This window comes from Dipodomys spectabilis, unplaced genomic scaffold, assembly GCF_019054845.1.
Source record: "Dipodomys spectabilis isolate Male_0828 unplaced genomic scaffold, ASM1905484v1 ptg000498l, whole genome shotgun sequence".
In the NCBI taxonomy this organism is placed as follows: Eukaryota; Metazoa; Chordata; class Mammalia; order Rodentia; family Heteromyidae; genus Dipodomys; species Dipodomys spectabilis.
The window spans coordinates 1,421,235-1,565,413 of record NW_024871175.1 but is presented as its reverse complement, the minus strand read 5'-3'; the positions used below and the strand labels follow the sequence as shown (position 1 = coordinate 1,565,413).

The following is a 144,179-nucleotide window of genomic DNA, read 5'->3' as shown; positions in this document are numbered from 1 at the left end:
GTCAAAATTACAATTAAGTCTGGTGCCAGTGGCTCAGAATTCTAATCCTAACTACACAGGACGCTGAGATGTGAGGATCATGGTTCATAACCGGCCCAGGCATGAACATCTGTGAGACTCATCTCCAAAGAACCACCATAAAATCAGAAGTAGTGCTCTGGGCTCAAGTGATAGAGCACTAGCCTTTTGCTGAGGCTCTCAGGAACATCACCTATGACTAGAGTTCCAGCCCCATGACTGACAAGAAGTGGGCTTCCTACCACAAGAAGTGGATTGAATAGCACCCATTGTCCTAGGGAGCATGGTAGCAAAGTCAGGCAGAGCTTCCTGTGAATTTGAAGTCATAACTAGGTCACCTGGCTTCTCTCTGCCTTGGTTTCACCAGCTGCAAAACTCAACACAGTGAAGGATCCTCTTCCTCATGGGGATAAGGTAATTATGAAAGAGAGCAATGTTTTGTTTCATAATCCCACATCTGTTGCACAATTAACAGGCCCCACCTGAGCCCTTTCAGGCTACCTTCCTAACATTTGCTCACAGAATTGCTGAGAACCTTATCTGAAGGCTGCTCCGTCTGTACCTAGCCATGTTCCCGAGATCCCTCTGTATAAATCCCTTGTTTCCTCACAACTCCTCTGAGGAGAATGAGGTCTAATGATTGCGACCCTACCCAGAGCTTCACCTGTGTTCAAGAATCGTCTGCTGTGATTTTTTTTTGCCTGCTCAAACTGACTTAAGAAACAATTCAAGCCAGAGGAAAATCAAACATTACAAGCAGACCAGAGACTCCAACAAGAGACAAGTTAAGGACAGAAGGGAGATACAGGATCTTCCCATCCCCCCCTCAAAAAAAATCAAAGAACTCTTTTTTTGTACCTTTTATAAAATTATTTTCTAAAAGTTTTTTTTAATTTTTAAATTTAATTTTTTTATATTAATTTTTTTTCTTCCTTTCATAATTTTTATTTTAGGGGATATGTCTGTATACTTTTTTCTCTTTTTAAAATTTTTTTTGTTTAGCTTTACTGATCATTTGATCCTTTTTTTCTTTCCTTCTCACTCTTTTCACTTTTTCTTCTTTTTCATTCTTTGCGTGACTTAATTGTTGTTCTGCTCATCCTCAGATATGCCAATAGTCGATTACTAGACCTTAGCCCCATTGTGTACACACTTCCTCCAGAAATTTATTACTCAATTTAAAACCTTTTAGACTTAAATTACTTAATAGGGGTACTACTTCTGTATACGTATATAATATTTTAAGCATGTTTATTTTTAAGTTTTTCACGTCTCCATTATATCCCTCCCCTTCTCTTATTATATCCACATTCTTCTCTAAGTATTACATTTTCATTTTGCATAATTTTAAAGTGTTGCACTTCTTAATTTTAATTTTTGTTTTTCTATTTTCTCTTGCTTTTTCTTTCTCTTTCTTCTCATTTTCTCTCTCTCTACTATCATTCTATCCAACCTATTTCCTGCTTTGAGATTAGGATTTAGTTAATTTAACTCTCCCACTGCCTTTCCACATCCCTATATGCCTATTTTTACCCATATCTCACCCTAAAAATAATAATTTCAGTCTGCGAAATTCTTCTTTGTGGTTCGTAGCCCATTAATACATAGTTGTTTGATGTTGAATAGGTATATCTGTTGAACTAGATCGTATCTGCAGATTTTTGACTGTGCAATTACAGACTTTGGTTGATGCTTGCCTTAAAATAGTGTGTTAGCACAAAACCAGCGTTACTTTCATCCGAAATGGGCAGAGCAACCTGGAAAAACATAAGAAAAATGGCAAGTCCGGGTATCTCAACTCACAGTCATGATAATCAGAGGTCAGAAACGATAATCAATAATTCAGAGGAAAGGTCCCAAAAAGCTCTACAAACACTACTGGTAATTATGGTAAATGAAAAGATTGAAAACTTGCGAAGGACTCTGAATGAGCATGATAGGGGGAGAGAGGAGGCAAAACAAAGGTGAATACAAGAATATCATGAGCGTGAGGAAGCTATTTAAAGATTGATACAGAAATTGCATGAGCAGATTGAGAACACTAAAGAGAAATAAAGGAATGTCGTGAGCAGGCTGAGATCACTCAAAGAGAACTACAGGAACTGCGTGAACGTGAAGAAGCTAATCAGAGAGTAATACAGGAATTGAGAGAGCGGGATGAGAATGCAGAATGATCACTAAAGGCATTCATGGAATCCATAAACAGAGAACTGAAAGATGTCAGAGATAACACAAAGGGAATGCTGAATGGAACCTAACAGAAGGAATGGGAATAACCAATCAACTAAATAATTTGAGAATAAACACTGACAACCAAATTAAGGAAGTAAAGAAGTTCACACCAGATCTAAAACAATGCTCCAACAAAGAATTTGAAGCCATCAAAGCTGACCAACTAGAAGAAAAAGAAATTTAAAACAAAGTATAAAGTCTTGATAGTAGGTTAGGCCATGCAGAAGATCGAATCTCGGAGATTGAAGACAGCCTAGATATTATAGAGAAAGGACATACAACCATCCAAGACAAATCCAAGAAAGATGAGAGATCTATTCAACACTGGGAAGACACCATCAGAAGGCCTAATCTGAGGATAATGGGTGTAGAGGGGAACCTAGAAACAGAAGTTAATGGTCTAGGAAATTTGTTTAACAGGATCCTAGCAGAGAACTTCCAAAACATGCAAAAAGATAGGCCTATTCAGATACAAGAAGCTTTCAGAACTCCAAAAAGACCAGACCAATATAGGACATCCCACCCTCATACTATCATCCACACAGGATCAATTCAGACCAAAGAAAAGATCCTTAAAGCAGTCAAGGAGAAAAGATCAATCACCTATAAAGGGAAACCAACTAGAATCACCTCAGATTTCTCAGCGGAAACAATCAAAGCAAGAAGAGCCTAGAATGATGTATACCATGCCCTAAAGAGAAAAAATTATCAACCAAAATTCTGTACCCAGCTAAACTCTCCTTCATTACGGAAGGTCAAATAAAAACCTTCCATAGCAAAGCAACATTAAGACAATATATCTCCACCAAACCAGCTCTACAAAACATTCTTAAAGACGTCCTACACATAGAAAACTTACGAGATAACAATAAATGCCAAGAAATCGCAACCAAACTGAGAATCCAAGAACCATAAGAAGAACCCAGTTGTCGCAGACCCCAAGAAGGTGGATAAAATGGCAGGTACTCCCAAATACCTCTCAGTCCTATCTCTCAACATTAACAACTTAACTCTCCAATTAAGCGACTTAGACTATCTAGTTGGATTAAAAAGCAAGGTCCTTCAATATGCTGCCTTCAGGAGTCACATCTTCCCCATAAAAACAAACACATTTTGAATGTGAAAGGCTGAAAAAAATCTACTAAGCAAACGGCCCCCATAAACAGGAGGGAATTGTAATCCTAATATCAGATATAAGAGACATCAAATTAAAATTCGTGAGAAGAGATAAAGGTCATTACATACTTATTAAGGGATCTCTCCTTCGGGAGAATATTACAATTGTAAATATCTATTCGCTAAACACAGGAGGACCCAAATTTATCCAAGAAACAGTACTTTCCCTCAAATCTCTTAGAGATACAAAGACATTAAATGTTGGGGAATTTAACACACCACTATCCCCACTAGATAGATCAACTCCGCAAAAACTCAACAGACAAACTGCAGATCTAAAAACCTGCATAGATCAACTAGATTTCACAGACATCTACTGAATATTTCACCCAGCAGGATCAAAATACACATTTTTCTCAGCAGCACATGGAATATTTTCCAAAATAGAACACATTTTAGTCCACAAAGCAAACTTGTCCAATTTCAGAAACATTGAAGATATACCTTGCATTCTCGCAGGCAACAAGGGAATAAAATTAAACTCAACACCAAAAGCCACCAGAGAAAATCCTGTAACACATGGAGGCTGAAGAACATACTGCTGAATCACGAGTGGGTCATGGAAGAGATTAGAAAGGAAATTCAAATGTTCATGAACACACAAATTACCAGCTCCTTTGGGACACAGCAAAGGCAGTACTCAGGGACAAGTTTATAGCTCTGAGTTCCTACATCAAAAAATTGGAGAGATCTGAAACAAACAATGTAGTGACACATCTAAACCTCCTTGAAAAAGAGCACCAAGATAAACCCCAATCCAGTAGATGCAAAGAAATAATTAATATTAAATCAGAAGTTAATGAAATAGAATCCAAAAAAAATCATAGAAAGAAGCAACAAAACAAAGATTTGTTACTTCCAAAAAATTAACAAAGTTGACAGACTCTTAGCAAATCTTATCAAAAAAAGAAGATAACACACACAAATAAATACACTCAGAAATGAGAATGGAAACATCACCACAGAATCAACCGAGTTTCAGAACATTATAAGGAAATATTTCTCAAAACTTTATGCTAATAAGTTTGAGAACTTAGCAGAAATGAACCTTTTCCTAGGAAATATTGACATGCAGAAACTAAACCAAGATGAGTTAAACCATCTTAACAGGCCCATATCAAGCATTGAAATAGAAACAGCAATAACAAACCTCCCATCGAAGTAAAGCCCAGAACCAGATGGCTTTACAGCAGAATAATATAAGGCCTTCAAAACGGAGCTCACACCAATACTCCTCCAAATCTTCAATGAAATTGAAAGAGAAAGTTGACTACTGAATTTATTCTGTGAAGCCATAATAACCCTCATCCCAAAACCAGGCAGGGACTCATCACAGAAAGATACCTAGAGACCCATTTCTTTGATAAACATTGATGGAAAACTTCTCAACAAAATTTTGGCTAATCGACTTCAACAATTCATCCAAAAAATCTTAAGCCATGATCAAATAGGATTAATTTCAGGGATGCAAACCTGGGTCAATATGCGCAAATCAATTAATATAATTCATCATATCAACAGGAGCAAGGATAAGAGCCACATGGTTATCTCAATAGTTGCAGAAAAAGCATTTGACAAGATCCAACACCCCTTTATGATGAAGGATCTGGAAAAATTAGGAATCCATGGAACTTTCTTCAATACAATGAAGACTATATATGACAAATCTCCAGCCAGCATTATACTTAATGGTGAAAAACTAAAGCCAATTCCTCTTAACTCAGGAACGAGACAAGAATGTCCACTCTCTCCACTTCTCTTCAATCTAGTATTAGAATGCCTAGCTACAGGAATAATACAAGATGCAAACCTAAAGGGAATCCAAATAGGGAAAGAAGAAGTAAAACTCTCCCTCTTTGCACATGTCATGATCTTGTATTTAAAGAATCCCATAGACTCCACTCCCAAATTACTCAAGCTGATTCAAAATTTTGACAAAGTAGCAGGGCATAAAATTAACCCTCAAAAAGCAATGGCTTTTCTGTATATCAACAATGAGAAAAGTGTGGCTGAAATTAGGAAAGCATCTCCATTCGTAATAGTCACACAAAAAATAAAATTCCTAGGAATTAACTTACCCGAAGAAGTGAAGGACCTCTATGATGAAAAATTTAAAAACCTGAAAAAATAACTCAAATGAGATCTTAGAATGTGGCAGAAACTCCCATGCTCCTGGATTGGAAAGATCAGCATCGTGAAAATGGCAATCCTTCCCAAGGCTCTCTACAAATTCAATGTGATACCTATCAATATTCCAACCTCATTCTTCAAGGAAATAGAAGAGGCAATCCAATAATTCATAGGGGACAAAATAAAAGACCCCAAATAGCAAAAACGATCCTCAACAGAAAGAACAGTCCTGGAGGAAAATCAATACCAAATTTCAAACTCTACTACAAAGCCATAGTAATCAAAACAGCTTGGTACTGGCACAAGAACAGACCTCAGGACCAATGGAATAGAATTAAAAACCGAGAAATGAACCTACGTACCTATAACCATTTAATATTCGATAAGGGAGCTAACAAAATAGAATGGAAGAAAGACAGCCTCTTCAGTAAATGGTGCTGGCAAAATTGGTTAACTACTTGTAGAAAACTAAAGCTAGATCCTTATATATTACCCTGCACCAGAATCAATTCTAAATGGATCAAAGACCTCAGAGTCAAAGCAGACAGTCTGAAAATATTACAGGGGAATAGGAGAAATCCTAGGTCTCCTTGTCACAGGCTGAAATTTTCTTAATAGAGACCCAGAAACACAAGAAATAAAAGAAAGGTTGGACAAATGGGATTGCATGAAATTGCAGAGCTTCCAAATGGCAAAGGACATAGCTAATAAGATCATTATAAAGCCCATGGATTGGGAGAAAATCTTCACTAACCATACAACAGACAAGGGTCTCATATTTAATATATACCTGGAACACAAAAAATTAAATCCCCCAACAACAAATCTTGAAAGAAACAACTGCTCAATAAATAAGTGGGGTAAAGACTTAAAGAGAAACTTCTCTGAAGAGGAAAAGAGGATGGCCGATAGACACATGAAGAAATGCTCAACCTCTCTAGCCATAAAAGAAATGCAAATCAAAACAACATCAAGATACCACCTTACCCCAGTTGGAACGGCTATAATCAAGAACTCTGATAACAACAGATTCTGGAGGGGATGTGGACAGAAGGGAAACTTATTGCATTGTTTGTGGGAGTGTAAACTTGTTCAACCACTTTCGAAAGCAGTATGGAGGTTCCTCAAAAGACTCCACATAGAGCTCCCCTATGATCCAGCAATCCCACTTTTGGGCACTTACCCAAATGTTCACAAACAAGACCACACTAAAGCTACCAGCACAACTATGTTTCTTGCAGCCTTTTTTACCATAGCTAAGATATGGACCCAACCGAGATGCCCCTCGGTAGATGAATGGATCAACAAAATGTGGTATATATACACAATGCAATTCTATGCCTCCATCAGAACGAATGACATTGCTCTATTTGTTAGGAAATGGAAAGACCTGGAAAAAATTATATTAAGTGAAGTAAGCCAGGCCCAAAGAAACATAGGTCCCATGGTTTCCCTTATTTGCAATAACTAGTACATATCGGAGTCAAGCAGAAAAGTTCTGATAAGCTCATGTTAGGAAAATGAACCCTAAAATATGTATTCAAATTTTTTTCTTTCATACCTGTCACAGATAGGAGGAACTCGATGCAGCCCAACCAGAGCATATAGTGAGGCTCTGCTTCAGAAATGCCCAAGACAAAAAGGTGGCTCCTCACAGCCAGCGAGAGGACAAAAGTAGGGGGTTATGGTGCCCCCTGAGGGGTGTCTGACCCGGGGTAGGGGTGGTTTTGGGGCAGCCACTCACATGTGCTCCTGGGAGAAGTTGCTTGAGGCTGCTCCAGGTGGGGCGAGCAGTGATGGCAGTGGCATTGCAGACACATGGCCTCAGAGAAGAGAACCAATCTCAGGGACCAGGTTGGGGCTTTACATGACCTGGCAGGGTGCCATTGCCTGATGTTTGAAATTCTGAACCTTGGGAAGGTGGGGAGGAGGCTGGGGCGGAGGCAGGCATCTCCATTTCCTTCTATATTCCAGTCGCCTTGAGTCTCTTCTCACCACTCAGCCATCTCTACCTTCCTCAACTGCTGGTAGTGGTGTAAACTAACAGAGGGAATCCAGGTGCTACCAGGCAGCCTGAAATGTGGGCGTGGCCACCATTCTTGTGTCTCATTGGTCATAAAGAACAATGAAAGAATGGGGGTGTGGCCAGAATCCTGTGATGCAAACAGTTTGGGAGGAGTCAAGAAGATAGCAGCTCCCCCCGGCCCTTTTCCCAGGGAACAATGTCCAATTCAGTTGGAGACAAGAGGGTGACCTGCTTTAGCCGGATAGCTGCACAGATTGTTGTGTATGGCTGTTTGTTCCCAGTCCCAGACCTTGAACTGAGGATATGGGCACAGTCTGTGAGCTGCTTTGGCTCAAGGCTGGCCTTCCACACTGAAGCCACAGGGATTCTGGCTTTGTTGGCACTGAAGTTGGACTTTCCTGCCTAGGGTGACTTCGACCATGATCCTCCCATCACAGCCTTGTAAGTATCAAGGAAGGCTGTTGAGAACCACTGGTGCCTGCCTAATCATTGGTCTTACTGATGTTCTTGGACAGACTGGTGAGTTCCGTATCTTTAGGTTTAAGTGGTGGGAGCTGTAGCCCACAGTTGGAATCCTGGTCCTGCCACCTTCAAATGGAAGGAGATCCTTAGAGACTTATTCCTCTCCATATGGTTACCGATGGTATATGATGTATGTCATGATTGAAAGAGCAGTTCTTGAATCATTCTAGGATAAAATTATATGCAATTATGTTTTAGGACACTAATCAGTGTTAATTAATGCTTTATGAAGCATTTAAACAATCACATTCATAAAATGGAGGCATAATGAAATACCTAAGAATTACTATACTATTACATAATATAAAGGTGCCGTTTTTCTGCCAGGACTGGGATTCGAGCCTATGGTCTTGGTAACTCTGTTGCACTGTGTGGGAAGGGGAAGCTGGCCTCCTTGAAGTCCAGAAATTCACGTCTGTTCTTTAGGCCTGAAATAGATCCCCACCACTAGAAAACATCCTATTCATGTACAATTTACATATATGATTTATATTTATATACATATGTTGACACCATATTGCATTCAGTGCTGTTATTTTATTTTTTGTTTTATTCATGTATTGACCATTTATTTTGACTATTATAACACGTAAAACATTGATTACATAAGATATAGGTCTGCATGTATATGCCACTTCATACCTGACACCCAAGACTTTCACAGAAAAGGAAAACATGTCTCACCATCAACTTCTTACTTCACAATTCATTTTTGGGGAGTGCTGGCATCTGAACTCACAGCCTACAAGCCTACAAGGCCCAATTCATGAATGGGTGAGTGTCAGTACGCCATCCTGGGGCAAATTGAGCTGACAGGCTGTTCCCAAGACCTGAGATCAAGCCCCAGGTGTTAGGAAAATAAGAACAGATTGACATGCAGATGGCAGTATGCTAATAAATATGTATTTTTATAGAGTGTTAGAGATGTCTATACATTATTCAGTTATACAGACTACATTCCTATCAATTCCTGGGTATTAATCATGCGTCCATGTAATTAATATTATTTTTTCATCCTTATACTATTAATGAAATCAATCACTGTCCTGAAATTATTGTGTTCCTGTACATAACAATATTCTTTTTATGCTTCATAAATATTAAATAAAATCAATTAGCCTCCTGAAATGATGCTGCCTAAATTTATAGGGGCATCATTCATGATCAACTCATTGAACTTTGACATTGATAACATTCAATTTTTCTTCCTATGGATGGGAACCATTTTCTTAATATCTCCTGCCATTGGTTGGTGTTAGGAGGGGGCCTATGTTACCACGTGGGCCTATGACTTCCCAGATATTCCGGCAGCCTTCAGAAATGCAAGGTGAAGTACCCTTTGCAACAGTGTCATTCAGACCCATGGGGGTCACCGTTCAAAGGAAGAAAACATAAAAAGTCCACATTTTTTCTGTGCATAGCTTTCCCTGCAAGACCTGGGGGTCTAGGATCCCAGAAGCAGCTGTAGGTATAGTGGCTGCACCCCAGCCTAGGGTGATTGAAGCTGAGGCAGACTTGCCACAACCTGACTTCAAGCCCGTACTGAGAAAAGTAAAGTAAAAAAATTAGCTCCCTGGCCTGCAATTCGTGATATTTATTCTTCCAGGCATTGGATTTGAACCCAGGATCTGGGTAAATCTGAAACAATGTGGATGAAGGGGAAGATCACTGTACTTGAAGATAAGAAATTCAGGCCTGTTCACTAGTCCTGAATTCACGCCCCAGCCCTGGAAAACATACTATGTATATACATTGTAAAGATAGGATTTACATTTACCTATAGATGTTCAGTCCATACATGTTTGGTGTGGTTGTCCCTTGAATTTTTTGTTTTATTCATTTATTTACCATTGTACTATGATGAAACCCATTCCGTTTATTACATTGATGACATCCTATCACAGAGCATCAAGATTTGTAGAAATATTCTCCATCATGCCAGTATTCTCAGGATCACCGAGGATATTCAGAGAAAAGGAAAACCAGTTTCACAATTGGCTTCTTACTCCACAACCCACTTGTTGGTATTGCTGGGATCTGAACTCAGGGCCTAGTAGGACCAATTGGCCAATAAGTCAAGGTGAACACATGAAGCTTTGAGCAACTAAGCATGTAGGCCATTCCCAAGATCTGACATTGATCCCTATGGTCATCCACTATAGTCATAAATTCATAATTTAAACATACAATCTATATTGACATATATGTGTCAACAGCATCTTGTGTTTAGTGAACTTCTCCTTATTTTGTCTCTATTTCGTGGAGGTATTGTGTATTTTACTAAATATGGTGACAGGTATAACTTTGCTGACATGAATGACAACCTTTTGCTATGGTTATAGGGTTGCCTATGAATTTCTCTTCTTGGTTGAGACTCAGGACTTTCACAGGAGAGGAAAACGTGTGAAACAACTGGCTTCTGACATCAGGAGGAAATTTTTGTCAGTGCTGAGATTTGAACTCTGGTCTGGGTAGCACTGTTGCACTGTGGGGGAAGGGGAAGCTCACCATCCTTGAAGACTAGAATTTCATGCCTGGTCTAGGGCCTGATTTGAAGCCCCAGCACTGGACAAAATAGCAAGCCCACCTATTTTAAACATAAGATCTCTCTTTACGTAAAGGAGTGGTATGCATCTTGCATTCAGTGTAGATATTCTTTTTATTTTGTGTCTTATTCATGGATGTATTGTGCATTTTATTGAATATGGTGACAGATATAACTGTGTTGACATGGATGACAACCTATTCCCATGGCTATGGAATTGCTTCTATAGCATTCTCCACCCTCGATGAGACCCAGGACATTCACAGAACAGGAAAACATATGCAACCTTGGTTTTCTCACATCAGAATGAATCTTTTGGCAGTGCTGAAATTTGAACTCAAATCCTAGCAGGCCCAATTGGTGAATGGATCATGGTAAGCACAGCAGCCTATGAGCCTCTAAGGAGCTAGGCCAATCCCGGGACCTGAGATTGAACCCTGGTGGGGGGCCAATATACTCATAAATTCATAATTAAACAAAGAATCTATATTTCCAAACATGGGTGGGCTGTATCTTGCATTTGGTGTAATCATTCTCTTTATTTTTTTGTCTTGTTCATTGATGTATTGTGTATTTTCTTGAGTATAGGTTGACATGAGTATAGAGTTGCCTATATATTCTCCATCTTGGCTGAGACCCAGAATTTGCACAGAACAGGAAAACAGGTGCAACGACTAGCTTCTCACATCAGAATGAATTTTTGGCAGTGCTGGGATTCGAACTCGGGGCTTAGGAGGCCCAACTGCCCAATCGGTCCACGTGATCACACCAGACTTTGAGGCACTAAGGAGATGGGCTCTTCCCAGGAACTGAGATTGAGAAACAGTGAAGCCAAAATAGTGCTCAATGCATCATTGAATATCACATCAGTGTGTGGACTGCATGGTGCATTGTGTGTACTTATTTTGTTTATTTTGTATGCTATTCATGGATGTATTGTGTATTTTCTTATGTATATGATGACAGGTATAACTGGGATGACATATATAACAACTAATTCCCATGGCCACAGGGTGGCCCATGCATTCTCCATCCTAGCTGAGACCCAAGACTTGCACAGGAAAGGAAAACAGATGCAACAATTGGCTTCTGACATCAAGATGAATCTTTTGGCAGGGCTGGGATCTGAACTCAGGGCCTAGCAGGTAAAATTGGTGAATGGGTACACATGAGTACACCAGCCTGTGAGCAACGAAGGAGCTAGGCGTTCCCAGTACCTGAGTTTGAGCCCCCCTGTGGGGAGAGTGGGGAGCACAACAATCATCCATTCATAAGCTGAAGGTAGAATGCAAATAAGTATATATTTGTTTTTTTTTGGGGGGGGGGGAGCGTTCTGGTCTTGGGGCCTGAACTCTAGGCCTGGGCCCTGTCCCTCAGCTCTTCAGCTCAAGGCTAGCGCTGTACCACTTGAGCCATAGCACCACTTCCGGCTTTTTCTTTTTGCTTACGTGGTACTGAGGAATCGAACCCAGGGCCTCATGCATGCAAGGCAAGTGCTCTACCACTGAGCCACCTTCCCAGCCCCGAATAAGTACATATTTGTATAGAGTAGGATTGATGGTGACCTGTGATGTAATCTAATCTGTGAGTACCCATATTTGGATCTTTTCTGATGCATGCATTTCATGTCTGTGATGATTTAAACATGCTTCATTAACTCTTCTTTACTAATAATCTACACCCCATGAGTCTTGAGTATCATTTCCTACTCGCATCATGCACGAATTACTCATTCAAGGATGAGATCGATCGCATGCTATGACTCTTCCTAGGTCCAGAAACAAGTATCTCAGGATCTCCTGCCATTCCCTCCTCCTACGGGGACTGAATTCAAGCCTCAGACCTGGAAAAGATACTCCTTATATATATGTTAATGATAGGATTTATACTTCCGTTCAGATGTTCAGTCCATATTGTGTTTGGTGCATTTATTCATTTTATTTCTTGTTTTATTCATTTATTTACTATTTATTTTATTGATTCTGATGGCACCTATACCATTTATTATATTCATTACATTCTATCACATAGAATCTAGATTTTAGATGTGTTCTCCATCATGCCTGGCAATGTGAGGATCTGAACTCAGTGCCTAGCAGGCCCAATTCATGAATGGGTGAGTTTGAGCATGGGAGCCTCTAGTCAATGAAGCTGTCAAGTGGTTCCCAGGCGCTGAGATCCACCCTCAGGTTTGGCGAAAAGAGCGATACATGGATAGGCAGACCATGGTATACAAATAAATATATATTGTTAAAGAGTGCCAGAGCCGGGCTGGGAAGATGGCTCAGTGGTAGAGCACTTGCCTTGCATGCACGAGGCCCTGGGTTCAATTCCTCAGCACCAGATAAGAAAAAAGAAAAAAGCCGGAAGTGGCGCTGTGGCTCAAGTGGTAGAGCGCTAGTCTTGAACTGAAGAGCTGAGGGACAGTGCCCAGGCCCAGAGTTCAGACCCACAGCCAGACCCCCCCAAAAAAATAGTGCCAGAGCCTATCTATGATTGAATGATACCTACTACGTTCCTACCAACTTTTAGGTATTTATTATACCACCATTGAAGGAATATTCTATTCATGCTTAATAATCTATACATTAAGATCAATCAGCATTCTATGACTATTGCATCCAATTTTAGACTAGACCCATGTATGAACTACTCATTCAAGCTGTATTCCCATGCATAGGAATGAATCTCTTGTAATCTCCTGCCATTGGTGTCAGGATTGGGATTTGAACCCAGGGCTTACGTTGACAGGTTGGGCTATGGCTTCACTGTTAGCCCACCAGCCATCAGCAATGGCAGGTCAGGTATACTTTGCAGCCATGTCATTCAGACCCAGGATAGTCACCATGCCAAAAAAAAAAAAAAACGTAAAATGCCAACCATTTGAAGCTCACCACATTTTGTGCTTTCCATCTTCTTTTTTCTTCCTGCAAGCCCTCTGGGCCTAGGATCTCAGAATCAGTTATGGGTCTGGAGACTGCACCCCAGCCTAGGGAGATCCAAGCTGAAGAAATGTTTCCAGGACCTGAGTTCAAGCCCCATGGATGGGCAAAAAATAAATAAATAAATAAAATATTAATTATTTAACTAAATAAAAAAACATAGCACCCTGGTTTGGAATTTCTGCCAGTTTTCTTTCCTAGCCTGGGATTTGAACTCAGAGTGTTGGTAAATTTGTAGCAATGTGAGGGAAGTGTTGCCACTACTTGAGTTCAAACCCCATGCCAACCAAAAATGAAAAACTAAGTCACTGACCTCAGCAGGGTGAGATAGTTGTGGAGATGGGAGGGAAGGGATGGTAGGGGGAAAACAAAGGAAGACTCAACAATGCTCAATAGGAAATGTACTCATTACCTTGCTCCTATAACTGTAACTCCTCAGTAAAACACTTTTGCAATAAAAAAGTACAAAATAAGAGAAATAATGTTGTTCTCAGGGAAGCACTATAGAGGTAAGGAAAGGATGTCTGAATAGCTGTACAAACTCCACACTGCTTTTTTTTAATGTTCAGTATGGAACTGAGTAAATATAATTGCTTCCATTAAAAATAAAAAGACGCTTATCTCCAGTGAACCACGAAAAGACCCCATGTGGTACTGTGGCTCAAGTGGTAGAGTGTTCGCCTTGACCTGAGGGGCACTGAAACATGCACAGTGGAAGTCAAAACAAGGCTGAAAGTTAACCCCTCTGACTCGGGTGATCCTGACAGTCGTAGGCCCCCTCCCTATTCCCTCGATTGGAGGGGAAGTACGGCACCCTACAAGACCTGTGAGAGGGATGTTCAAGACCCAGACCCCTATCCCATGGAGGGGCCAAGAGCTGGGGAAGTAATCTACTGGAAGACCTACCCTGGAAAGTAAAGGCCACCCGAGAGCCCGGACTCTAGGCCACAGGAGTCGCTTCCCCAAGCGTATCCATTCAATCTGTCACCAGGGGCTAACAGGCCCTTGGAGTAGTATCCATGGAAAGCTAAGGATCTTAAAAAGTTCCGCAAGATGGTGGCAGAGGATGGCCCAAACTCTCCTTGGGCCCAGACCCTATTACAGGACATTGCTTATCACCCATGTGTCCCTAAGGACTGGCTGGATGTGACCAAAGCTGTCCTTACTAGTTCTCAGTTTATTAAATGTTGTGCTTTCTTTGAGGAGGAATGCAGAGTGTGGGCGGAGGATAACTGGCAGGCTCAACCCGAGATACCTATTACTTATGCCATGTTAGCAGGGGAAGGGTACTCCATTGACATCCAACAGGCCACAATACCTGGCCCATACTGTAACCAGATGAGGCAGGCAGGACTTGCCACGTGGTACAAACTGGATGATAGGCCTACTGAGTCCCCCATAGCAGGAGTGAGACAAAAACCGGGTGAGCCTCTACCAGATTTCGTAGACCGAATCCAATCGAGCATTCACAGCAAGCTGCCAGAAGGGAACCTCCATGATCAGTTTGTAAAGCTGCTGGTCTGGGAAGGAATGAATGCAGACCACCGCATGGCCTGCATGGGATCGAGAGAGAGTTCCCTGGGCAGCTGGGTGGTGGCCTCCCAGGATGTGGGAATGCAACAGCACCAGTTCCAATCATTAGCATTAGCTTTAAAGGCTCAGACATCTGCAATGACTGAAGCTATTACCCAGGAATTGGCAGCGCAGGGTCAAGGAACCCCAAGATCATCTGGGAGAGGACTTGTTTTACATGCAGGCAGGAGGAGCAGTTTAAGAGGGACTGTTTACAACAATCCCCCACCAATCAGAATGGGAGCAAACCATCCCCTACACTCTGCCCCATGGGCAGGGAGGGATACAAGTTTGATTTAGATGGAAAGCCTTTAAACTAGCGGAGGGGCATCCTCCAGCCCAGCTAACTCAAGGATTATCCCCCTTGTGGCAGGGTGACTCAGGCCCATTGGACCGTCCCTCTGGTGGAAGGACTCTGCCCTAAAATGAGTATTCTCGTAGGCAGAAAGAGGTCTCACTGCTTAATTGACACTGGGGCAATTGACACTGGGGCAGATCGAACCATACTCAGGGAGGAGGAAGTGCCCTTGGACTGGAAGCTTTCACCCGGGCCCCTGTTATTGGGGTAGAGGGAGGAGGAAGTGCACTTGGACTGGAAGCTTCACCTGGGCCCCTGTTGTTGGAGGTAGAGGGCAACACACAGTTCCAAGAGATGGTTGCCCTTATGACATGGACTAGCCCAAATGGAGAACAGGAAAAGATATGCCCTTTAGTGGCAAAAAAAACTCACTGCCAATTTACTAGGACAAGACATGCTAAGACAAAGGGATGCTGTGGTCACTACAGACCATCAAGCATCCTATGATGATATCCTGGATGGGGATGAAGCACAAAGGCTTAAACAGGATCTAGAGGGAGTTAATGAAAAGGATTTTTTTTAACTTTCATAATTACAGAGAAGAACATAGGGGACCCGCTCAGGTGCATCCCCAATCCTAAAATGTCACTACCCCTGGAGTACCTCCCATTAGGTGGAAGCCGGGAAGCCCAATCTGGATGGAGCAGTGGCCATTGACAATATCTAACATCCATATTTGTTATTCAAAAAGCCTCCAGGGCTTGGCATATGCTCCTGCTATACCTTCAGAATATATCTTGGTTGTGAAAGATTGTTTTTATCTATCCCCCTGACATGACAATGGAGAGGACCTGATCCCCTAGTTACTATGGGCAGGGGATTTGGATGCGTTTTTTCCCATAGGGGAGACAGCCCCCATTTGTATCCCTGCTAGGAACCTTAAGTTTTTACCCATCTCCTCTATACAGGAGGATGCCCAAGGATAAACTAACTAACAAGGAAAGAAAAACAGCCGAGGCCGAGGCTTGTGTTTAAAAGAGAAAATCCAGAAAGATAACTAATAACTATACCCAAGGGCAATGAGCCCTTGAGAAGCTCTTTTGTTCTCTAACAATTGCAGATGGCGATACTCCGATACTCCAGCTGTTGGCTCTCCTGACCCTCCCAGTCCTGGTAATGGCCCTATGGAATCTGCATCAACCTCAAAGGTTGACCTGGGCAGTGATCAGCGCTGGCAATGCAGAAATCATCAACAGCACCACAAGAGAAGCTGTCCTTTTGACCTGGTGGCCTGACCTTCATTTTGATCACCACCGTATGTCATTTTAATATTACCTGCTTTAATTGTTCTTTTACTAATTGCTTGTATGGCGGCATTGAATCCATACTCATTGTTAAACAACCACCTTTTGTTACAAGCCCTACCTCTGGACTCTGAAGTGGCAAAGACTGCAATTCCATCCTTCACTAATGTTAAAGGACTGGTAATGACATTTCCTGGCCTGGTAATGCTTTTGCCTGAGTGTGGGGGCCCACGAGGATATACGGTGCCACATGTGTGGAACTCCCAATACCCAGTATCCCATGTTCTAAAGAGGACGACATTACGAGATACTGATACTGACTTTTATATATGCCCAGGAAATAATTGAACTGCTTCGGATATTTCTAACTGTGGTGGGACTGATGTTTATTACTGTGCTAGGTGGGGATGTGAGGCAACTGGGACAGGCTTTTGAATCAAGCACAAGGGCCCTCCCTATCCTTGTCTGGTGAATCTCGACCACCAGACTTGCCTCAAACCCCTTGTGTGGCAAATCCTATTCTTACAAATGTAATCCTGTTAAAACAAGAAAAAAGTGAGGGGGAATCTGCAGGGCACATGGGCAGCAAAGAAGTGCTGAGAGAGTAGAGTGGGCTGAGCCCAATTTGCCTTAAGTTCAATGCACAGCCAGCCTGTGAAAGCTTAGTTGCCTGATAGGGTGTGACCTTGATAGTGGTTGGTTCCTCTTCCTCCCCTGCCATGCCACCCACCCTTTTTGGCTTTAAAAAGGGCTGCTCTCTATTAATAAATGAGTTTTTCTTCCTGCTTGATTTGTCTCCCCAATGTGTCTGATTGTCTCCCGAGCTGAGGGAGGCTAAGGAATGGGAGAGTGTGGCACTGACCTTTCCTCGGACCCCGTTCATCTTTCCTGGGACAGACGAAGACCCAACACCTAGGTATATTTTTGCCAGTTCTTGTTTTGAACTCAAGGCCTGGGCACTGTCTGTAGCACTCTACTACTTGAGCCACAGTCCCAATTCTGACTTATTCTGTGTATATGCTACCAAGAAATCATACCCAGGGCTTCTTGCATGTTAGACAAGCACTCTCTCAATAATCCACATTCCCAGCCCCCTCATCTTTTCCTTAATGGTAGTTTTTTACATAAGTATGCTGCCATTTTACATCCCCAAGTTTAATTTCCTGAATAATGGTTACTTATACGAAACTTGATCTTCTCTTCCCCTGCCTGGTTTGTTACTGTTCCTGCATTGGCCTCATAATAAAATGTAAATAAAATCTGCTGAGAGCGTCAGTGTATCATATAAGGACACAGGCCTGGAACCCTGGAAGAGAAAAGCCATGGGACTGAAATGAAGAGAATGATGCAGTATGCATCAGGAGCATATCTGAAAAATAAATCAGTAAATAAAAGGAGAAGCATTGCGTAAGGTCTGTTTGCATTCTGGGAGGTAGTATACAGACTAAGTAGGTACAGCACTGAAAATTTTTTGTGGACATACTAGGGCTTAAACTCAGGGCCCGATGCGTTTCTCAGCTGTTTTCCCAAAGCTGAGGCTTTACCACTTCCACAGCTCCACTTCAAGCCATCTGGTCGTTAATTGGACATAAACACCTCCCAGGCTTTCCTTCCTGGTCAGCCCTGTGAATCCTGCTCGGCTTTCTCTCTTACAGCTGGAGCTCTACTCTCTGGACCACTGTATCACTTCTGGTTTTCTAATAGTTTATTGGAGATAAGAGTCTCACAGAATTCCTGCTCAGGCTGAATTTGAATGGCAATCTCACAAACAAGATTCAATCGGGTTTCCTCAGGAAGAACACCAAAGAGCCGCTCCACACAAAACCTTAGTCTAAATCTCGAGAGGCACTAGAGAAAAAGAGATACATGAAGACGAGTCTAGTGTGTTCTAGATACTTAAGTTTGGAGACACACAACACTCATAATTATTAGATCATTTTATAGACAAAAGGAGCAATGAATACAGTATAAGGATCGCTCCAACTTTTGCTCCTCTCATCTTGAGACAGCAAATTCACTGCAGCTCAATGCTAAGTGACAGGACGTGCGTGTCCTGTGGACATTTGCTCCCAAATCCTGTGACACTCTTTTCTTACTTTTGGCTTCAAACCTGTGACCGAGAGGAGAAGATGAGGAGAGAAAATCCTTTTCAGAGAAAACAGCTATAAAGAACATTGGGTAGATAAATTATAAATTCAAACCTTTGGAATGACCCTGTTAAGAAGTCAGATTGTCCAGATGAAAAAATGAAGAAGAAAAGAAAGAAGGTGTCAGTCGCTTCTCACTGTAATCCCAGCTTCTCAGGAGGCTGAGGTACAGAGAATCTGAGTTGGAACCCAGCAAGTATAGCAAAATCCATGACACTGTTATTTCTAAGAGATCACAGGAAAACCAAGAAGTGGGACTGTGATTCAAAGTTAATGCACTACCCTTGAACAAAAGGAGTTCAGGGACAATGCCTGGGCTCATAGTTCAACCCCAGGACCTGCCCTTCAGAAAGAGTCTGTACCTCCATGTCTTTGGGTATGTATGGATATATTCCTAGAGGTGAAGCTCCAGAGTAGTTATGATGAATGGCATCAAGCTAGGAAATTTGTATTCAATAAAATGATTTCATAACAGAGACTGCTTTCATGACAGTGCATAATACAGAGCTCCCCTCACTATTCCCAGTGTAGCCTGAGGGTTTCTCTGCATCCCAGGCCTGCTGGAAGAAGTCTCTCTCATTGTCTGGACAGGCAGACAAAAGCCCTCACTCCTGTACAGCTGTGTAACAAACAATTCCAACTGGATCAGATAGTGAGGATGATTTGGGGCGGGCTCTGAAGGTCAGGAGAAAAAGGTCTCTTTGTACCCCAAACTATCTCTCTCCCCAGTGCTCTGGTTTGACAGGAATCCTTCATTTGTGCCACCTCCTGTGGCAGGCCAAGTCCTGTGCACTTATCCTGCCTTTCTGAGACTATATTCTGGTGTTCAGATACAATGCTCAATATACTTCAAGAGTCCTTCTGGCAGACAGCTAGGGCACTGAACTTAATTGTTTCATTGCCTGTGATGATGGGCCTATGATGCCTCTCCTAGGTTTCTGGAAGCTTGGGAAATCCAAGCACATATCTGATATCACAAAGCTTCCTCTCATCTAGGGCTGGTGAATCTCATCAGGTTTTGAAACATTTGCCCTCTCCTAGTTGGGCCCTGGGTGGCTAGGTTTTGGGGTTGAACGCAGGGCCAGGGTGCTGACCATGAGCTCATTGCAGAAGCCCAGTGCTTTACCAATTTGTATAACAGCATCAATTCAAGTCTCTGTGTGTGTGTGTGTGTGTGTGTGTGTGTGTGTGTGTTGTGTGTGTGTGTGTGTGTGAGTGTGTGAGTGTGTGAGTGTGTGTGTGTACGCACGCAGGTGCACAGTGGCACGGGCACATGCACCATTCTTGGAGGTTGAACTCAGGACCTGAGCACTGTACCTAGTTTCACTTGTACAATCATAACTTTCTCCCACTTGAACCACAGAGCTACTTCAGTATTTTTTTTTCTGCTGTGGTCCTGAGAAATCAAACCCAGGGTTTCATATTTGCAAAGCATTCTACCCCTAAGGCACATTCCCAGCCCTCTACTTTAGTTATGTTTTTTTGTTTCTCTATATTTTTATTATTGTAGGAGTTGATGTCTGGGACTGGATGCTGTCCTTGAACTCTTCAGCTCAAGTCTTGTGCTCTAGCACTTGAGCCAAACACCATTTCAGCTTTTCTGGTGGTCCATTGGAGCTAAGTGTCTCAAGGACTTTCCTGCCCAGGCTGGCTTTGAACTATGATCCTCAAATCTCATCCTCTTGAGTAGCTAGGATGACAGGCATGAGTGACAAGCACCTAGCTTCCACTTCAGGTTTCTTGGTGGTGAACTGGAGATAATAGGCTCATGGGACCTTTTGTGTCTTGGATAATTTGGAACCCAGATCCTCAGATATCAGCTTCCTGGGAAGGCAGGTTGAGAGACCTCTGCTATAGACCCCTAGGCTATGGCCTCTGCTGCAAGGGGGTCCAAGGCTCCAAGCGGTGGAGTGCTAACCATGAGCCCAGTAGGTAAGGGTCAGAGATTAGGCCCTTATTTCAAGGTTTATGACTGAGAAAAACAAAACAAAACAAAACAATTGTCTGAAGTAGACAACTCACTAGTCTACAGTAATACATAATTTTGTCCCTGCCATGGATACATATATAAGCCTCAATATTCTTGTCTGCATAATCATCTCAGTGGGGAGATCTTACAAGGACCGAATGAAAGAATACACCTGATGAAGGACATAGCAAATGGCACTCTTTGCATGATTCAGCACACAGCATCCTGTGAAAGACTCAGCACCCAGCACCCAATGCAGGACTCAGCACAATGCAACCTGTGAAGACACAGCACATAGCACCATGTTCAGGACTCAACACAGAGTACCCTATGGATGACTCACACATAGCTCTGTTCCACAAGCTGTCATTAGACTTAGAGCGCTCTAATCAATATCACCATTCTTTGAGGAACATTTCACAAACCACACAAGTTCACACCTAACAGTTTAGTGGGATTTTTTTTTTGGAGGGGGCGGGTTAGTCATGGAGCTTGAGCTTAAAGCTTGGGCATATTATTGTTCTAATAACATTTGCACAAGGCTAGAAGTCTACCATTTTGAGCCATATTTCAAAGAGTCTAGCAGACTTCCTGCCAGGTTTTAAAGCCCCAGAGAGGCCAGGATATCGGGGATAAGCCAGGGTAAGCCAGGATGATGGGGGTAACCCATGGAGCTGGGTTGCAGCAGTTTATATCTGGCTAAGTCAGGTTAGGTGGCAGCTGTCAAGACTCCTAGCTTGCTCTGTCATGTGGTATTTGAAGTCCTGTTCTTCTATAGTTGCCGTTAGAACATTGTACCTTTTTTGGCGGCAGTCCTGGGGCTTGAGTAAAGGTTTTGACACTGTCCCTAAGCATTTATGCTCAAGGGTAGAACTCAATTGATTGAAAGACAGCAGAACTTCTGGGTTTTCTGTTTATGTGGCACTGAGGAATCGAGCCCAGGGCTTCATGCTCACTAGGTGAGCACTCAACAACCCAGCCCAAGGAGTGAACGAGGTATAGAGATTGATGTATATAAGCATTATATACACAAAAAGATGTCTGTATATTATTAATTTATAGATATTACTACCAATTATTACTTATTAAATTATGTCTCCATTTAATGATGTGTCCCAGTTAACAATTAATAAAGCATTAACTAAATTACTCAATATCCTGTTATTGTTTATCACATATGTACATACATCCATACACATAATTACATATTTTATAGAATGAAACAGATATATATATATATATATTGTTAAATTATGCATCATGTGTTACTACCAATTATTAGGTATTTATGTTTCCGTGCAATTTTTATTCTGGTAATAATAAAATATTAAACTTAATCCACATCCTATAATTTTTGTGTCTAATTTTATCCTAGAATGATTCACTACTAATTCAATCTGCTTTTCATTTATTGTAGTGACAATTCTTCCACCTATGACATTTTTTACATTTATGGTATCCTATTACATATAGATTTGCATATATTACATATAGATATTCATCTGAATTATACATTATACCTGTCACCAAGCACTTTCAAAGAAAAAGAAAACATGTGTCACGCTCGGCTTCTCACTCCAAGATTACATTTTTTGGCAGGGCCTAGAAGGCTCAATTCATGAATGGCTGACTGTCAGCACAGCAGCCTCTAGGCAATTCAGCTGCCAGGCACTTCTCAGACCCTGAAATCGAACCCCTTATGCAGACCCCATATTGCGCTTAGTGTACTTATTCATTTTATTTTTGTTTTATTCATTTACTTACCATTTATTTTATTGACTGTTATTACACATGAAATATTTATTACATTTATTACATAGGATAGAGATTTGCCTATGTATGAAACTTCACACCTGATACCCAGGACTTTCACAGAAAAGGAAAACATGTGACACCATTGGCTTCTTACTCCACGATTCAATTTTTGTGAGTGCTGGCATCTAAAGTCACAGCCTACAAGGACCAATTCATGAATGGATGAGTGTCAGTATGCCAGCCTGAGGCATATTGAGCTGACAAGCATTTCCAGAACTTGAGGTCCAGCTCCAGGAGTTGACAAAATTAGAACAGATAGACATGCTGATGGTAGTACACAAATAAATATTGATTTTTATAGAGTGCCAGAGATGTCTATACATTACTCGGTTTCATAGGCTACATTCCTATCAATTCTTGGGTATTTTGTATACCTCCATGTAATTAATATTATTGTTTTCATCCTTAATTATTAATTAAATCAACCATTGTCCTGAAATTATTGTTCCATGTAATTAATAGTATTCTTTGACTGTGTCAAAAATATTCATTAAAATCCATTGGCCTCCTAAAATCACTCTATTTATATAGTAGTATTCAGAAACAACTAATTCAACCTTGCCATTCATAATATTCCATCAGTATTCCTATGAATAGGAAGGAGACTCTTAGGATCTCCCTCCATTGGTAGGGGTCAGGACCTGGCTTCAAACACAGGGCCTATTTTGCCATGTTGGCCTATGGCTTCCCTGGTAGCCCGCCAGACTTCAGCAATAACAAGTTACCAACATTCTTCAACCGTGTCATTCAAATGCAGGATGGTCACCTTGCAAAGAAAACAAATGTAAAACTGGTAGCCATCTGCAAGTTGCCAGTTGTTTTTTTTTTTCATTATTTTTTTTCTTGTCAGCATTTGGGTCCGAAGAACCCAGGTTCGGCTGTGGGTCCAATGGCTGCACTCTAGCCTAGAGTGATCAAAGCAGAGGCAGAATTGCCATGACCTGAGTTCAAGCCCTGTGCTTGACAAAAGAAAAATACATACATACATACATACGTACATATATACATATGTAAATATATTAAAAATATATTAAAAATTATGAGGCTCCTTGGCTTGGAATTCATGCCATTTTTTCTGCTAGGCCTGGGATTTGAACTCAGGGTATGGGTCAGGATCTGGGTAAATCTGCAGCACTGTGGGGGATGGGGAAGATCACCATTCTGGAAGATAAGAAAGTCAGGGCTGTTTCTAGGGCCTGAATTCAAGTCTTAGCACTTGAAAAAATAATATTCATATATATTTTAAGTACAAGATTTTTATTGACCTACAAATTTTTACTGAATATTGCAGTTAGTGTATTCATTTTATTTTGTGTTTTATTTGTTCCTTATATATTTTAGTGAATATGATTACACATATAATATTTTTTGCATCTTATTACATAAGACATAGATTTGCCTATGTATTCTACATCATTCCTGAGTCCCAGGAATTTCATTGATAAAGAAACCAAGTGGGACAATTGGCTTTCCACCAGGATTAAGTTTTTGGCAGTTCTGTGACTTGAACTCAGGGCCTAGCTGACCTACTTCGTGAGTGGGTAAATGTTAGCACACCAGTCTGATGCAAGAGAAGTTGGTGGGCAAATTTGAGGACCTGAGATCAACCCCTAGGAATGGCCAACATATAAACAGATAGATGATTAGACTGCAGTGTGTGTGTGTGTGTGTGTGTGTGTGTGTGTGTGTGTGTGTGTGTGTGTTGTTAGCTGCTTTTGACCAGGGCTAGCCCTCTACCACTGGAGCTACACAGCTCTACTTCTGGCTTTGTTGGCACTGAAGTTGGACAGGGATCTCAAGGACTTTCCTGCCTAGTGTGAATTTGACCATGATCCTCCTATCACAATGAGGACTGCTGAGAGCGACTGGTGCCTGCCTAATCATTGGTCTTGCTGTTCTTGGACAGACCAGTGAATTCCCTATCCTTGAGTTAAAATGGTGGGAGCTGGAGCCCACAGTTGGAATGCTGGTCCTGCCAACTCCAAATGGAAGGAGATCCTTAGATACTCATTCCTTTCTATATGAATATCAATGGAACGTGATGTATGTTATGATTGAATGGGCAGCTCTTAAATAATTCTAATTCTACACAATTATATTATAGGACACTGATCGATTTTAATCAATACCTCATGAAGCATTTAAACAATCACGTTCATTAAATGGAGGCATAATGAAATACCTAAGAATTGGGCATCACATAGTATAAAGGTGCCATTTTTTCTGCTAAGACTGGGATTGGAACTCATGGTCGGGGTAACTCTGTTGCATTGTGTGGAAAGGGGAAGCTAGCCTTCTTGAAGTCAAGAAATTCATATCTGTTCCTTAGGTCTGAAATCGATCCCCAGCACTAGAATACATCTTATTTGTGTACATTGTAAATATATGATTTATATTTACATACATAGGTTGACTCCATATTACATTCAGTGTAGTTATTCATTTTATTTTTTGTTTTATTCATGTGTTTGTGGGGCACATGGGCAGCAAAGATGAGACTGAGAGGAAGTTGAGTGGGCACAACTCAATTGTTTACCTTAAAATCTGATTGGATAAAGCTTAGGCGCATAATAGGGTGTGACCTTTACAGTAATTGGTTGGTTCCTTTCCCTCCCCTTCCATGCCTCGCAGTTTTTCCCTTTAGAAGGTGATTGCTGTCTGGTAATTAACGAGTTCTTGCTTGACTTGACTCCCCACTGTGTCTGAATGTCTCCCAGGCTAAGGGAAAGGACCGGTGGTACACTTACCATTCCTGGGCCCCATCCATCTTTCGGGGGCAAACAAAGACCCAACATGTATTGACTGTTTATTTTATTGACTAATATGGCACAAAGAACATTGGTTACATTGATTAAATAGGATATAGCTCTGCATATATATTCCACTTATACCTGATAAACAGGACTTTCACAGAAAAGGAAAACATGTGTCACCATCAGTTTCTTCCTCCATGATTCATTGTTTGGGAGTGATGGCATCTGAACTCAAGACCTACAGGGCCAAATTCATGAATGTGTTTGTGTTAGCATGCCATCCTGAAACAAATTGAGCTGATAGGCTGTTCCTAGTATCTGAGATCAAGCACCAAGGGTTGAGAAAATAAGAACAGATTGACACGCAGATCGTAGTACACTATATATATTTACAGAGTGCCAGAGATGTCTATCCATTGTTCAGTTTTATAGACTACATTCCTACCAATTCTTGGGTATTTATTATGCCTCCATGTAATTAGTGTTTTTATTTTTATCTTTAATAAACTATTAAGTAAATCAGTGTCCTGAAATTATTGTGTCCCTGTGAGAAATAGTATTGTTTTAATGTTTCATAAGATATTAAATAAAATCAATCAGCCGACTGAAATCATGAAGTCTAACTGTGTACAATTATCATTCATGAGCATGTCATTCAACTGTGACATTGATAACATTCCATCATTATTCCTGTGGATGGGAACGAATTTTTTAGGATCTCCCACCATCGGGAAGTGGCATGACTGTATTCGAACTGTAGGCCTATGTTGACATATGGGACTATGGCTTCTCCAATAGCCCTCAATTAAAAAAATATTTAGCTCCCTGGTTTGCAATTCATGACATTTTTTCTGCCAGGCCTGGGATCTGAACTCAAGATCTGGGTATATATGCAGCACCGTGATGGAAGGGAATCTAAACATGCTTGAAGAGAAGAAAGTCAGACCTGTTCCCTAGGCCTGAATTCAAGCCTAAGAGCTGGAAAACATACTCCTCATATCCAGTTTAAAGATAGGATTTATACTTCCATACACATAGTCAGTCCATATTTTGTTGGGTGTGGTTATTCATTTTATTTCTTATTTTATTCATTTACTTACCATTTATTTCATTGACTCTGATGATCCCTCTACCATGTATTACATTGTTTACATTCTATCACAGCATCCAGATTTGTAAATATGTTCTCCATCATGCCTGACACCCAGGACTCTCACAGAAAAGGAAAACATGTGTCACACTTGGCTTCTTACTCCAAGATTAAATTTTTCGAAATGCTGGGATGTGAACTCAGGGTTTAGCAAGCCCAATTCATGAATGGATGAGTGTAAGTATGGAAGCCTTTAGCCAATGAAGCTGTGAGGTGGTTCCCAGGTGTTGAGATCCAGCCCCAGGTTTGGCCAAAACAGTGATACATGTATAGGCAGAGGGTGGTATACAAATAAATATATATTAGTAACGAGCGCCAGAGCCGTCTATCCATGATTGAATGACACCTACTACATTCCTACCAACTCTTAGGCATTTATTATATCGCCATTTAAGGACCGAAGCATGATGTACTCTTTCAGTTGGTATTCCTATGCATAGGAACGAGTCTTTTGTGATCTCCTGCCATTGGTAGGTGTCAGTCCTGGGATTTTTTTACCCGGGGCCTATGTTCACAGGTTGGCTTATAGATTCCCTGATAGGAAGCCAGCCTTCAGGTATGGCAGGTCAGGTCCACTTTGCAGCCATGTTATACAGAGCTAGGATGGTCACTGTGCAAAGAAAATAATGTAAAACCTTCAGCCCTCTGCAGCTTGCCACTTTTTGTGCTATGCTACATATTATTTTTCTTCTTGAAAGCCCTCTGGGCCTAGGATTCCTGGATTGGCAATGGGTCCGAGGGTGCCCCACCCTAGTGCGATTGAAGCTGAGGCAGAGTTGCCATGACCTGAGTTCAAGCCCCGTGTTGGCAAAATAAAGAATAAATAAAAAACATTAATTAATTATTTAACTAAATTAAAAAAGAAATAAAGCTCCCTTGTTTTGAATTTCTACCAGTTTTCTTTCCTAGCCTGGAATTTGAACTCAGAGTCTTGGTAAATATTTAGCAATGTGAAGGAAAGTGCAGATTTGCCACTACTTCAGTTCAAACCCGATGCAAATCCAAAAATAAAAATTAAGTCACTGAGCTCAGCAGGGGGAGTAGTTGTGGAGATGGGAGGGAAGGAATGGTAGGGGGAAAACAAAGGAGGAGGCAACAATGCTCATTAGGAACTGTACTCTTTACCATGCTCATTTAACTGAAACCCCTCTGTACAACATTTTTACAATAAAAAGATGAAAAAATTAGTGCTTAGACCAGGATTTTGGGGGTAAGAGAAAGTGTCTGAATAGATGTACAAAATTCTACACTGCATTTTTTTTAACGTTCAATATGTAACTGAATAAACATAACTGCTTCCATTAAAAAAATTAAGTCACTGTCTTGGAACTGGGGCCAGTATTTCCATCATTGCTGGGATTTGATCTAACCATCCAGGTAACTCTTTTGCACCATGGGTGTAGGCAAAACTCACTGTCCCTGAGGAAAAGAAATTCAGGCTAGAGTTCCCAGCGTCTGAATGAAAACCCTGCAATGGAAAAAATATTTCTATATATGTGTAATATATGATATATATTTACATATGTATGTTTATTACATATTATAATTTTTATTATTGATTTTGTATTTATTTTATTTTTTATTTTTCATTTACTTATTGTTTATTGTATTTAGTATTATTATGCACACAATATTTAGTACATTTTGTACATCTATTATAAATTTATATACAATAATTTAGGACATTGACTGGTTTTCCATTAGTATTTTATTAAGTGTTAAACATGATGCATAATTAAATGGAAACATTTGCCACAGTCTTCACATGCTTAGAGTCTCTTCCATGTATGAACTTTGTCTTCTTTATCTTTAGAACCTTGCTATAGGAATTTCTTCATGAGATTTTTACTCAGAAGCCTTTTCTTGGGGATAGTCAAGTTGAGGGATAAAATTGTAATGGTGGGGATAGAAATGTGGCTTAGTGGTAGAGAGCTGGCTCAGCATGCATGAATGGTAGGGTTTGAATCCTCAGTGCCACATACTCAGAAAAAGCCAGGAGCTGTGGAGTGGCTCAAGTGGTACAGCGCTAGGCTTGAGAAAAAGGAGCTCAGAGACAGTACCCAGACCCTTAGTTCAAGCCCCAGGTCAGGCAAAAACAACAGACAAGATGCCTGTGGCTCACAACAGGAAAATTAGCTTCTCAGGGGGCTGAGATCTGAAGACCACAGTTCAAAGACAGCCTAGGCAAGGAAAACCTGTTAGACTCTTATCTCCAATGAACCACAAAAAGACCACATGTGGTGCTGTGGGTCAAGTGGTAGAGTGTTCGCCTTAAGCTGAAGGGCTCAGGGACAGTGCCAAGGCTTGAATTTGAGACCAAAAACAGGAAAAAAGTGAGGGTTAAGCAAAGTACTTTTCCTTTTGGCAAATTAGAACATTCTCTGGAAATAATGAATGTTCACGTACACCAGAATTAGAGCTAGAGCTCAAGGTTCAATTGTAGCCCATCCATATGCATAGCCTCTCAGATTTTAGCATTATAACCTTGTGTCTTACAGGTTTCTGAAAGGTTCAATGTTGAAAGGCCTAATATGCTGCCCAAGCCCTTTGTGATAAGCAGCTGACTTGTAATGCCAAAGTTATTACAGTTCTGAACCTAGCAGAGCAACAGTAGCTCATGCCCATCACAGTAGCTCAGGAGGCTGAAGTCTGAGGATCACAGGATGAAGCCAGCCAGGGCTGGAAAGTCTATGACTCTCTGACTTCTACTGCTGAAAGGTCAGATGTTCAAGAGCTTCCAGTGTTTCCCTTGGTAATGAGAAGTTGCTTGCACTCTAAATGTTCTTAGAGTTCTTGAGTTATAAAAGCAAGAAATAAACATCATTGACCAATCCTGGGTTCAAATGAAGTTCTCAGCTTCCAAGCACTAGTCTTGTTAGCAGGAAGTACTCCAGTGTAACAATATTTGATGGACAAACCAGTTTCAAAAGCCAGACTAGGAGAAGAGACCTAGGCCTAGGATTAGGAGGCAGAATGTACACACTCAACAGGGAAGTGAGCTGCAAAACAACTTCATTCATTCCAGACACGGCCAGCAATGAGGGGAAACCTTGAACATTTGGCAGAGTTACACAAGGATCACGCTTTTCTCAGCTTCTTCAAACAATGACCAATTAACCCTCCTCCATCAGGTGAAGGGAACCTCAGGCTATCTTTAGGTTAACAATAGAGAGCCTTGCTCTTTGGTCTTAGGGAGTGGGTTTTTGACTCTCTATCTGTCAGATTTGAAGGCCCTTCTTCTACCTCTGCCAGTCCATTCTCCTTCTTTCATTCTCCACATCATTAATGCAAATCCTCAGTCCAAGGAGAGGCAGGGCCCTTTCTCTTCTGGCTCCAAGTACCTGAGTTAGAACCTGGCTCGGCCCTCTTGACTCTGGAGCCCTCGGCTGACTGAGATGTGGGAGACAGTCTTCTTGCTCTGTGGTTGTGTGAAGACCATGTTGGAGTCCTGGCACACTGCAGAAGGCCTCATGACTGGGGAGTTTTCCCTTCTTCTCCAGACATCCAAGACCAATTCTGGCATTTTCTTGAATGTGCTACTGAGGAGTCAAACCCAGGGCTTCTTGCATGCTAGAAAACATTTGTGACTGTTCCTGCATTGGCCTCATAATAAAATGTAAATAAAGGCTGCTAAGGATGACCTGCTTTAGGCAGATGGCTGCACAGATTGTTGTGTATGGCTGTTTGTTAACACTCCTCCACCTTGAATTCAGGATCTGGGCACAGTCCGTGAGCTGCTTTACTGCCCTCTAACACTGGAGTCATATGGCTTTCTGGCTTTGTTGGCCCTGAAGTTGGACTGGGTTCTCAAGGACTTTTCTGCCTAGGGTGACTTTGATCATGATCCTCCTATCTCAACCTTGTAATGAGAAGTGTGATATATATAATCAGATAGCCCTGTATTCGCCATTTTGTATTAGATCTGCTTGAAGAATGCAGCTGCTATTCTACCCTCCCTTGAGCCCCAGACACTCCTGGATCTGGAGCTGATATTAATGACCCTCTGGCAGGGAGTACCTGACAAAGTACACATTCCAGTTCATTTCCCCCCGTGCCTAGGATCGGAGATAGTGGCTGCCTGACAAAACCAATTCCCCCGGGTCGGGGTCAGAGATAGTGGCCATCTGGCAACCACTTCTCCTAAGTTACCCTAGAAGTACCGTCTAATTAGGTTAGAGCACAATAGCTCGCTAGCCTGACTAGTTATTAGCCCCAGCCCTTTTCCCACCTTGTATTGCACCAATCATCTGCTAGAATTATGATTTAAATTTCCCACGTGCTGTATTGATTCGTTGCCAATACATGCTGAGGCCTTACCCCTACCAAAGAACATATAAAAAGTGCTGTAACCCTGTGCTGGGGGCATCTCTTTGCAATCGGACAAAGTGCACAGAGGGGTCCGTGCTCGAGCTTGTCAATGAAAGACTCATTGCCGCTTGCATTGATCTTTGGACCCTGGTGGTCTTTTTGGGGGCTCCAAGTCTCGGGCATTATAATAAGTATCAAGGAGGACTTCTGAGAGCCACTGGTGCCTTCCTAATCATTGGTCTTGCTGATGCTCTTGAACAGACCAGTGAGTTCCCTATCCTCGGGTTGAAGTGGTGGGAGCTGGAGCCCATAGTTCGAATCTTGGTCCTGCCACCTCCAAATGGCAGGAGATCATAAGAAACTCATTCCTATCCATATGAATACCAATGGAATGTGATGTATGTCATGATTGAATGGGAAGTTCTTAAATGATTCTCGGAAAAAATTGTAAACAATTAGATTATAATACACTGATCAATTTTAATTAGTACTTTATGAAACATTTAAACAATCACATTCATTAAATGGAGGCATAATGAAATATCTCAGAACTGGTTGTCACATAGTATAGGGGTGGCATTTTTTCTGCCGGGACTTACTTTAGTTAATTGTTATATCCCATTTTCTGAATGTAATTTGATATATGAAAATAGGATATATTATAAATCAATTATGCAAATAGTTTTTATCATAAATATTTATAGCAAAATATAGAGATAAATCCAAATTATATATATTTGAAGACAGTGCTTGGTTAGTCCTCTTCTCATATTCCCCATGCCCTTCATGAGAATAATACACATTGTAAGGTAATGCTTAGAGTGTTTTGCTGAAATAGGTTGATTTTAAACCAGTGAGTTACTCTATGCTGCATTTTGTTTACTTTATATCCAGAAAATCTAATTTCTTACTTTGTCGTTTTCCTGAGGCTTTATACTCAGATTTAATCTCTGATGGATGACAAATAAAGATATAAACATTTTTTAACAGTGCCTAAATTTAGGCTGAGGAATCTAGGTACAATGCAACTCATGCAAATCGGCCTCATAAGTCATGAGACCCTGGTATCAAAATGTTAACCAATGCTTACTGGTGTCATGCTTATGAGATTTTGTGTATTATAAACAATGGTTATTAGAATGTTTTTGGAATCAACATCATTTCATGGGTTAGGAACTGAAGGAGACATTATACTCAGAACAAAATTTAAGGAGGCATCCAAAATTAGTTAGCAAGATATACATCATGTAACACAATGTTTTAAAAATGCAAACTAAAGGAAATAATTTATGAAAAAACATCAACATTTACAGTAAATACAGAATCACTTTGACTGATTTTTCTTTTACCCCAGTTGCAATACAGCTTCCATAATGACTTTTCTGGTGATATGTTTACTTAGGTGTTGATATTTAGTTGGAGAAGTTATGCTCTTTCATATATTCATTTGACAGATCAAAGAGGAAATGAATTCCATGTCAGAGTCAACATCCATAATAATGTTACAGATGTATCCTGCTACTTTGCCAAAGTTTCAAATCAGATTTAGTAACAGGTCTTTCTTTGGATCTAAATAAATAGGTATGTAATTTTGTCAGTACTAGAAAGATTTTGACCACCATTTGTTAAGCTATTATTTTCCAGAAACTACTTCTCTCTTTTCATGAGATTTTTAATTTAATTTATATCATGTTTTGATGTTCTCCTTTAGATTACCCACATTCAGTCTTCTACAAAGTGTAGTTTGGAGTAGTTTAAAATTATATACATTCATGTACACTGCTCAGGTTTTATTATTTGCATATTTTTTCTTGTTAAATCAGTAGGAATTAGTTCTCAATATGGATAATATTGGATTTACTCATTGCTTTTTTGAATTTGTTAATATGTCATGATTTTGTTATTTTGTTCTTTTAAATATGTGCAGATCTCACTCCACATACATTCACATTCATTTTAAACAATTTGATCCATTCACGGTAATTGCTACATTAGGTTCATCTAGATGAATTTAATTACAAATTAATGCAACCATATTTCTGAGACACAGTTATCTTTATGCCTCTACTCCAAGTTAACATGTATTTGAAGTTTTTGTGCATAAAAAAACTGGGCACAACATGTTTTTGTTCCTGGGGTACTTCTACTTTGTTGGTTGTTTTTCCAGCTGTGGTGACTTCAACATATGTGTGCATTTTATTTCAATTGTTTTGTTTCAGTATTTTGTTTCATATAACAGATATTAGAAAAATAGTTAGTGATTTAGAACTTTTCCAAATTCTAAGAGAGACACTTGAAATTTTGTGACAACTGGGAATGGGCAGGTCTTCATAGTGAACGGCATAGCAGAATAACAGACACTGTTTGACATGATTTTCCTCTTGCCTCCTCCTCTTCCTCCTTGCCTTCCTCTTCCTCCTCTTGCCTCACTATTTCCAATGGTATTACTTCAAAGTCTGTAGTGGAAAGAAAATATTTTTGTCTGTATGAACTCAGAATTTTTGATTCAATTGGGACACATTATACATTTAAATTTCATTTTAACTCGAAAATCTTCTTTCCTTCATTTAAAATCACAATTGTGAATTTATAATGCTAAAGTAGCATCTACTAACTTATACGAAATGGTCCAAAATATTTTCACTTCTCACTATATGTAAGATAGAGTGTAATAATAATAATGAGTAATATAGTATGTAATAATTTCCTTTGGGGAAAGACAATTACAGTGGGTTTTTGTGAGATACTGAGTAATAGTAAAACATATTTGATTCTATTAAAAAATTCCCAGTTACATCTAAAAAGTACTGATAGTTATAAATTAATGCTGAAAAATAACATTGTTTATTAGAAAAACCAGAAGTTTCAATAAGCTTGCTTTTTTTAAACTTGTCTTGAATCTGGGCGTCGGTGGCTCATGCCTGACATCCTAGCTACCCAAAATTCTGAGATCTGAGGATAGTGGTTCAAAGCCAGTGTGGGCAGAAAAGTCTGTGAGACACTTATCGACAATATATCTCTTGAAAACTAGAAACGACACTGTGGCTCAAGTGGTACAGTGTTATCCTTGAGCTGAAGTGCTCAGGGACAGTGCTCAGGCCCAGTGTTCAAGCCCCATGACAGGCAAAAAAAATTGACATGGGTTTTTACTTTATTATTTCATGATTTTTAATGTGAAAATACATACAGAGGGTTTTAAAATTGCATGAAGAAAGTAATGAGTACATTTCTTATCAAGTATTGTTGCCTCCTCCCTTGTTTCCCCTTCCCATCCCTTCCTATCTCCCTTTCGGCCCTTCCCCCCCCTCCCCCGCCCTCTGCACCAAAGTTGTAAAGTTCGATTTTCGACATAACGTCTTGTACATGTCATTGTTGCAATGGGTTCACATGTATCCCAATTTGTTTTTTCCTTCCCCTCCCCAAATTATACCAACATCAAATACAGTGAAAATAGAGGTTATATCGTGGGGGAGGGACATAAAAAGCAACCAAGAAAGCATCTTGTAAATATGCTAGAAACAACAGCAAGAAAGGAAAACCATTTGAGTCCTTAACTTGGTGTTCATTTCACCTAACATCAACTTGTCTGAGAGTTTATGTTTATCTCTGACATGTACTAGGTATTGCAAATAAGGGAATCCATGGAAGCTACGTTTCTTTGGGCCTGGATTAATTCACTTAATATAATATTTTCCAAGGCTTTCCATTTCCTAACAAATGGGACAATGTCATTTTTTCTGATGGAGGCATAGTATTCCATTGTGTATATATACCACATTTTTTTTTAATTTTAAGAATACCGTACAGAGGAGTTACTGGGCAAGATAATGAGTACATTTCTTATCAAGCGTTGTTGCCGCATTTTATCGATCCACTCATCGATTGAGGGGCATCTGGGTTGGTTCCACATCTTATGTATGGCAAATAATTCTGCAATAAACATAGTGGTGCTGAAAGCTTTAGTATGGGCTTGTTTGTGATCATTTGGTAAATGCCCAAATGTGGGATTGCTGTGTCATAGGGGAGCTCTATATTGAGTCTTTTGAGGAACATCCATACTATTTTCCAGCATGGTTGAACAAGATTATAGTGCCACTGACATCCTGTCCAGCATCTGTTGTTACTACAGTTCTTCATAATATCCATTCGAACTGAGATAAGGTGGTATCTCAATGTAGTTTAGATTAGCATTTCTTTTATACCTAGGGAGGTTGAGCATTTCTTCATGTATCTATTGGCTATCCTTTCCTCTTCAGAGAAGTTTCTCTTTAGTCTATAGTCTACTTATTTATTGGGCAGTTGTTTCTTTGAGGATTTGTTGTTGGTGGATTTAATTTTTTGAGTTCCAGGTATATTTTAGATATGAGACCATTGTCTGTTGTATGGCTAGTGAAGATCTTCTCCCAATCCATGAGCTTTCTATTGATCTTGCTAGCTATGTCTTTGCCATGCATAAACTCTGAAATTTCATGCAATTTCACTGTCCAACCTTTCTTTGATCTGTTGTGCTTCTGGGTCTCTATTAAAGAAAATTTCAGCTTGTGCCAAGGAAACATAGGTTATCTCTTAGTTTGTCCTGCAATGTTTTCAGTGTGTCTGCTTTGACTCTGAGGTCTTTCATTCATTTGGAATTGATTCTTGTGCAGGGTGACATATATGGATCAAGCTTTAGTTTTCTACAATTGATTAACCAATTTTGTCAGCACCATTTACAGACGAGGTTCTTTCTTCCATTCTATTTTTTTAGCTCCCTTATGGAAGATTAGGTGGCTATAGGTCTGTGCATTCATTTCTGGGATTTATATTCTATTCCATTGGTCCTGAGGTCTGTTCTTGTGCCAGTACCAAGCTATTTTGACTACTATGGCTTTGTAGTAGAGTTTGAAATTTGGTATTGATATTCCTCCAGCACTTTTCTTTCTGTTATTGATCTTTTATGCTATTCAGAGTCTTTTATTGTTCCATATGAATTTTTGGATTGCCAATTCTATTTTCTTGAAGAATGAGTTTTTAATATTGATAAGCATCACATTGAATTTGTAGGTAGCCTAGGGAAGTATTGCCATTTTCACAATGTTGATTCTTCCAATCCATGAGCATGGGAGGTTTTTCCACTTTCTAAGTTCCGTTTTTTATTTCCTTTTTCAGGTTTTTAAAGTTTGCATGATAAAGATCCCTCACATCTTTGATTAAGTTAGTACCTAGGTATTTTATTTTTTATGGGCTATTATGAATGGAGTTGCTTTCCTGATTTCAGCCATGCTTTTCTCATTGTTGGCATGCAGAAAAGCCATTGATTTTTGAGAGTTAATTTTTCCCCTGCTACTTTGCCAACGTTTTGAATCAGCATGAATAATTTCGGAGTGGAGTCGGTTAGATTATTTAAATACAACATCATGTCATTTGCAAATAGGGAGAGTTTTACATCGTCTTTCGCTATTTGGATCCCTTTTATGTTTGCATCTTGTCTTTTGCTGTAGCTATGCATTCAAATACTAAATTGAAGAGAAGTGGAGAGAGTGGACATCCTTGTCTCGTTCCTGGGTTAAGAGGAAATGACTTTAGTTTTTCACCATTAAGTATAATGCTGGCTGTAGGTTTGTCATATACAGCCTTTATTGTATTGAGGAATGTTGACTGGATTCATAGATTTACAGAGCTTTCATCACAAAGGGGTGTCGGATTTTGTCAGTTCTTATTCTGCATCTATTGAGATAACTATGTAGTTCCTATCCTTGCTTTTGTTGATGTGATGAAATTTATTAATTGATTTGCATATATTGAACCAGCTTTGCATCCCTGAAATGAATGCTGTTTGATCATTGTGTATGATTTTTTAGATGAATTGTTGACATCGATTGGCCCAAATTTTGTTGAGGAGTTTTGCGTCAGTGTTCATCAAAGAAATGGGTCTACAATTTTCTTTCTTTGATGAGTCCCTGCCTGATTTTGGGATAAGTGCTCTGATGGAATCATAGAATGAATTCTGTAATGAACTTTCTCTTTCAATTTCATTGAAGATTTGGAGGAGTATTGGTGTGAGCTCTACTTTGAAGGCTGTATAGATTTCCGCTATGACTCCATCTGGTTCTTAGATGGGAGGACGCTTATTGGTGTTTCTATTTCTATGCTTGATATTGGCATGTTAAGTTGATTTAACTTATCTTGGTTGTTTCGGCATGTTAAGATTTGCTAGGAAAAGGTCCATTTCTGCCAGGTTCTCAAAGTTATTTGCATAATGGTTTGAAAAGTATTCCCTTATAATTTTTTGAATCTTGGTTGTTTCTGTGATGATGTTTCCATTCGCATCTCTGATTTTTTTTTTTTTTAATTTGGGTGAGTTCCTTTCTTATTCTGATAAGATTTTCTAAGGGTCTGTCAATGTTGTTAATTTTTTCAAAGTAACAACTCTTTGTTTTGTTGATTCTTTCTATGATATATTTGGTTTCTAATTCATTTAATTCTTATTTAATTTTAATTATTTCTTTCCATCTACTGGATTGGGGTTTATCTTGTTGCTCTTTTTCAAGGAGGTTCAGATGTCTTATTAAATTGTTGGTTTCAGATCTCTCCAATTTGTTGTTTTAGGACCCCAGAGCCATAAACTTGCCTGTGAGTACTGCCTTTGCTGTGTCCCAAAGGAGCTGGTAATTTGTGTGTTCATTTTTTAATATCATGAACATTTGCATTTCCTTTCTAATCTCTTCCATGACTCATTCGTGATTCAACAGTGTGTTGTTCAGCTTCCCTGTTGTACAGGACTTTCTTTGTTGGCTTTTGGTGTTGAGTTCTAATTTTATTCACTTGGATGCTGTTTCTTGGCTTTTACTGTGGTCTGGTTGGTTTTCTATGTGTAGGGTACTTTTGTCTTTTGTAGGACTGGTTTGGTGGAGATATATTGTTTTAATTTTTCTGTGCTATGGGCAGTTTTTATTTGACCTCCAGTAATGAAGGAGAGTTTAGCTGGGTACAGTATTCTTGGTTGATAGTTGTTTGTCTTTAGCACATGGCATACACTATTCCAGGCTCTTCTTTCTTTAATCATCTCTGCTGAGAAGTCTGGTATGATTCTAACTGGTTTCTGTTTATAGGTGATTGTTCTTTTTTTCCTTGAGATCTTTAAGGCTCCATTCCTTGGTCTGAATTGATTCTGGAAGATTATAATGTGACCGTGGGATGTCCTGTTTTGGTCTGGTCTATTTGGAGTTTCATAAGCTTCTTGTATCTGAATAGGCCTATCTTTTTGCATGTTTTGGAAGTTCTCTGCTAGAATTCTGTTAAATACATTTTCTAGACCATTAACTTCTGTCTCTAGGTGCTCCTCTACACTCATTATCCTTAGATTAGGCCTTCTGATGTTGTCTTCCAAATGTTGAATAGATCTATCATATTTTTTGGATTTGTCTTGCATAGTTGTATGCTTTTTCTCTATAATATCTAAAGTATCTTTAATCCCCGAGATTCTATCTTCTGCATGATCTAACCTACTGTCAAGACTTTCTATTTTGTTTTTTATTTCTTTTCCTTCTAATTGGTAGGATTTTATGGCTTCAAATTCTTTGTTGTTGCTTTGTTTTAGATATATTATGAAATTCTTTACTTCCTTAATTTGGTGTTCAATTTCTTAAGTCACTTAGTTGATTGGTTATGGTTTCCCTGGACACCCATTCTTTCTGTCAGGATCCATTCAGCATTCCATTTGTGATCTCCCTGACTTCTTTCAGCTGTCTGTTTATGGATCCCATGAATGCCTCTATTGATATCTCATCCTGCTCTCGTAGTTCCTGTATTACTCTTTGATTAGTTTAGTGAAGTTCACACAATTCTAGTAATTCTCTATGGCTGTGCTCAGCCTGTTCACACATTTCCTGTATTTCACTTTGATTCTTCTCAACCTGCTTATGCAATTCCTGCATTAATCTTTAAGTATCATCTTAATGCTTACAAGATTCCTGTATTAATTTTTGTTTGCCTCCTCACCCTCCCTCACACTGAGTCCTTTGCAAGTTTTCAATCATTGCATTCACCATTTTTACCAGTAGCGTTTGTACAGGTTTTTATGGAACTCCTCTGGATTATTCATTAACAAGTCTGTCACCTGATTAACATGAGTGGGAGTGAGATACCTGGACTTGCCATTTTTATTGTGCTTTTCAGCTTGTTCTGCCCATTTGGTATGAAATTAACACCAATTTTGTGCTAGAACACTATTTTAAGGCAAGCATCAACCAGAGTCCTGTAGTTGCACAATCAAAGTGGCTGCAGATACAATCTAATTCAACAAATACAATCTTCAACATCAAACAACTATGTATTAATGGGCTACAAACAGCAAAAAAGGATTTGATAAACCAGAAATTATTAGCTTTAGGGAGAAATGTGGGGACAAATAGGACTAGAGGGATGTGGAAGGGTAAAAGGAGAGTAAATGTAACCAATACCTAATCTCAGAGAGGGAAAAGGATTGGACAGAATGACAGGAGGGAAATTAAAAAAGAAAATTGGAAAAACAAAAATTAAATTTAAGAAGTGAAACACTTAAAAATTATGTACTTTTAAAGAAATGATATTGAGAGAAGAAAAGGATAGGATGAGAAGAGGGGAGGGATAGAAAGGAAACATGAAAGCAAAAAAATAAAAAAAAATTAAAATTGGTAACTTGATAATTATATAGGTATAAAGAGATGATACTGCTCTTAAAGAAGTTAAGCCTAAGAGGTTGTGAATTGAGTAATAAATTTCTGGATTAAGTATGTACACAATGGGGGATAAGGTCTAATAATTGACGACAGGTATATATCTGGGGATGAGCAGAACAGCAATTAAGTCATGAAAAATGACAGAAAAAATTGAAAACAATAAAAAAGGACCTAAAGTCAACAGAGATTAAACACACACACACACACACACACACACACACACACACACACACACACCAAAAATAAAAATTATGAGAAAAAAGATTAACAGAAAACACTTTTAAAAAATAAAAATTCAAGAAAAGTTTCAAAATAGAGTTCCTTAATTTTTTTTCTGTGGTGGTGGGGGGGGGGGGGGTGAAAGGGAAGACCCTGTATCTCCCTGTGTCCATAACAAGTCTCTTGGTGGAGTCTCGGTGTTTGGTTTTCCTATGGTTTGATTGGTTTCTTAAGTCTGTTTGGGCCGGCTAACTGCTCTGTGTTAGGCATGTTTTTTTTATCTTCCTCCCAGGCTAGTTCAGTGGGAGGGTGCTTGGAGTGTCAGAAAAGAGGGAGATGGCTGTTTCCTCTAGTTTGGTGATGCTGTGATGAGGCTAGGTTCTGTGTAGGGTTGAGGTCTTTCATCAAACAGTAGCTTTTCCCTGAGGGGCTAACTCTTGAGACACTCACAGAGCCCAGCTTGGAGCTTTTCTCGGGGTTTATGTTTACTGAATTTCAGTTGTTTGTCTAGGCTTTTGTAGGGAGGGGCAATCTCTGGCTGTGTTTACCTGGTGAAGAAAGTCACTTCTCTGTGGGAGTTTTTCTGCCAAGGCGGGATGGCTTTCTCCTGGGTGGAACAGACATCATAACTGACATCATAAATCTATTGTATGATCGTGGTATTTCCCCTGCGAGGTAAGTATGTGAAGGGATGGGAAGGGGAAGCAAAGGAGGAGGCTATAATGCTTGATAAGAATGTACACATTATCTTGCCCATGTAGTTGTAACCCCTCTGTACAGTATTTACACAATAAAAAAAAAATCTATTGTGACTTATTGTAACATCGTTAGCCTATTGTGACCTCATCACCATTATGGCATCACCTACTAAGTATAACATCAAAATATTATTATCACTCAATATTGTGGCATCATATTGCCATTGTGATATCATTGTTCCATTGGGTTTTTCAAAACTATTTTGACATCATAACATTTTACAAAAATCGTGGCCTTTGAGACTATTAACTTGTGAACGTGTACACTTATGATGCATAAAATACAAGGCAATCCAATGAGGCACATTGAAGATAATTTTATTTACATTAGAAATGGGCCTGCATTTACCTTGTCCTGTGTTGTACATTCAGTGACAGCCCAGCCCCAACCACCAAACCTCAGACCTCCAATAGGCATAGTTAATTGGTTTGCAAAACACCAAACCCCCAAATTACCATCTCCAGGCTCCAGACTTCAATAGATAAGGCTTTTTCCTTTTCCCTTATTCCTTCCTTCTTTATAGACCTTTCCTCCATTTCCCTTTTTTCCCTTCCATCACTTCCTTCTTCTCTTTAGGCCTCTCCACTACACTTCTCTGGCCTGGTGGCCAATTGTCTTTCTTCCCCTCCTGCTCTACCCCAACTTCCTCTTCTCCCAGGTCTTTCCCCTCCTGCTCTCTCACCACTTCCTTCCTTGCAGGTCTTCCCTTGATTTTCTCCAATTCCATTGCTCTGACCATGCAGCCTATATATAGGTTGAACCTCTCCATCACTCCAGTGGGTCTCCTACCTAATAGTGTTCATCCATCACTTCACAAACTGCCTGTTCCCCAATCAATTCTTCACAGATCATCATGTGAAGATGACATTCTACCCCCTCCAGCAGCATTCCCTGCTCACTTGGGTGGCATGCCCCATACAATCCAGTGGGCCAGGTCATGGGGCAACATTGATTAGTGGGCCTTGCTCATTATTGGGATCATGCTGCTTTATACATCCCACACTGTTTTTCATGTCCAATGAAATCCTTGATTCCTTCTTACCAAATTCTAAAAATTCCCTTCTCTCCACCCAATGAGTAGGCTTAAAAGGTGAATTAAATAGAAAACAAGTAAATTATAGAAACACACTGGTCAGCAATAATTAACACTTAGTAAGTCTTATCCTTAACAGTCCATCTTGCAGCCTTCTCTGTATACTGGTCCACTACCTATTCCACTTGAGACTGATGGATCCAATGCTGTTTTGTGCTAATTTAATAGGCGACAGTGATGTTATCACCACCAAGTAAGATCCTTGCCACTTAGGTTCCAATTCAGGAGCATGATGCATTTTTACCCACACCAGCTGTCCAGGAAAGAAAGAGTGGGCTGAGTTTCTTATGTTCTTTTTTCAACTCCATTTCTTAGTTTATTTCACTTAACTGGGGTCTAGTTTTTGAATTTATTTCTGAAGTGAGACTTGCTATAGAATAAACTAAACTATTCTCCCCAAAGAAATCTTCCTTCCAACTGGATTTAATTTCTTATTTTATATTTAAAATTTTATTTTCATCCTAATGTTTATTTTTTAAACACTTATTATGATTATTACCTTTAAATCGTTGTACAAAGAAGTTCCCATTCTACAAAACAGTACACAAATACAAGGTATCTGACAACATTGTCACCCATCCCTCTAACCCTTCCCTTCTCACACTTTTTTGTAAAAATTGAGATAGGTGATTACATATATTTCACATATTTCACAGTTTTGTGGAATTGTGATACTTAAAGTCACAAACAGATTTTAACCTTGACAAGGCCAATTATTGTTATCATAGTCCAAAGTTTGTTAATTCCATGAGCTTTTACAATCCAAATTATTTTTCCCACCCCAGGTGATATTTACATATTTTTGCTTTTGCTTAATGTAGGCTATTCCCTCTTGCCCACTTTCCCTCTCATTCATCTCTTCCCATCTTTGTATTTGGGTTGCTTCGTTATTTTTCTTCTATGTCCAACTGATGGGCCCCTTTGTTGTATGTTGTTCCATTTCCCTCTTATTTTGTTCCTCCTCCTGGCTTCCCTCCATTGCATATATATTTCTACCGTCTACATAGTCAAGAACATGGAGTCATTAATGGTGATACAACAAAATGAGTGGCTGTCCTTTGATTTTCTAGTCCTGTTTACTTTGTACCTTCTTGCATTTTTGCTTTAGCATCCACGTATCAGGTAGACCCTATGCCATTTGTCTCATTGTTCTTGGCTTACCTCACTCAAATAATTTGGTCTAGTTCCATCCATTTCCCTGCAAATACCATCATTTTGTCCTTTCTAATGGCTACATGGTATTCCATTTTATATAGGATCCACATTTTTGGTTCCACTTATCAGTTGTGGCTTATCTGGGTTGTTTCCAAATCTTGGCTATTGTGAACAGTGCTGCAATAATCATAGAGGTGTGTATGTCTATGTACACTGGTTCCCATTGTTCACAGTAGATGCCTAGGAGTGGTATGGCCAGTTCATAGGACAGGTCGATATTTAGCTTTCAAAGGTATCTCCAGACTGCTTTCCCAAGTGGTTGTATTAGTATACATTCCCACTAGCAATGCAGTAATGTTTCTTTCTTTGTATCCCTTCCAGCATTTTTCATTTGCTGAATTTAGGATGTGGGCCATTTTGACTGGGGTAAGGTGGTATTTCAGAGTTGTTTTTATTTGCATTTCCCTTACAGCCAGGGATGATGAACATTTCCTCATGTGTTTCTTTGCCATTTTTATCTCTTCTTCTGAGAAGTCTCTCTTTAGCTTCCTTGACTATTTCAAGATTGGTTTGTTAGGTTTGTGAAGGGTTAGTTTCTTGACTTCACCATATATAATATAATGGATATTATAATATAATGGATGTTAGATGCTTTTCTGTTATATTACTGGTAAATATTTTTTCTCATTTCTTCCCATTTCCTGGTAATCTCTATGATTCCTTTTTGTAGGCTTTTTTAGTTTTCATGAAACAGACTCTCTATAACTTTGGTTAGGTTAATTCCTAGATACTTTTTTTTGCGGTTATTGTGAATGGGGTTGTTTATTTGATTTCCCTTTCAATTTGTACATTGTTACTATACAGAAAGGCGACTGATTTCTGTGGGTTAATTTTGTATCCTGATACTGTGCCAAATTGGTTTATAAGCTCTAAGAGTTTGGGGATGGAGCTTTAAGGATTGGTAATTTATAAAATAATGCCATCTGTAAAAGGAGATAGTTTATCTTCTTCCTGTCCTATGTGGATCCCTTTAATGTCTTTCTCTTGCATTATTGCTCTGGCTAAGAATTCCAGGACTATATTGAAGAAGCGTAGATAGAATGAGCACCCTTTTCTTGTTCCTGTTTTTAGGGGAATTGGTTAAGTATAATATTGGCCTTTGATGTGCCATGTAAGACTTTTATTATCTTATGTAATGCTCCTTCAATTCTTATTTTTTCCATAGCTTTTAATATAAATGAGTGCTGAATTTTATCAAAAGCCTTTTCTGCATTAATGGAGATAATCATATGGTTCTTGACCTTGGATCTGTTGATGTGATGGATTAGATATATTAAACCATCCCTGCATCTCTAGGATAAAGCCCACTTGGTCATAATGTATGATTTTTTTTGATATGTTTCTGGATTCTGTTGGCTGCAATTTTATGGAGGAGCTTTGTATCTGTCTTAATAAAACAGATTGGTGTGTAGTTTTTTTGTTGGGTCTTTGCATGGTTTGGGGATGAAAGTGATATTGGCTTCATAGAATGAGTTTGGGATTACTCCCTCTGTTTCTATTTCTCTGAAGAGCTTGAGGAGTGTGGGTATTAGTACCCATTAAAGGCATTACAGAATTCTGTAGTGAATCCATCAGGTCCTGGGCTTTTCTTGTTGGAAGATTTCTGATTACATCTACTATCTCATTGTAGGTAATTGACATGTTTAATTGATTTCTTTCTTCTTGGTTATGTTTGGGCAATTTGTATTTCTTTTTCTCAGTCAGAAAAAGAGTTTATTTACTGAACTGCTGCCCACACCATGTATGGTGGAGAAGCATAGCTTAAAAGGAAGGGGGAGACCCACCTCTGGGCCAGGACATATCTAGGCTAGGGAAAGGAAGAAGTGTGGCCCGGTGGGGGAAAGGTGTGGCCACACTGGATCTCAATGTGACCTCAGGGTCTGGGACCCTCCTATGGTCAGATGGGAGGTTTGTGACCAGAGGTGGCTCAGGATGTGCCCTAGAAGGAGGGGAAGGTGGCTGCTTCCAGCTCTGCTAGTTACCTATGTAACAGATATTGGGCAGAAACTTAGCCAAGAAGGAGGGAGGTATTCCTGTTCAGACCTTACATTCCAGCCTTTTGATAATTATGAAAAAGGGTGAAGATTCTCTCTGTCTATTTCCTGTTTGCAAGGGGTCTGAACAGTAGGGGTAAATGGCTGAAATGAGATCCCATCTGAGAGAAGGCAGCAGGCAACAGCTGTCACTTGGACAATGAGTCCTTAGATGAAGTCTGGAGGAGGCAAGCCTCTTGGACGAAGTTTGGCGAAGTCTCATGAGGCATTGAGGGACTGAAAAAATATACTTGAAAGCAAATAAATGGCAAGAGGAAGGACTTGGGGCTGAAAATGTTGGTGGAAATATCCCTATCTACTTCTGACATCTGGCGACTGGGTAGAGAAGAAGGCAAGAGACAAAGGCAAGAATATAAATTCTTGTCCAGTTGAAAGTTAGACTGGTATGGACATTAGATGGGCAGTCTTCTTACTTCTATTGGCCTCCCAGCTCTGGTTAATTTTGAAAGGGCAGGCACAAAGTGGCTGATTTGTATCTTTTCCTCTTACTCCTTTCCATGTTCCTTTGTTCTGCAGACTGGCTGAGTCTAAGTGTTGTTGCTGGGATGGTTTGTCCTAGTTGGTATTCAAGGAGGTTTGAACTCAAGGCCTAGGCACTGTCCCTGAGCACTTTTGCTCAAGGCTAGCACTCTACCACTTTGAGTTATAATACCACTTGCAGTTTACCCTGGTTAGAGTTAAGAGGCTTGAGCAAAGCTTCCACCCTGGCTCTTTGCAGGTTAGTTGGGAGATGGAGTGTTAGGGATTTTTCACCCCGGGCTGGATTTGAATTGCAACTTTTGTCTCGAAAACCCTTTGTTATTTCCAATTAAAGCAGCAAGGAGATCAAATAGAATAAGTAGACGTTACCTGGTCCTTATCAAGAATTGACCAAATATTCTGCAATGACAAAACTTGTTAGATGGGAGAATCTTAGCACAGATATGCCCAATATTTTAGCATCCATGTATTCAGTACTAAACTAAACAACACAAAACAAAAGAAGCAAAACTCAAATCTTAAATTTTTAGAGAACAATGTTTAGACATCTTTGCTAACAAAGCACATCAGATGGTTGGGCCTCAGTTACCAGACTCTGTGAAAAGAGCAACTTATTAGCAAGGCACATTTGCATAGATGGATGGAGGAGAAGTAAGTTTGTTGGAAGTATAAGGATTGGAGAGGGCCAAATCCTTAACCTACCATTTGGCCAAGATGGTGAACTCAAGATGGCAAATTTCTAAAAAAATGCAAAGAAAGGCTGAACAAATAATCAAGCCTAGTTTGGCTAGCCTTTTAGAGGCAACCTAGAATGGGTGCCCTGGACCCATCCCATGTCGCAGGCTTCATAGCACAATACAAATAGTTGTAGAAAGGGAGAGATATAGAAAGTTGGACATGAGTAGCAGAGAGCAAAGAGATCCTGAAAGTGAACAGATTTCTGACCATTTACCATTGCAGAGGCAAAAATTGTCTAAATCTGAGAAAAGCATAAAAAATTAGGTGCTCTGGCTATCCAGGGAACACAGGAGGCATTTCAGAGGGGTTTTATGGCTCGGGCATGCCTTGTAGCACAACATTAAATGTAGAGGAGTGTCAGTCTGTTGAGTGAAGGAGAGCTGACCAGGCAGAAGCGTTGTACCTACTTCCTCTAGAGCACTCTGGAGAGAAATGGCCAGGCCCCATAACCAAGTATCCTCGGGTTCGGAGGTGACCAGCCTTTCCCCTAAAGACCATAGGAGTATCTGGCATGGCGCCACATCTGAACAGAGATTGAGCAACAGAGAGCCGTAGAGAGTAGTTTCACTCGCCAGAGAAAAGAAGTGTGGATGTGGATATGAATGCCAGCAACGGTATTGGTGAAAAATCTCTTGTGGTGTCTCAAGGCAGTTTAGTTCACAGAAAAGGGGCTGTTAGTAAATTCTAACATTTCCAACTCAAAAACCCCATCTGAGTCACAGCATCATATGTAAGGAATATTAAATAGGTAGGTTTCATTCGATAGCCTATGAAGAGAATACCACACACACTATTAAGGCAGGAAAAGAAGTTTATTTACTTAACTGCTGCCCCCACCATACATGGTGAAGAAGCAGGACCAAAAAGGACAGGAGGGATAGCAATTTGTATTTCTGTAGACATTCATCCATCTCTGCTAGGTTTTCCTTCCTTTGTGAGTAGAGTCACTTATGATTGTTATAGAGTCCTTATGATTGTTCGGATGTCTTGGATGTTTGTTGTAATTTTTCCTGTGGTATCTCTGATAATATTGATTTGGGTCTCCACTCTTGTTTTGTTAGTTACTCTTGCCAGTGGTCTGTCAGTTTTACTAATTTTTTTCTTAAAAACAGTTTTTTGTTTAATTAATTTTATTTATAATTTTCTCAGTCTCTGTCTCATTAATTTCAGCTCTCATTTTGGTTATCTCTGTCTAGCAACTTTAGGTTCAATTTTTTCTTGTTTCTGTAACAGTTTTAGTTGTATCATAAAGATTGTTTACTTGGTCTCTGTTTACTTGGTCTCTGTTTTCTTGATATGTGCACTAAGAGCAATACATTTGTCCCTCAGGACTGCTTTCGCTGGGTCCCATAGGTTTCTTTGTGATGTTTCTTCATTTTCACTGAATTATAGGAACTTTTTAATTTCTTCTTCTGTGACTCATGTGTTGTTCAACTTAGTGCAGTTTCATTTTCATGTGTTTAAGTTTTTTCTACTTTATGTCTTGTTATTGAGAACTAGTTTGATTCCACTGTGGTCAGATAAAATACAGGGTATTATGTCGATCCTCTTGTATTTGCTTAAAGTCCTTGTATGAACTAAGTAATGATCTATTGTAGAAAAAGTGAAGGGGTTAGCAAGAGTTAGACCCTGCTGGTGTGAATGCCTATAATTGTAGCTACTCAGGAGGCTCAGATCTGTGTATTCAGGTTCAAAGCCAGACCAGGCAGGAAATTTCATGAGGCTTTACTGGGGTTGATCAGCACCACACCCTGCATCATGTCTGGGGTTGTTCACCACCTTTGCCACCATGGGTTGGGCTGGGATGCTTATGCAAGCCAGTATGGAGAGGCTCTCCACACCACCACGAGTCAGTGTTAACCAGTGCTGCTGCCTCAGGCTGGGCTAGGCTGCTTATGTGGGCCAGTATGGAGAGGCACAAACAGCCATTGTTCTGGAGTTGTTCATTGCCGCTGTCCCTGCCACAGTTATCACTGCCGCCCTGGGCTGGTCTGGGCTGTTCCTGTGGGCTAGTACCAAGAGGCATTGTGCCCAGAGTCTGGGTGGTTTGCCGCTACTGCCAGCTGCTGCTGCTGATCCAGGTTAGGCTAGGCTGTTTACACCAGCAGGACAGAGGTGCCACGCTGCCAGTCTAGGATCATTCGCCACTGCTGACAGCTGCTGCTGCTCCTGACTGGGTTGGGCTGCTTGCACCAGCCAGGCAGAGAGGCCATGCCAGGGAGGGTGAGGGGAATCTTCATGCCGGCTCTGTCTTCTGAGATTTCAGTTTGTATTTTTGGATAGGCACGGGACCTTGGGAGTCTTCTGTGAGCCTTGGGATGCTTGTGGTTGTGTAGTCCTCAGAGGGTCCAGAGCCAGGCCACTTAAGCAACCTGGCAAAAAGCTCCACCACTTAAGCTGCTCAGTGGGGAGCCCCATCACCAACAAGGGGTGGGGAAGGGTCTTCTCACTTTACTGTCTGTGTAGGTTTTTCCCTTTTCTTTTTTCACTTTCTGTATCTCTCTGAGTATTGCCTTTTTTTTTTTTTTTGTGGGTCACTTGCAGAAACGGAGCATTGCAATCCAAACTCTGTATTTGGTTGGGGAGAGCTGTGGTGTTTTCCTTCTGTTCCATTGCCATCTTGGCCCCTCCCCTTCAGGTGGACTTTTTCTTATGTGGCTGGTGGGCTTTCTTTACCAAAGGATAGGTCCATAAAAGAATATGTTGTAAAGCCTACAGATTGTAGTTAGACATTTCTGTTAATATAGCCTTCCCAAATTTAAGAACCGAAGGGTGTGGTCTTCCCTAAAGTATTTCAAAGGGATTAAATCCTTTAACTTAAGGGCTACATCTTGCTCAAAGGAGAGCAAAGTGGAGGAGGCTCAACTAGCCATGGACAGTCTCTGTATTTAATTTAGTTAGTTTGCTTTGAGGGCATATCCATTCTTTCTAATGCCTGGAACTCTGAGCTCTATAAATGGATTGTAACTTCTAATTTATTCCTAGAGTGTTAGTTAATAATTGAGAACTTGGGCCATGAATGCAGGGCCATCTTTGGAACCCACAGCTAAGGGTAAGCCAAATCAAGGAATTATTACATGCCTCAGCTCAGCCTGAAAAAGTGTCCACTATTACTAATAGATACCAATACCCATACTTTCCAGCTTTACCTCTGTGAAGTCCACTTTCCCAAATTCACCATCTGAGTTTCCTCACATATGAATTCTTTCCATACGTTCCAGCTTTTCAGCATTTACCTGTTGGAAATTACCTACACACCTTACAAAGTATTGTCACGCTAAGGCCTCACTGGTTTTCAGAACAGTTTAGGTAGTGGCCTCGGGAAATTTACCAGGGTTCAAATATCTACACGTAAACTGACAGAAAGCTTGAACCTGTATGCTTTTTTCACAAGTTCAGTGTCAAAATTTGCACACTTATTACAACTGTTTTTGCTTCTTCCTTTAATGTTAATGACTAGTAGCTCTAGAGATCCTACTGGTTTTAGAGTGATCTCCCAAGCTACCTGATCAGCTTAGATGTTTCCCTGTATCTTAGGGTCTCTAGTTTCTTTAACATCTGTTCAGTACTCTGAACCTTGGAGACTTCTTTCATTTTATTCTCCTCCTTTTCTCTCAAACTTGCTTTCAAAATCCCACTCTTCTTCTCAATGTGCTCCTTAAACTGTAACTGTTTTGGCAGGGTCACAGGAGAGTTCTTTTCACTGGACAACTGCTGCTCCTTCTCACAACACCTTTGCTTGATTTTCAGCTCCTCCCTGAAGTTCACAGAAGTGCTATTGTGAGGTATTTTGTCCCACCTCCATCTGTTCCATTGGGACATGAAGCTTCTGCATTACATTTATGATGAAGATCTCAGCAGTCTTTTGGGCTTTTACTCTAGTAGTTTCCCTTTCTAGTTTTCAACTTCAGTGTATTTTTGTGACAGATCTTTCAACTGTTCGTTTAGCCCTTCTGTTTTTCTTCCTAATGCTCTTTCCTTTTCCCTAGCCTTCTCTATCAAAGCATGTGGCCCTTTAACTCTTTCTGAAGAGTAACAATCTCTTTGTTGAGCCTGATATTTTCCTGTTCACTTTACTTGGCCTCATCTATGACAGCACTTCCCTGTCTTCTCTGCTAATTACTCTTTCCTTTTCGCTCTGTTGCTTTGAATTTCTGGTGACAATTTTCAAAGCTTATAATCGACATGTACTTCAGCCTAATACATTTTATAACAGGTCCAGCTCATTTTTCATGCCCACGATTTCATAATGCAGCAACAGGATCTCTTTTTGGCCTCACTTGTGGTTAGCAATGATGGGAGCATTGGTGTCTTGTGTTTCTGTCGGCCTGTGGTCCCTTAATTTGCCTCATACGTATTCAGGCTAATGTATTTGAATTTCATTTGATTCTGAGTGTTTTCTAGGTTCCTTTTGAGGATTTTCTTCTCATTTTTCACTTTCACAAGTTTATATCTTCAAATCTTTTCTTCACATCAAATAATTCTCTCTGTTTTATCCAATGTGTTCTTCTACGTGCTTTTAACACCTTGGTTGGTTTTAACTGGCACATAATGGAGATTCAGTCTTTTATAAGCCTGTGTTTTGAGATGAAAGTGTGTGAATTTTTCTTTGCCACATTTCTTCTTAAGTTCAGAGGGCTGATTTTTAAATTGAACACAGTTGGAATTCAGAGTAACAAGCTCCTTTGCATGTTACTCCAGAGATATGAACACATTTTACAGGTGTTTAATGTGATTACATACCTGTCATTTTCTATCTTTCTCCTCCTTGGATATTCCTTTTCCCAATGTCCATTTTGCTTTTAATAAGCACACTGATCTAGTCCTAGAGGTTCCCTTCTGCCATTTGCAAATGAATTGTATTGTCTTTGCCAAGGGATTCTTGATCCCTATTCTGGTTCTCTTACCAAAACTCAACTCCCTTTCTTAGACTCTTTTTTATCCAGGGTATCACTGTTATCAAACACCTACTGGGCATCCACTTCCAACTTAGAATACACCTTTCCTTCAAATCCTTCTAACTTTTGAAGCTTTTTTTCTGGGGGTGACTGGGTAACAAATACCATATTTAGGGCTCTTTGTCTCTCCAGAGCTTCAAGATCTATAGGCCTATATGTCCTATAGGCTTCTGGGAGAAGATCCAGAAAAGCATTAGGGTATTGACTGGGGTACTTTACCATCTCACTCACCTTATATTGATAATTTGGCTTTCTAGCCAATGAGGTATCCCTGCTAACCAAACCTAGCAATAATAGGTAAGCACTTCCATACCTCAATCACAGTTAGTCTCAGCTTGAGTAAGTCTGTGGAAAGACTTGCTCCAAATGGTCTGGTTAATAGTGGGGCTACTCTCTGGTCTAAAGACTACTTTCAAGTCACCAAGCAGGATTCACTCCCTTTTCTACCAGGTGAAAAGCACCCGTAAAATTTGCTGACACTCATTCCGGATGTGCTTGTGTGTGAAAATTACTGTCTCTAATGAAAAAATTGAGCCCCTGTTTATTTTCTTTTTTTTGAAAATGATGGAGTTTGCTGTTTCCAGTTATACAGGTCACTAGTTGTAAAGAGAACATATATTAAAAACGGGGCCTGCCCCCCATCTCCTTCATGTTCCTGTCTCAAGTGTAATAATGGTAACATACTATCTACCACCTCAGGCTGGTAAAAGTAACCACTTTTGGTATGGGAGGACTTAACATTACAGGTGCTAATGGCAAAGAATGGGAGAGAGAGTACAACAATGCATCTTCCTCTGAGGGACTCTATAACCCTTGGGGAGAATATTTTTTGGCTATAGGAACTTTAGGCCTTGTTCTGCCATCCTGAGAAAAGGAGTAAATATACGTGCGTACAAGACACAGATAGAACTATCAGCATACACAAACAGACCAATAGCCACAGACACTTAACTTACATGTCCCATACCTCTCAATGTTGACCTCTGCAGGAGGTCCCAGATGACAGACAGAATGTCCCAGATTGCCTCTTAAGGAGGCCGCAGATGACCCCTGGAAAATGTCACATATGTCCTCCTTAGGAGGCCCTAGATAATCTCTCATGGAGGTTCCAAATAGCTCCGCAAGGAAGTGTCAGATGATCGCCAAAGGAGGTCCCAGATGTCCTCTCAATGAGGCTGAGATTACCTCTCCAATAGCTCCCAGATGGCCACTCTAAGAGGCGATATATGAACCCCATAGGAGGGTCCAGATAACCCTCTTGAGAAAGTCACAGATGACGTCCAGAAAAGGTCCTATATGGCTTCTCAATGAAGGCCCAGTTGATGTCTGAAGACAGTCATGCATTTCTCATCAAGGTAACCCAGCTGACCTCCCAAAGAAGTTCCAGATGACCTCAGGAGGTGGCCCTAGATTTCCTCTTAAGAAAGCCTCAAAGACTACTTTTGAAGAGGTCTCAGGTTGCCTCCTGAGGAAGCTCCAGGTAACCTCTGGAGAAAGTCCAAGATGGCACCTGGAGAAGGCCCCAGATGACCTCCAGGGTAGATTTCAGATGGCTTCTCAAGGAAGTCGCATGTGTAATCTTGATGAGGTTCCAGATGGCTTCCCAAGGAAGCCCTACATGACCTCTCAAGGAGTTCCCAGAAGCCACAAATGACCTCCAGAGGGGGTCCCCAAAACAGGCTGGCAAGCTTTCCCAGACATACCCTAAGAGGGACCTAAATGACTTTTGCCAATGTTGGTCCTCCGGAGACAAACACTCGAGGTAGACTCTTAACACTGAGCTTTGACACTTTCACCTATGAGGATTTTTCCCTGGGGACAAGGCTTGATGCTATCCAAATTAATTATCTTCATGGGGTTTCTGAAAATTAGGAACTCTGTAGTTCAAGAGAATCCATCGAGACACATCTAATATAATAAATTCTCCAAACCACCAACACCCAAAATTATGATATCCAAAGCTCCAAACATCAAAGGGCAAGCCTTTTTCCCCCTTCCTTTTGCCTCTCCTTGGCTACAGAACTATACATCCTTCGATGTCTTTCCATTTTTCCCTTCTACCAGTTCCTTCTTGTCTTCAGGCCTCTCCACTCTCCACAGGTCTGAATTGCTTTGCCTGGGTCGTCAGTTGCCATCCTTCACCTCCTGCCCCCCCTCAACTTCCTCTCCTCCAAGGTCTTTCCCCTTCTGCTATCACACCACTTCCTTCCTTCCAGGACTCTTCCTTTTTTTCTTTCCTTTTATTGCTCTGAACAAGTAACCTATGTAAGGTCTGTACCCTTTCTCTACACCAACTGCCTAACAGTTTTCAACTGTCACATCCCAAACTGCCCACAGCCCAATCACTTCTTAACAGCTCAACATGTGGTGATTAATGCACCAGCCCCTCCCACAGAATGCCCCACCTTCTTTGGTGGCATACTTTGTCCTCTCCAACTGGCCAGGAGATGGTGCCTTGCTGATTATCAGACCCTATGGATTATTGGGGCCCTGCTGATTATTACAGTATCCTCCTTGTGAACTAGTAGCAATTGAAATTGGAAATTTGATTTTAATATTACAAACTCATTGTGACATCACAAACCCATTTTGACATCATCATCAGCACGACATCACAAACCCATTGTGACAATATTGTCATTGTGACATCATGATTCCATCGTGACATCTCAAATCTATTATGAACTCTTAGCTCCTTTGAAAAATCCATGCCCTTTTCAACAGCACAGTCCATTTGTGTGCTCATACCCTTGTTGTTAACTGACAATTGAGATCAGACATGACATTATAACATCAAAAAGTGTTTGTGACATCCTCTACAGTGTGACATTACATTTTCATTATGAGAGCATCAGCTCATTGTGATATCACCAAACTCAATGACATAATCTCATTATGACAACAATTCTCATTGTGACATCATAGACATTGTGAATGCCTATTCTGTGATTTCATTGTATTTCAAATGTGGCATGAAAGTTGATATCAGAAACATTTTTGTGCCTACATAACAATTTTGTCATCATAATCACTTTGTGATATCACAGTTCCATTGTGATACTAGCACAATGTAATATCACAAATATCTGTACTCATAACTTTTGTGACATGCTAACATTGTGATATCTTAGACCTTTTTGCCCTCATAATTTTCCAACCTCATATTTTAGGTATGACATGAGATACCAGAAATCCACTGACATCATGACCATTGTGACATCACACGAACAGATGCCATGATCATCGTGTCACATTGGGACATCACAAAAGTTTTGATGTCGCAATTACTTGGTGATGTCATAGAGGTAAGGGGTCACAGTAGGTCTATGATGTCACAATTGGTTGGTGATATCCAAATGACATAAAAGGTCGCATTTGTCATGAAATCACAGAGAATATGAGTTCACGAATGGACTGTGGTATCTACAAAGGCATGTGTTGTCACAAATGTGTTGAAGTCCTAGGAGGATTATGTCACAGTGTGACACAATGGTCATGATGTCTGTCAGTATGATGTCACAATGGTCATGATGTCACAGTGGATTTCTGATATCACATATCCTAACTGAAAAATTATAAGGTTTAAAAAAGTTTATGAGCTCATAAAGGGCCTATGACATCACAATTGGAGCACATCACAAGACGAAGACAGTGCTGTCACACAGGCATCAAAGATGGCCCTGAGAGGAAGTTGAGTGGGCAAAGTCTGATTTGTTTAAGTTCAGTGTGTACACAGCTTGTGGAAGCTTAGGTGCATGATAAGGTGTGACCTTTACAGTGATTGGTTGGTTCCATTTTTTCCCCTCCCACGCAGTCTTTTGCTTTAAAAAGGGCTTGCTCTGTGTTAATAAATGAGTCCCTGCTTGACTTGAATCCCACTGCTTCTGTTTGTCTCTTAGGCTAAAGGTGGCAGGGGAATGGGCGAGCAGCTGCTCTTACCTTTCCTTGTACCCTGTCCGTCTTTGTGGGTCAAACGAAGACCTGACATCTGGCTCCCCACATGGGGATCAAAAGGGAAAGATACCAGCTGAGGCTAAGCACTCTCTCAGGGTAAGTGAAACCCTTAGTATGGGTAATGCAATTTCACAGAGGAAGGAGAAAGGGGCAAGATTAGGCCTAGAGGGAGTAAAGGAGGACTTGGGAAGTGAGAAGGAAATGGAATGGGTCAAATTCCACCGAGAACGCACCAAAACATGCACAGTGGAAGTCAAAATGAGTGTGAAAGTTACTCCCTATGATTTGGGTGCCCTTGACGGTCCTAGGTCCCCACACTATTTCCCTGATTGGGGGGGAGGGAAGGTAAGGCGCCTTATGGGACCTGCAAGAGGGACCTGCAAGACCCAGACCCCTACAACCTTCCATAAAGGGGCCGAGGGCTGGGGAAGTAACCTACTTGGAGTCTTGACATTTAAGGGAAGTGCCACATAGGAGTCCCGACCACAGGATTCATTTCCCCAAGCTTATCCGGTCAATCTCGCACCAGGAGGTAATATGACCTTGGAATGGTATCCATAGGAAGCTAAGGATCTGAAAGAGCTCCACAAGGTGGTGGTGGAGGATGGCCCGATATCTCCTTGGGCCCAGACCCTATTACATGACGTTGTTTATCACCTAATTGTGTGTCTGGTGGGATGCGGCCAAAGCCCTCCTCACCAGTTCTCTGTTTATTAAATGGTGTGCCTTCTTTAAGGAGGAATGCAGAGTGCGGGTGGAGAATAACCAGCAGGCTCAACCCTTGATACCTATTACTTATGCCATGTTAACAGGGTCAGGGGAAAGGTACTTCCCTGGCGTCCAAGAGGCCACAATAGCTGGCCCGTACAATGAACAGGTGAGACAGGCAGGACTTGCTGTAGACAACAAACTGGATGATAGGCCCACTGAATCCCCCATAGCAGGAGTGAGACAAAAACCTGGTGAGCCTCTAGCTGAGCTTGTAGACTGAGTCCAACAGAGTATTAATCACAAGCTATTGGCAGGGAACTTCCAAGATCAGTTTGTAAAGTTGCTGGTTTGGAAAGGGGTGAATGCAGACCACTGCATGGCCTGCATAGGATTTAGAGAGAGTTCCATGAGCAGATGTGTGGTGGCCTCACAGGATGTGGGAATGCAACAGCACCAGTCACAATCATAACCTTTAGCTTTACAGGTTCAGAGACATCTGCAATGACTGAGGCTATTACCCAGGTGCTGGCAGCCCAAAGCCGAAGAACCCAAAAACCATTGGGGAGAGGGACTTGTTTTAAATGCGGTCAGGAGGGGCACTTTAAGAGGGACTATTCACAACAACCCCCCTTCCCCCCCCCCCCCCCCCCCGCCAAACGGCCCGGGAGGTCCTACACCCTGCCCCAGGTGCAGGAAGGGGTACCACTGGAAAAAAGATTGTCCATCCAAATTTGATGTAAATAGGAAGCCTTTAAACTAGGGGAGTGGTGTCTTCCAGCCCCATTAACTCAAGGAGGAACCCACTGTGCTGTGAGTCCCAGGCAGCCTCACAGCAGGATGACCCAGGCCCATAGGACTGTGTCCCTGGAGGAAGGACTCCACATTAAAATTACTATTTTCACAGGTGGGAAGCAATTTCACTGCCTAATTGACACGGGCGCAGATCAAACCATACTCAGAGAGGAGGAAGTGCCCTTGGACTGGAAGCTTGCACCAAGGCCCCCAATATTGGGGGTAGAGGGCAACTCCCAGTCCAAAGAGACGGTTGCCCGTATGAAATGGACTAGACCAGATGGAGAACGGGGAAAGATATGCTTTTTAGTGGCAAAAACTCACTGCCAATTTACTAGGGCAAGACATGCTAAGATAAATGGATGCCATGGTCACTACAGACCATCGAGCATCCTATGATGATATCCTGGATGGAGAAGAAGCACAAAGGCTTAAACAGAATCTAGAGAGAGTTAAGGAAAAGGATTTTTAACTTTCATAATTACAGAGAAGGGTATAGGGGATCCGCTCAGGTACACCCCCAATCTTAAAGGCCACTGCTTTTGAGTACCTCCCATTAGGTGGAAACCCAGAAGACCTATCTTGGTGGAGAAGTGGCCATTGACCAAACCTAAACTTGTAGCCCTCCACTTTTTGGTGAAGGAACAGATAAACCTTGGGCACGTATGTCCTTCTATTATTCCTTGGAACACACCTGTATCTGTTATTCAAATGCCTTCTGGGGCGTGGCGTATACTCCAAGATCTAAGTAAGATAAATGAAAGGATGGAGTTAGTAGGAACGCCCCTAAGAGGCATGCCCTGGACTCCCACTCTACCTTCAGAATACACCTTAGTTGTTTGCAGGTGTTACATTGATTTCTGCCATTTTAACTTAAAGGGGGGAGCCATTAGAGTGGTTTCATACTCCCCTGGGCGTCACACCTCAGGTGGACTCTCAGGCAGGCCAACTTGCAGATGTTATTGTCAAGGGAAGGACCCAAGCTCAAAGGCATTATGGCCTCAACCCTCACTCCATTGTTTTTCCTTTTCAGATGGTAGACGTTGAGTGGCTCACTCGAGCCAATGCTCATCTTGCTCTCTCTGAGGAGGGGTTCCTAGGCCAAATTGATTGCCATTATGGACCATCCAAATGGACCGTCATGTTATGGGGACTTCCCCTCAAAATGCCTTCTCTATTTTCTCCTACGAATCTTCCTGGTGCCCTCCATATTTTTTCTGATGGAGGTAAAGCAGGCTCTGTATGCTGCCTTTGAAGAACAACAAAAGACCCCGAGCCAACAAATATTTCAACCTTGTCAAGGGTCAGCACAATATAAAGAAATTCTGGCCGTAATTAAGGCCCTTCAGGACATTCAAAAACCCTTTAATTTGTATTCTGATATCCTATATATGATTAACTTGTTCCCTCATATTTCCCAGGCACATATTAAGCTGGATGAAAACCCTATTTCCCCTCTTATGGTTACCCTTAAGGGTGTGATAGAAGGGTGAGGAGCCCCTATTCATATTCAACATTTGACAGGGCATTCAAAACTTCCTGTGTTTTGATCCCTAGGCAATAATTGGGCGGACCAGTTAGCTACTGGTCCACAAGTATTAACGTTACAAGAGGCTACCTGTTTGCATGATTTCACCCACCTTAACTGAAGAGGTCTTCAACATAGATTTCCTCAGATTCCTGTAAAGGACCTCAAAAAGGTAGTACATACCTGCAAAACATGCCAGCCCTTCTTAAAAGTATCCCCGTTACAACCACCAGCGGTAAATCTCAGAGGCCTTAATCCTGGCAGACATTATTCATTTCCTAGCCTTTGGTACGTTTAAATATATCTTTGTCTGTATAGATACCTACTCAAGAGCATGCTGGGCCACTGCACATACAGGAGAAAGAACTAAACATTCACAAGCATATTTTCTTCAATGCTCTGCCACCTTGGGTCTACTAGCACAAGTTAAAACCAATAATGGACCCTGTTTTGTTAGTAAAGCAATGTCAGAGTTTTTTGACAAATGGCACATTAATCATACTATAGTATTTCCCTATAATCCCCAAGGCCAAGCAATTATAGAAAGAAATCACCAATGTCTTAAGGAGAAATTATTAAAACAAAAAGTGGGAGTTAGCCCCCATATGCAGTTACAGATAGCTTTGTTTACCATTAACATTTTAAGTTTTCCAAAAGGGGCAACTGAATCCAGTTTTCAGAAGCACTGGGGACAACTAAACCCTAAGCCCCAAATGAAATTCAGGTGGAAGGACCCCGTGACACAACAATGGCGAGAACCTGACCTGCTAGTTACCATGGGCAGGGGATTTGGATGCATTTTTCCCACAGAGATGTCAAACTCCATTTGCATCCTTGCCAGGAACCTTAAAGTTTTACCGATTTCCTCTATACAGGAGGATGCCCAAGTGTAAACTAACCAACAAGGAAAGAAAAATGGTTATGGTGGCAGAGGCTTGTGTTTAAAGGAGGGAAAGCAAGAAAGATAACTAACCATTCCCAAGGGCAATCAGCCCTTGAGAAGCTCTTGTGTTCTCTAACAATTGCAGATGGCAATACTCCAGCTGTTGGCTCTTCTGACCCTCCCAGTCCCGGCAATGGCTACGGAATCCACATCAACCTCAGTGGGTGACCTGGGCAGTGCTCAGTGCTGGCAATGCACACATAGCTCCAGAAGAGAAGCTGTCCCTTCGACCTGGTGGCTTGACCTTCATTTTGATCACCTCCCTATGTCATTACGTATGGACCATTTAATATTTCTGTAGGAGCTATTTATTTTAATGCTACCTGCTCTAATATTCTTTTTACAAGCCCCACCTCTGGACTCTGAAATCGCAAAGACTGCTGACCCATTCGCAAAGACTGCTGTCCCATTCCTGACTGTTAAAGGACTGCTAATGACATTGCTTGGCCTGGGAATGCTTTTGCTGATGGTTTTTCTATGCCTTTCTTGCATTATATGTGCACTGCAATCCTCTTATGAGTTTAGCCAGCCAGTTATGAATTTCCCTCAAGAGGACCCGCAGCCAGAGATGGGTAAGAGGGGGGTGCCAGTCTGACCAACTTAAGACAGGGCCTTCACCTTTGCTCTGAAAAAGTTCCGGATGAAGGGTAAAACAGACTAGATGATTCACCCAACCTAAGAAAGGCGGGTTCGCTTCTTTGAACAAAGACATAGTGTTGGGAGACAATAGTAAAGCTCAAAGGTCATCTTGACCCCTGTTCTTGCTTGAAGGCACAAACAAAGAACTGGCTTAATTGAAAGAATCCAGGTGCTTGGGATTACATTGCTTTGTCTGCAGAGTTGTTTTTTTTTAATTATTTTCCTTGTTTTTCTGGAATATAGTAGAATGGCCTGGGAGTGGGGGCCCACGAGGATGCACTGTGTCGCATATGTGGAATTCCCAATACACAGGCTGCTCCCATGTTCTGAAGAAGACAAGATAAAGACTGTTTTATATGCCCCGGAATTAATCGAACTGCTTCGGACATTTCTAACTGTGGTGGGGCTGATGTTTATTACTATGCTAGTTGGGGATGTGAGGTAACTGTGACGGGCTCTTGTATCACGCACAAGGGCCCTATCCTTTTCTGGCAAATCTTGACCCCCAGACTTGCCTCAAACCCCCTGCATAGCCAATGCTATTCTTACCAATGTAATCCTTTTAAAATAACCTTTACAGAGGAGAGGAAAAGGATAACTAACTGAGAGTTGTATCTGCCATTACTACAGAAAGGGGGAATCTGTGGGGCACACAGGCAGCAAAGATGGCCCTGACAGGATGTTGATTGAGCAGAGCCTGATTTGTTTACCTTCCGTGTGTAAACAGCTTGTGGAAGCTTAGGTGTATGATAAGGTGTTACCTTTACAGTCAATGGTTGGTTCCATTTCCTCTCCTCCCACGCAGTCTTTTGCTTTAAAAAGGTCTTGCTCTGTGTTAATAAACGAGTTCCTTCTTGACTTGACTCACTGCATCTGATTGTCTCCTGGGCTAAGGGAGGCTGAGGAATGTGCGAGCAGCCACACGTAGCTTTCCTGGGACCCTGTCCAGCTTTCGTGGGATGGATGAAGACCCGACAGAAGAGGGCAGGTTTGTGATGTCACAGTGTGTTCGTGATGTCACCATAGTACTGTGATGTCACAAAGTAATTGTGATGCCGTATATTTATGAGATCACAATGGTTTTCTGATATCAACCCAAATGCCACATTTGAAATAGAATGAACTAAGAGAATAGGCATTTACAATGTGTCTATAACATCGCAATGAAAATTTAATGTCATAATGCTATGAGGTCATTGTAAATTGATGTTACAAGGAGGTAATGATGTCATAATGATTATGTGTTGTCACACTGGTGATTGGGTCACAAAGGGTTTGTGATATTACAATGGCATATATGAATTCAATTATGTGTTCACAATGAGGATATGGATACACAAAGGGACTGTGATGTCACAAGTTTTCAAAGTACTTAGGGGTCAGGATAACTTTATGATACACTGCGGTGATGAGGTCACAACAGGCCTTTGATGTCATAATGATTTGGTAATATCTCAAACACATGTCCAGTTTCAACTGCTAGTATTTCACAATGTGCATACAAGTTCAAAGAAGGAGCTTGAAGTCTTAATGGACATGAATTTTTAAAAATGTTATGAGGTCATATTAGGCTTGTGAATACACAGTGGGACAATGATATCACCATGGCAATGTCAACTCAATACATCATGTCAAAATATTGTTTTGGTGTCACAATTAGTTGATGATGCTAAATTGGTGATGAGGTCACGAAAGATTGGTGATGTCACAGTGTGTTGGGCATGTCACAATGACATGATGGTTCTCAATTGTCTTTACCTTACAATGAGTATATGAGTTCACAAAGGGACTTTGGTTTTTCCAATAGTATGTGTTGTCACACATATATTGAAATCCTAAAAGGTTTGTGATGTCACAATTTGTCACAATAGATATGAAATCTGGCAGTGTGATATCACCATGGTCATGATGTCACTGAGAATTTGTGATATCAAATGTCATATGTGAAATTTAATGAAGTCAACAAGAGATTATGAGGACAAAAAGGCCTAAGATATTAGAATTACAGCATGTCACAAAAGTTATGATGACAGGATAGGTTTGTGATGTCAGGGGGGTTATGTGATATTGTGATATGTGGTTATTGTGATATCAGAGTGGTAACGTGATGTACAAAGGGATTGTAATGTCACAATGTTTATGAGTTCACGATTTGTTTATGATATCAACGTACAGGCCACATTTTAAATAGAATGTAATCACAGAAAAGGCATTCATAATGTGTCTATGATGTCACAAGGACAATGTGAAGTTGTAAATCTACCATATCATTTTGTTGTATAATTTCCCAATGTGCAGATGTTGTCAAAATGACAATGTGATGTCACAATTGTGATGAACTCACAGTTTTTGATGTTAAAATGTCCTGTCTGATTCTCAATTGTCAATATTTCACAGTGGGGATTTGAGTACACAAAGGGAATGTGATGTCACAAATCTGTGTATTTTTTCAAAGGATATAAGAGGTCATAATAGATTTGGGATGTAGCAATGTGATCCTTGTGTCAAAATAGCAATGTGATGTTACAATGGGTTTGTGATGTCATACTGGTGATGAGGTCATAATGGATTAGTTATGCCACGACTTTGTAATATGACAATTATTTGTCCAATTTCAATTGCTACTAGACCACCATGAGGACACGGTAAAAACCAGCAGTGCCCCTATAATCCACGGGAACAGATAGTCATCATGGCCTCTTGGTCTGGACCACCAGAGAGGGGTCTGCATGCCACTGGAAGGGGCAGGACATGCTGCTGAAGGAGATAGGATGTCAAGCCCAACATAGTGAGCTGCCAAGAAGCGATTTGGCATGAACATGTGGGAAGTGATGATTGAAAACAGTTATGCAGGGAATATATCACAGTGGGGGAAGGGCACAGCCTACATATAGGCTGCATGTTCAGAGCAACAGAAGGGGAGAGAAAAAGGGGAAAGGCCTGGAAGGAAAGAAGTGATGAAACTGCAGGAAGGTAAAGACCTGGGAGGAGAGGAAATTGAGGGAGAGCAGGAGGTGAAGGATGGCAGCTGGCCACCTGGATAGGGCAGGGCAGGACTGTCAAGAGTAGAGCAGCCTGAAGGGAAGGGAATGGTGGAAGGAAAAAATGAAAAGACCTGAAATGTAGGACAGGTCTGGAGAGAAGGAGGATGAAGAGAAAGGAAATAGCCTTGTCCTTTGAAATGTGGAGTTTTGGAGATCATTATTTTGGGGGATGGTTGTTTGCAGACCAGTTAACAAATGGCTGGGCTGCTCTTTGGAGCTCTGAGGGTTCATGGTTGAGGCTGAATTTAGCTCTGGGCATTCAGCCCAGATGAAGGTAGTCGCTTGTTACAAAATTTATGAGGACAAAATAGGTTTGTCATGTTACATTGCATTAATGATATCATAATATCAATATGAGGTCACAAAGGGATTGTAATGTCACAATGGTGACGGGTTTCTGAAATCAAACTATATACCACATTTGAGATAGAATGAAATCACAGAATAGGCAATCACATTGTCTCTATGACCTCCCAATGAAAATGTGATGACATAATGCTATGATGTCACTGTCATTTTTGGATGTCACAATGGTCTGATGTTTTCCTAACAACAATGTGATCTCACTCTGGAGATGATGTCACAAATCATTTGTAACGGTACAATGGCATATCTGATATCAGTTGTCCTTTGTTCACAATGAGGATATAACTACCCAAAAGGACTGTGATGTCACAAAAACCATGTGCTTTTTCAAAGGTGCTAAGAGGTCACAACAGGTTTGGTATATCACAAGGTGATCGTGATATCATTGTGGAAATATGTTGTCACAATGGGTTTGTGATGTCACAGTGGGGATCAGGTCACACTTGGATAGTGATGTCACTATGAATTTGTAATATCACCATTGTATGGAGCTAGAAGTCAGAAAGGCCATGAATTTTGTAAAATATTATGAGTACGTAATATATTGGTGGAAATGCGATGGGACAGAGATATCCCATTGGCAATATAATGTTACCATTACATGAGATAATATTGTTTTGAAGTCACAAATAGTTGGTAATGCCATATAGGTGATGAGGTCATATAGATTTGTGATTTAACAATGGGATGGTGATGTCACATCTCATGCTAGGTCTCTAATTGACAATGAATATATAAGTTCACAAGGGATAATGATGTATCCAAAGGCATATGTAGGCACAAGTGTAATGAATCTTAACAGGTTTATGATGTCACAATGTGACTCAATGTTCATGACATCTGGCAATGTGATGTCACATTGGTCGTGATGTCACAGTGGATTTCTGATATCACATGTCATACCTGATGTATTATGAATTAAACAATTTATGAGCTCAGAGAGGCTAGTGATCACACTGGCAGCATGTCAAAACATTTATGAGGATAGGACAGTTTTGTAATGTCACAGTGGGTTAGTGATATCATAATGGCAATGTGGTGTCATCAAGGTATTGTGATGTCATAATGGTTATGTTATCACAATCTATTTCTGTTATCAACTCAATGAAATCACAGAATAGGCATTCCAATGTATCTGTGACATCACAATGACCATGTGATGTCATAATGCTATGAAGTCATTGTTGTTTTATGACGTCACGATGGGCTGATGGTGTCATAATGACAATGTGATGTTACACTGGTGATGATGTCACAAAAGTTTTGCCATGTTAAAATGGCATGTCTAATCTCAGTTTGCTCAAAATGAGGATATGGGTACACAAAGGGCCTGTGATGACACAAAGGCCAAGCTTTCAAAGCTTCTGAGGTCATAATAGGTTTGGGATGTCACAATATGATCATGGTGGCACAATGGCAATATGGTATCACAATGAGTTTGTGATGTCACCGCAGTGATGAGGTCACAATGCGTTAGTGATGTCTCATCCAGTTTTATATAACAATGATATATGCAACTTCAATTTCTTCTAATTCACTATGAGGATACTGTAATAACCAGTGTTGCCAAAATTATCTGTGGGAGTCAATAATCATTGTAAATTCTTTCCCTGGACCACGGGAGAATGTGGGGAATGCCGCCAAAGGTGGAGATGTCAAGCCTCACTTAATGATCTGTCAAGAAGTGACTGAACATTGGGCAGATTGGGAAGAGACGGTTAAAAATTGTTAGGCAGTAGACCCTTTGTAGTGAGGAGGGGTACAACCTATATATAGGTTGCATTTTGAGAGCATTAGAAGCAGGGATAAAAATGGCAGCTACCCGGATGGAAGAAAGTGATGAGATAACAAGAAAGGAAAAAACCTGAGAAGAGAGGAAGATGAGAGAGAGCAGAATGTTGGCAAGTGGTAACTGGGGCAGAGTAGGGCAGGCCTGTGGAGAGTGGAGAGACCTGAAGAGAAGAAGGAAGTGGTGGAAGGGAAAAAGAGAAAGACCAGGAAGGAAGGACAGGACTGTAGTGAAGGAGGGAGGAATGAAAAAGTAAAAAGCCTTGCCCATTGAGGTTTGGAGATTCGGAGATCATAATTTTTTGGCTGGTGGTTTGCAGACCAATTAAGAAAGGGTGGGGCTGCCCATTGGAGGTCTCAGGTTTGGTGGTCAAGGCTGATCTTGGACCTGGGTATCCAGTCCAGGATAAGGTAATCTCAGTCCCCTTCCTATTGTAAATTGTTTTATATATTAAATGTGACCACATGGTTTGTCTCCTTGCCTTAGAGGTCATAAGTACACGAGTTCACAGAAAGAGCTTGAAGTCTCAAAGGCCACGAATTTTCTAAGTTGTGATGTGGCCATATAGGTTTGTAAAAACACAATGGGACAGTGATATCACAATGGCAATACCACAATATCATGTCAAAATAATGCTTTGATACCACAATTAGTTGTTGATGCTATTCTCGTGATGAGGTCACAATAAGTTTGTGATGTCACAATGGGTTCATGATGTCAGAGTGGCATGGCAGATCTCAATGTCATTAATTGGCAATGAATATATGAGTTCAAAAAGGGACTGTACTGTCTCCAAAGGCATGTGTTGTCACAAATGTGATGCCGTTCTCACAGGTTTGTGATGTCACAATGTGATAAAATGGTCATGATATCTGGCAGTATGATGTCACAGGGGATTTCTGATATCACATGTCATATCAGAAATAAGAGATTTAAAACAGATTATGAGCTCACAAAGAGCCTAACATATGACAATGTCACAAAACTTATAAGGACAGGACTGGTTTGTGATGGCACAGCAGGTTAATGATGTCACAATGGCAATGTGATGTCACAATGGATTTTGATATCACAATGGTTATATGGTCAAATGGGTTTCTGAAATAGAATGAATTCACAGAATAGGCCTTCACACTGTTATGTCTATGACATAACAATGTCACTGTGATTTATCATGCTATGATGCCATTGTCATTTGGTGATGTCACAATGAGCTGATGGTATCATAATGACAATTTGATGTCACTGCTGATTTATGATGTTACAACTGTTATGAGGGCATATTATTTTTCTGATATCAACACACATGCCAAATTTTAAATAGAATGAAAAAGCCTGGCACGGGTGGCTCATGCCTGTAATCCCAGTTACTCAGGAGGCTGAGATCTGAGTATTGCAGTTCAAAGTCACCTCAGGCTGGAAAGTCCATGAGACTCTTATCTCCAATAAACACCACTAGAAAACCAGAAGTGGTGCTGTGGATCAAGTGATAATGTGCTCGCCTAGAGCTGTAGAGCAGGGACAGCACCCAAGCCCAGATTTCAATTCCCATGACCAACTATAACAACAAAAAAGATAAAAAACAAGCATTCACAAGCTGTTTATAACTTCACAATGACAATGTGATCTCATAATACTATCTTGTCCTAGTTTTCTGATGTCAAAAGTAGTTGATGCTTTTATAAAGAGAATGTTATGTCACACTGGTGCTGTCACAATATGTTCATGATGTTACAATGGCATGTCTGATATCAATCGTCAGTTCATAATGAGGGTAGAGTTACACAAAGGGACTCTGATCTCACAAAGGCTACGTGTTTTTTCAAAGGTGCTAAGAGATCCTAATAAGTCTGGGATGTCACAATGTGATAGTGATGTCAAATATCTATGAAAGATCACAATGGGTTTGTGGTGTCACACTGGTGATGAAATCAAAGTTTGTGAAGTCACATTTCATAATCACATGCCCAATTTCAGTTGCTACTACTTCACAATGAGGATATGAGTTCACAGAAGAAGACAAATATAAAAAGCCATGAATTTTCTAAAATGCTATGAAGACATACTAGTTTATTGAAAACAGTGATATCACTATGGAAATGTGATCCTGCCATATGATGACTTAATAATGTTTTGATACCACAATTGGTGATGCCTCACCAATGATGAGTTTACAAGAGGTGTGTGATGTCACAATGGGTTGGTGACAACAAAATGACACATATGATCTCAATTGTCAACTCACAATGAGTATATGAGCTCACAAAAGTACTGTGATGTCTCCAAAGACATGCGTTGTCTCAAAAGTGACAAAGTCCTAACGTGTGTGTTGTCAGAATGTGACAAATGCTCATATTATCTATCAGTGTGATGTCACCATGATCTAAATGTCACACTGGATTCGGGTATCACATTTCATACCTGGATTGGGTAAGAGAGGATTGGAATTTCACAGTGGATTAGTGATATTACTATGGAAATGTAGGGTCACAAAGGGATTGTGCTACTACCATGGCTATTAGATGACAATGTGTTTTTACTATAATAGGTTTGTGCTGTCACAATTGGTTGGAAATGTCACAATGGCATGCCGATTCTCAAATATCATTAATTCACAATGAAGGTATGAGTTCACAAAGGGACTGTGTTGTCTCCAAAGTCATGTGTTGGCTCAAATGTGATGAAATCCTAACAGATTTGTGAGTTCACAATGTGACAACATGGTCTTGATGTCTATCAATGTGGTCACAATATTCATAATGTCAGTTTCAATTTCTGATATCATATGTCATACCTGAATTGTTATGAGTTTTAAAACAAAATATAAGCTTACTAAAGGCCTAAAATATCCTAATGGCAGCATATCACACAAGTTATGACTAAAAACTCATGGTCTTTGGATCTTAAGATTCTTTCTTTGAAATTGTATCCTCATTGTGAACTAGTAAAAATTAAAATTAGACATGTCATTGTAATAATACAAACTCACAGTGACATCACAAACTCATTGTGAGCTCATCACCACTGTGACATCACAAACTCATTGTGACATCACATTGTTGTTGTGCCTTCACAATCACATTGTGACATCACAAAGCAATTGTGAAGTCTTAGCTCCTTTAAAAAACACATGACCTCTGTGGCCTCACAGACCCTTTGTGTACCCTTATTCTCATAGTGAAAATTGTGATCACACATAGCATTGTATCATCACAAATACTTTGTGCAATAATTACGACTGTGAAATCACAGTCATCATGAAACCATCATCTCATTGTGATAACACCAAACCCCAATGACACCATATCATTTTTTTATTTTTTTTCTACTGTACATTTTTTATTGTAAATATAGTGTACAGAGGGATTACAGTTACATGAGTAAGGTAATGAGTACGTATCCTATCAAACATTGCTGGTTTGATGTCACTTTGATGTCATAGACCCATTGTGAATGCCTATTCTTTGATTTCATTCTATTTCAAAAGTGTCATGTGGGTTGATATCAGGAAACCTTTGTGAACTCATTACCTTTGTGACATCAAAATCTCTTTGTCATAGCACATTGCCTTTGTTATATCACTAATCCACTATGACATCAAATACCTCTCCTGTCCTCATAACTTTTGTGACATGTCATTGTATTATTTTAGGCCTTTTGTGAGTTGAAAATTTGTGTTTGACTTCATATTTCAGATATGACATGAAATATCTAAAATCCAGTGTAACATTATGATATCACACCACTGGACATCATAACCATTGTGTCAATTTGTGACATCTCAGAACTGTTAGTTCTTCACCTTTTTGACTACATATACTCTGGTGACATCAGAATCCCTTCCCAAACCCATATACTCATGGTGAGTTAATGACAATTGAGATCCCACATGCAATTATGACATCACCAACCCCTTGGGACATCTCAAATCTATTGCAACCTCCTCATCAGTATGGTGTCACCAATTTTGACATCAAAACATTAGACAACATGATGTTGAGACATCACATTGTCATTGTGAAATCAGTGTCCCATTGGGTTTTCACATAGTATGACCTCATACTATGAAGCTTCTTCTATCACCTGGTATCTTCATATTGAATTATGAGTAATTGAAATTGGATATATCATTCTGATATTATAAACTGTGACATTACAAAACCATTGTGACCTCATCAAAAACCCAATGGGACATCTCATTTCCATTGTGATGTTATGAATTACATTGTGCCATTCCAAAGCTATTATGACCTCTTACCACCTTTGCAAACACACATGGCCTCTGTGACATCACAGAATATTTTTTGTATCCATATCCTCATGGGGAACTAATGACAACAGACATCAGACATACCATTGAAATATTAAAAAAATCCTTTCTGACATCGTCATAATTGTGACATCATGTTGCCATTATGACAACATCAGCTCATTTTGACATGTAAAACTACAATGACATCATAGCACTGTAACATTACATTGTCATTCTGATATCATAGACAGGTGTTTGCCCTTTATGTTATTTGATTCTATTTCTAATGTGGCATGTCGGTTGATATCAGAAACTCATTGTGAGTTCATGACCATTGTGATATTGTGATATCATGGTGCCTTATTAGCATCACATTACCATTGCGATGTCACATTGCCAAATTGATGTCACAAAGGGCTTTTGATGTCACAAACGTTATGACATTACAATGAGTTTCTGATATCAACCCACATGCCACATTTCAAATACATTGAAATCACAGATTAGGCATTCATAATGTGACTATGATGTCACAATGACATAATGGCAAATGGTATAATGCCATTGTCATTTTGTGATGTCACCATAAGCTAAAGATATCATAACAACAATGTGATATCATACTGGTAATGACGCCCCACAGGGTTTATAATGTTACAATGGTTATGAGGTCACAATGTGTTTCTGATACCAACTGATATGTCACATTTAAAATAGAATGAAATCATAGGATATACATTCACAATGTGTCTATGACAGCAAAATGGCAATGCGATGTCATAATGCTATGATGTCACTGTAGCTTGGTGATATCACCATGAGCTGATGGTGTCATAACGACAGTCTGATATCACACTGGTGATGATGTCACAAAGGGTTTGTGATGTCACAGTGGCATGTCAGATCTTAATTGCCATTAGTTTATAGTGAGGATATGAGAATGAAATCACAATGACATACACAAATGAACTGTGATGACACAAAGGCGATGTTTTTTGTCAAAAGTGCTAAAGTTCCTAACAGGTTTCGGTTGTCAAAATGTTAATGATATAAAAATGGGTTAGTGATGTCAAAACTAGTTTGTAATATCACATCTTATTTCAAATTTCAATTGTTATCAGTTCACAATGATACACGTTCACAGAAAGAGCATGATATCCCAAAGGCCATGAATTTTCTAAGATGTGATGAGGTCATAATAGGTTTGTGAAAGTATGATGGTACAGTAATATCACAATTGTAATATGATGTCAAATTATAATGTCATGTGTGTTATGTCACAATTAGTTGGTGATGCCATAATAGTGATGATTTCAAAAGAGATTTGTGATGTCGCAGTAGATTGCTGATGTGACAATTGCATTCCATATTTCAATTGTCATTAACTCACAATGAGTATATAAGTTTAGAATGGGATTGTGAGGATTCCAAAGGCATTTGTTGGCACAAATGTGATGAACTCAGAACAGATTTGTGATGTGACAATGTGACACAATGGTCATTACATCTAGCAGTGTCATATCACTATATTCATGATGTCACAGTATATTTCTAATATTTCTTGTCATACCTGAAATAATGAAGTCAAAAATAGAGTGAGCTCTCAATGGGCCTAACATAACCTAGTGGCAACATGTCACAAAACTTATTAGGACAGGACATGTTTGAGTTCTCACAGTTGTTTAGAAATCACAATGGCAATGTTATGTCACAAAGGGATTGTGATGTCACAATGGTTATGAAGTCAAAATGTATTTTTGATATGAACCCACATGCCACATTTTAAATATAATGAAATCACATAATAGATATGCATAATGTATATATGATGTCACAATGACAATGTGATGTCATAGTGGTATGATGTCATTACATATTTGTGATGTCACAATGAGATGATGTACTAATGACAGTGATGTCACACCAATGATTATATTGTAAATGTTTTGTGATATTACAATGGCATATCTGATCTCAATTGATATTTCACAATGAAGATATGGATACACAAAGGTACTGTGATGTCAAAAAGCTCATGTGTTTTTTCAAAGGTGCTAAAGATGTCATAATGGGTTTGGGAGGTCTCAAGATGATTGTAATGTCACAATAGCAATGTGACATCACAAAGGTTTGTGATGTCACATTGGTGATGAGGTCACAATGGACAGGACAATTTTGTGATGTCACAACAGGTTAATGATATCACAATGGCACTGTGATGTCACAAAGGGATTTTCATGTCACAATGGCTTTGAAGTCACAATGGATTTCTGATATCCTCCAATAATGCTCACTTGAAATAGAATGAAATCACAGAATAGGCATTCACAATATGTCTATGATGTCACTACGACATACGATGTCATAATAATAATATATTTAAGTTTAGTGATGTCTAAATAGCATGTCTAATTTTATTGGTCATTAGATTACCATGAGGATCCCAAAGGTTGCTATGTGCTGAGTCCTTCAAAGGCACATTGTGCTGAGTCCATTACACAGGGTTCTTTGTGCTATCTTTTTTAAAGTGTGCTGTGTGCTGTCATCACAAATGGTGCTATGTTCTGAGTCCTTGAGATGTTGGTATCCCCAACAATCTCTCTCTCTCACACACACACACACACACACACACACACACACACACACACACGGAGGTTCACCGTGCACCTTCTTGGTGTGTGGGGTGGATGGCGAAGAGTATCCCCCAGTGGTTGGGCTGAGCAGCTGCTGGATTAAGGGGGAAGCCCTGAGCTGAGGTAAGGCTGTTTCTGCTATGGCCTGGTAGCCTTAGGACAGAGTCAGGGCAGCACAAGACCAAGGATGGGGAGGGGGTGTGACTGAGGGGTGGACAGGGCAAAGCCAAGGGGGCACATAGCTGCTATAGCCAGGGGCACACGGGTGCTAGTACACTGACGTGGCAGTGGCGGGGCAGCCAGGGAGAGAAGTGGGGGCAGAGAGAGAGAGCAGATAGAAGAGCAGGCACATGTACCAGGGGAGGTGGCATCAATGGCTGGCCTCTGCTGCTCTAGGAGAACAGTTCTAGGCCAGGAGCACAGAGCACAGAAAGCCAGCACAGCAGGCACATCCCTCGCACTGCCCCAGGGAGGCTCAGAGGCTAGGTAGGCCCTATGTCCAAGGCTCCTGGGCCTGGAGCTCAGCTTCAGGGAGGTGCACTCAGCCCTACCACCCGCCTACCCTGCCCCAGCCCCTTTTCCTGCCCTTTTTGAGGCACTGCTTTTCAAGCATGTCCCTGCCGGTTCAGACCCGTGGTGACTTTTGGAGTCATGCAGCAATGTTGCACCCCGGCAGGATTGTGGCCCTGACCTGGTCCCAACCCCCGGTCCTCTGCTCTGGGCCTGAGCAACCACCAAACCACTGCCATCACTGCCTGGTGCAACTGGAACCACAGCCTACAGCTTCTCCCCAAAGCACACATGAGCACTGCTCCATGGACCCACACCTCACAAACTCCCCCTATGCACCCCTTCTCCCCCACTCCCCCCCACGGAACCAGAACAATGACTCACACCTCTCCTCTCATGTTCCAACCACACTCCCCAGGGCCAAGCAGGCCAGCCCTGAGTCTGAGACAAATGCAACCCAGGACTGGAGGTGGGGGAGTGGATGTCGACTCAAAGAACCTACCCCCATCCCTAGTGGCCAGCGTCCCAGGAAACAGGGAGATGCAGGAATGGGTGAGAAGGGGGCATCACCTCACACCTGGCCTGGAGCAGTGGGAGTCACACAGCTGCACATCTGCACCCTTCCCCTCCCTGGTGGGAACCTGGTTGCTTTAGTCAGAGGTGGGGAGCAGCACCTCCACACCTGCCTTCTTGGGTCTTTTCCATTTGTCTGGGGTTAGGGGATGTTGGATGCAGAAGATAGGCCCCCACCTTGCTGTGTGAGCCCTTGTGCTCTGTGCTGTTACCCTTTCACCTGAATAAAGTCCCAGAAAAGCCCACTAGGGGGGTGATGGCACTGGGGGTTAGATAGAAGGTGAATATCGGGGAGTTCCGGGAAGATAGCAGAGGAGAAGCTGGAATCTAAACAAGCTCTCGCATAGAAAGCAGTTTTAGAGTTCCAGTGAACAGTCTTAAGCCAGAGAATCACACCAAGTGTGCCATCACAGGACAGAGAGTCAGGCCAGAGAGGGAAAATCCAGGCAAGGAGACACATCTGAGCCCTTGCCAGCAGCCGCCACTGCGGCCTTCTCTCTCTCTCTCTCTCTCTCTCTCTCTCTCTCTCTCTCTCTCTCTCTCTCTTATTTTTGGTACCTTATAAAAAAAATAAAAAAGTTTTTCTTCTTTTCTAAAACTTTTTGTAATCTTTAATTTTTGCCTTTTTTGAAAAAAATTGTTTTCCAGTAACTTTTTTTTCCTCTTATAAATTTTATTTTAGGGATACCTGAGTATGCGTTTTTCTTTATTTTTTGTTTTCTTTCTCTCTTTTTTTCTTTTTTAAATATCTTTTTGTTTTTGGTTTAGCTCTACTGACCGTCTCATCTTTTTTTCGTCCTTTCTTATCCTTTTCACCTTTTCCTCTCTTTCGTTCTTCTTTATGTGACTTAATTCTTGTCCTGCACATCCTCAGATAAACCCACAGTTAACTGTTAGACCCTATCCCCCATTGTGTACACACTTAATCCACAAATTTATTACTCAATTCAAAACCTCTGAGACTTAAATTCCATAATAGCAGTACTACCTCTTTATACCTATATAATATTTTAAGCATTTTTATTTTAAATTTTTCACGTCTCCTTTATATCCCTCCCCTTCTCTCTATATATTCACGTTCTTCTCTAAATAGATTGTTTTCGATTTTTATAATATTATTAATTTTTACTTTTCTATTTTTTCTGGTCTCTTTTCTTTTCCCTTTCCCTTTCTACTTTTTTTTCTCTCCCTATACTTTCATCCTACCCATTCTATTTCCTGCTTATATAGGACTTCGTTAACTCTCCCTGTGCCTCCCCATATCAATGTATTCCTGTTTTTTACCCACATCTCTCACTAACTGTAATAATTTCTGGTTTTCCAAATTCTTCTTTGCGGTTCGTAGCCCATTAACATATAATTGTTTGATGTTGAATAGATGTATCTGTTGAACTAGATTGTATCTGTAGACTATTGACTGTGCAAATTCAGACTTTGGTTGATGCTTGCCTTAAGATAGTGTTCTAGCACAAAACTGGTGCTATTTTCATCTCAAATGGGCAGAGTAAGTCGGAAAAACACAAGAAAAATGGCAAATCCGGGTATCTCAATTCCCTACCTTGATAATCAGGGGACAGAACAGATAATGAATAATCCAGAGGAGAATTCCCAAATAGTTCTACAAACACTGATGGCAAACATGATAAATGAAAAGATTGAAAACATACAAAGGACTCTGTTTGAGCGTGATAGGGAGAGAGAGAAGGCAATCCAAAAGTTTATACAAGAATATCATAAGCGTGAGGAAGCTACTCAAAAACTGATACAGGATTTGCGTGAGCAGCTTGAGAATACTCACAGAGAAAGGCAGGAATGGCGTGAGCAAGCTGAGAACACTCAAAGAGAACTACAGGAATCCCAAGAACGGGAGGAAGCTAATCAAAGAGTAATACAGGAATTGAGAGAGCAGGAAGAGAATACACAAAAATCACTAAAGGCATTCATGGCATCCATTAACAAAGAGCTGAAGGAATTCAGGGAGACCACAAAAGGAATGCTGAATGGAACCCAACAGAAGGAATGGGATTCCAAGGAAACCATAACCAATCAACTAACTGATTTGAGAATAAACACTGAACACCAAATTAAGGAAGTAAAGAAGTTCATACAAGATCTAAAACAAAGATTCAACAAAGAATTTGAAGCCCTCAAAGTTGACCAATTAGAAGGAAAAGAGAAGAAAAACAAAGTAGAAAGTCTTGACATCAGGTTAGACCATGCAGAAGATTGAATCTCAGGGATTGAAGACAGCCTAGATATTATAGAGAAAGAAAATACAACCATCCAAGACAAATCCAAGAAATATGATAGATCTATTCAACATTTGGAAGACAACATCAGAAGGCCTAACCTAAGAATAATGTGTGTAGAGGAGCACATAGAGACAGAATTTAATGGTCTAGGAAATTTGTGTAACAGAATCTTAGCAGAGAATTTCCCAAACATGCAAAAGGATAGGCCTATTCAGATACAAGAAGCTTTTAGAACCCCAAATAGACCAGACCAGAATAGGACATCCCACCGCCACATTATAATCCACACAGGATCAACTCAGAACAAGGAAAAGATCCTTAAAGCGGTTAAGGAGAAAAGATTAATCACCTATAAAGGAAAACCAATTAGAATCACCTCAGGTTTCTCAGCAGAGACAATCAAAGCAAGAAGAGCCTGGAATGATGTATGCCATACCCTAAAAACAAACAACTATCAACCAAGTATACTGTATCCAGCTAAACTCTCCTTCATAACTGAAGGCCAAATAAAAACCTTCCATAGCAAAGAAAAATTGAAACATCTCCACCAAACCAGCCCTACCAATGATTTTTAAAGATGTCTTACACATAGAAAACAAACAAGACCACAATAAAGGCCAAGAAACAGCACCCAAACTGAGAATCCAAGAACCATAGGAAGAACCCAGATTTCACAACCCCCAAGAAGGTGGAAAACATAGCAGGAACTCCCAAATACTTCTCAGTCCTATCTCTTAACATTAACGGACTTTACTCTCCAATTAAGTGACATAGACTGTCTAGTTGGATTAAAAAACAAGATCCTTCTATATGCTGCCTTCAGGAGTCACATCTTGTCCTTAAAAACACACACATTTTCAATGTGAAAGGCTGGAACAAAATCTACCAAGCAAACGGCCCCCATAGACAGGCGGGAGTTGCAATCCTAATATCAGATAAAATAGACTTCAAATTAAAATTCGTGAGAAGAGTTAAAGAAGGTCGCTACATACTAATTAAGGGATCTCTCCTTCAGGAAGATATTACAATACTAAATATCTATTCGCCAAACAATGGAGCACCCAAATTTATCCAAGAAACACTGCTTTCCCTCAAATCCCATATAGATCCAAAGACATTAATTGTAGTGGATTTTAACACACCACTCTCCCCACTAGATAGATCAACCCAGCAAAAACTCAACAGAGAAACCGCAGATCTAAACAGCTGTATAGATCAACTAGATTTAACAGACATCTACCGAACATTTCACCCAGCAACATCAGAATACACGCTTTTCTCAGCAGCACATGGAACATTTTCTAAAATAGACCACATTTTAGGCCACAAAACAAACGTGTCTAAATTCAGAAACATTGAAGTTATATGTTGCATTCTTTCTGACCACATGGGAATAAAATTAGAACTCAAAATCAAAAGCCACCAAAGAAAGTCCGGTATCACATGGAGGCTGAACAACACAGTGCTGAATCAAGAGCTGGTCATGGAAGAGATTAGAAAGGAAATTCAATGTTCATGATATTCAACAAAAATTAGCACACAAATTACCAGCTCCTCTGGGACACAGCAAAGGCAGTACTCAGAGGCCAATTTATAGCTCTGAGCTCCTATATCAACAATTTGGAGGTATCTGAAACCAACAATTTAATGACACAGCTAAACCTCCTTGAAAAGAGCAGCAAGATAATCCCCAATCCAATAGATGGAAAGAAATAATTATAATTGAATCAGAATTAAATGAATTAAAATCCAAAAAAATTATAGAAAGAATCAACAAAACTAAGAGTTGGTTCTTTGAAAAACTTAACAAAATTGACAGACCCTTAGCAAATCTTATCAGAAATAGAAGAGAACACACCCAAATAAATAAACTCAGAGATGAGAATGGAAACAGCCTCACGGAAACAACCAAGATTCAGAACATTATAAGGGAATACTTCTCAAAACTTCATGAGAACTTGACAGAAATTGACCTTTTCCTAGCAAATATTGACATGCCAAAACTAAACCAAGAAGAGTGAAACCATCTTAACAGGCCCATATCAAGCATTGAAATAGAAATAGCAATAAGAGACCTCCCAGCTAAGAAAAGCCCAGGACCAGATGGTTTTACAGCAGAATTTTACAAGGTCTTAAAAGCAGAGCTCACACCAATACTCCTCCAACTCTTCAATGAAATTGAAAGAGAAAGTTCACTACCGAACACATTCTATGAAGCCAGCAAACCCTCATCCCAAAACCAGGCAGGGACTCATCAAAGAAAAAGAACTATAGACCCATTCCTTTGATGAACATAGAGGCAAAACTTCTCAACAAAAGTTTGGCCTATCGACTTCAACAATTCATCCAAAAAATCATAAACCACGATCAAATAGGATTCATTTCAGGGATGCAAAGAGGGTTCAATATACTCAAATCAATTAACATAATCCATCACATCAAAAGGAGCAAGGATAAGAAACACATAGTTATGTGAATAGGTGCAGAAAAAGCAATGGACAAGATCAAATGCCCCTTTATGATGATGGTTCTGGAAAAGCTAGGAATCCATGTGACCTTCCCCAATACAATAAAGGCTGTATATGACAAACCTACAGCCAGCATTATACTTAATGGTGAAAAACTAAAGCCATTTCCTCTTAACACAGGAACAAGACAAGGATGTTCACTCTCTCCACTTCTCTTCAATCTAGTATTAGAATGTCTATGTACAGCAATAAGACAAGATGAAGACATAAAGGGGATCCAAATAGGGAAAGAAGAAATAAAACTCTCCCTCTTTGCAGATAACAAGATCTTATATTTAAAGAATCCCATAGTATCCACTCCCAAATTACTCAAGTTGATACAAAACTTTGCAAAGTAGCAGGGTATAAAATTAACCCCCAAAAATCAATGGCTTTTCTGTATAACAACTATGAGAAAAGTGGGGCTGAAATTAGGAAAGCAACTCCATTTGTAATAGCTCCACAAAAATTTAAATACCTAGGAATTAACTTAACCAAAGAAGTAAAGGATCTCTATGATGAAAACTTTAAAATCTTGAAAAAGGAAATCAAAACAGAACTTAGAAAATGGCAAAACCTCCCATGCTCCTGGACTGTAAAGATTAACATCGTGAAAATGGCAATACTTCCCAAGGCTATCTACAAATTCAACGCGATACCTATCAAAATTCCAACCTCATTCTTCAAGGAAATAGAAGAGGCAATCCAAAAATTCATATGGAACAATAAAAGACCCCGAATAGCAAAAAAGCTCCTCAATGGAAAGAACACTGCTGGAGGAATATCAATACCAAATTTCAAACTCTACTATAAAGCCATAGTAATCAAAAGAGCTTGGTATTGGCATAAGAACAGACCTCAGGACCAATAGAATAGAATTGAAAATCCAGAAATGAACCCACAGACCTGTAGCCATCTAATCTTCGACCAGGGAGCTAAAACAATAGAATGGAAGAAAGACAGCCTCTTCAGTAAATGGTGCTGGTAAAATTGGCTAACTACTTGTAGAAAACTAAAGCTAGATACTTATATATCACCCTGCACCAGAATCAACTCCAAATGGATCAAAGACCTCGTAGTCAAAGCAGACACTCTGAAAGCATTACAGGATGGAATAGGAGAAACCCTGGGTCTCCTTGGCTCAGGCTGAAATTTTCTGAATATAGACCCGGAAACACAACAAATCAAAGAAAGGTTGGACAAATGGGATTGCATGAAGTTTCAGAGCTTCTGCATGGCAAAGGACATAGCTAGCAAGATCAATAGAAAACCCACAGATTGCAAGAAGATCTTCACTAGCCATACAACGGACCAGGGTCTCATATCTAAAATATACTTGGCACTCAAAAAATTAAATTCCCCAACAAAAAATTCTCAAAGAAACAACTGCACAATAAATAAGTGGGCTAAAGACTTGAAGAGAAACTTCTCTGAAGAAGAAAGATGGATGGCCAATAGACACATGAAGAAATGCTCAACCTCCCTAGCCATAAAAGAAATGCAAATCAAAACAACATGGAGATACCACCTCACCCCAGTTAGAATGGCTATATTCAAGAACGCTAACAACAACAGATGCTGGAGGGGATGTGGACAGAAGGGAAACTTACTTCATTGTTGGTGGGAGTGTAAACTTGTTCAACTAATTTGGAAAGCAGTATGGAGGTTCCTGAAAAAACTTCACATAGAGCTCCCCTATGACCCAGCAATCCCACTTTTGGGCATTTACCCAAATGTTTACAAACAATACCACACTAAAGCTACCAGCACTACTATGTTTATTGCAGCATTATTTACCATAGTTAAGATATGGAACCAACCCAGATGCCCCTCAGTAGATGAATGGATCAAGAAAATGTGATATATATACACAATGGAATTCTATGCCTCCATCAGAAAGAATGACAGTGCCCTATTTGTTAGGAAATGGAAAAACTTGGAAAAAATTATATTAAGTGAAGTAAGCCAGGCCCAAAGAAACATAGGTCCCATGGTTTTCCTTATTTGCAATATCTAGTATATGTATGAGTCAAGCGGAAAAGTTCAGGTAATGTGATGTTAGCAAAATGAACCCTTAGATATGTATTTTAATGTTTTTTTATTTCATGCATTTGTTTCTAACTCATTTATAAGATTATTTCTTTGTTGCTTTGTATGTCCCTCCCCCACATTATAACCCCTTCTTTCACTATATTTGATGTCAGTATAACTTGTAGAGGAGATGGGGAAAAACAAGTCGTTTAAGGATACACGTGGACCTGTTGCAACAATGAGAAGTACAAGTTGTCATTTCGAAAACGAGCTTTACAACGTTGGTGCAGGGGGGGAAGGGGGGAGGATTGGGTGGGGGGTAGGGAGGAGGCTGGGAAGGGGTGTGAAGGTTAAACAAAGGAGGAGGATGCAATGCTTGATTATAAATGTATGCATTATCCTGCCCATGTAGTTGTAACCCCTCTGTACAGTATGTTCACACAAAAAAATTAAATTAAAAAGAAGGTGAATATCTGGGAGGAACACACCCCCTCTGACACACGTACATCCGGCCTATCCCCCCCACCCCAGCTCTCAACAGGACTCACAGGGTGATCACATTTCCCAGCTCTGCCAGCATCTGCTGGTGCTTCCAGTCCATCTGGTCTCCTTGTCCTCCCCAACAATCCACCCATTCGCCCCGAAGCATCTAGGCTGGAAGTTGGGAGTCTGACCATGTATTTAGCTTTTAGGACCCAATCAATTTCCCCAACACCGCCCCCACCCAGGGTCAGAAACCCCACTGTGTCCTGACCTAAGGTTTTGGTGAATAAGGAATTAAGGCTGGTTGTTCCCAAGGGGAAGGGCTGGCCCTGGGGAAGGGGAGAGATGGGTTGTGCTGTGTCATTAGACTAGTGTTCCCCTTGGGTGGGAGTCCTTGGTTTTTACAAGGGAACAGGGTATGGGAACCTTTGTCCTTCAGCTTGTACATTGTCCCACATGAGGAACCAACAAACTTAGGAGAGGCACTACTCTGAGTCTGTGTGTGTGTGTGTGTGTGTGTGTGTGTGTGTGTGTGTGTGAAAGAGAGAGAGAGAGAGAGAGAGAGAGAGAGAGAGAGAGAGAGAGAGAGAGAGAGAGAGGGAATCTTTCTCCTTGTACAGCCTGACTGTGCTCAGGTGAGTGATCAATTGGCAAATTGCAGGTGCTGCATGGATGATGAGACTTCTGTCACCGTTCTGGATTTGTGTGTGTGTGTGTGTGTGTGTGTGTGTGTGTGTGTGCATGTGTGTGTGTGTGTGTGTGTGTGCATGTTTGTGTGTGTGTGTATGTTGGGAGAGCAGGGAGATGAGAGCAATGAAAATATATTTAATTCATAATGTCTAAAAACAGCTAAAGCATTTGATTTCTGTGTGTGTATTTGTTGTTGTTCTTTTTTCAATACCTAGTACTAGCCCAGCCACAATTTTTGTGTTCTCCTTCACAGTTTCTTGGCTCCTTTATGGGAAGATTTCAGTAGACATTCCTTTCCTCCTATTTCCACCTCTCTCTTCCCCATTTCCTATAGCCCACAGTAGATGCTGGGCCTGCATGTGCCTCCCCTAGGTAACCTGTTGAACCCTGGACTAGAGTGGACACGTGTCCTTCTATCCACAGCCAAAAATTTCGTGAGGTGAGTGTGACCACAGCCACACTATTCCAGCCAGACATTCTGCTTTTGTGTTTATAGTTGGAGCTAATTCAAGGGTTGGGAATGTGTCTGCCTAACAAAATTAGGGAATGAGGTGGGGGAGAGGGTAGGGCAGGGCCTGTGAAGCTATGACATGGCAGATGGTTCACCATGACCGAGGATGAGAGGGGAACCTTATCTAGAGCATTTATGATCTCTGTGGGCATTCAGGCACAGGGCTCTGGACACCCACTGGTGGAATGGATTCCCTCCTGGGGCATTTCACCAGTTTTCAATCCTCCTGGGACTCCTGCAGACTCCAATCTGTGTCCCCCCTGGGCTGTTTCCAGCTGGGCAGTGGTACGCAAGTCCATTCCCCCTCCTGGAGTCCTCTCCATATCAGGAGGTGCCAATTAGCTAGGGCTCACTGAATGCCAGTTTCTGCAACCTGCCGTAGGCTGTCTGGAAGGAAAAGGGGACCACTGACTTGGGAAGACTTTAAGTTTGATTGGGACAGGGTGTTTCTTTTATTTAAGTTGGCAATTTTCACTAACGCCTTGGATTATGGGTCAAATTAGATGGATGATTTCAACCGCCAACAAATGATGTTCAGAGGTCAGGAAGATGGCAGAGGAAAAGCTGGCAGGTAAACGAACTCTCCCATAGAAAGCAGTTTTAGAGTTCCAGTGAACACTCCTAGGCCAGAGAATTACAACAACTATACAATTACAGCACAGAGATGTTGGCCAGAAAGAGAAAATCCAGGCAAAAAGACAAATCTGAGCACTTGCTTGCAGCTGCAGCGGCGGCGGCAACAGCGGTGGCAGCTGTTGCCATATCTTCAACACAGATAGTTCGGGACAAAGGTGCCAGACCCAGCAGGCGAACAGGTACTACTTAACACCAGCAAGAACTGACAAGGAGCAGATATCTTCACCCTGCAGATCGCAGACCAGAGACGACCCAGGAACCTACCCTCTGGCGTGAATAGAAGCCTGACACCCTCACTCCTCAGTGAGCAGAGGAGAGAATGCACCCATCCCCGACCCCACTACCAGAGATCTCCATCTTTGATACTGACAAAGGCTTGGCTGAGCTGCCAGCTCCAACTCAGGCCTTGGGAGAAAACACTACAGTCATTTAGCAGGTCACGGGAATCTACCCAGTCCTGCAAGGCACAACACCACCCAGGAATAAGGCACCCACCCCAGGCAGAAGAAAATCTGCCACCAGGAGTTGCTTTCTTCACTCGGTAAACAGAACCAGAGGCTGCCCCTACCTAAAACAGCCTAGATAATCCATTGAAATTCAGTAAGCATAAACCCTGAGAAAGGCTCCAGGTTGGGCTCTGTGACTGTCTCAGAAGCTAGGCCCTCAAGGAAAAGCTACTGCTTGCTGAAAGGCCTCAACTCTACCCAGAAACTAGCCTCAACACATCTCCATACTAGAGGAAAAAGCCATCTCCCTCTTTTGCGATGCTCAAAACAGATCCCTCTCCCACAGAACTAGGCTGGGAGGAGGATCATAAAATCCTGGGTAAAGCAGAGCATTTTTCTGCTTGCCCAAACAAACTATTTAATAAACCAATCAAGCCACAGGAAAACCCAACACCACAAGCAAACCAGAGACTCCACCAAGAGACTGGTTATGGACACAAGGGAGATACCGAATCTTCCGATCTCCTCCAAAAAAAAAAATCAAAGGACTTTCTTTTTGTTGTACCTTATTTTTTATTTCTTTTTAATTTTTAATTTTTAAATTATTTTTTCTTTTCTTCCTAGTATAATTTTTATTTTAGGTGTATATGTGTGTCTGTGCTTTTTTTAAAAAAATCTCTACTGACCTTTTGATCCTTTTTTTTTCTTTCTTTCTTTTCTCATTCTTTTCATTTCTTCTCTTTCATTATTTTCTGTGTGACTTAATTGCTGTCCTGCTCACCCTCAAATATACCCGTCATCGATTATTAGATCTTATCCTCTATTGTGTACACACTTAATCCAGAAATAACTCAACTCAAAACCTCTTAGACTTAAATTCCTTAATAGCTATATTACATCTTTATACCCATATAATATTTTAAAACTTTTTTGTTTTTCTAGTTTTTCATGTCTCCTTTCTATCCCTCCCCTCCTCTCATCCCATCCCATTCTTCTCTGAATAATACTCTTTCAAACTTGCAGTTTTTAAGGGTTTAACTTTTTAATTTTAATTTTTTCCATTTTTTCTTGTATCTTTTTTCTTTTTCTTCTCTTTTTTCTTCTTTTTTTCACTCTCTCTGCTATCATTCTGTCCAATGCATTACCTTCTTTGAGATTAAGATATGGTTAATTCCACTCTCCCTCACTTTCCCAAATCCCTCTAGTCCTATTTTCCCCACATTGTCCCTAAACCTAATAATTTCTGGTTGCCAAATTCTCCTTTGTGGTTCTTAGGCCATTAAGACATAGTTTTTTGATGTTCAATAGATTGTATCTCTTGAACCAGATTGTATCTGCAGATTTTGGACTATGCAACTATGGACTTTTGTTGATGTTTACCTTAAAATAGTGTTCTAGAACAAAATTGGTGTTACTCTCATCCCAAATAGGCAGAACAAGCCAGGAAAACACAAAAAAAATGGCAAGCCCGGGGAACTCAACTCCCACTCATGACAATCAGGGGACAGAACAGATAGTGAATAATCCAGAGGAGAGTTCCTGAAAGGCTCTACAAACACTACAGTTAAACAGGGTAAATAAAAAGAGTGAAAACTAGCAAATGTCTCAGTGGGAGAGAGAGGAGTCAAACAAAAGATCAATACAGGAGTCTCCTGAATGTGAGGAAGCTACTCAAAGATTGATACAGGAATTGCTTGCACAGATTGAGAACACTCAAAGAGAAAAAAAGGAATTGCGTAAGCAAGTTGAGATCAGTCAAAGAGATAGACAGGAATTGCGTGAACAGGCTGAGAACACTCAAAGAGAACTACAGGAAATGTGTGAACGTGAGGATGCTTATCAAAGAGAAATACAGGAACTGAAATCGGGATAAGAACAGACAAATATTAAAGGAGGCATTCATGAAATCCATAAACAGAGAGCTGAAAGACATCAGTGAGACCGCAAAGGGAGCCCAACAGAAGGAATGGGAGTCCAAGGAATCCATAAACAATCAACTCAGTGATTTGAGAATAAACACAGAACACCAAATTAAGAAGTAAAGAAGTCCTTTCAAGATCTAGAACAAAGTTCCAGCAAAGAATTTTAAGTTCTCAAAGCCAAGCAATTACAAGGAAAAGAAATAAAAGGCAAAGTAGAAAGTCTTGAGAGTAGAATAGACCATGCAGAAGATCGAACTTCGGGGATTGAAGACAGCCTAGATATTATAGAGAATGAACATACAACCATCCAAGACAAATCCAAGATATATGATAGATCTATTCAACACTTGGAATATACCATCAGAAGGCCTAATCTGAGGATAATGAGTGTAGAGGAGAACCTAGAGACAGAGGTTAATGATCTAGGAAATTTGTGTAACAGGATCCTAGCAGAGAACTTCCCAAACGTGCAAAAAGATAGGCCTATTCAGATAAAAGAAGCTTTTAGAACCTAAAATAGACCAGACCAGAACAGGACATACCACAGTCACATTATAATCCGTACAGGATCAATTTAGGCCAAGGAAAAGATCCTTAAAGCTATCAAGGAGAAAAGACCAATCACCTATAAAGGGAAAACATATAGAATCACCTCAGATTTCTCAGCAGAGACAACCAAGAATACTGTACCCAACTAAACTCTCCTTCATTGTGGAAGGTAAAATAAAATTGATCCATAGCAAAAAAAATTGAAACAATATATCTCCACCAAACCAGCCCAACAAAAGATTCTTAAAGATGTCCTACACATAGAAAACCATCAAGACCACAATAAAGACAAAGAAACCACAACCAAGAATCCAAGAACCATAGGAAGAACCCAGAAGCTGCAGCCCCAAATTAGGTGTATAAAATGGCAGGAACTCCCAAATACCTCTCACTCATATTTCTCAACATTAATGGACTTCACTCTCCAATCAAGCGACATAGACTCTCTAGTTAGATTAAAAAGCAAGATTCTTCTATCTGTTGCCTTTAGGAGTCACATCTTGCCAATAAAAACAACCACATTTTCAATGTGAAAGGCTGGAACAAAATCGACCAAACAAACAGCCCCCATAAACAGGCGGAAGTTGTAATCCTAATACCATATAAAATAGATTTCAAATTAAAATTAGTGAGAACAGATAAAGAAGGTCACTACATACTAATTAAGGTATCTCTCCTTCAGGAGGACATTACAATTCTAATTATGTATTTGTCAAACAATGGAGCACCCAAATTTATCCAAGAAAACTACATTATCTCAAATCTCATATAGATCCAAAGACATTAATTATTGGAGACTTTAACACACCACTATCCCCACTAGATAGATCAACACGGCAAAAAACTCAGCAGAAAAAAATGCAGACCTAAACAACTGCTTAGATCAACTAGATTTCACAGACATCTAACAAATATTTCACCCAGCAGCATCAGAATACATATTCTTCTCAGCAGCACATGGAACATTTTCCAAAATAGACCACATTTTAGTCACAAAGCAAACTTGTCCAATTTCAGAAACATTGAAATCATCCCATGCATTCTCTCAGATCACAAGTAAATAAAATTAGAACTCAAAAACAAAAGCCACCAAAGAAAATCCTGTAACACATGGAGGCTGAACGACACACTATTTAATCACCAGTGGGTCATGGTAGAGATTAGAAATGAAATTCAAGTTTTCATGATATTCAACAAAAATAAGCACATAAACAATCAGCTCCTCTGGGACACAGAAAAGGCAGTACTCAGAGGCAAGTTTATACCTCTGAGTTTGTACATCAACAAATTGGAGAGATCTGAAACCAACAATATAATGAGACAGCTGAGCCTCCTTGAAAAAGAGGAGCAAGATAACCCCCAATTCAGTAGACAGAAAGAAATAATTAAAATTAAATCAGAATAAATGAATTAGAATCCAAAAGAAACATAGAAAGAATCAACAAAACGAAGAGTTGGTTCTTCAAAAAAATTAACAAAATTGACAGACCCTTAGCAAATCTTATCACAAAAAGAAGAGAACACATCCAAATAAATAAACTCAGAGATGAGAATGGAAACATCACCACAAAAACAATCAAGATTCAGAACGTTATAAGGGAACACTTCTCATTGAGAACTTGGCAGGAATGGACCTTTTCCTAGCAAATATTGACATGCCAAAACTAAACCAAGATGATTTAAACCATATTAATAGGCCCATATCAAGCATTGAAATAGAAACAGCAATAAGAGACCTCCCATCTAAGAAAAGCCCAGGACCAGATGGTTTTACAGCGGAATTCTACAAGGCCTTCAAAGTAGAGCTACGCCTTCAACTCTTCAATGAAATTGAAAGAGAAAGTGCACTACCAAATTCATTCCATGAAGCTATATTAACCCTCATCCCAAAACCAGGCAGGGACTCATCAAAGAAAGAGAACTATAGACCCATATCTTTGATGAACATTGATGAAAATCTTCTCAACAAAATTTTTGCCAATCGACTTCAACAATTCATGAAAAAATCATACAACACGATCAAGCAGGATTCATTTCAGGGATGCAAAGCTGGTTCAATATACTCAAATCAATTAACATAATTCATCACATCAACAGGAGCAAGGATGAGAAACACATAGTTATCTGAATAGATGCAAAAAAAGCAATTGACAAGATCAAATGCCCCTTTATGATGAAGATTCTGGAAAAACTAGGAATCCATGTTACCTTCCTCAATACAATAAAGGCTGTATATGACAAAACTACAGCCAGCAGTATACTTAATAATGAAAAACTAAAGTCATTTCCTCTTAACTCAGGAAAGAGACCAGAATGCCCACTCTCTCCACTTCTCTTCAATCTAGTATTAGAATGCCTAGCTACAGGAATAAGACAAGATGCAAACCGAAAATGGATCCAAATAGGGAAAGAAGTAGTAAAACACTTCCTCTTTGCAGATGTCATGATCTTGTATTTCAAGAATCCCATAGACTCCACTCCCAAATTACTCAAGCTGATTCAAAACATTGGCAAAGTATCAGGGTATAAAATTAACCCTCAAAAAGCAATGGCTTTTCTGTATACTAACAATGAGAAGAGTGTGGCTGAGATTAAGAACGCATCTCCATTCGTAATAGCCCCACAAAAAATAAAATACCTAGGAATTAACTTAACCAAAGAAGTGAAGGACCTCTATGATGAAAATTATAAAAACCTGAAAAAGGAAATCAAAAGAGATCTTAGAAAGTGGCAAAAACTCCCATGCTTCTGTATTGGAAAGATAAAGATCGTGAAAATGGCAATACTTCACAAGGTTATCTACAAGTTCAATGTGATACCTATCCATATTCCAACTTCATTCTTCAAGGAAATTAAAGAGACAATCCAAAAATACATATGGAACAAGAAAAGACCCCGAATAGCAAAAATAATCCTTAACAGAAAGAACAGTGCTGGAGGAATAATAATACTAAATTTCAAACTCTACTACAAAGTCATAGTAATCAAAACAGCTTGGTACTGGCACAAGAATAGACCTCAGGACCAATCGAATAGAACTGAAAACCAGAGATGAACCGACCTATAGCCATCTAATCTTTGTTAAGGGACCTAAAAATAGAAGGGAAGAAAAACAGCCTCTTCAGTAAATGGTGCTGGCAAAATTGCTTAACTACTTGTAGAAAACTAAAGCTAGATCCTTACATATCACCCTGCACCAGAATCAACACCAAATGGATCAAAGACCTCGGAGTCAAAGCAGACATTCTGAAAAGATTATAGGATGGAATAGGAGAAACCCAAGGACTCCTTGTCACAGGCCAAAATTTTCTTATTAGAGACCCAGAAACACAAGAAATCAAAGAAAGGTTGGACAATGGAATTGCATGAAATTGCAGAGGTTCTGCATGGCAAAGGACTTAGCTTGCAAGATCAATAAAAAGCCTATGGATTGGGAGAAGATCTTCACTAACCATACAACAGACAAGGGTCTCATATCTAAAATACACCTGGAACTTAAAAAATTAAATCTCCCAACAACAAATCCTCAAAGAAACAACTGCCGGATAAATAAGTGGGCTAAAGACTTAAAGAGAAACTTCTCTGAAGAAGAAAGAAGGATGGCCAATAGAAACATGAAGACATGCTCAACCTCCCTAGCCATAAAAGAAATGCAAATCAAAATAACATTGAGATACGCCCTCGCCCGAGTGAGAATTGCTGTAATTAACAACTCTAATAACAACAGATGCTGGAGGGGAGGAATACAGAAGGGAGCCTTACTTCATTGTTGGTGTGAGTGTAAACTTGTTCAACCACTTTGGAAAGCATATGGAGGTTCCTAAAGACTCCACATAGAGCTCCCCTATGACCTGGCAATCCCACATTTGGGCATTTGCCTAAATGATCACAAACAAGACCACACTAAAGCTACCAGCAAGACTATGTTTATTGCAGCTTTATTTACCATAGCTAAGATGGAACCAACCCAGATGCCCCTCAGTAGATGAATGGATCAAGAAAATGTGGTGTATATACACACTGTAATTCTATGCCTCCATCAGAAAGAATGACATTGCCCCATTTGTTAGGAAATGGAAAGACTTGGAAAAAATTTTATTAAATGAAGTAAGCCAGGCCGAATGAAGCATAGGTCCCATGGTTTCCTTTATTTTCAATATCTAGTATGTTACTTCCATAAAAGAGCCATTAGTGAAGAACCCTTTGCATTTACAAAACAACTTCAAACGCATCCACATTCTTGATGTGACACATGCTTTTTGTTTGTTTTTTTGTGAAATGTATATCTAACAAGCATTTCCACAATACTGATTTTCAGTCAATATGATGGGATATTCAAACCTAATAAATATGGGGTTGATTATCTTAGTGAGAATAGATATGAACTTACAAAGGAAGTTATTTTCAACAGAAATCTGGAAAGAGTTTATCCACCTTGTGCTGCAAAGAAATAACCAGAAAGTAATACTTGTGTGGTCTGGTCGGTCAAACTCACTCCATGAGTATATCTTAAATGTATAAACAATTTAAGAGGTCAAATACATATTTTGTACTGACAATCATCTTACGGCAATAACTTGCTGCCTAATTATGTCTGTATCTTCTCACCTAACATATAATAAGATCTGAATGTGGTCTCTTTTTATATAAATTAATGTTGTAAATGCTTTGATTATGATGATGTTATAATTTGACAACTAAACTGTACAGAAGGGTGGTTCCACTGAAATGACATGACAGAACACTGATAAATAAAATATTGCAACACAGTTAGCTCTTTTTAGCCTCAACTTGTCCACATTGGCAAGCAATATTGCCACATCACACGCACACATATACACATACATGTGTGCACATGTACACAAACATATACATGCATGGTAAATTCAGGGTTTGTTGTACAAAAAAGTTCAAATAAAATATTAGTGATTAGGACAAATGATAATTTTCCTTATTACAAAATAATACACAATCCAGTCACTACGGGTGTTACATTTTGCTTGCTTTGCCACATGTGACCACTTAATTTATTTTAATTAATTAATTCATTCATTTGTTTGGTGTTAATATTAAGGCTTGAACTCAGGGCTTGGCTCTGTCCCAAAATTTGTTGTTTTTTCGTTTTAGTCTTCTCAAGGCTAGCATTTAACATCTTGTACCGCAGTTCCATTTCTAGCTTTTGCTGATTACTTTCAAATCAGAATCTAATGATTATTTTTTGCTTGGATTGGCTTCAAATCACAATCCTCAGATATCATCTTTCTGAATAGCTAGGATTAAAGACATGAGCCAACAGTGTGGCTTCTACTTTTTCCTCTATAGTTATCTAAAGCACATACTTTGATAGTAATTTAAAACTTCTTTAGACCATAAACAAAAAATACCATGATATAATATGAGAAATCACTATTGAACATATGAACTTTAAGAGCTTTCTAATAGATTCATTAATTATTGTTATCCAACATTAGAAAAAATATATAATGCAGTAGTAAAATAGAAGTCCTTTGTAGGACTACTTAAATTCCTTGATTTTTTAAAGACACTTGTTTTCATCTAAAATGCAGGCCTGTTTATTGTCTTAATGTGATTTTCATGATTAAAGTTGCTTGGTTACAAGTCGAAGAGGATTTGTAGTATTTGCTATCAATTAAATCTCACCTTTTCTTCTTGGAGAATATAATGATTAAAGCAATAATTCAGAATCAGCAAGCAATAGTTCAGAATCACACTTCCAGTGCAAATGGCAATATCATTTTCCACAAAGTTTTGCCACAGATACAATCTGCCTGCCTTTTCTAGCTGCTTTCCTAGCCTGGGCATATTCCTTAATTGTACAGGAAAAGTGTGATTCAACTGATTTCAGTCAGATCTGTTACTAGAATTATTAAGGATTTAGATTCTTGTCTGTAATTGGTAAAAGCCATTTCTCTTTATGTAAGCTACTAACAATGTATGTACTAATTTCAAGTAAATACATACATTCTATTTCCAACTTTTCAAAAAATAAAATTTTGTTTGTTGTATAAATTAATCAGTGGTATGGATTTTGTGGCTAGCTAAATCATTGCACATCTGTCTCTCTCTTCCTTTCTCTCTTTCATGGTTCTCATAGATAATATGATTGCTTCATAATTATCCTAATTTATTTTGCTTTTTTATTTTTGGTTGCAACATTTCACTTTCTGCTCTGCCATTTCTCAAATCATTTAAATAGAAGGCATTGTTTCATATTTTCTCATTCCTAGAATAAGCTGAACCTGAAGACACCACTGGTCCTCATTTTCAGTCTGTACCTTTGAATACTGAGGAACATCTTTCCTCTTCTCTCCATCAATTCCCTATTCCCCAGTTAGAATAATTTAGAATAGTAAAAAGACAAAAAGAGAATATAAATGATGGTGAAAAAACATATGCAAATGTTCATTGGATATTTCTGACCAGTTCAAACTATGTGAACTACTAGGGAAATACATGGACACCTCATTCCCACTGGCTCTCAAAGTCATTGGTTAGGCAACTCTGATGAACAAGTGAGGAATGGTATCAATTGCAAGAAAAAAATGGAGAAGGATCCAAGCAAATTTCTTCTTTGGGCTGCCAAAAATAATCGGCTTACTACAGTGCAGAGACAACTTCTCAAAAATGCCACTCATGTGAATATGAGATATGACAATGAGTATATCCCTCTTCATCGAGAAGCCAACAGTGGACACTTAGACATTGTCCGTGAGTTGGTGGCTCAAGCGGCACATGCAATAACTGTAGATGGCTGGACAGCCCTTCACAGTGCATATATGTGGAATAATGCCAGAGTGGCTTCTTACTTACTTCATCATAATGTAGATACCAATGCCAAAACTGAAGGCCTCTTGAACCCCTTGCACCTTGCTGTTGATACTTGAGATAGCGAAGATATGCTGGATCTCCTTCTGTTGAAGCATTATGTCAAACCAGGCCTGAAAAACAACTTGAAAGAAACTGCATTTAGTATTCCCAAAAGGATAAATATGTATCACTACATCTTTGAAGTTGTGGAAGGCTGTACAAATTGTTCTCCTAAGTCCTAATGGTTAGGTGAAGTTTCTTAAATTTCAAAAATGTCAGTCCATACTTTGTGCACATACAAAATATTTTCACAATCTAAATAACAGCAATATCCTTTTTTGGTCGGTTGTGGGGTTTGAACTTTGGGTCTCTGCACTATCCCCGTACTCTTCAGTTCAAGGCGAGTGTTCCACAGCTTGAGCTACAGCTTCACTTCCAGTTTTCTATTGGTTCATTGAAGATAAGAGCCTTACGGACTTTCCTGCCTGGGCTGGCTTTTAACTTCAATCCTCAGGTTTCATCCTCCTGAATAGCTAGCATTACAGGCGTGAGGCACCGGCTCTTACTGTAAAAATTCATGGATTCCGTGGAATTCTTCCAAGTAAATTGCTTGCCTTTGATTTCAAAATGTATTCAAGAAGTTTTGTATACATCTATAATGATTTCTACAGACTTTGTGATTTTTTTAATCAGAAGTAATTTAAACTTATCTGTAGTAAAAAACTAAAGTATTTCTGCTCATTGTCTGAAAAAAGCGTATTTTAAAATATTCTATATTCTATGTTTGTATAATGTCCATAATCTATTTTATTCTTCCTAGATATATTTTGAGTTTTACATTGTTTTATAATATGTAGGTTCATTAATGTGTCCTTTCAGATTACATTCCATATAGAAACAGTTTAAGATTCCTTTATTTCCTAGGTCCTTATAGTATGATATTTTTTGGGATAAAATATCAATGGTGTCAAATTTCAAAAGTTTTGTAAAGGTTATGTAAAAGGTTTTGTAAAGGCCTTTCTAAGGTGAAGATTTAATACACTGATGTCAAACTTACTTTTAATTATATGAATTACGTGTATTGTTACACTTCTAATTTTGTAATCAACTTTTTTAATAACTGTTTTTCTTTTCTTGTATCTGAAGAATGAAAAATATGGAATACTTCATAAATTTACATATCATCCTTGTGCAAGTGCCATGTTAAACTTTTTATTGAAATTAGTGCATACACTGCTGAAACATGTAGTGTCCTCTAAATTTAAGTAGTTAATGATGCAATCTTATACAGGCTTATATCCTTGTGTGCTTATTTGTAACAAGAAAACCTTATTGTTCCTAACAATGCTATTGATCTTATTTCCCTATAATTCTCGGAATAGTGGAAAAAATTATATTTTTCAGTCGATTGCTTACATTTGCAATTTTTTGTCAATGACTATTTATTTTTATTTTTTTATTTTATTTATTTTATTATTTTTTGTGAACTTACTGTACAGAGGGGTTACAATTACATGGGCAAAATAATGAGTACATTTCTTATCAAGCATTACAGCCTCCTCCTTTGTTTACCCTTCACATCCCTTCCCAGCCTCCCCCCGCCACCCCACCCAATCCCACCCCCCCCTCCGCACCAAAGTTGTAAAGATTGTTTTCGACATGAAACTTGTACTTTTCATAGTTGCAACGGGTCCACCTCTATCCTTAAGCGAATTGTTTTCCCCATCTCCTCCACAAATTATACCGACATCAAATATAGTGAAAGCAGGGGTTATACTGTGGGGGAGGGACATACAAAGCAACAAATTAATAATCTTATAAATGCATTGGAATCAAATGCATGAAAGAAAAACACATTTAAGTACATATCTAAGGGAACATTTTCCTAACACCTCATTATCTGACCTTTTCTGCTTGACTCATACATATACTAGATATTGCAAATATGGGAAAACATGGGACCTATGTTTCTTTGGGCTTGCCTTACTTCACTTTATATAATTTTTTCCAAACCTTTCCGTTTCCTAACAAATGGGGAAATGTCATTCGTTCTGATGGAAACATAGAATTCCATTGTGTATATATACCACATTTTCTTGATCCATTCATCTACTGAGGGACATCTGGGTTGGTTCCAGATCTTAGCTATGGTAAATAATGCTGCAATAAACATAGTTGTGCTGGTAGCTTTAGTGTGGTTTTGTTTGTAAACATTTGGGTAAATGTCCAAAAATGGGATTGCTGGGTCATAGGGGAGCTCTATGTGAAGTCTTTTCAGGAACCTCCATACTGCTTTCCAAAGTGGTTAAACAAGTTTACACTCCCACCAACAATGAAGTAAGGTTCCCTTCTGTCCACATCCCCTCCAGCAGCTGTTGCTGTTAGAGTTCTTGATTTTTAGCCATTCTAACTGGGGTGAGGTGGTATCTCAACATTGTTTGATTTGCATTTCTTTTATGGCTAGGGAGGTTGAGCATTTCTTCATGTGTCTATTGGCCATCCTTCTTTCTTCTTCAGAGAAGTTTCTCTTCATGACTATAGCCCACTTATTTATTGGGCAGTTATTTCTTTGAGGATTTCTTGTTGGGGGATTTAATTTTTTGAGTTCCAAGTATATTTTAGATATGAGACCCTTGTCCGTTGTATGGCTAGTGAATATCTTCTCCCAATCCGTGGGCTTAATTATTATTAATCTTGATAGCTATGTCTTTTGCCATGCAGAAGCTCTTTTTCATTTGGGATTTGATCGTACTTTCAAATATTTATAGCTAGGTCCAAAGTTGATGGCTTTTTCAAGTACTTGTGGAGATAATGGATTCAAAGTAAGCCTTGCTTAAGAGCTACTTCTAAATTTCTGCAGATGAAATTTTTCCAAATGAGGTCTTACTGACACAAATATCTACCTGATCCTTTACCCTTCTTCCATGTAGGAACAGGCCAACAAGAATATCTTACCCTGACACCCTAGATTGTCTTACTGGAATAAAAAAATGTTGGTTACAAGGGATCACAGAGAGACGAACAGTTCAGACAATACTGTACAGACTAGAAGGTATTTTATCAGAATATAATTGTTTTCTATACCTACCATTTCAAAAGTAGCTAAAGCCAAGAAGGTGAAAAAATTTTCATATGCATGATTACCTAATGTACTGGCCTGTCTACCATCCAAGTAGGCAGGAATTTACGCTACTGTCTTTCTATCACCAAATATTTCATAGTTGCAGAAGTCCATATGTTTCTCCTCGTTATTGGGCTTTAAATTGGTAATGTTTTAATCACAATGTTTCCTCTTGCCTCCAGGCTGTAAATCTACAAAAATATTAAACCTTTAGTTGTAACTCTATCAAACACTAAGGTAGAGATAATGGAATAATACTTTAAAACAGAGTTGCCTTTGATAACCTAACCACAAAAGAACAAGGCATAACAAATGCCTTTTTTATTATCTTATATATAGTCATATATTTTATCTTTATATGTGCTGATTTTTTTATTTTACATGGTGAAACTTACTAGAATTAGTTGATAATTTGACAAATGAATTGGTATTTCTTTATTACAGTAAGTAGAATTGGAATATAAACAATTATGTTTAGAATATACATTAGAATATAAATAGTATCAATGCAATGTCTTCGGTATAAACTTGTGATTCCGTCTAAGTGTTCTTGTTCTTCTGAATTCACATGGATAAAAAACAATGTTTTCCTCTAACTATAATGGATTTTATTCTGCTGCTCTGTTTATTGTTTTAACTCGCTTGTCCCAAAATGATTTTCTTCATATTTCTGAAGCATTCCTACTGATTATGCACAAATTTTGCTGATATGATATCTAAAAAATATTATTCTTCGGCAAGACCCTTGAGTCCTAGGATCCCAGGTTCCAGTTACCTACATGATCACCTAGGCCCATGCAACAGGCAAACAGGAAGTAATTGAAAACACATCTCAATTCCTCATTTCTCATATTTTAGGGCCCCAATTCCTTGAGATGCAAAAATTAGCAGTAAGCAATTGTAAAACGCAAGGCAACTTAAAACGAAAGATGAAATCACAAAATCTGAGAGAAAGTACTCTAATTCAAACTTTCAATTTACAGATGACCAGCCCATAGGAGTGAACAAGATCACAAAGTGTCATAAAAATAACACTCCCCCTAGTGACTAATGAAATATTTAGGTCCAGAATAAGTGGGCCAAAAAATAGTTCCTGGAAGGAATCCTTAATTGGTCTACCAAGAACCAGAAAACTTGACTTAGAGGTCAAATGTAATTCAGAAAAACAATTATTGAGAAGATCCTTAGGGCTTCAAAACACTGGTATTTCAGTACAACTTGGGTCTGTGGTATAAAAATGTTGTTACTCTCAAACCAATGATAATCTCCATTTAATCTCCTGAAAGTGTATTCCTTTCAAATAAAATTTTTAAAATCACATTCAGCAAAATAACATTTGACAAGTAGATGATACTTACATTACAAGCTTTTCAAGTGTAGGGAGCAAATTACAATAGAGTTGATTTATTTAACCAGCACTAATGCCAAAAAGGTTCAATGATTCATTAAAGTGTAGAAATAGTACCACCTACCATTTGTGTTGTTCAGTAGGTGCCTTCCAGAAATGTGTTAAACAGATAAGCCTCCCATATTTCAAACCCAAAAGTTAGCTAAGAAAGTAAATTTCATCACTTAATAAAGTACATTTTAAAAAGTCACAAATAATTGCCTTATCATATGTTGTTTTATGTTTTCCCTATCTGTCTAACATAGTAAGAAATATGAATTTAAGTCTTGAATTTGGGTACTCTTCATAGATGAGACAAACATAAAATCTGTCTTCTATTTCTATCATATTCCTCTATAGTCGTAAATTTAGTTTTCTTCTTTTTCCAAAACTTATAGGTAGTAGAAAGTATTATCCCATGTAAAAAAACATAATCACAAACCATTGTACAAAACCATTTATAAAAGCTGGTAGTTAGGAATACTTTCTAAGCCATTTTTAAACTTTCTTGTTGACTGAAGATTAATCTTCCAAATGGATGATAATAAAATCATGTCTAGGTGCTTCACGTCTCCAGTCTTGCAAATAGTTAATGCAAATGAATGAATTATGGAAATGTAAGCTGACATCAGTTCAAATATATGCAACATTGACATTCCATGGAATGTATATAAAGCTTGTAAACTGTTAACAGACAGTTTAACAGAATGACTATTAGGAAGTTGAAAGCAGAGAGAAATAATAGTAAAGACATGAAATGAATGAAAAATGGAACAAGGGGCTAGTACACCTAAAATACTCAATGTACACGTATGATAAAGGAAGTGATAAATCAGATATAAATCTTGGAGAGGGGATTGGTTGAGAATGATAGGAGTGACTGATCTAGGAGCATTGGACAATTAGATGGATATATTTAATTGCAACACACTTGCACAACCTTTTAAATTCAGTTAAAAATAAAACAAAAAACAAAAACACACAAAAATCACAAACAAACAGCTATCTCTAGAGAGTACGAATATGACCTCTCAAAATTTTAAGCAGTTAATGAAGAGCAGTTTTGGGAAAAGCAAACTAAGCTGTTCAAAGTGGGCAGTTAGGTGTAGGGGAGAATTTTGAATAGACTTAAGTAGATTGTCTCAGATTATAAATCATCTACATCTGCTGCAAATATTATCTTTCTTCTGCGAGTTCTCTTTGTCTGAACTGGATACTCCAGTCCTGAGACACACTTGATAGATTGTGAAGATAGAATGGAAGAAACAACCTCAAGGACCCATTACGCCACTGGACAGAAAACAATCCTCGATTGTTACTCTCATCTCTCTACACTACTCTTTCTTCATACTTTTAAGTAAATTCATTTTGAATTATATTGTTCCTTCTTTGTTTTGGCAAAGTAATTGGTCAAAGTAATTCCCTAAATATTATTGGCCATTTTTCCATCATGCTGTTTACATGTCCAAACGAGTCCAGTAAACTTCCCTCTTGCATTTGGTTGCCATGAAACAACATCTATGTTAATGAGGAGAAATCTAATGTAAACCTTTTCTCCAGAAAACCAGTCCAAGAAGCTGTGATCACAAATATTTGGCTTCATTTTTTTCCTTTTTCTTTTACCTTGAAAGTCTTCTTGTGTCTAAAGCCCAGAAAAATAAGAACTCCATCACTCTTTGGTTCAATCAATTCAAAGATATATTTTGCTAACAAGATGCTTAGAGGAAACCGAAAAATTCTGCACTTTTATGTTCTCTCTTATGACTCTCGTTAGATACCATATCAGGAACAGTGAAGTGATTCTTTGCAAAATTATTTCAATAGATTATTTTTCTCTTGATCTTGCATTTGCTCTATAATATGTATGGAGGAGAATAGTATTAAATCACTCATACCTGGGAAGACAGTGTCTGGGAAAAAGGACAATGCTTACATGTTCTACTTCTATGTCCTCCTCTTAGCTCTTGCCTCATTTCCAATTATTCACAGCTTCTTGGCTTCAAGTCTAGTGAAGCTGAAGGACTGTAAGTCCTCCCCCACTGCTACATGTTCATGATTTCTCTTTTAAAAGTCTTTTAAGTTGCCTCTTTTGGATGTGGAATTTATTTTCATGTCTTCATTCAATCTGTTCTGCATTGTAGTGAGCCAAATCTGCTCTGTAAAATCACTTTAGGACGCAAAAATATTGACAAAATGTATATCAAAAAGTTTTGGCCTCCCTCCACTGCTGAAGCCAATACACTTAGCTAGGGCTTCTAAGAACACTGTTTTCTCACATTTTCAATTTGTTCAATTCTTTTCCGAACCCAAAACTTTTTTGTCTTATGTAAGAAGAGAAGTCTTCACTACCTCACTATTATATTTTGTGTGCCACTTACAAATGTGAAATTATTGGTTTGAAATATCCAATAGATTTTTTCTGTGTTTCACAGCTTCACGTGTAAAGATATTGTAGAAAGTCTTACAAAAAGAAAAGTGTAAATCCAATACCTTCTTTCATTGTTAGGGCACTTTCTCCCTAAATATTTTGACCCAAATTATCTTTTTCAGAGTATTACAGTTTGGTAATTAAAGGTTAATTCACAAATTTTGACGTCTTATTTTTTATAAACTTTGAATTTATATTCCCTACAACCTTGTTTCACACAGTGAGAGGATATTTCCCAGGTAAGGACAATTCTCAAGGGAACCTACAGAATTTACAGCAAGGTTTCTGAGGTTTGTTTAATGTGAAAAAAGCCATCTTCATCCACATTGCTCCCTCTCTACTAAGTCTCTTTGGATTTCTTTGCATGAAAACCTATTCTCCCAGGGAATTTCTTAATAGGCTAAGTTGTTAAAAAATTTGAACAATTAAAATTTAACTGTCATAACTTTAAAATTATTTTGAAATTCCTTTATCAGAATCACGAATTCACCAATCCTAATTACACCTTTACCATAAAAAAGTTAACACGTTTTTTTTCATGTTATAGTGTCCATGCAACTATTATTTTCCAATGGCTTTGTTATGCATACATATGACCATTTAAGCTGATGCTGAGCAAAATGAACTCCACGATTTGGAAACAGATTTTTTTCATTTGTGGTTGTTGTTTTTGATGTAATATGTGATTTCTGTTTTCTTTGGGTTTTTCCCCTATGGTTTATCCCTGCTGTATTTGATTTTGTATTGTATATAAATTACCTTAATTAGGAACGGAAGAGGAAAAACAAAATGGTGAGCAAAGGACAAAGGGAAAACCAATGCAATAGCAATATGCACAAGACAATATGTTTGAAATGTACATTACAACTTGTGAAGGGTGAAGGGGTAAAAGAAAACTGTGAGAAAAATGAGGTAGGAGTAACAAGTTTGAAAAGTTAAGAGTTCACTACCTTACAACTACTGTAACCCCACTGTACATCACTTTGGTAATAAAATTTTAAAAATAAGCTGCATAATATATAAATTCACTGTACTGATATGGTAAATATTATTCTTCATGTAGTAACTTTTAAAAGTCAATACTATTTGGCATCTAATTTGAATTAATTACCCCTTCTTTATCAGTGGACCATCAACTTGACTGTTATCCAACTAGACAATATTTTCACAATGAACTTGCCAATATTTTGAAAAAAGAATAAATTTAGTATATTCTCATACTAAAACCGAAAACAGTTTATTTCTAAGGAAACCCATAACTTTTAAACGTAAATAAATTGTTAAGAGGACAGAATATATGCATTCTTCAAAATTTGTATCAGTAATAACTACTCATTTTTAAATTCTCAACATTCCAAACCTGAGAGGTTCAAACAGTACCTGTTTGCATGTTATGAAATTCTGGAATAGATGCAGTTTCCAATGGGGTCTTACAGATTGAAAAGTCAACAGAAAAATAGAAACATTCTGGTAGAGGATAAAACAATGAATCATTCGTAATAATTAATTTTTCAAATTTGTGACTAGATGGTAAGATGAGGAGAGAAAATCCTTCTCAGTGAAATCAGCTATAAAGAACATTGGAGTAGTTTACTTATAAATTCAAACCATTGGAATGACCATGTTAAGAAGTCAAATTGTCACGGTGAAAAATGAAGAAGTAAATTTGTATTTTTTAATTTTTGTCTGCCATGGGGCTTGAACACTGGGACTGGTCATTGTCCTTTTGCTCTTCAGCTCAAGGTGAGTGTTCTACCAATTAAGCCACGGTGTCACATCCCCATTTGTTAGGAAATGAAAAGACTTGGAAAAATTTATATTAAGTGAAATAAGCCAGGCCCAAAGAACTATAGGTCCCATGGTTCCCCTTATTTGTCATAACTAATATGTGTCTGAGACAAACAGAAACTGTCAGATAACTTGATGTTAGTTGAAATGAATCCCACAATAAGGATTCAAATGTTTTTTCTTACTTGTGATTGTTACCAACATATTTATAAGAAGATTTCTTTGTTGCTTTGTATGTATCTCCACCATCGTATAAGCCCTGCTTTCAATGTATTTGATGTTGATATAATTTGTGGAGGCGAAGGGAAAAAAAAAAACACACTGCTTAAATAGGGTTAGAGGTGAACCCATTACACAATTAGATGTAGAAGACATTATGTCGAAAAACGAATTTTACAACTTTGGTGGTGTGGAGGGTTTGGGGAGTGGGTATAAGGGTAATAGAGGGGTGTGGGATGGGGAGGTGGAGAGGTGAAGGGATGGTATGGGGAAACAAAGGAGCAGGCAACAATACTTGATAAGAAATGTACTCATTATCTTGCCCATGTAATTGTAACTCCTCTGTATGGTATTTTCACAATAATAAAAAATTAAAAATTAATAAAATGAAGAAGAAAAGAAAGAATGTGCCAGTGGCTGCTGACTGTAATCCCCGCTCCTCAGGAGGCTGAGATGTAGAGAATCTGAATTTGAATCCAAACAGCTTAGGAAAGTCCATGACACTATTATTTCTAAGAGATCACAGAAAAACCCAGAAATGAGGCTGTGACTTAAGCTTAATGCAGTACCCTTGAGCAAAAGGAGCTCAGGGACAACACCTAGGCTCATAGTTCAACCCCGGGACCTGCCCCCTCAAAAAGAGCCTGTACTTCTATGTCTTTGTGTATGTATGGATGTATTCCTATTGGTGAAGCTCCTGAGTAGCTATGATGAATGGCACCAAGCTAGGAAATTTGTTTTCAATACAATGAGTTCATAACACAGAGACTTCTTTCCAGACAGTGCGTGTTCCGGAGCTGCCTTCACTGTTTCCTGTGGGTTTGTCCGTATCCCAGGATTGCTGGAAGAAGCCGCTCTCATTGTCTGGACAGGCAGACAATAAGCCTCAGTCCTGTACCGCTGGGTAACAAACATATCCATCTGGGTCAGATAGTGAGGAAGAGTGTGGGCGGGCTCTGAAGGTCAGGAGAAAAAGGCCTTTTTGTACTCCAAGCTATGTCTATCCCCAGTGCTCTCTCTTAAAATGAAGCCTTCATTTGTGCTACCTCCCATGCCAGGCCAAGTTCTGTGCACTTATCCTGCCTTTGTGAGACTATATTCCGGTGTTCAGATACATGCTCAATAAAATTCAGGAGTTCTTCTGGCAGACAATTAAGGCACTGAACCTAATGAAATGTTTCATTGCTGGCGATGATGGGCCTATGATGCCTCTCCTAGGTTTAAAGAAGCTTGGGAAATCCAAGCACATGTCTGATATCACAAAGCTTCCTGTCAGCTAAGGCTGGTGAAGCTCATCAGGTTTTGAAACCTTTGGCCTCTCCTAGTTGTGCCCTGGGTGGCTGAGTTTTGGGGTTAAACACAAGGCCTGGGTGCTGACCATGAGCTCTGAGCGGAAGTGTAGTCCTTTACCATTTTGTGTCACAGCTTCACTTCTGCTTTCTCTCTCTCTCTCTCTCTCTCTCTCTCTCTCTCTCTCTCTCTCTCTCTCTCTCTCTCTCTCTCTCTCTCTCTCTCTCTCTCTCTGTGTGTGTGTGTGTGTGTGTGTGTATGTATGTGCATACACTAGTCCTGGAGCTTGAACTGAGAACCTGAGTACTGTACTTAGTTTCTCTCATGCAAGGATTGCCCTCTCCTACATGAATCAGGGCTACTTCAGGTCTTTTCCTAGTGATGTGGCCCTGAGAAATCAAGCCCAAGGTTTCATATATGCAAGGCACTCTACCCACAAGGCACATTCCTAGCCCTCTACTTACGTTTTTGTTAGTTTATTTCTGTCTTTTTTTGTTTTTCTCAGTTGTAGGAGTTGAAGTCTGGGCCTGGGTGCTGTCCCTGAGCAATTCAGCTCAAATCTTGTGCTCTACCACTTGAGCCACAGAGTCACTTCAGGTTTTCTAGTGGTTCATTGGAGCTAAGTGTCTCAAGGACTTTCCTGCCCAAACTAGCTTTGAACCATGATCCTCAGATCTCATCCTCGCGTGTAGCTAGAATGACCGGCATGACCCACAAACACCCACCTTCCACTTCAGGTGTCTTAGTGGTGAGTGGGAGATAATAGTCTCATGGTATATTTTATGTCTGTGATAATTTGGAGCCCAGATCCTCAGATCTCAACTTCCTGAGACGGCAGGATGACAGACCTCGACTATAGGACCTTAAGCTGTGGCACTGTGCTCCAACGGGGTCGTTGGTTCAACGTGGTGGATTGCTAGCCATGAGCCCAAGAAGTAACAGTCAGTGCTTAGGCCCTGATTTCAAGGTTCATGACTGAGAAAAAAACAAAACAAACAATTGTCTACAGTAGACAACTCATTAGTTTTCAGTAATACATAATTTTGTCCCTGCCATGGGGACATATCTGAGCCTCAATATTCTTGTCTGCATAATCATCTTAGTTGTGGAGCTCTAACAAGGACAGGAAGAAAGAATTCACCCTTTGAAGGAGGACAAAACACATAACATTCTTTACAGGACTCAGCACACAGCATCCTGTGAAAGACTCAGCACCCAGCACCTAATGAAGGACTCAGCACACTACACACTGTGAAGGACTCAGCATGTAACATCTTGTACAAGAGTCAACACACAGCACCCCATGAAGGACCCAGCACCCCAGGAAGGACTCATCACATAGCTGTATCCCACAAGCTGTCATTAGTATTAGGGTGCTTTCATCAGTATTGCCATTCTTTCAGAAACACATCACAAACTGCACAAAGTTCACATCTAATGATTCAGAGGAGTGGGTTTTTTGTGTGTGTGGGGTCAGCCACAGAGATTGTACTGCCCTAAGAGATTTTGTTTAAGGCTAGAGCTCTACCACTTTGAGCCACAGATCAGAGTTTCACAGACATCCTGCCAGGGCTGGGTTTTAAACCCACCAATGTCAGATCTCAGCCCCCGAGTATCTTGGATGACAGGGGTGAGCGAGCCAGCAGACATCTGATTACGTGGCTGGGTTCCAGTGGTATACCTGTGGCTAAATCAGGTTAGATGGCAGCTGTCAGCACCAGACCCCTGGTTTGCTCTGTGATGAGGTACTTGAAGTCCTATCCTTATAGAGTTGCAGTCACCACATTCAATCTTTTTGTGGTGCCAGTCCTGGGCTTGAGTAAGTGTTTAGACACAGCCCTTAATCTTTTATGCTCAAAGCTAGTGCTAGACTGCTTGAGCGACACCACAGCTTCTGGAATTTTATGTGCATGTGGTAGTGAGGAATCGAATCCAGGACTTTGTATATACTAGCCTTCACTATACCACTGAGACCCAGGAGTGACAAGTGTATAAACAGATAAATGTGTAGATTGGCATATATATACATAAACATGTATATATGTATATGTATAAAACAAGAGAAAGATGTCTGTATATTATGAAATTACATATCCTATATTACTACCAATTATTTACAATTAAATTATTCCTTCCATTTTTAAGTATCATGATTGAATACATAATAAGTATTAATTGAAAATGAGTCAATGTAGTATAATTGTTGTGTATAATTTTATAGTAAACTCATTAACTACTAATTTAATTGTTACTTTTTTAACATTCCATTTGTATGGATGTATATTGGAATGCGTTTCTTAGTATCTCCCACCAATCATTAGTGGCAGTCCCGGAATTTGACCTCCAGGCCTAAGTTGAGGTTTGGGGTATGGCTTCCCTAATAGAAAGACAAATGTCAGCATGCAAGGTCATGTACACTTTCTAGGCCTTGTCATTTAGACCCAAGATGGTCGCAATGCAAAGGAAAAAAAATGTAAAACCACCTTCTTGAACTTCTCCATTTTATCCTTCTCACTTTTTTTTTTGCCAAGCCCAAGATTTGAAATTGGGTCCTAGGATCCCAGGATGAGCTGTGTCAGAGATGCGAAGATCTGAGTTCAAGCCCCATGGTTGGCCAAAAAAAAGGCCCTGGCTTGGAATTTGCTCCATTTTTCTGGCAGGACTGGGATTTGAACTCAGGGTCTGAATAATACTGTGGCAATGTGGGTAAAGGGGAAAGGCTCACCATCCTTGAAGACAAGAAATTCAGACCAGTTCCCAGGGCCTGAATTGAAGCTCTAGCATTGGAAAAAATAATCTTCATATATGATATCTATTTACATACGTGGTTTGAGTGAGTATGACGTTTAGTACCCTTATTTGTTTAGTATTATTACAATATAACATTTCATTTATTACATCCTAACACATAGGATATATTGGCAAACAGATTCCTAGTTAGGTACGTAGGTAGGTAGGTAGGTAGATAGAAAGTTAGATAGATAAATAGATAGACAGACAGACAGACAGAGATAGATGGATAGATGATAGATGATAGATAGATAGATAGATAGATAGATAGATAGATAGATAGATAGATAGATAGATAGATAGATAGATAGATAGATGATAGATAGATGATAGATAGATAGATGATAGATAGATGATAGATAGATAGATAGATAGATAGATAGATAGATAGATAGATAGATAGATAGATAGATAGATAGATAGATGATAGATAGATGATTGATTAATCTGGTCTTGAATGTCAGAAATAAAGATGGAAACAATTCCCAGTAATGAGAACTTCTGCAGTGTGCTAGGCCACCAGCATCACCTTCACACAACCACAGAGCAGGAAGACTGTCCCTTTTCCACTTCTCAGGTAGCCACAGAGACAAGAGGGCAGAACTAGATTCTAACTCAGGTGCTTGGAGAGAGAAGAGATACAGCCCTACCTCTAGTTGGTCTGAGGATTTGCAATAATTATATGGAGAATGCAGGAAGAAGAATAGACTGGCAGAACTAAAAGAAGGGCCTGTATATCTGACAGATGAGTCAAAAAACCACGCCCTAAGACCAGAGAGTAGGGTTATTCTACTCTGTTCCTCCCCACTCCCCCACATAACTGGCTCTCTATTGGCAAGCTAACGATAGACTGAGGCTCCCTTCACCTGAGGAAGGAAGGTTAGTCATTGTTTGAAGAGGCTGAGCAAAGCCTGACACTGGTGTAATTCTAAAAAATGATTCAGGTTTCCCCCCATTGCTGCCTGTGCCTGGAATGAATGGACTGGTTTTGCAGCTCACTTCCCTGTTGAGTGTGTACATTCTGCTCTTAATCTGACAGGCCTGGTCTCTGTACCTAGCCTGGCTTTTGAAACTGTTTTCTGTCCTTCAAATACAGTGTTACACTGGAGTTCTTCCTGCTAACAGGGATAGGGCTTGTATCTGGAGAGCTTCATCTGAACCCAGGATGGGTCAATAATGTTTCTTTCTTGCTTCTATAGCTCAAGAACTCTAAGAACATTTAGAGTGCAAGTACTTCTCAACACCAAGGGAAACACAGGAAGCTTTTGAACATCTTGAACAATTTTCAGAAGTGGAAGTCAGAGTGTCACAGACTTTCCTGTCCTGGCTGGCTTCACCCTGTGAATCCTGAGACCTCAGTTTCCTGAGCTAGGGGGATGGGCCTGAGCTACTGGTTCTCTGCTAGGTTTAGAACTGTAATGAAATTGACAATACAAGTCAACTGCTAATCACAAAGAGCTTGGGGAGCATATTAAGCTTTTCAAAATTGCACCTTTCAGCACCCTGTAGGACACAAGGTTACAATGCTAGAGTCTGAGAGGCTGAGCATATGGATGTGCTGCACTCAAACCGGGAGCTCTTACTCCAATTCTGGTGTACATCAGTGTTCATTTTCCAAAGAATGTTCTCATAATTAACAAGTAGGAAAAGTACTTTGATTAACCCTCAATTTTTTCCAATTGTGTTTCAAACTCAAGATTGGGCACTGTCCATGAGCCCTTCAGCTCAAAGTGAATACTCCACCACTTGAGCCACAGCACCACATGGGGTCTTTTGGTGGTACACTGAAGAGAAGAGTCTAACAGGCTTTGCCTGCCTAGGCTGCTTTGAACTGTGTTCTTCAGCTCTCAGCCTCCTGAGATACTAGGGTTCCAGGTGTGAGCCACTGGCATCTGGCCTATTGTTTTTGACAGTCCTGGGGCTTGATCTTAGGGCCTGTGTACTGTCTCTGAGCTTCTTTTTCTTAAGGTTAGCGCTCTACCACTTGAGCCACTCCACAGCTTCTGGCTTTTTCTGAGTATGTGGCACTGAGGATTCAAACCCTGGCATTCACGCATGCTGAGTGAACTCTTTTCTACTAAGCAATATTTTTAGCCCCACCCTGACAATTTTCCTCCTCACTTCCTTATCCTCAAGAAAAGGCTTCTGACTACAAACCAGCTAAAGAGATCCCAATAGGAAGAAGTCCAAAGATAAGATAAAGCTCATACTTGGGAGAGATTCTAAACATGTGAGGACTGTGACAAATGCTCCATTTAATTATGTATTATGTTTCAACACTTAATAAAATACTAATGAAAATTAATTAATGTCCTAAATTATTGTGTATAATTTTATAATAGAAGTGCAAAATTTAATAAATATTATGTGTATAATAATAATAAATACAATAATAAATTAATGAATCAAAGTAAAATAAAATACCAAATTAATAATAAAAATCATAATATGAAATTAACATATGTATGTAAGTATATATCTTATATTCCACATGTATAGAAATATTTTTTTCCTTTGCAGGGCCTTCATTCAGGCCCTGGGAACTCTAGCCTGAATTTCTTTTCCTCAAAGACCGTGAGTTTCACCTTCACCCATGGTGCAAAAAAGTTACCTGGACGGTGGGCTCCAATCCTAGCAATGGCAGAAATACTAGCCCCAGTTCCAAGACAGTGACTTAATTTTTTTAAATGGAAGCAGTTATGTTTATTCAGTTCCATACTGAACATTAAAAAAAAAAAAACTGTAGAATTTTGTAGAGCTATTCAGACATCCTTCCCTTACCTCAAAGTGCTTCTCTGAGAACTACAATCTTTTTTTTTGTACGTTTTATTATTGTAAAAATGTTGTAGGGAGTGGTTACAGTTACAGGAGCAAGGTAATGAGTACATTTCCTATTGAGCATTTTTGACTCCTCCTTTTTTTCCCCCTTACCATCCCTTCCCTCAAATCTCCACAATTACCTCCCCTACCAATGTCAGTGACTTAGTTTTTCATTTTTGGTTGACACTCAAGTAGTGGCAACACTTCCCTCACAGTTCTACAGATTTACCAAGACCCTGAGTTCAAATCCCAGGCTGGGAATGAAAACTGGCAGTAATTGAAAAACTGGGGGCATTATTTTTTTAATTTAGTTAAATAATTAATTTTTTATTTATTCTTGTTTTTTTTGGCCAACCATGGGGCTTGAACTCAGCTCGTGGAAACTCTATCTCAGCTTGGATCTCCCTAGGCTGGGGTGCAGTCTGTGGACCCATATCCGATCCTGAGATCCTAGGCCCAGAGGGCTTTCAGGAAGAAAAAAAAAGATGGAAAGCACAAAAGAAAATGGAGAGCTGCAGAGGACTGGGTTTTTACAATTTTTTTCTTTGCACAGTGACCATCCTGGGTCTGAATGATACGGCTGCAAAGTGGACCTGACCTGCTGATGGCAGGTGGGCTATCAGTGAAGCCATAGGCCAACTTGTCAACATAAGCCCTGGGTTCAAATCCCAGTCCTTACACCAATGACAGGAGATCACAAGAGACTCTTTCCTATGCTTAGGAATACAGATTGAAAGAGTAGTTCATGCATCGGTCTAGTCTACGATTGGATGCAATAATCCTAGAATGTTGATTGATCTTAAGTAATAGTTTATTAAGCATGAAAAGAATAATATTCCTTCAATGGCGGTATAATAAATACCTAAGAGTTGGTAGAAACATAGTAGGTGTTATTCAATCATAAATAGACGGCTCTAGCACTCTTTACCTATGTCTATTTATTTGTATACCACTGTCTGCCTATTCATGTATCACTGTTTTGGCTAAACCTGGGGGTCTATCTGAGCACCTGTGGACCACCTGACAGCTTCATTGGCTAGAGGCTGCCATGCTCAAACTCATCCATTCATGAATTGGGCCTGCTAGGCCCTGAGTTCAAATCCTAGCACTGCCAAAATTTAATCTTGATGTAAGAAGCCGAGTGTGACACATGTTTTCCTTTTCTGGGAGAGTCCTGGGTGTCAGGCATGATGGAGAACATATCTACAAATCTAGATGTTATGTGATAGGATGTAAACAATGTACTAAGTGGTATAGGTGTCATCAGAGTCAATAAAATGGTAAATAAATGACTAAAACAAGAAATACAATGAATAACCACACAAAACACAATATGGACTGAACATCTGTACCAAAGTATAAATCCTATCTTTTTTTGGTTATTTTTTTTTTGGGGGGGGGTCCAGTCATGGAGCCTGAAATCTGGGCCTGGGCACTGTCCCTCAGCTCTTCAGCTCAAGGCTAGCGCTCTACCACTTGAACCTCGGTGCCACTTCCGGCTTTTTTCCTTTTTGGTAATGTGGTGCTGAGGAATCGAACCCAGGGCCTCAGGCATACAAGGCAAGCACTCTACCACTGAGCCACCTTCCAATCCCCTATGAATCGTATCTTTAAAATGTATATAAGAAGTATCTTTTCCAGGAATGAGGCTTGAGTTCAGCCCCTCTATGAAGAGGGAATGGCGGGAGACTCTGAGATACTCGTTTCTGGACCTATGACGAGTCATGGAATGTCATCGATCTCATCCTTGAATGAGTAGTTCGTGCATGATGCAAGTAGGAAATGATGGGCAAGACTCATGGAGTATTGATTATTTCCAAAGAAGAGTTGATGAAGCATGACAATAATCATCAGCATTATGAAATGGAGACATCAGGAAAGATCCAAGAATCAGTAGTCACACAGATTGAATTCCATCAAAGGTCACTATCTCTACTACTTTATACAAATATGTACTTATTTGCATACTACCTTCAGCTTATGCATAGATGAATATTATGCTCCCCACTTTCCCCCAGTGGGAGCTCAATCTCAGGTCCTGGGAACGTCCTAGCTCCTTCGTGGCTCCCAGGCTGGTGTGCTCATGTGGACCCATTCGCCAATTGGGCCTGCTAGGCCCCGAGTTTAGATCCCAGCCCTGCCAAAAGATTCATCTTCATGTCAGAAGCCAATTGTTACACCTATTTTCCTTGCACCTGTGCAAGTCCTGGGTCTCAGCGATGATGGAGAATGTATAGACAACTCTCTACTCATGGGAATAGGTTGTCATCCAGTTCACCAGATTTATTTCTCTCATCCTATACTCAAGAAAATACCCAGTACATCAATGAATATGCCACAAAATAAAGAGAATGACTACACTGAACGCAAGATGCCGCCCACTTCTTTGGAAATGTAGATCCTCTGTTTAATTATGAATTTATGACTATATTGGCCCCCACCAGGGCTCCATCAAAGGTCCCAGGAATGGCCTAGCTCCTTAGGGGCTCACCAGCTCATGTGCTCACCATGACCATTCAACAATTGGACATGTTAGGACCTGAGTTCAAATTCCAGCACAACAAAAGGATTCATTCTGATGTGAGAAGCCTATAGTTGCATATGTTTTCCTGTTCTGTGAATGTCCTGGGTCTCATCGAGGATGGACAATTCTATATAGGCAACTCTATAGCTATGGGAATAGGTTGTCATCCATGTTAGCACAGTGATATCTGTCACCATACTCAATAAAATACAAAATACATCCATGAATAAGACACAAAATAAAAAGAATAACTACACAGAATGCAAGATGCATACCACACCTGTAGGCAAAGAGAGAGCTTATATTTAAGAAAGGTGGGCTTGCTATTTTCTCCAGTGCTGGGGCTTCAAATCATGCTCTGGACAAGGCCTGACAGTCTAGTCTTCAAGGATGTTGAGATTCTCCTACCCCGAAAGTACAACAGAGCTACTCATATCTGAGTTCAAAACCCAGCACTGACAAAAAATTCATCCTGATGTCAGATGACAGTTATTACACATGTTTTCTTCTCCTGTGAAAGTCCTGGCTCTCAACTAGGATGGAGAATGCATAGGCAACCCTATAACCATGGGAACAGATTGTCATCCATGTCAACACAGTTATACTTGTCACCATACTTAGTTAAACACACAATACCTCCACGAATAAGACACAAAATAAGGAGAAGTGCACTGAACTCAAATTCCTGTCCACACATGTATGTCAGTATAGATCCTACTTTTAAATTATGAATTTATGACTATGGTGTACCTGGGGATCAATGGCAGATCCTGGGAATGGCCTAGCTCCTTAGTTGCTCACAAATTGGTGTGTTCACCTTGCCCGGAGTTCAGATCCCAGTACTACCAACAAGTGGTTCATGGAGAAAGACGCCGAGTGTGAAACTTGTTTTCTTTTTCTCTGAGAATCCTGGATGTCAGGCATGATGGAGAACATTTCTACAAATCTAGATGCTCTGTGATAGGATGTCATCAATGTAATGAACGGAATGGGTTTCATCATAGTAAAATCAACGGTAAATGAAACAAAAATTATATGGAACAACCACACCATATATGTATGGATTGAAAATCTATAGGTAAGTATAAACCCTATCTTTACAATGTATATACATAGTACGTTTTCCAGGTCTGGAGCTTGAATTCATGACTAGTCAACAGGCCTGACTTTCTAATCCTCAAATAAGGTGATCTTCCCCTTCATCCACATTGCTGCAGATTTACCCACATCCTGAGTTCTAATACAAAACCTAGAAGAATAAACAGCACGAATTGCAAGCCAGGGAGCTAAGTTTTATTTTTTAATTTTTCTCAGCACGGGGCTTGAACTCAGGTCATGGCAACTCTGCCTGAGCATTGATCAACCTATGTGGGGGTGAAGGCATTGGACCTAAAGCTGCTTCTGGGATGCTAGACCCCCAGGCCTTGTAGGGAAAACAATGCACAGAAAAAAATGTGGCCTTTTTATGTTTTCTTCCTTTGCACGGTGACCCTCCTAGGTCTGAATGACACTGTTGCAAAGGGTACTTCACCTTGCATTGCTGTATGCTGGCAGACTATCAGGGAAGCCATAGGCCCACCTGGCAACATAGGCCCGGATTTTGAATCTCCGTGCTGAAACCAATGGCAGGAAATATTAAGAAACTGGTTTCCATCCATAGGAATAACAGTGGCATGTTATCAGTGTCACGGGTGAATGAGTTGATCATGAATGATGCTCCTATAAAATTAGACAGCATCATTTCAGGAGGATGATTTATTTTATTTATTATTTATGAAGCATTAAAGAATATTATTACTTACAGGAAAGCAATAATTTCAGGACACTGGTTGATTTCATTAATAGTTGAATGATGAAAACAATAACATTAATTTCATGGAGGTATAATAATTATCCAAGAATTGGTATGAATGTAGTCTATATAACTGAATAATGTATAGACATCTCTGGCACTCTATAAGGATGTATATTTATTAGCATACTGCCATCTGCATGTAAATCTATTCTTAATTTGTTAACCCCTGGGGCATGATCTTAGATCCTGGGAACTGCCTGTCCGCTCAATTTGCCCCAGGATTTTGTGTTGACACTCACCTACTCATTAATTTGGCCTTGTAGGCCACGAGTTCAGTTGCCAGCACTCCCAAACAATGAATCGTTGAGTAAGAACCTGATGGCAATTCAGGTTTTCCTTTTCTGTGAATGTCCTGTGTGTCAGGTACGAAGTGAAATACATATGCAGACCTAAAACCTATGTAATTAAGGTAATAAATGTTCTGTGCACCATAATAGTCAATAAAATAAATGGTCAATAAATAAATAAAACAAAAAACTACACTGAAGGCAATATGGTGTCAACATATACATATATATATATATATATATATATATATATATGTAAATCATATATTTAAAATGTACACAAATAGGATGTTTTCTAGTGATTGATTTCAGGCCTAAGGAGCAGACTTGAATTTCTTGACTTCAAAGAGGCAAGCTTCCCCTTCATACACAGTGCAACAGAGTTACCCAGACCATGAGTTCAAATCCCAGGCCTGGCAGAAAAAATGGCACCTCTATACTATGTGAGGTCCATAATGAATATTATGCCTCCATTTTATTAATGTGATTCTTTAAATGCCTCATAAAGTATTAACTAAAATCGGATCAGTGTCCTATAATATATTTGTGCATAAATTTATCCTATAATCATTCAAGAACTGCTCATTCAATCATAACATACATCACATTCCGTTGGTAATCATATGGATAGGAAGAAGTTTCTTAGGATCTCCTGCCATTTGGAGGTGGCAGGACCACTGTGGGCTCCAGCTCCCACCACTTCAACCCAAGGATAGGGAACTCATCGGTCTGTCCAAGGACATCAGCAAGACCAATAGTTAGGCAGGCATCAGTGGCTCTCAGCAGTCCTCCTTTATACTTACAAGCTCTGATAGGAGGATCATGGTCTAAGTCACCCTAGGCAGGAAAGTCCTTGAGACCCCTGTCCAACTATAGTGCCAACAAAGCCAGAAGCCCTGTGGCTCCAGTGTGGAGGGCCAGTCTTGAGCAAAAACAGCTCACAGACTGTGGCCAGATCCTGAGTTCAAAGTCCAGGACTGGCAACAAATGGACATACACCGCTATCTTTGCAGCCATCCAACTAAAGCAGGTTACCCTCTTGTCCCCAACTGAATTGGACAGAGTTCCATGGGAAAAGAGCTGGGGGACCTGCTGTCATCATTACTCTGCCCATGCTGCTTGCATAACAGGATTCTGGCCACATCCCCATTCTTTCATGTTTCTTTCTGACCAATGGGATAAAAGAATGGTGGCCATGCCCCATATTCCCTGATGCCCAGTAGCACCAGGATTCCCTCTATTAGTTTACACCACTACCAGTACTTGAGGAAAGTAGAGGTGGCTGAGTGGTGAGCAAGAGATTCGATATGACTTTGGAGTATAGTAGTATATTGATGCACTAGCCCACCCTTATCTCCCACCCCCTTCCCACCTTCCGGAGGTGCAGGGTTTTAAACCTCAGGCAATGGCCTGCTGCCAGCCGGCCTAAGGCCCAACCTGGTCCCTGCCATTGGTTCTCTGTTCTAGGCCCATGAGTCCATAATGCTGCCACCTTGGCTGCTTGCCCCACCTGGAGCAACAGCCAACAGCTTCTCCCAGAAATTCAGGTGAGTGGCTGCCCTAACACCACCCCAGCCCGGATCAGACACCCCTCTGGGGCCACCATGATCCCCTGCTTGTTTTCCCTTCCTGGCTCTGAAGAGCAACCTTTCTGTCTTGGGCATTTCTGAGATAGAGACTCTATGCTCAGGCTGGGGTGGATCGTGGTCTTCCTATCTGTGACAGGTATGATCCACCAGGCCTGGTCCTATGTTGGGAGGGTAGACATGTAGCGCCATGCTCAGTCATCAGTTTAGATGGATTATCCTAAACTCTTAGTCCACCACAGGTGAAGCTCTGGGGTAGGGTCTCAACCATCGGACATCAGTCTCCTCACAGGACAGTTGTGAGGAACCAAGGGATTTATACAGAGGGATCTCTGGAGCATGGCTAGGCAAAGAGGGAGTGGCCTTCAGATAAGGTTCTCAGCAATTCTGTGAGCATATGATCGGAAGATACCCAGAAATGGCTCAGGTGGGGCCTGTTATTAATCGTGCAATTTGTGGGATTATGAAACAAAACATGTCTCTCTTCCATCATTACCCTATCCCCATAAGGAAGGGGATCCTTCATTCTGTAGAGTTTTCCAGCTGGGGAAACCGAGGCTCTGAGAAGATAGATGACCTATTTATGATGTCAAATTCACAGGAAGCTCAGCCTGACTTCTCTACCATGCTCCCTAGGACAATGGGTGCTATTCAGTTTACTTCTTTTGGTGGGAAGTATACTTTTTGTCAGTTGTGGGGCTTGAACTCTAGGCCTGGACATGGTTCCCCAGCTCCTCAACTCAAGGCTAGTGCTCTACCACTTGAGCACACAGTGCCACTTCCAGTTTTCTGTAGTTCTTTGGAGATAAAAGTCTCACAGATGTTCCTGCCCGGCTGGCTATGAACCATGATCCTCATATCTCAGCCTCCTGTGTATTTAGGATTAGAGTTCTGAGCCACTGGCACCCGACTTAACTGTAATTCTGACTTTCTTTCTTTCTCTCACTCTCACAGGTGAGAGAGTGAATGGGTGAATGGGTGCTGGAGGAGGTGACCCAGAGTCCCCATGTTGTTGGTACCCAAAGTGTCCCTCTCATTCTGGAGGTTGGCTGTGGGTCAGGAGCTGTCTCACTCAGCCTGTTGAAATAACTCCACGAGGTAAGCCCCTCTGTGCCCTGGCTAGACCGTGATGGTTATACATTGTCCATCCAGCCTTACTCGACTTATCGTATTTTATTGTTTCCTACATCATTTTCTAGCACCTGGCCAAAATTATGATACATAATTACGGGATGACAATGTAATGCCATCTTAAGAAAGTCATTTAGGGCTCTGTGAATGTGGCTTCATGATACAGTGATTGCCTAGCATGCATGAAACCCTGGGTTCAGCTCCTCAGAAAAAAACCTGGAAGTGGTTCTGTGCCTCAAGTGGTAGAGTGCTAACCTTGAGAAAAAAAAAAAAAAAAGCTCAGGATTAATTCCCTACCCCTGAGTTTAAGCCCTTGGACTGGCAAAAAAAAAAGCATTTGGCTAGTAAATGCAAAATATAAAAACCTTACTTGGAATATATAATTGCCCCTTCCATACTGACACCTGACAATAATCCCTAATTCATTTACTTTACTTATATTAGGATACTGTGTTGAAAAAAGAGTATTGTTTATTAGGTTACAGCAATTATTGCCATGAATATGCTTAGATGTCAGGTGAGGATTAATTCAGGAAATTCAAAGATTCCAGGATTTTGTGTGGTCACTGCTAATCACAAAGAGAAAGGTAGTCTAAGTGAGATTTGGAAATCTTTTTGGTCAGTCATGACACCAAAAAGGCAGAGGCTAATTAACAGTTGTGAGAGAAGAGAAGGAATTACTCCAGACCGAAGGAAAAAATGATAGTAACTAAGGTATACTAGAAACTGCTCTAGAGAACCATTTTTAGTTATTGAAGAACTAGTTATCAATCCTCATTGCCCTTAGCATTCTACATCTCTTAGGCTAGTTCTTAATCTCTGTGTGATAAATGTATCTCCTTCTATGCTGTTCTTTCATACTTGATCTCCTTTGCTTTCTAAAAATCTCAATCTTTTTATATTTCTCTATGAACATTTCCTGATAATAAAAACACCTTTACAGATGGCAGAAGATATTAATATAAGGGTCCCATAGCTCATGAGTCATTAATGTAACAACATGGAAAAGGAGGACATATTTATTGCTACCTCAAATTTTCTGAAAAGCTGCAATGTCATCATTTGGTTCAAATTTCCATTCTTTGGCTGCATAGTGTCATTCAGTGCACATAAATGCAAATATGAACCAGGTGCTGGTGGCTCACGCCTGTAGTCCTAGCTACTCAGGAGGTTGAGACCAGAGGATTGTGGTTCAAAGTCAGCCTCTCCAGGAAAGCCCATGAGACTCATATTTTCAATTAACCATCAGAAACCCAGAAGTGGTAATAGCTAAAGTGGTAGAGTGCTCAACTTGAGCTCAAGAGCTGAGGGACAGTGCCCAGGATCAGAGTTCAAGCCCCATGACCAAGTGCAAATATGAATTTAATTTTCCCTGAAAGGAACAACAAGATCAATAATCTTCCCTAGCAGAAAAAATAATTCCAAAATATTTCAGTACACCTGCTTTTGCTGAGTTATTTAAGTTACAGCTTTCCTTTCTGGACATAGTCTCTTCTTTTAAAAATTGCCAAATATTAGCTTTACAGTCAACTTCATCTAGTATTTCTGGTTTCAAAAGAGAAGACTATACAGTTGATGTCACTTAGCTTTCTTACTATCTTAGTTCAAAACCAAACCAGGCAGGAGAGTCTGTCAAACACTTATCTCTAATTAAACACCAAAAAAAAAAACAAAAAAAAAAAACAGAAGTGGAGTTTTGGTTCAAGCAGTAGAGTACTAGCTTTGGGGCAGGTGGGCAGGAATGTCAACTGTTCAGGGACAGGGTCTAGCCTCATGGTCAAGCCCCAGAACCAGCACAAACAAAAAAAACAATCAAACTAAAAATCCCAAATATTTCTTTGGGACCCTCCTTAAAGGAGTGCTAGTCTGAGAAGAGCCTCCTTTTGCTGATCATACTCACTGGAGTCTGCTTTTTTGGAATTATTATTGCTCTGGAGAACTTAGAACCAGACTAAAGGAATTGATAACTGTCTCCTGCAACAAGAGAATCATCTCAGCGGTGAAATATCCATCCATAATAAAACCTTCATGTCTTTGTTTCTTTGCTGTAGAACACCTTTAAAACAACATTATATTTGTGTTCTATGCTGGCCTTCAAATGGCACATTATTTCTTTTTGTAATACTCTCAAATAGAAGTTTACAGAAAAGTTTTATATGAATATAGAACACACTTGAAAAATCGGGGACAGAATTTCTTTCAAGCCTTGAATTCTTTTCTTATAGGGTAAAAAGGAAAGCACAAGTTAACTTGAACTTTGTCATTCCTCTATATTCAATTCTTCTCCTGGGATCAGTTTTCACATCCAGTAACTGTTACTTCCAGTAACTATCGGTGTTGCCTGAGGTATAATGAGTGTTTTCTGGTGTTGCCTGAGGCATAATGAATGTTTTCTGGGTTTACTGAAATAACACAAGGACACCTTTGTACCTGAGGTAACACGTGTTTCCGAGACAACTTAGTAAAGGGAAAATATGAAATTTTATTGCTTATAAATACATTATCCATGAGTACATTGACTTCAAACTTTGTAAGTTCTCTGTAAATTAAGGTGGATTTTAAATGGAAAGAAGGTTCTCAGATCATTCTTTTTGTGAGTTTATGTGCTGCGCATTTTTTCCCGTGTACATGAGTTAACAGTAAGGGAAACAATAGCAATAATAGGAGAAAGAGAAGTCCTGTGTTTAAGTATAAGGATTCAATTCACTATAGAATGAATGCCAGAGCCTTCCAGCAACAAAAGGGAATACTGATTTATGGGGCAAGGATAAGAAAAAAAAAGACATAAGGCAAAGGTTGGGGTCAGGAGGTCTGCAGCTCAAGACTGCAGCACCTTTTACTTTTAACTTTCCCTAATATATACTGTTAGAGTTCAAGAAGTAGTATAAGGTTACTATAGTCCAGAAAAACAAGGAAAATTTCAGTAAAAACAGAGTGCAGTAAAAACAAGACAAGTTCAACTGGTTGAAAGTAAAACAAACTCTGCAGACATAGCAAAGCAATCCCGGGCACCTGGTGTCTTTCAAGTAAGCCAGTTCCTTGTACGTGCCTTCAAGCGAGCACAAGGGTCAAGATGACCTTTGAACTTTATTGTTGGCTCCCAACAATAAAAGACGCTACAAATAAGACAACATTGATACAATAAAGCCAAGTCCAGTATGTAGATTTGTGGGAGTGATATAGAGAAAGCATTACTCCTGTATGGACCACGAAGTATGAGGCCACTCCCTTTCTAAATCATGCTTGCAAATCAAGCAACTTTATAGAAAGTAGAATGGAAGAATAATTCTGGCTCTAATGCAAGTCAGATATAAGAGCATGGACCTAACTGGAAAAAATGTCCATCTTGAGAGAGCAGGGATTATACTAGCATTGAACTGGTGGCTAAAATTACATTTCTTTTTCTTTCCTTTACTTATATATATTTTTTTGTTGGTGGTAGTCTTGGCACTTGAAATCTGGGCCTGGGCACTGTTCCTCTGCTATGCAGCTCAAGGCTTATGCTTTACCTCTTGAGCCACAGTGCCACTTCCAGTTTTGTTATAGTTAATTGGAGAAAAGAGTCTCTGGAACTTTCCTACCTGGGCTGGCTTTGAACCCCAATCCTGAAATCTTACCGCCACCCATCTTAAGATTACATTTCTAACACTGTACACTCAGCATATGTAATATGTATGTTCATCTATCTTTATATGAATTCGTGCATTAAAAACTGGGCTACAGCTTAGACTTTACACTCACAAGCATGTTTGTAGTTCAAAAGTTGATACTACTGGAGAAATAAAACCTAAGAATGTAAAGGAGTCTGGGAAGTTCAGTTTGCATCCAGCCTGGGCAGAGCAGTCTTTGAGACACTATCTATAATTAACCAGCCAAAAGCTGGACTGGAAAAATGCCTCAGGTGATTAAATACCAGTCATGAGCAAGATTGATGAATAAGAGCTAAGGCTTTTGCATACGTACATACAAACATACACATACATACAGAGGCACTATTATGTGCACACACAAATACACAAATGAAACAACTCTCAGAATATGTAGAAAAGTTAGAAAACAATAGAAAATATGTCCTGAGAAAGACTAGAATCAAGGGATAAGTTTTAATATTAGAAAGTCCTCAAGTGAACTTTCTTCAAAAAAGTTTGAGACTATTACCTAGGTAAGGATCAGAGATAGTAAGAGAGTCATGTAATCAAAATTAAAGGGATTGGATCCATGGAGGAATGAATCAGAGACCCCTGCAGGTGCATCTGAAAATGTTCATATCCTATGTCAAATGTTAGAACATCTTTGAAAATAGTTCATGAACACTCTGAGCAATCTAGTGGATAATATCACGGGAGAAGTTCAGAATTGCTAGTCTGTATCTAGATTAAATAAACCAAGAAACTATGGCTGGGCAATGTGATACAAGCCTAAAATTCTAGCATTCAGACTGAGACAAGAGATTAGAGAGTGGAATTACATAGTGATACCTTCCCTGGACCAGGTAGTATAATTTAGTCTTATTAAAACAAACCAAACAAGAAAGAAATACACAGTTGGAAGTCTGGGCTTATTTTGTCACTATGTTTTGAGAAGTCAACTTTCTTATTGAAATGCAACTCATATATAATCCTCAGTTGTGTTTTAAATGCTCTCTTCATTACAGAACATTCCTAGATGCAAAATGGCTCATGATTCCCATCCAAAATTTGAAAAAGTAAGTAATCATCATTCTGTTGGATTCCAAAGAAATGATGGATTACAAAAGCTAAATTATAATCTAGATTTAAAATATTTGGTTATGTAAGTAATTTCATATTCTATAGGATACTACAAAATTCTTTTTAAGTAGAGGGTTTAATTGACAAATTCACAAATGATTCTTGCATTTTATAAGCCTAGAATATTCTTTCAAGTGAGTTATAATTAGAACTTAGTTAATAGATAATACCAACAATTCATGTATAAAATGATAATGTGAATAATGTAGACAGAGTTGCCAACAAAGAGAATAATTGTGTGACATCTAATTTCTTCTACCTGTATGTAACAAAGGAATCAGTTTCCTTAATTACGTGCCTCCTTATACAATGAGAAAAAAGCTAGGTTTGGGGTTCGTTTTTTTTTTTTTTTTTTGGTTTGTACTAGGGCTTGAACTCTGGGCCTGGACACTGTCTCTAAGCTTGTTTATGCTCAAGGCTAACACTTCAACCTCAGTGCCACTTTTGTCTGGCTTTTGCTGTGAAGTTTATTGGAAATAAGAATTTAGGGAACCTTCCTGCCTTGGTAGGCTTTGAACTGTAATCTTCCGATCTTAGCATCCAGAATATCTATGATAGTTAAAAAAGAATAAATATAAATAATATTTGCAAGTATTCAGATCTCAAGAATATGTGGGTGAAAAATGATGCAACCCAGATTATTGTGGTGTTCTTTCCAGAACAGGAAGGGCATCACATTAGCATAGGTGTAGTATTTTTTCACAATAGAGATAAGCTATTCTTGATGTGAATTAAAGGAATTTTAAGGGAATGAATTTCCCTTAAAACTGTTGGGCTAGGATGACTTAATGGCATAAATCTTGATTGATGATCTTAGATAAAATAGCTTACTCTGATAAACAGTTGCTTACTCTTCAAGAATTAATTATTACAGATGCTTCATAGTTTTATTTTCTACCAGAAAATGCATCTATAGTAGAATTACATAACATGCAAACAGGCACTGTTTTGAATCTCTCAGGTATGGAATGTTCAAAATTTGAAAATGAGTAGTTATAAGTCATAGGAATTTTGAAGAACAAATATATATTCTGTCCTCTTAACAACTTATTTACTCTTAAAAGTTATGGGTTTCCATAGAATTAAACTGTTTTCAGTTTTAGTATGAGTATGTATTAAATAATTTTTTTCAAAATATTGGTAATTATATTGTGAAAATATTGTCTAGTTAGATAACATTCAAGTTGATGGTCCTCTGTTAAAAAGGGGTAATTAATTCTAATTAGATGTCAAATAGAATTTATTTTTTAAAAGTTACTACATTAAGAATAATATTTATTATACCAATACAGTGAAATTTTATTTCATGCAGCTTACTTTTTAAATTTAATTTAATTGTCAATGTGATGTACAGTGGGGTTACAGTAATTGTTCACTACCTAGTGAACACATAACTTTTCAAACTTGTGACCTCTGCTTTGATTTTTGTCACAGTTTTGCTTCACCGCTTCACCTGTGACATGTTGTAATGTACATTTCCAACATATTGTCTTCTGAGTATTACTGTTGCATTGGTTTGCCCTTTGTCCTTTGTCTCGCCATTTTGTTGTTCTCTTACCTTCCCTAATTAAGGTAAATATATACACAATACACAGGGTACCAAAATCAAATACAGCAGGAGATAAACCATAAGGGAAAAACACACAGAAAATAGAAATCACACAGTACATTAAAAACAACAACCGCAAATAAAAATTCCTGTTTCCATATCTTGGAGTTCATTTTGCTCAACATCAGCTTATATAGTCATATATATGCATAACAGAGCCACTGGAAAATAATAGTTTCATGGATACTATATCATGAAAATAACATGTGAACTGTTTTTGATGATAAAAGTGGAATTAGGGTTGGTGAATTCATGATTCTGATAAAGGAATTTCAAAAAGTTTTATAATTATGAAAGGTAAATTTTAATTGTTCAAACATTTTTAACAACTTAGACTATTAAGAAAATTTAAAATTGTCTGGGAAAATAGGCTTTCATGCAAAGAAATCCATGGAGACTTAGTGGATAGAGAGCAATGTGGGTGAAGATGGCTCATTTTCACACTAAGCAAACAAACCTCAGAAACCTTGCTATAAATCCTGTAGCTTCCCTTGAGAATTGTCCTTACCAAGGAAATATACTCCCATATGTGAGACAAGGTTGTAGTGGAATTTAAATTCAAAGTTCTTTAAAAAAGACATCAAAATTTGTGAATTGACCTTTAATTACCAAACAGTAATTTCCTGAAAAAGATAATTTGGGTCAAAATATTTAGGTAGAAAGTGCCCTCCACAATGAAAGAAGATATTGCGTTTACACTTTTCTAATTGTAAAATTTTGCTCAATGTCTTTGCACGTGAAGCACTGAAACACAGAAAAAAATCTGATTGAATACTTCAAACCAATAATTTCACATTTCTAAGTAGCTCAAATATATAATATCCTTATTAACATCAGATAGTGAAGACTTCCCTTATTACATAAGCCAAAAAGTTTTGGGATCAGAAAAAAAATTAGCAAATTGAAAAGGTAAGAAAACGGTGTTATTAGAAGACCTAGCTAAGCGTATTGGCTTCAGAAGTGGAGGAAAGCCAAAACTTTTTGACATGGATTGCCTTAATATTTTTGCTACCTAAAGTGGATTTTAGAGCCTATTTGGCTCACTACAATGAAGGACAGATTGAATGAAGACATGAAAATAAATTCGACATCCAAATAAAAGGGTTTTAAAAGAGAAACCATGAAGATGTAGCAGTGGGGGAGGCCTTACAGTCTTTCAGCTTCACAAGACTTGAAGCCAAGAAGGTGTGATTAATTGGAAATCAGGCAAAAGCTAAGAGGAGGACATAGAGGTAGGACATAGAAGTATTGTCCGTTTTAACAGACCCTGTCATCCAAGATATGGGTGATTTAACTCTATTCTTCTCCATACATCTTGTTGAGCAAATGCAAGACCAAGAGAAAAATAATCCATTGAAATAATTTTGCAAAGAATACCTTCACTGTTCCTGATATGGCATCTAAGCATCGTGTTAGCAAAATATATCTTTGAGTTTAGAAGTGATTGAAGCAAATAGTGGTAGAGTACTTATTTTTCTGGGCACTTTAGACACAAGAAGACTTTCAAGGTAAAAGAAAAAAAGTATAGCTAAATATTTGTGATCACAGCATCTTGGATTGGTTTTTTGGAGACAAAATTTTACATTAGATTTTGTCCTAATTAACATAGATGTTGGGTTTTTGTGGCATCCAAATGCAAGGGGGAAGTTTAATGGACTCAATTGGACAAGTAAACAGCATGATAGACTTAAAATGGCCAATAATATTTAGGGAATTAGTTTGACCATTTACTTTGCCAGAACAAAGAAGGAAACATATAATTCCAAATCACTTGACTTAAAAGTATGAAAAAAGAGTAGTGAAGAGAGATGAGAGAAAACATACAGGACTGTTTTCTCTCCAGTGGAGTAATGGGTTCTTGATCTTGTTTCTTCCATTCTATCCTCACAAGCTATAAAGTATGTTTCAGGAATGGAGTATCCAGTTCAGACGAAGACAACTCGCAGAAGAAAATATTTGTATCAGATGTAGGTGATTTATAACCTTAGGCAATCTATTTAAATCTGTTCAAAATTCTCCCCTAACCCAAACTGCCCACAGCTTGAACAGCTTTGTTTGCTTTTCCCAAGACTGCCCTTCACTATTTAAAATTTAGAGGTCATATTTATACACTCTAGAGATTTCTGTTTCCTTGTGATTTTTATGTGTTTTTGTTTTTCGTTGTGTTTTTTCACTGAATTTCAAAAGCTTGTGCAAATGTGTTACAATTAAATATGTCCATCTAATTGTCCAATGCTCCTAGATCAGAGTCACTCCTTATATTATTCTCAACCAACTCCTTCTCCAAGATTTATTTCAGATTTACCACTTACCTTATCATATGTGTACATTGAGTATTCTAGTTGTACTTGCCTCTTGTTCCATTATTCATTATTCCATTATTGTACTATTATTCATTTTCTGGTTTCAGTTTCCTGATAGTCATTCTGTTAAACTGTCTGGTAATAATTTGAAAGGTTTATATGCATTCCATGGAGTTTCAATTCTGCATATACTTTAACCGATGTCTGCTTATATTTCCATAATTTATTCATCTGCCATAACAATTTGCAAGAGTGGAGGCGTTAAGCACCTAGACATGATTTTATTCTTATCCATTTCGAAGATTAATCTTTAGTCAACAAGAAAGTTAAAAAATGGCTCAGAATGTATTCCTAACTACCAGCTTTCATAAATGGCTTTGTACAATGGGTTGTGATTATTTTATTTTATATGGGATAATATTAAAATTTACTACTATATAGGAACACGATAGAAATAGAAGACAGATTTCATGTTTGTCATATCTCTGATGAGAACCCATATTCTAAACTTAAAGTCATATTTCTTACTATGTTAGACAGATAGGGAAAAGATGAAACAACATATGATATGGCAACTATTAGTGACTTTTTAAAAATATACCTTATTATGTGATGAAATTTACTTCATTAGTCAATGTTTGTGTTTGAAATTTGGGAGGCTTATGTATTTAACACATTTCTGGAAGGCACATACTGAAAATCACAAATGGTAGGGGTACTATTTCTACACTTTAATGAATAGTTGAACTTGTTTCCCATTAGTGCTGGGTAAATAAATCAACTCTATTGTAACTTGCACCCTACTCTTGAAAAGCTTGTAAAGTCACTAAGCATCATTTACTTGTCAAATGTTATTTTGGTGAATGTGATTTTAAAAAGTTTATTTGAAGTCTTTTGAGGAACCTCCATACTGCTTTCCAAAGTGGTTGAACAAGTTTACATTCCCACCAACAATGAAGTAAGGTATAGAGCTCCCCAATGACCCAGCAATCCCACTTTTGGGCATTTACCCAAATGATCACAAACAAGGCCACACTAAAGCTACCAGCACAACTATGTTTATTGCAGCATTATTTACCATAGCTAAGACATGGAACCAACCCAGATGCCCCTCAGTAGATGAATGGATCAAGAAGATGTGGTATATATACACAATGGAATTCTATGCCTCCATCAGAAAGAATGACATTTCCCCATTTGTTAGGAAATGGAAAGGCTTGGAAAAAATTATATTAAGTGAAGTAAGCCAGGCCCAAAGAAACATAGGTCCCATGGTTTCCCTTATTTGCAATATCTAGTATAGGTATGAGTCAAGCGGAAAGTCAAATAATGTGATGTTAGGAAAACGAAACCTCAAATATGTATTTTAATGTTTTTGTTTCTTTCATGCATGTGTTTCTAACGCATTTATAATATTATTTCTTTGTTGCTTTGTATGTCCCTCCCCCACAGTGTAACCCCTGCTTTCACTATATTTGATGTCAGTATAACATGTGGAGGAGATGGGGACAAACAAGTCGTTTAAGGATTCAGGTGGACCTGTTGCAACAATGAGAAGTACAAAATGTCATGTCAAAACCAGCTTTACAATGTCGGAGGGGGGGAGGGGGGTTTGATTGGGGAGGGGGGAGGGGGGAGGCTGGGAAGGGAGGTGAAGGGTAAACAAAGGAGGAGGCTGCAATGCTTGGTAAGAAATGTATGCATTATCCTGCCCATGTAATTGTAACCCCTCTGTACAGTATGTTCTCAAATAAAATAAAATTAAATTAATTTAAAAAAGAAAAGTTTATTTGAAAAGGAATATATTTTCACGAGATTAAAAGTAGGTTATCATTGGTTTGAGAATGACAACATTTTAATACTACAGGACCAAGTTTTACTGAAGAACCAGTATTTTAAAGCAATAAGGATCTTCTCAATTAATGTTTTTCTGAATTATATTTGACCTCTAAGTCAAGTTTTCCTAGCCTTGGTAGAGCAATTATGGATCTATCATTCCAGGAAGTTTTTTGGCCTACTTATGCTGGACTGAAATCTTTCATTAATCATTAGGAGAGGGGTATTAAAAATTATTTTATGACAATTGTGATCTTGTTCACTCATATGGGCTGGTCATCTGTAAATTGAAAGTTTGAATAACTGTACTTTCTCTTAGATTTTGTGATTTCATCTTTCATTCTAAGTTGCCTTGCATTTCACAATTGCTTACTGCTAATTCCTCTGTCATAATGAATCGGGGCCCAGAAATATTATAGGAAATGAAAAATTGAGATGGGTCTTCAATTACTTTCTGTTGGCATGTAGCATGGGCCTAGGTGAGAAGTCTTGCCCTTGTTATCTGATGCTGTAGATACCTGGGACCTGGATCATAGCACCCGTGGGTTCTGCAGAAGTATAATAGCTTTTAGACATCATATCAGCAAATTTTGGGTATGATATGTAGGAATGCTTCAGAAATATGGAGAAAAAACATTTTGGGACTAGCGAGTTAAAACAATAAACAGAGAAGCAGAGTAAAATTCCTTACAGATTAAAGGAAAACAACAGTTTCTTTTACCATATGAATTCAGAAAAACAAGTACACTTAGAAGGTATCACAAGTTTATACCGAAGACATTGCATCGATACTTTTTATATTCTAATATATATTCTAAGCCTAATTATTTATTATGATGTCATTTTAGTTTTAATGTGCCTATATTTGATGACTGATGATGTTTTTCTTGTGCTTATTTTGCACAAGATGTATTTTACTGGTCTCTGATTGATTTTTTTTTATTTATTTTACTTTTTGTAGTTTTTTTAAAATGTGAAAATACTGTATAGAGGGGTTAAAATTACATGGGAAAGATAATGAGTACATCAACAATCCATCCAAAAAATCATACAACATGATCAAACAGGATTCATTCAGGGATGCAAAGCTGGTTCAATATATGCAAATCAATTAAAATAATTCATCAAATTAACAGGAGCAAGGATAAGAACCACATGCTTATCTCAATAGATGGAGCAAAAGCATTTGACAAGATCCAACACCCCTTTAAGATGAAGGTCTTGGAAAAATCAGGAATCCATGGAACATTCCTCAATACAATAAAGGCTGTATATGACAAACATACAGCCAGCATTACACTTAATGGTGAAAAACTAAAGCCATTTCCTCTTAACTCAGGAGCAAGACAAGGATGTCCACTCTATCCACTTCTCTTCAATCTAGCATTAGAATGCCTAGCTACAACAATAAGACCAGATGTGAACATAAAGGGGATCCAAATAGGGAAAGAAGTAAAACTCTCCCTCTTTGCAGATGACATGATCTTGTATTTAAAGATCCCATAGACTCCACTCCCAAATTACTGAAGCTGATTCAAAACTTTGGCAAAGTAGTAGGGTATAAAATTAACCCTCAAAAATCAATGGTTGTTCTGTACGCCAACAATGAAAAAAGTGTGGCAGAAATCAGGAAAGCAACTCCATTCATAATAGCCCCACAAAAGAAGAAAATAACTAGGAATTAACCAAAGAAGTGAAGGACCTCTATGATGAAAACTTTTAAAACTTGAAAAAGGAAATCAAAACAAAATTTAGAAAGTAGAAAAAAACTCCCATGCTCCTGGATTGGAAAGATCAACATCGTGAAAATGGCAATACTTCCCAGGGCTATCTACAAATTTAATGCGATACCTATCAAAATTCCAACCTCATTCTTCAAGGAAATAGAAGAGGCAATCCAAAAATTCATATGGAACAATAAAAGACCCCGAATAGCAAAAACAATCCTCAATAGAAAGTACAGTGCTGGAGGAATATCATTAACCAAATTTCAAACTCTACTATAAAGCCATAGTAATCAAAAGTGCTTGGTACTGGCACAAGAACAGACCTCAGGACCAATGGGATAGAATTGTAAACCCAGAAATGAACCTACAGACCTTTAGCCATCTAATATTTGATGAGGGAGCTAAAAAAATAGAATGGAAGAAAGACAGCCTCTTCAGTAAATGGTGCTGGCAAAATTGGTTAACTACTTGCAGAAAGCTAAAGCTAGATCCCTATATATCATCCTGCATTAGAATCAACTCCAAATTGATCAAAGACCTCAAAGTCAAAGCAGACACCCTGAGAACAATACAGGATGGAATAAGAGAAACCCTAGGACTCCTTGGCCCAGGCAGATATTTTCTTAATAGAGACTCAGGAATGCAACAAATCAAAGAAGGTTGGACAAATGGGATTGCATGAACTTGCAGAGCTTCTGCATGGCAAAGGACATAGCTAGCAAGATCAATAGAAAGCCTACGAATTGGGACAAGATCTTCACTAGCCATACAACGGGCAAGGTACCATATCTAAAATATACCTGGAATTCAAAAAAATTAAATCCCCCAACAACAAATCCTCAAAGAAACAACTGGCCAATAAATAAGTGGACTAAAGACTTAAAGAAAAACTTCTCTGAAGAGGAAAGGACGGTCAATAGACACATGAAGAAATGCTCAAACTCCCTAGCCATAAAAGAAATGCAAATCATAACAACATTGAGATACCACCTCACTCCAGGTATAATGGGTAAAATCAAGAACTCTAAAAACAACAGACGCTGGAGGGGATGCGGACAGAAGGGAATCTTACTGCATTGTTGGTGGGAGTGTAAACTTGCTGTATGCCTCCATCTAATTGATTTTTTTAAAATTAGGTTTTCAGAATTCTACGTAGAGTCTCTATTTGCGGCATTCTTCAGGTACAGGATTTGCAAATATTTTATCCTTGACTATGGTTACCCTTCATTATCATTGTTGTCGTCGTCGTCATCATCATCATCATCATCACTATTATTATTACTATTATTACTTTTGTACATGTATGTATGCTCCTGAAAATTGAACTCAGGGTCCCTGAGATTTGTTGCATTTTGTTAAAAATTTACCCTTTGAATGATGCCTCACTTCTGCATTTTTGCTGATTAGTCACAGATAAGATTTTCAGGGACTGTATTTTGTGTGATGGATTCAAACAACAATACTCATATCACAGCCTCCCAAGTAGCTGGGATGAGATACATGAGCCCTGTGCTCCCAAATTCTATTCACTACGTTTATATGAGCTTCCACACACCAAATTATTTTACAATGTTTTTGAGTTCTACTATATCAAGTTTTTCTTTTTTTCTTTTTCTTTTTATTGTGAAAATACTATAGAAATGGGTTACAATTACAGGGACAAGGTAATGAGTACAATTCTTATCAAGCATTGTAGCCCCCTTCCCATCCCTTCCCATACTCTCCCCCATACTCCGGCCCCCCACCCAATGCTCCCCCCCCAACAAAGTTGTAAAGTTCGTTTTTCCACATAACGTCTTGTACATCTCATTGTTGCATTGGATCCACCTGTATCCCTATTTTTAAACAATTTGTTTTTTCCCTTCCCCTCCACAAATTTACCAACCTCAAATACAGTGAAAGCAGGGGTTATACCATGGGGGTGGGACATGCAAAGCAACAAAGTGATAATCTTATAAATGTGTTTGAAACAATCACCTGAAAGGGAAAAAAACAATTAAATACATATCTTAGGGTTCATTTCTCTAACATCAACTTATCTGACCTTTTCTGCTTGACCCAAACATGTACTAGTTATTGCAAATAAGGGAAAACATAGGACTTAAGTTTCTTTGGGCCTGGCTTACTTCACTTACTATATTATTTTCCATGTCTTTCCATTTCCTAACAAATGGGGCAATGTCATTCTTTCTGATGTAGGCATAGAATTCCATTGTGTATATATACCATGTTTTCTTGATCCATTCATCTACTGTGGGGCATCTGGGTTGGTTCCCTATCTAAGCTATGGTAAATAATGTTGTAATAAACATAGTCACGCTGGTAGCTTTCTTATGGTCCTGTTTGTGATCATTTGGGTAAATGCCCAAAAGTGGGATTGCTGGGTCATGGGGGAGCTATATGTGGAGTCTTTTGAGGAACTTCTATACCGCTTTCCAAAGTGGTTGAACAAGTTTACACTCCCACCGACAATGCAGTAAGGTTACCTTCTGTCCATATCCCCTCCAGCATCTGTTGTTATTAGAGTTCTTGAGTATGGCCATTCTAACTGGGGTAAGGTGGTATCTCAATGTTGTTTTGATTTGCATTTCTTTTATGGGTAGGGAGGTTGAGCATTTCTTCATGTGTCTATTGGTCATCCTTCTTTCCTCTTCAGAGAAGTTTCTCTTTAAGTCTTTAGCCCACTTATTTATTGGGCAGTTGTTTCATTGAAGATTTATTGTTGCAGGGTTTAATTTTTTGAGTTCCAGGTATATTTTAGATATGAGACTTTTGTTTGTTATAAGGCAAGTGAAGATCTTCTCCCAATCCGTGGGCTTTCTATTGATCTTGCTAACTATGTCCTTTGCCATGCAGAAGCTCTGCAATTTCATGCAATCCCATTTGTCCAACCTTCTTTGATTTGTTGTGTTTCTGGGTCTCTATTAAGAAAATATCTGCCTGGGCCAAGGAGTCCTAGAATTTCTCTTATTCCATCCTGTATTTTTTTCAGGGTGTGTGCTTTGACTTTGAGGTCCTTGATCCATTTGGAGTTGATTCTAGTGCAGGGTGATATATAGGGATCTAGCTTTAGCTTTCTGCAAGTAGTTAGCCAATTTTGCCAGCACCATTCACTGAAGAGGGTGTCTTTCTTCCATTCTAGTTTTTTAGCTCCCTTATCGCTTCAAGTTTTTCTTTCCTATAAGTTTATTGCCTGAGTTAAAAATGCTTCATCTCCAAAATTGTCAAGATATCTTTCTTTGCTTTACATTTATATCACTCTATTTCGTTTATATGCCATGTTTTAATCTTGCTTGTAGTTAATATTTGAATAAATTGTTATGTTTAAGTCAATGTTCATTTTTTAACTCTCCCCAATACTGTCTAATTTATCACTACTTATTAAAGAGAATGTAATTCCACAAACTTTTGGTTTTACTCCTTATTAATATTCCTTGATAATAATTTTGTGGATTTAATCTGGTGCCTTACAGACCCATTGAACTGTGTAATCTTTCCTCTACAAATGTAACAATTTTACACTAACAGCTTAATATTGGTCAGAGAAATATATTCCAGTTTATATTCATTTGTCAGTGAGTCAAAGAATGCTGGTCAGGTGATTTAGAAATTATCAGAAACATAAATATTAATGCCAATCAAAAACTTTAACCTTCCTGAATAAGTTATCAAAAAATACAAATGTATATCTCTGTAATAATATACCAACCACCAAAGAACATATAGAAAGGTTATATCATACTTAGACATTGCATACATATAGAAATTAGTGGAAATAGAAACAACAATAAGATATCCCTGCACAACAACTACGTAGAAATTGGAATCCTTGTACATTGTGGCTTGGCACTTAAAGCAATATAGTCAGTTTGTTAAACATACTGCAATCATTAAAATATTAAACATAGAGTTGCATCTATGATCCAGCATTTGCAATCATAATTTTATATACAAGATATATTTCAACATATGTCCAATGAGACACATGTACAAGAATATACATAGCAAAAGTTTTTACAATACCATATAATAAAATATTGAAATTGCCCTTGAGTACGTTACACAAGTATATACATGAATACAAAACAATATGCTCTATCCATGAAAAAAATTTACATGGACTTACTTACTTGGGAAACACTAATATTGCATAGGAGAAATGGATAAAACAGACTACATTTTCTAATTATATGAGCTTTTTAAAATTGGCACATCTGTAGTGGTAGGCTATGAAGTTATGGTTGGTCAAGTGGAGGGTAGGTTGAAATGATGACAGGAAGTGTGAGCTAATAAATATTGGAGTATTTTGAGAGGGCAGTGATGATAAAATATTCTAGAACTGAAGGTGATGTTCATAGTACATCTCTTTGACATTCTAAAAATCACTGTACTTTATCAAAGAATTACAGATTGCATTTGCATTAACCTTAGTAAAAAATTTTGAATAGTAGTGAGTGAATCTGAGTGATAATTTAGAGTTTAAAATCACAGAATTCTGTAATGTATAAGTTTAGCATGTTGATGAATAAGACTATAAATAAAATATAATCTGTGACATATCCTCTGAGTGATTATATATGACATTGTGAGTCAGTGAATATTCTACAAAATTAAGTAAATTGAGGGATAAGATAGAATTGAGATGGATGAGCGATAATGAACCTCAAGGTGCATTGTATTAGCCATGAAATGTGGATTAATTGTAGACTCTTTGCCTTGCATGTGTGAAGCCCTGTGTTTGATTCCTCCGTACTACATAAACAAAAAAGCTTGAATTGGCACTATGACACAAGTCATAGACTGTTAGCATGAGGTAAAGAAGCTCAAAGACATTGCCAAGGCCCAGGACTAGTCAAAAATAAAAAGGATGCATTGTATTAAGCTGGGCACTAGCGGCTCATGCCTGTTTTACTAGATACTCAGGAGGCTGAGGATTGAGGTTTGAAACCATCCCTGTCAGGAAAGTCTGTGAGATTCTTATCTCCAATTAAAACTCAGAAAAATCTAAAAGTGCTGCTGTGCCTCAAGTGGTAGAGCTCTATTGTTCATTGAAAGGAGTTCAGGGACAGCGCTCAGAACTAGAGTTCAAACCTCAGGAGAGAAAAATAACTCACTAAACACTATTCATAAACTGCTTTTTCAAACAGCAATTCCCATACAACGACTTAAAGTTAAGTTAAAAATATTATTAGAATAAAATATGAATCATTTTAGGAATAAGACATAGATAGGATTGAAAGGTTGTTTACAGGGGACAAAGTAAATTTTATATCATGCATTATGAGTTGAAATTTGTCAGTATTCTTACATCATTTATGAAATTGGCAATATATTGTCCATTACGAGTCAATTTCTTTGAGGAACAGATTGTATTCTGCTGTCTTTTCATAGGAAACCGTAGAGGTGATATTTTGGCCTCATTTTTTTTCTTAATTGTGAAAATAACTTACAGGGGGTTTACAATTACATGACCAATGTAATGAGTATGTTTTTTTTCTTTCATTTTTTTGGGGGGTCCAGTCGTGGGGCCTGAACTCTGGGCCTGAGCCCTGTCCCTCAGCTCTTCAGCTCAAGGCTAGTGCTCTACCACTTGAGCCACAGCGCCTCTTCTGGCTTTTTTCTTTTTGCTTATGTGGTGCTGAGGAATAGAACCCAGGGCCTCATGCATGCAAGGCAATAGCTCTACCACTGAGCCACCTTCCCAGCCCCCGTTCTGAAGTTTTTAGTACAATTGTCTTAAGATATAACATAGGTTATTAAAATTAATATTAATCTAGATAACATTTATAATTACTCATAACACTTTTGAGTACAACTGTTGGCATTTTTTTCTATAGCCAAAAGAAATATTCTGAGTAAAAGAAAGAGAGGAAATTGGAAGAAACAAGAAAGATAGAAAGTTCAAAAGAAATAAAGGAAGAAAGAAAGAAAGGAAGGAAGAAAGGAAGGAAGGAAAGAGAGAAAGAGAGAGAAGTAGGGATGGAGGGAAGGAAAGAAGGAAGGAAGAAAGGAAGGAACAAAACAATTTAATTTATAAAATCTATTTAGCCCAACACAAACTTCATCTAATTGATCCTTTAGTAAATTCAACTTTGCAATTTTCACTTCTTTGCATTTTCTCCATGCATGAATGAAACCAAGAAATGAAGGATCATAAATAACCACTTGAATCTGTTTGCATCTGTAGTAATATGTATGCAAATCTTTTTCTCATTTTCTATACATCATCAAATAACTATTTGCATACAATCTACACTTAGGTATAAATATTCTAAAAACTGATGAAATCCAAGTATGTCAATATATTATATAATGTGAATACAAGTATTTATAGTGCTATTAGTATTACAGTCTACATGTTATATTAATTATAAAAATATTATTACGTATTTTATCAGAGAAATTAGCATCCTCTGATTTTGGTGTCTGAGTCCTACTAGCAGGCCTTAATTAAAATCAAAGGAGATCTGTAATTGTTGGCTCAAAAGAATATTTCTGAAAGCAATTGACTCATAGGGGATTGTTCAAATATATTAGAAGGGCCTTAGAAAGTTGTACCACGTTTACATGATTACTTCTGATGTGATTCAAGAGCCACTAAACAATCATATTTCCCTTTACCATCACTGTAATTATTCCCATTGTAAGAAGAATCATTCACATAAGCCATATGATATAAGCTTGTCCTTAAGTTATTATTTTCTACGAAATTATGTCCAAATGATACACTACACTGAGTTAAAGCAAAAGTTGCAAAGTGTATTGGACGATGTAACTCCTTCCATATATACATGTTGAAATTCTATTCCCCTGTCTGGTGACATTAGAATCAACATTTCAGAGATAACACTACAATAATGATCCTGATAAAAGAAGCCTTATATAACTACTTTGACATGTGAATGTCCAGCAAATGATGAACCAGAAATTGGACCCCCATAAGACAAGGAATTGCTTTGAACAACCATTTTTATAATCAATGTCTAAATTTCGAGCATATGGGTAATATACTCCTGATGGTTTTAAAACACTTACTTTGAAGTATTCTCTTATAACAGCTCAAAGGCTGACAAAAGACAAAGTAGTTTTGAGTTAATATCACAAATTCTGATAAAAAGAAATTCATAATGTTTTATTATTTGAATTTTAATCTCCAAGTCTCCAACATAAAATATTTTAAAATGAGAATTGATTTGAGGTTCAACTCTATTCAACTATCATAATTAATATTTTCAATATTTTTATTATCTTTAAGTAGTTGTACAATGGAATTGCCATTCACTGAAACAGTTTATGGATACAGTGCATCTTGATCAATGTCACCTCTTTCAACATTCTCATCCACCCCTTCCAATCAACACAGTCCCTATGTACCTCAAGATTATGTTATGGAATGACTTGCCATTTAACCAAGCAGTTTATGTGTACAATGCACCTGCAATTGTGTTACCACTTCAACATCTTCACCCCCATTTCACACTACCCTTTGCTTTGTATATTTCAATTCTGGGAATTATACAATGGATTCTTGCCCGTATTCTATCCTTTTCACCTTCAATTTCCTACCCCTCCCATATTGCCCCCCCCCAGTTGTCCTGTCTTGTAGTACATATTTACTGGTATTTATTTTGTTGGGCTTTGACTTAGTCTTTTTTGTCTTTTCTTTTTTTGTTTGCTTGTTTGTTTCTCCAAAATTTTAATTTAAATTACAGGGCCAGCCAGATATTCTGATGAGAAAGTCACTTTTCCTCAGGAGATGGGAAATGCTTCCATGGCATAGTTAACAGCTGTATACATCTCTACTTTTTTTGTGTTTATCAAGGAAGCGCTAAAAAAATCACATTAGGTAATTGACTTAAGTAAAATTAAACCTTTATAACACAAAATTTTCATAGTGTTTTCTAAAGTAGTTGAACAAGATTACATTCCCACCAACAGTGTAATAGAGTTTTCTTTGGGCCACAACCCTATCAGTATCTTTGATTGTTCATTTTTTTTCATGATTACATTGTAACAGGGGTGAGATGAATCTGTGTTGTTTGCATTTGCATTTCTTTTATGGAGAGAGATGTGTCTATTTGTCATTCTTTTTTTAGTTGGTTGTGGGGCCTAAACTCGGGGCCTGGGCACTGTCCCTCAGCTCTTTAGCTCAGGGCTAGCACTTTACCACTTGAGCCACAGCACCACTTCCAACTTTTTCTGCTTATACGGTGCTAAAGAATTGAACCCACGGCCTCATGCATGCATGCAAGGCAAACACTCTACACTGAGCCACCTTCCTAGCCCCTTATTTGTCATTCTTACTTCTTCTAAGAAGTTCTCTTTAAGTCTTTACCCCATATATTAATTGGATTCTTGTTTATTTGAGGGTTTATTTTTGTTGGGCTTAACTTTTTGATCTCTAAATATGGGTTAGTTATGTGAACCCTTGTCTGATGCTTACCTAGTAAAAATCTTCTTCCATTCTGTTCTCTTTTTATATATCCTGCTAACTATTTCCTTTGCCATGAAGAAAATCTTTGGTATGATGCAATTCTATTGATCCAGAAAGAATGAAAATACACCATTAATAAGAAATGGAAAGACTTGGAACAAACTTATACTAAGAGAAGAAAGACAGACTCAGAGAAATATAGATTTCCTAATTTACCTCATTTCTTGTAGTAGAATGTGCCTCTAATTCTACAAGTAAACACAGTTGGATGGTAAAAGAGAAAACATTACACTTAGACATGATAAATTTTATGGGATTCTAAACATTTATACAGTGAGATCAAGGGAGGATGCCCTTTGAATAGGATCACGAAGGCTCAATAGCTATATGAATTTTATCATATAAAATAATGTTCATTAAAATGATCTCCAAGAAATGATGAGAGGTTTTTTTTTTAATATTTTGCTTTTTCCTTCTGTGTTGTGATAGTGTTATTTTTTTTAAATTTCTGCACCTTTGGTCTTACATGTAAGTTTGGAAAGTGCAAGGGGGAACACAGAAATGGGGGGACAAAGGGTGAACAAATGCATCAGTGCTACTCAATGGACACTACATTATAGAAGAACTATACAACATTTTGGGGAGGGAGGTTGAAAGGGAAAAACTGGGAGACCAAGAAGAAAGAGGGGACACTTTTCAAAAAGAAATGTGCTCACTATGTGACTTAAGTAATTGCAACCCTTCAGTACATCATCTTTATGGTAGCCAGAGTACCTCAATAATATTAGATAAAATATGCTTTAAATTAAAAGTGGTATGAATGTAAAAAGAAACAAAGAAGGACATTAAATATTGATAAAGAAAACTTTCCATCACAGGGATATAACAATTCTAAATATCAATACCTTGTATTCTAGAGCTCCCAAATTCATAAGACAAATACTACTTACCCTGAAAACATGCATACGTCCAAATACATTGCTGGTTGCTTGAATACGTTATTCTTACCTCTGGACAGGCCATCCAGATAAAAATTTAGCAAAAAAACTTCAGAGCTAAATAAATACATTGACAATCTATACCTAACAGATATCTACAGAATATTTCACCTAGCAGTGTCACAATATATATTCCTCTCAGCAGCCCATGGAACATTCTCCAAAATAGATCATACCTAGATCACAAGGAAAATATGTCATAATTCAAAAATAAAAAACAAAATTACTCTTTGTATCTTGTCAGTCCACGATGGGACCAAGTTTAATCTCGACATCAAAAGAAATCACAGAAAATTCTGAAACTCACAGACTGAATAACACATTGCTAAATCATCAGTGACTCACTGAAATGATGTGGAGGGAATTTCCAACATTTATGGAATTCAGTGGAATTGAACACACAAAATACTACTACCCCTGGGACACAATAGCACAGGCAATACTCAGAGAAAAATTTCTTTGAGTATATCATCAACAAATAAGAACAATCTTGAACCAGCACTAATGATGCACCACTAGGTCCTTGAAAAGCAGGAACAAGCCAAACCAAAACCTGTATACAGAAATAATACAAATTAGATTAAAGAAATAAATGAATCAGAGTCTAAAAAAAAAACACAGTCATGATTGAATTTTATCTACTAGTAGCTCAAAAATTTGACAGATTAATGTCAACATAGCTTTTTTCAGAGATAGACTCACCCAGCCCAAATGAGTGAACAAAACAAACTTCTAGGATTCTAAGAAAAAACATTTTGTTTACCTTTTTAAAATAAATTTACTCTGTTGTTCTTATTAAGGTGATTTATAGATGGATTACAATTACATGAGTCAGGTAATGAGTACATTTCCTTTTGTGAAATGTCTTCATTCCCCTCCCTTGTTCCCAGTCCCACCTGCTGTCCCCACTCATGTGTTAAATAGATAACTTTCATCAATGTTCAATGAATTTCATTGCTGCAATTTTTCACTCTTTTCCCTAATGCTCTGTGCCCACCTCCCCACTTTTCTGAAGACGTACAATGAATAGACCAGGCATAAGCTAAAGAAGACCAAATCATCACAAACTATAAACAACAACAAACACAAATCCAAAAAGGAATTTTCTATTTTCACGTCTCACGGCCTGTTTAATTATGTCTATCTTGTTATTTAAATATAATTGCTTTTTATCATAAAGTCAATTCAAGGATTAAGGTGTGATAACATAATTTTCCTTTCTATTTAATAATGCTTTTTATTTTAATATTAAAGTTGAAAATAACCCAATTCAAGTTCTAGTGAAATTTGAAGGTTCAGATTTAAAGTTAAAGTTTCAAAATGGCTAATATTTCCATTTTGGCAATGAAAATGAAAAACGCATGTTTTATCCTCAAGAATGTCATTAGTTCATGTGCAAAGATGAAACTAAATGCAATATGAATTCAGTGGAAATAAGGAATAAAAAACTTATTCAATGCATCAATTCCATAGATCATGAGATCTATTGATCAAATTAATAAAACTTGTTTTAAGTAGATTACTTAAGACGAAGTAAGTGATAATTTTCTTTTCTAGGTGTAGTTGATATAGAAATCAAAGCCCAAAGATTCCAGAGTTCTCTGTGCTTGATACATTTGAATTTACACATATGCTTGTCTCATCTCAATATTATTTGAACTGAGAACCGGATTAGAATAAAAAAATCATGCAAATGTTTAGCTGTATTTTGTGAGTAATATGTCCGTTTTATATCTATTTTATTTGAAAAATCTGGAAAATTTATTTAAGTCACATCAACATTAATGAGAAATAAATATCTCCTAGCTCCTTAAAAGAGAATCAATAAAAAAAAGGAAACAACAAAGAAAAAATTGAACCCCATTTTGTACGTGGTTTTTGTATATTGTGGTGCTTTGCAAGTGTGGATTATGTGACTATCCCATGAATCTTGGCTCAAATCACAAGGGCTAGTAGACGAAAATTTCAAAATCTAGAGCAGTTAACACAGCTGTGCAGTTGTTTGTAGGTTTCACTACAGTCACAGCTGGACATCAACTGTACAAAGGCACTAATTCTACTGATTTGGAGGCAAGAATGTGATGAAAAACAAACTTTTATCTTCTTAGATGAAGTTAGAAGACCACACTTTAACAGCTTACTAAACGATCAGCCCTTTGAATAAGAGTGCCATTTTTAAGACACTCTAGATAATTGAAGTCCTTCATCCCTGCACAACCATTAATGCCTTTCACAAATCATTGCCAAGGGCAATTTCTAGTTCTATTTGATATTTCAAATGGCTTAGGAGTGACATAAACAGTAATTCAATTGTTGGGAAAATTTAATTTAGATTAAGCAAACAAATCAGATTCAACTCCATAGCATACCCTTTAGGGAAAATGAATTAAGGAATAGGGCATGTCCTCTGTTATTTAATATTAGACATTAGGGCAAAATGCCAGAAACAGACTCTGCAAGACAGAAACAGAAGTCTTTGTTAAGATATATTAAACATTACCTAGGGACAAGTAATTTTACCTACATTTTCTATTATATGATGACATATTTTTGTCTGCTAATCAGAAAGACTCAAAAAGATTTTTAATTATGATATGAAAAATGCATCATCATGAATGAATGAAATCAGGAAGTAGATGGCTCAGGAGCTGGTTGGTTCTGTTAAATATTCTCATTAGTTTGAATGATCTGGTGTTTTTCTATATGCAAAATTATGAATGTATTTTATGTCTGGACAGGAAAGTTTGATTATTAGATCATTGTCTGATACCCAATGTTAAGAAACTAACCTAAGTCAGAGTGTTAAATATATATGGGTGTGTGCGTGTGTCTGCAAGTTTATATTTAGACGGCAGTACCTTATTTCCCTCAGGGTATATACTTAATTCTATTAGTTATAATACATTAATGACAGTACATTAACATTTTGAGACATATTTATATGTTCAGTGGAATTGAACACACAAAATACTACTACCCCTGGGACACAATAGCACAGGCAATACTCAGAGAAAAATTTCTTTGAGTATATCATCAACAAATAAGAACAATCTTGAACCAGCACTAATGATGCACCACTAGGTCCTTGAAAAGCAGGAACAAGCCAAACCAAAACCTGTATACAGAAATAATACAAATTAGATTAAAGAAATAAATGAATCAGAGTCTAAAAAAAAAACACAGTCATGATTGAATTTTATCTACTAGTAGCTCAAAAATTTGACAGATTAATGTCAACATAGCTTTTTTCAGAGATAGACTCACCCAGCCCAAATGAGTGAACAAAACAAACTTCTAGGATTCTAAGAAAAAACATTTTGTTTACCTTTTTAAAATAAATTTACTCTGTTGTTCTTATTAAGGTGATTTATAGATGGATTACAATTACATGAGTCAGGTAATGAGTACATTTCCTTTTGTGAAATGTCTTCATTCCCCTCCCTTGTTCCCAGTCCCACCTGCTGTCCCCACTCATGTGTTAAATAGATAACTTTCATCAATGTTCAATGAATTTCATTGCTGCAATTTTTCACTCTTTTCCCTAATGCTCTGTGCCCACCTCCCCACTTTTCTGAAGACGTACAATGAATAGACCAGGCATAAGCTAAAGAAGACCAAATCATCACAAACTATAAACAACAACAAACACAAATCCAAAAAGGAATTTTCTATTTTCACGTCTCACGGCCTGTTTAATTATGTCTATCTTGTTATTTAAATATAATTGCTTTTTATCATAAAGTCAATTCAAGGATTAAGGTGTGATAACATAATTTTCCTTTCTATTTAATAATGCTTTTTATTTTAATATTAAAGTTGAAAATAACCCAATTCAAGTTCTAGTGAAATTTGAAGGTTCAGATTTAAAGTTAAAGTTTCAAAATGGCTAATATTTCCATTTTGGCAATGAAAATGAAAAACGCATGTTTTATCCTCAAGAATGTCATTAGTTCATGTGCAAAGATGAAACTAAATGCAATATGAATTCAGTGGAAATAAGGAATAAAAAACTTATTCAATGCATCAATTCCATAGATCATGAGATCTATTGATCAAATTAATAAAACTTGTTTTAAGTAGATTACTTAAGACGAAGTAAGTGATAATTTTCTTTTCTAGGTGTAGTTGATATAGAAATCAAAGCCCAAAGATTCCAGAGTTCTCTGTGCTTGATACATTTGAATTTACACATATGCTTGTCTCATCTCAATATTATTTGAACTGAGAACCGGATTAGAATAAAAAAATCATGCAAATGTTTAGCTGTATTTTGTGAGTAATATGTCCGTTTTATATCTATTTTATTTGAAAAATCTGGAAAATTTATTTAAGTCACATCAACATTAATGAGAAATAAATATCTCCTAGCTCCTTAAAAGAGAATCAATAAAAAAAAGGAAACAACAAAGAAAAAATTGAACCCCATTTTGTACGTGGTTTTTGTATATTGTGGTGCTTTGCAAGTGTGGATTATGTGACTATCCCATGAATCTTGGCTCAAATCACAAGGGCTAGTAGACGAAAATTTCAAAATCTAGAGCAGTTAACACAGCTGTGCAGTTGTTTGTAGGTTTCACTACAGTCACAGCTGGACATCAACTGTACAAAGGCACTAATTCTACTGATTTGGAGGCAAGAATGTGATGAAAAACAAACTTTTATCTTCTTAGATGAAGTTAGAAGACCACACTTTAACAGCTTACTAAACGATCAGCCCTTTGAATAAGAGTGCCATTTTTAAGACACTCTAGATAATTGAAGTCCTTCATCCCTGCACAACCATTAATGCCTTTCACAAATCATTGCCAAGGGCAATTTCTAGTTCTATTTGATATTTCAAATGGCTTAGGAGTGACATAAACAGTAATTCAATTGTTGGGAAAATTTAATTTAGATTAAGCAAACAAATCAGATTCAACTCCATAGCATACCCTTTAGGGAAAATGAATTAAGGAATAGGGCATGTCCTCTGTTATTTAATATTAGACATTAGGGCAAAATGCCAGAAACAGACTCTGCAAGACAGAAACAGAAGTCTTTGTTAAGATATATTAAACATTACCTAGGGACAAGTAATTTTACCTACATTTTCTATTATATGATGACATATTTTTGTCTGCTAATCAGAAAGACTCAAAAAGATTTTTAATTATGATATGAAAAATGCATCATCATGAATGAATGAAATCAGGAAGTAGATGGCTCAGGAGCTGGTTGGTTCTGTTAAATATTCTCATTAGTTTGAATGATCTGGTGTTTTTCTATATGCAAAATTATGAATGTATTTTATGTCTGGACAGGAAAGTTTGATTATTAGATCATTGTCTGATACCCAATGTTAAGAAACTAACCTAAGTCAGAGTGTTAAATATATATGGGTGTGTGCGTGTGTCTGCAAGTTTATATTTAGACGGCAGTTCCTATGATTGCATGAACAACCTAAAATTTATGTTTTGGCTATGAGTTCTTGAAAGGTTTGCTGAAAGTATAAGCATTTGGAATCTTGAGAAAGATATCAATGGCAAACATTTCAGTATAGATCAATTTTAGACAACCCTTGCAAGGATCTGTAATCTTATATGAAATGCAACTTTCATTGAATTTCCAAAGCTACAGTATTCTAGAAATTTGTAGGAAAACCAGTTAAATTATGGAAACATAAAAGTAATGTGATTATTGTATACAGTTTTACATTTTAGTTTCGTCAAGTAAAAGTACTATTTATTGCTTCTGTATAGGAAAGAAAACCGTAATTATTAGAATTTGTGCCGTATTTCACATTGGGAAACTTTGTCTATATCAAAAAGTTTATTTCTTTTGTTTCTGCTTTCCTATTCATAATTCTGTTTCTCATAGTATTATTCTAAGGACTTTTTCTTTTTCCCAGTTTGGAGTTGAACATACCTCATGCTCTCAGTTTGTTTGCTAAAGTTTACCATTTGAACCATGTATCCAGCCCAGAAATTTTTGTAGTTAATTGTAGAGATAACCTCATGAACTTTCCTCCCAGCCTGAAAACCATTATCCCTCGAGTCTCATCCATCTTAATCACTAGTATTATAAATTTGAGTCATGGACCCCAAGAGTCAATGATTTTTCATATCTTATAGATTGCACATGTTTGCTAGTAATTGTAATAATAAACTACCACAGATTGGGTAGGATTAACACTGTAAATACATTGCCTCTGAGTTGGTGGAACTAGAACTGCAAGATCAGAGTTGGCTTCTGATTCCTCTTTCCTTGGCATATTCAAAGCATTCTGCTACTCTTGGAGGAGACTTCAACTTAAATACTACCTTTGAGATTCTGTTTCCATCTGCAGTCACTTGCTAAGACAATGGGTTTTTGATCTTTAGTATGATTTCAGTGGGACAGTACCCAACACATTACATATTACTTAATTGATAGAAGAAAATCTCTAATAGAAAATAATTTGTTTGGGGCATGGAAGTTATGGTTATACTGTACAAAATAGTAAAAGAGGTAAAGGTTTTATTAATGCTTGTAAAAAGAGTATGAAGTCTTGACGTTAGACATGCCAAATTCTTACACTGGCACACCCTTAAATTCCTAGTGGTACCAGAGGATTTAACCTGAAACCCTATACTTGTGAAACCGCATCTCTACTACTATCATACCTGCAGATTATAATTGGATTGCTTACTTTGAGTTAGTATCACTATGCCTGGGCCTGCTTGGACTGTGGTCTTCTTAACACAAGCATAAAACATTGCACCCAGCAAATGGTTAGAATTTCTGAAACATCTTTTTGTGTCTGGGATTGCCTGGAACTGGAATTCTCTAATCTCTGTTTTCCAAGTAGATAATATTTTAGGTTTGAGCCACTTTAACCAATAAAAGCATACAATTTCAAAATATCTTGATATTGCATATATTTGTGCTTAAAATATATGGCTAACCTTAATTTTCACCCGCTTTTTTTAGTACTCTGAGTTGAAAACATTGGCATTCTTGATATAAGTGGCTTTGTTTTGGATGGAATCCCATCTCAATCAAAAAATTCTTCCAAAAGTTTATGTCAATAATCATGGAAAAGAAGGCTTCAGGTTGGAAAAAACACACTGTTAATAAAGTTATAAATGCAGTATACTCATAGTGTTAGTCAATGGTTTCTTTAGTGTGAGGAGGAAGGCAGAAATGTGAAAGATGTAAGGTCTCTGTAGAAATACTGTAGCTGTCACGTCAGGTTATCTTCCTTCTCTAAAGCTTGCTTTATTAAAACCCTCTGGGTGCACATTGGTTGGACTGATTGGTAATCTTCTCCAGGAAATGAAGCTGATTTTACAAGGTTGATGGTGTGGTAAATAAAGGAATGATCAGAATAAGCACTGATATTGTCACAGATTGAGCAGATCAGATTAACTGCTGAACAGCAAAACTAAGCAAAGTTTCAAGTCTCATTATCCACATTGGAACATATATAGATAGTACATAAACACATACATATAAATATACATATACATACATACATGAAAATTTAAATCTCCAGTAGAATATATAGAAACTTGGTATGACAAGTGTTAATCTATATGAAATTGGTTG

General features: G+C 38.7%; 2 pseudogenes; one reads left to right on the top strand and one right to left on the bottom strand.

The window, feature by feature from the left end:
• The first annotated feature begins 54,358 nt into the window (after positions 1 to 54,358).
• LOC122098977 lies at positions 54,359 to 91,953 on the top strand (annotated as a pseudogene).
• Positions 91,954 to 92,861: 908 nt separating this feature from the next.
• Positions 92,862 to 92,961, bottom strand: LOC122098992 (annotated as a pseudogene).
• Between the last annotated feature and the right edge of the window lie 51,218 nt (positions 92,962 to 144,179).